Here is a 144,179-nt window from a genome sequence, read left to right on the forward strand (position 1 = left end):
TATGTGTCTTTTGTAATTCTGATGGTTAAAGCTGCTATATAAGTTGAACCATTTTCATCAATGAAGGCAAGCTGAGTTTTATTCAGAAAATAAACGAGTTTTATCTCATCTATCTTAGTGAGAGTGATTCTCCTAAGTTCTTGAGTGATTCAAGAATCCATGAGTTTAATCAAAGGTCCTTTATCGCTTTGTGTGTTTCAACTCTTAGGATTATCTTCCATTCTTGGAAGTGTGATGTCTATCAATTTTCATTCCATCTTCTTTTATGTTTCCATTTTCTCGTTTTAAATAATTTCTCAAATTTCTTGCTTGTTAGCATTCCAACAATGATAGATCAGTCAAACGAATCGAACGCTGTGGATTCACATCATTTGGTATTCACAGCCTGGCCATCTAGATTTGGAAAAGGAAAGGAAGTTTATTACACAAAGTGTTTAACTGAAGGCCATCCATGTTTAGTTGCATCCGATTACGGAAGCGAAAACAATGTTGTGAACCAAAGTTTGGTGGAGAAACTCCTGTTACCAGCAACCTTTCATCTGGATCAAGCATGGATCAAATTTTGTACATGGCAATGTGTGAAAGAAGTATTATGTGATATTGCTCCCATGGACTCTTGTCATCTTCTTTTGGGATGGGCATGGCTTCATTTTAAAGCACTCCATCTTGATGAACGTTCCCTATATTTGAGGCATGAGGGACATCAAAAGATGTAGAAGTTTATGACACCAAGACAAGTCAGTAAGGATCAACGTAGGCTGAAGGAGAAAACAGTAAAAGAAAGAATAGAAAAAGAAGTAATAGAAACTGCAGAAGGAAGGGAAAATAAAGAAAAAGAAATGGAACTAGAGAAAGTTTATTCGTCAATGTTTTTTCTTCTACAGTTTGTGATGTCATTTTACAGGAACAAAAGGATAAGCATGTGAAGGAAATACACGAACTTCCATGTTTGAAAAGGAAGCTTGTTCATAGTGCTTTATCATGCATTTGGTCCGTCGATAAGAAGCAAATTTGTCAAACACAACGCATGGAATGATTTATTATTACATATCAAGGTTGGGTACTGTTGCCATGAAACGTTATCGACGGACCGCAACCATTGGAAAGTAACAAATATCAAGTTGAATTTGATCCTGGAAGAAGAGAATTAGTTTCAACTTCTGAAAAAATAAAATTCCTTCACAAGATCGTAATAAAAACTTACTTTAAAACTAGTGTCTTAAGATTCAGACAAATCTTCTCGAAGAAGGAGGGTATGATGTGAGTTGCATATGGGTCAAATGGAGGATGACTAATGCGCCGTGTTGATGTAGTTTCTTTTATTTAAACAAGGGCCCAATGCTTTGTAAAATTGGCTGACCAAATTGTGTTTGTGCTTAACCAATTAATGGGCTTTAGTTTTGCTTTATCTTCAAGTTGAAATAAGGGTCCATATGCTAACTTAAGAACCAACCTTTGGAAGATCAAGAGGACCTTTGCTCAAAGTTTGTGGATGACTTTTGGTACGCTTAAATTCAGTTACAATCAACCATTAAGTAGCGGATCATTATTAGCTTGAGTGGATCATTAATTAATAGCTTTAAGCGCGATGATATTGAAATTTATGTGCCTTTTGAAATTCTGATGGTTAAAGCTACTATATAAGTTGAACCATTTTCATCAATGAAGGCAAGCTGAGTTTTATTCAGAAAACAAACGAGTTTTATCTCATCTATCTTAGTAAGAGTGATTCTCCTAAGTTCTTGAGTGATTCAAGAATCCATGAGTTTAATCAAAGGTCCTTTATCCCTTTGTGTGTTTCAACTCTTAGGCTTATCTTCCATTCTTGGAAGTGTGATGTCTATCAATTTTCATTCCATGTTCTTTTATGTTTCTATTGTCTTGTTTTAAATAATTTCTCAAATTTCTTGCTTGTTAGCATTCCGACAATGATAGATTAGTCAAACGAATCGAACGCTGTGGATTCACATCATTTGGTATTCACAGCCTAGCCATCTAGATTTGGAATAGGAAAGGAAGTTTATTACACAAAGTGTTTAACCGAAGGCCATCCATGTTTAGTTGCATTCGATTATGGAAGCGAAAACAATGCTGTGAACAAAAGTTTGGTGGAGAAACTCCAGTTACCAGAAACCTTTCATCTGGATCAAGCATGGATCAAATTCAATACATGGCAATGTGTGAAAGAATTATTATGTGATATTGCTCCCATGGACTCTTGTCATCTTCTTTTGGGATGGGCATGGCTTCATTTTAAAGCACTCCATCTTGATGAACGTTCCCTTATTTGAGGCATGGGGGACATCAAAAGAAGTAGAAGTTTATGACACCAAGACAAGTCAGTAAGGATCAACGTAGGCTGAAGGAGAAAACAGAAAAAGAAAGAATAGAAAAAGAAGTAATAGAAACTGCAGAAGGAAGGGAAAATAAAGAAAAAGAAATGGAACTAGAGAAAGTTTATTCGTCAATGTTTTTTCTTCTATAGTTTGTGATGTCATTTTACAGGAACAAAAGGATAAGCATGTGAAGGAAATACACGAACTTCCATGTTTGAAAAGGAAGCTTGTTCATAGTGCTTTATCATGCATTTGGTCCATCGATAAGTAGCAAATTTGTCAAACACAACGCATGGAATGATTTATTGTTACATATCAAGGTGGGGTACTGTTGCCAAGAAATGTTATCGACGGATTGCAACCATTGGAAAGTAACAAATATCAAGTTGAATTTGATCCTGGAAGAAGAGAATTAGTTTCAACTTGTGAAAAAATAAAATTCCTTCACAAGATCGTAATAAAAACTTACTTTAAAACTAGTGTCTTAAGATTCGGGACAAATCTTCTCGAAGAAGGAGGGTATGATGTGAATTGCATATGGGTCAAATGGAGGATGACTAATGCGTTGTGTTGATGCAGTTTCTTTTATTTAAACAAGGGCCCAATACTTTGTAAAATTGGCTGACCAAATTGTGTTTGTGCTTAACCAATTAATGGGCTTTAGTTTTGCTTTATCTTCAAGTTGAAATAAGGGTCCATATGCCAACTTAAGAACCAACCTTTGGAAGATCAAGAGGACCTTTGCTCAAAGTTTGTGGATGACTTTTGGTAGCCTTAAATTCAGTTACAAACAACCATTAAGTAGCGGATCATTATTAGCTTGAGTGGATCATTAATTAATAGCTTTAAGCGGGATGATATTGAAATTTATGTGTCTTTTGTAATTCTGATGGTTAAAGCTCCTATATAAGTTGAACCATTTTCATCAATGAAGGCAAGCTGAGTTTTATTCAGAAAATAAACGAGTTTTATCTCATCTATCTTAGTGAGAGTGATTCTCCTAAGTTCTTGACTGACTCAAGAATCCATGAGTTTAATCAAAGGTCCTTTATCCCTTTGTGTGTTTCAACTCTTAGGCTTATCTTCCATTATGGGAAGTGTGATGTCTATCAATTTCCGTTCCATCTTCTTTTATGTTTCCAATTTCTCGTTTTAAATAATTTCTCAAATTTCTTGCTTGTTAGCATTCCAACAATGATAGATCAGTCAAACAAATCGAACGCTGTGGATTCACATCATTTGGTATTCACAGCCTGGCCATCTAGATTTGGAATAGGAAAGGAAGTTTATTACACAAAGTGTTTAACCGAAGGCCATCCATGTTTAGTTGCTGATGAAGGATTATCTTGTTCCTTTTTAATATTATTGAATATGGTGTGAGTTGATTAAGAAAGCTAAGCGAAATCCCCACTGGACATTAAGATAGCAAGCTATCTAGATGTGAAGGTTCCTTTCACAAAGCTCAAGAGAAGAAGATGATGGATTGATTCAAAACAAAAAGGAAATGGAATGCAAATAAACCATAGAAAACAAAGAACAATTAAAGGAAGAAGAAAACATAAAATGGAAAGGAAAGAAATGGTAAAAATGTGAGAAGCACGCCACTACAAGGCTAGGCTAGAAGCCATGGCAACCTTGAAGATGAGTGGATGTGTGCCGCCACTTGCTATGCAAGATAAGGCTTAAAAGTATTCACTCCCAAGGGAGGAAACTCTCACAAATGGTTGAGACACAAGAGTGTTTTTACTTCAAAATGTTCAACCCTTTTACATGTCTAGGAGCACCCCTTATATAGAAGAGTTTAGGGGCCTCTAAGCAAATAAAAGATACCTAAGGATGTCTCTACAAAAACGTAACCCTAGCTTCTAGAAACTAGGTCAAATAAGGTTACAAAAATGAGAGACAAAAGAGCCAACTATGGTGTGTGCAAGGCTAATTTCGTTCTAGCACAAAAGGAGACAAAGAATGTGTCTCATATGTCTCCAAAAAGTGGCCAAAGTGTGCTAAAAACAAAGGAGATCAAAGGTACATAGGTACACTTGTTTTATGCCTTTTACTTTATGCTTTATGCCTTTGCTTTACTCTCTCCTCCACATCATTTATGCTCCCCAATCACCATGCGCCACCTAGCATTGCTTTCTTACTCCTAATTAACCTATAAAGCAAATAAACATAGATTAGCATGTTGGCTTAAGTCAAGTCAACTATAGTCAACAAGTCAAACCTAGTCAAAGGTCAACAAGTCAACTAAAGTTGATTCAACTAAGCCAACTTAGGGAATCAAAAAATAACAAACACAAATGAAAGGGATGATGGATTAGTGAACTTCCTTTCTAAACATGCTTAGTCTTCTTAAGCATGTGCCTCCATCCTTGGTTGGGGTTAATCCTTCATCAGTTGCATTCGATTATGGAAGCGAAAACAATGCTGTGAACCAAAGTTTGGTGGAGAAACTCCAGTTACCAGCAACCTTTCATCTGGATCAAGCATGGATCAAATTCAGTACATGGCAATGTTTGAAAGAAGTATTATGTTATATTGCTCCCATGGACTCTTGTCATCTTCTTTTGGGATGGGCATGGCTTCACTTTAAAAGACTCCATCTTGATGAACGTTCCCTTATTTGAGGCACGAGGGACATCAAAAGAAGTAGAAGTTTATGACACCAAGACAAGTCAGTAAGGATGAACGTAGGCTGAAGGAGAAAACAGAAAAAGAAAGAATAGAAAAAGAAGTAATAGAAACTGCAGAAGGAAGGGAAAATAAAGAAAAAGAAATGGAACTAGAGAAAGCTTATTCGTCAATGTTTTTTCTTCTACAGTTTGTGATGTCATTTTACAGGAACAAAAGGATAAGCATGTGAAGGAAATACACGAACTTCCATGTTTGAAAAGGAAGCTTGTTCATAGTACTTTATCATGCATTTGGTTCGTCGATAAGAAGCAAATTCGTCAAACACAACGCATGGAATGATTTATTGTTACATATCAAGGTGGGGTACTGTTGCCAAGAAATGTTATCGACGGATTGAAACCATTGGAAAGTAACAAATATCAACTTGAATTTGATCCTGGAAGAAGAGAATTAGTTTGAACTTGTGAAAAAATAATATTCCTTCACAAGATCGTAATAAAAACTTACTTTAAAACTAGTATCTTAAGATTCGAACAAATCTTCTCGAAGAAGGAGGGTATGATGTGAATTGCATATGGGTCAAATGGAGGATGACTAATGCGCCGTGTTGATGCAGTTTCTTTTATTTAAACAAGGGCCCAATGCTTTGTAAAATTGGCTGACCAAATTGTGTTTGTGCTTAACCAATTAATGGGCTTTAGTTTTGCTTTATCTTCAAGTTGAAATAAGGGTCCATATGCCAACTTAAGAACCAACCTTTGGAAGATCAAGAGGACCTTTGCTCAAAGTTTGTGGATGACTTTTGGTAGCCTTAAGTTCAGTTACAATCAACCATTAAGTAGCGAATCATTATTAGCTTGAGAGGATCATTAATTAATAGCTTTTAGCGGGATGATATTGAAATTTATGTGTCTTTTGTAATTCTGATGGTTAAAGCTCCTATATAAGTTGAACCATTTTCATCAATGAAGGCAAGCTGAGTTTTATTCAGAAAATAAACGAGTTTTATCTCATCTATCTTAGTGAGAGTGATTCTCCTAGGTTCTTGAGTGATTCAAGAATCCATGAGTTTAATCAAAGGTCCTTTATCCCTTTGTGTGTTTCAACTCTTAGGCTTATCTTCCATTATGGGAAGTGTGATGTCTATCAATTTCCGTTCCATCTTGTTTTATGTTTCCAATTTCTCGTTTTAAATAATTTCTCAAATTTCTTGCTTGTTAGCATTCCAACAATGATAGATCAGTCAAACGAATCGAACGCTGTGGATTCACATCATTTGGTATTCACAACCTGGCCATCTAGATTTGGAATAGGAAAGGAAGTTTATTATACAAAGTGTTTAACCGAAGGCCATCCATGTTTAGTTGCATTTGATTCCGGAAGCGAAAACAATGTTGTGAGCCAAAGTTTGGTGGAGAAACTCTTGTTACCAGCAACCTTTCATCTGGATCAAGCATGAATCAAATTCAGTACATGGCATTGTGTGAAAGAAGTATTATGTGATATTGCTCCCATGGACTCTTGTCATCATCTTTTCGGATGGGCATGGCTTCACTTTAAAACACTCCATCTTGATGAACGTTCCCATATTCGAGGCACGAGGGACATCAAAAGGAGTAGAAGTTTATGACACCAAGACAAGTCAGTAAGGATCAACGTAGGCTGAAGGAGAAAACAGAAAAAGAAGTAATAGAAACTGCAAAAGGAAGGGAAAATAAAGAAAAAGAAATGGAACTAGAGAAAGTTTATTCGTCAATGTTTTTTCTTCTACAGTTTGTGATGTCATTTTACAGGAACAAAAGGATAAGCATGTGAAAGAAATACACGAACTTCCATGTTTGAAAAGGAAGCTTGTTCATAGTGCTTTATCATGCATTTGGTCCGTCGATAAGAAGCAAATTCGTCAAACACAACGCATGGAATGATTTATTGTTACATATCAAGGTGGGGTACTATTACCAAGAAATGTTATCGACGGATTGCAACCATTGGAAAGTAACAAATATCAACTTGAATTTGATCCTGGAAGAAGAGAATTAGTTTGAACTTGTGAAAAAATAAAATTCCTTCACAAGATCGTAATAAAAACTTACTTTAAAACTAGTATCTTAAGATTCGGAAGAAGGAGGGTATGATGTGAATTGCATATGGGTGAAATGGAGGATCACTAAGGTGCCGTGTTGATGCAGTTTCTTTTATTTAAACAAGGGCCCAATGCTTTGTAAAATTGGATGACCAAATTGTGTTTGTGCTTAACCAATTAATGGGCTTTAGTTTTGCTCTATCTTCAAGTTGAAATAAGGGTCCATATGCCCACTTAAGAACCAACCTTTGGAAGATCAAGAGGACCTTTGCTAAAAGTTTGTGGATGACTTTTGGTAGCCTTAAATTCAGTTACAATCAACCATTAAGTAGCGGATCATTATTAGCTTGAGTGGATCATTAATTAATAGGTTTAAGCGGGATGATATTGAAATTTATGTGTCTTTTGTAATTCTGGTGCTTAAAGCTGCTATATAAGTTGAACCATTTTCATTAATGAAGGCAAGCTGAGTTTTATTCAGAAAATAAACGAGTTTTATCTCATCTATCTTAGTGAGAGTGATTCTCTTAAGTTCTTGAGTGATTCAAGAATCCATGACTTTAATCAAAGGTCCTTTATCCCTTTGTGTGTTTCAACTCTTAGGCTTATCTTCCATTCTTGGAAGTGTGATGTCTATCAATTTTCATTCCATCTTCTTTTATGTTTCCATTTTCTCGTTTTAAATAATTTCTCAAATTTCTTGCTTGTTAGCATTCCAACAATGATAGATCAGTCAAACGTATCGAACGTTGTGGATTCACATCATTTGGTATTCACAGCCTGGCCATCTAGATTTGGAATAGGAAAGGAAGTTTATTACACAAAGTGTTTAACCGAAGGCCATCCATGTTTAGTTGCATTCGATTGTGGAAGCGAAAACAATGCTGTGAACCAAAGTTTGGTGGAGAAACTCCAGTTACCAAATGATGAAGGATTATCTTGTTTTTTTTAAGATTATTGAATATGGTGTGAGTTGATTAAGAAAGCTAAGTGAAATCCCCACTGGACATTAAGATAGCACGCTATCTAGATGTGAAGGTTCCTTTCACAAAGCTCAAGAGAAGAAGATGATGGATTGGTTCAAACAAAAAGGAAATGGAAAGCACATAAACCATATAAAACCAAGAACAGTTAAAGGAAGAAGAAAACATAAAATAGAAAGGAAAGGAATGGTAAAAATGTGAGAAGCACGCCACTACAAGGCTAGGCTAGAAGCCATGGCAACCTTGAAGATGAGTGGATGTGTGCCGCCACTTGCTATGCAAGATAAGGCTTAAAAGTATTCACTCCCTAGGGAGGAAACTCTCACAAATGGTTGAGACACAAGAGTGTTTTTACTTCAAAATGTTAAACCCTTTTACATGTCCAAGAGCACCCCTTATATAGAAGAGTTTAGGGGCCTCTAAGCAAATAAAAGATACCTAAGGATGTCTCTACAAAACCCTAACCCTAGCTTCTAGAAACTAGGTCAAATAAAGTTACAAAAATGAGAGACAAAAGAGCTAACTATGGTGTGTGAAAGGCTAATTTCGATCTAGCACAAAAGGAGACAAAGAATGTGTCTCATATGTCTCCAAAAAGTGGTCAAAGTGTGCTAAAAACAAAGGAGACCAAAGGTACATAGGCACACTTGCTTCATGCCTTTTACTTTATGCTTTATGCCTTTGCTTTACTCTCTCCTCCACATCATTTATGCTCCCCAATCACCATGCGCCACCTAGCATTGCTTTCTTACTCCTAATTAACCTACAAAGCAAATAAACATAGATTAGCATGTTGGCTTAAGTCAAGTCAACTATAGTGAACAAGTCAAACCTAGTCAAAGGTCAACAAGTCAACTAAAGTTGATTCAACTAAGTCAACTTAGGGAATCAAAAATAACAAACACAAATGAAAGGGATGAAGGATTAGTGAACTTCCTTTTTAAACATGCTTAGTCTTCTTAAGCATGTGCCTTCATCCTTGGTTGGGTCAATCCTTCATCACCAGCAACCTTTCATCTGGGTCAAGCATGGATCAAATTCAGTACATGGCAATGTGTGAAAGAAGTATTATGTGATATTGCTCCCATGGAATCTTGTCATCTTCTTTTGGGATGGGCATGGCTTCACTTTAAAACACTCCATCTTGATGAACGTTCCCTGAATTTGAGGCATGAGGGACATCAAAAGAAGTAGAAGTTTATGACACCAAGACAAGTCAGTAAGGATCAACGTAGGCTGAAGAAGAAAACAGAAAAAGAAAGAATAGAAAAAGAAGTAATAGAAACTGTAGAAGGAACGGAAAATAAAGAAAAAGAAATGGAACTAGAGAAAGTTTATTCGTCAATGTTTTTTCTTCTACAGTTTGTGATGTCATTTTACAGGAACAAAAGGATAAGCATGTGAGGGAAATACACGAACTTCCATGTTTGAAAAGGAAGCTTGTTCATAGTGCTTTATCATGCATTTGGTCCATCGATAAGAAGCAAATTCGTCAAACACAACGCATGGAATGATTTATTGTTACATATCAAGGTGGGGTACTGTTGCCAAGAAAAGTTATCGACGGAGTGCAACCATTGGAAAGTAACAAATATCAAGTTGAATTTGATCCTGGAAGAAGAGAATTAGTTTCAACTTGTGAAAAAATAAAATTCCTTCACAAGATCGTAATAAAAACTTACTTTAAAACTAGTGTCTTAAGATTCGGGACAAATCTTCTCGAAGAAGGAGGGTATGAATTGAATTGCATATGGGTCAAATGGAGGATGACTAATGCGCCGGGTTGATGCACTTTCTTTTATTTAAACAAGGGCCCAATGCTTTGTAAAATTGGCTGACCAAATTGTGTTTGTGCTTAACCAATTAATGGGCTTTAGTTTTGCTTTATCTTCAAGTTGAAATAAGGGTCCATATGCCAACTTAAGAGCCAACCTTTGGAAGATCAAGAGGACCTTTGCCCAGAGTTTGTGGATGACTTTTGGTAGCCTTAAATTCAGTTACAATCAACTATTAAGTAGCGGATCATTACTAGCTTGAGTGGATCATTAATTAATAGCTTTAAGCGGGATGATATTGAAATTTATGTGTCTTTTGTAATTCTGATGGTTAAAGCTCCTATATAAGTTGAACCATTTTCATTATGAAGGCAAGTTGAGTCCTATTCAGAAAATAAACGAGTTTTATCTCATCTATCTTAGTGAGAGTGATTCTCCTAAGTTCTTGAGTGATTCAAGAATCCATGACTTTAATCAAAGGTCCTTTATCCCTTTGTGTGTTTCAACTCTTAGGCTTATCTTCCATTCTTGGAAGTGTGATGTCTATTGATATCGCTGTCGTTAGGCGATCAAATTACCACTACTTTAGCAACTTCAGTATTGCCAGTTTGTAGTGAAGAAAATAGTTAGGGTTAAGATAACCCTGAGTCGTCTCACAACGAATACGGAATTGATCTCAAATATCTGATTCTCAAAAATGCAATTTAAATCTAGCAACTATAAAAATAAGGGGGTTTTGATATGCAAAGAAAATGACACGGAAGATTGTAAACACAGTAATAGTAAATAGGTCAATTCCACTACTTTTTCTAAATAAGATTCTTCATTGGTTATCTAGAGATTATTGTTAAATTAATTATTGTTGTTGATTTACAAATAGATCAATGTAAAGACTCAATTCATTTGTTGGCATCCTCACTTTTAATCAAAGTACAATCTCAATTAAAAGTGAGAATTGTTAGATTGTCCATAGTAAATTTAATCAAAGTACAGTCTCAATTAATTTTACTATGGCTAATCATGTCTATTCCTTTGTTTCTTTACCAAATAGAAAACTTAATTAATCAAAGTAAAGTCTTGACTAATTTTAGTTAAAGTAATTACCTCTAATTAAATTAAAGTCTCAATTATTGGCAAAAACTTATTTAATCAAATGAAAGTTTCTAAACAAAATCAAAGTAAAGTCTCAATTTAATTTAAAAACCTTTTAACTCATATGATTAGCATGCATGTAGATTTAAAATCATTATTTTCTATTCAATTAAGAAGCAAAAGACATAGATAAACAAAAACCACAACAATAATCAAAATAACAAAACATATAAATTCATCTAACCTCAGAATCCAGTTAAGAAATTACAGTGGAATCAACCCTAAAAGCTTAGCCCTCCATGACATTGATGGAATACATGATGATATGAAAGAAAGAAAATAAAAGAAAGAATGAGAGATGTGGTGGAGACGGTATCTGCCAAAACCAGAGAGTTCTAAGTGTCTAAGCTGTAAGTTGTAAATTATCAGTCTTGCTTCTGCTCCCTTAAGTCTCTTTATATAGGCTTCAACTGGACTTTGGGCTTTATCTGTCAGTTGCTAAAATCTTTTATTTTTATTTAATTAATTAGCAACTTAATTCCTGCCCAATTTACAATTCTGCCCCTCTCATTTAGCCATATTCGCAGTTTTGACCAGAGTTGACTGTTGACTTTGACCAGTTGACCAGATTTGACAAACTTTGACTATTCAGTGTACATTGAGAGGATGACACGTGGCAGTGCAGATTCTCTCTCCAGAAATTAGGGTTTGCTCTCACACTCCTCTCCCTCCCTCGTGACGGCGCGGCTGACGGCGTGGTGGCCAGATTTCTGGCGTGGTGGTTGCGCAGAACTGCTGGAACGGAGTTGCGGTGGTGATGGAACGGTGTCGCGGTGGCTGACGCGCTCGCAGGAAGAAGAACTCGCGGTGGTGGTGTGGTGGAGCTTGCGCGATCTGTTGCAGGTGGAGAGGCGTTAAGCTGCTGCCATGGTTGTCGGAAACGGTGGCGCGAATGGAGGAAGATGATGGTGGCGCGCGGAGCTGCTGGACGCGAGAAGAAGATGGTGTTGCTGTTCGTGGTGGCCGGAACTGCTGCAGTTCTGTGTGGAGATGGTGCGTCGTGGTGGTGGCGAGAAGATGGAAGAACTCGTGCTTTGATGGATGCGTGAACGAAGAAGATGATGGAGAGAAAATGGAGGTGCTGCGTCGCGGTGGTTCTGCAATTTCCGGCGAGTTGACGGTGGAAGGGGCTGTGGTGGCCCGCGAGGTTGGCGGCGGCGGCTGTGTGGAGGGTGGAAGGGAAATTAGGGTTAGGGTTTCATGTGTGAGATGGAGGAGATGATGACGTGGCAAGATCTGAGTGGTCAATTTGGTGAGTGGAGGATTATGACACGTGGCAGCTTATGGTTGGCTAATTTTAAAAGGTGAGGATTGCCACATGGCATGATCTGGTTGAGTGGAGTTTAAGTGGTAGGAGGGGTGCAACTTAGTGAAAACTGGGGGTGCAGAACAGGTTTTTGGTGGTCCACTTTGTAGGAGTGTGCAAATAAAATCTAGGGGTGCATTTAGCTCCTGATTTATTCTTTTTCAGAATTTCTTGATTTTGGACTTATTTTGTAACTTTGAATATTTTAAAATCACACTATTAATTGACCAAAAATAAATTCCAGCTGCATCAACAAACGTTAGAATATCCAATAATATTTTATGCAACTAAAATCAATTTTTACGCCACTTTTACCAAACTTACTCAATAAATCCAATAATCACAAATCCTAATTAAATCAATCTTTAAGCACAGAAAATTCAATTAAATCCCCAAATTTAAATATTAAATGAGGGCAAAAATTTGAACTCATCACACACCCACACTTATCCTTTTGCACTCCTGGGCAAAATTGAACAATTTCAAAACTTTATTCTGAGGTCTTTTATTCCATATTTTCAGTGGATTAAAGAAATGAATACCAATGGAAACAGATCAAACTTCTAGAAATCATGTTGTCATGCACAAACAAATGGATAAAATTCTGTTTTTCACACATGAGTTAATCTTTTGAGTTTACAAGATAATCAACTATGAAAGAGAAACACTCAAGTCAAATGTATATTTTCTCACCAAAATTCTCTCAAGTGTTTTGGCTTGTGTTTTCACTCAAAATACCCATGCAAGTAAACACTCTCAATGCTTAGCAAGACTCTAATATTCACAGCTTTCAGAAAACATGCATTCAAAAATCATGAGGACTTTTCAAAGTTATAATGAGGCCAAGGCAAAGGTAGGAAAAACTTTAGGATTTGTGTGTTTTTGAAATAGTAAGGAAGAAAGAGTTATGGAGCACAGTTTCAAAAACAATCTTTACTTCTTCTTCTCTTTTTTTTTTCTCTTTTATCCTTTGTTTCTCTTTTTGAGACAGCAATCATTTTTCATTTCAACACTCTGTCATCAACAATTATTTTCCTTTTTGCCATTTTTACAACTTTGTGGGGGAAATACTCACCCCCACACTTTATTCCTCAACCAATCTCAACATAATCCACTAGCTCCTTCTTTCTCCCTAAGGTAAGGAAAAACATGGTCTTTTTCTTTTTAAGGTTTAACAGTATGCTCAAAACAAGAAAAAGAGGTTTAAGCTCAAGGGGCTACCAATGGATCAATGTTATGGTTAGCTTATTTGGCCAAGTAGCTAAAAACAAGAAATGCCTCAGTCATATCAAATCATGCATGTTCACCTAAGATGCAAAACAACAGAATCAAGCTAAACATTTGAGTACTAACAAGACATGAGCAAATCACACAAGAAAAATAGGAATGACACACAGTAGTTCATCCTTACAATAAAGCTCAAAACTCACAAGGTCAAAAACTCTTTCACAAAAGATTTATTCCAGAAACTCTCAAATCAACTCAATCAGTAAATCACAGAAACAATCCATTCATAGCACATGACTCTTATTTTCCCAGAATTATGACCGTTCCAATTAGTAAATCAAATCCAAAAATCCAATGTCAATATGTTTTATTGAAAGAAAAAACCTTTTTTTTTTAAATAAAAACAAACAGAAAACAAAATTAGAAAAGAAAAAACAAAACAAATAGAAAACAAAAATAGAAAAGGGGGAAATCTCCCCACACCCCCACACTTTATCCATGCATTGTCCTCAATGTATTCAATATGTATAAAATGCAAAGAAAAAGTATGAAGTGTACTTACCTCCTCAAGGTGGAAGGTATGAGGGAGAAGTCAAGTTCATCCCATCCATCGTCTTGTTCAACATATCTTGATTTTCATTGAATATCCGAAGACGATGCCCATTAACTTTAAAAGTTCTTGCTGAGGATTCTTCCTTGATCTCCACTGCTCCATAAGGGAAGACTTCTGTAACAATGTATGGTCCTTCCCAAGTAGAACGCAACTTACCACTCATGTGACCAAGCTTGGATTTGTATAGTAACACCTTCTGGCCTACCTTGAAATCCTTTCTAGCCACAAGCTTTTGGTCATGGAACTTCTTGGTTTTCTCTTTGTAGAACTTTGAATTTTCATAGGCTGCAAGCCTAATCTCCTCTAGTTCTTGCAACTGAAGTTTTCGCTCATTTCCTGCTTCTTCCAAATCCAAGTTGCATGCTTTCACGGCCCAATAGGCCCGATGTTCAATCTCCACAGGTAGATGACAAGCCTTTCCAAAAACCACCCTGAAAGGTGACATACCTATAGGTGTTTTGTAGGCTGTCCTGTGTGCCCAAAGTGCTTCATCCAATCTTGTGGCCCAATCCTTTCGACTAGGCTTCACTACTTTCTCTAGTATCTTTTTAATCTCTCTGTTAGAGATCTCTGCTTGTCCATTGGTTTGGGGGTGATATGGTGTAGCAATGCGATGTGTCACCCCATACTTCTTCAACATGTTCTCAAGTACCCTATTACAGAAATGAGTCCCCTGGTCACTGATGATGGCTCGTGGTATCCCAAATCTGCAGAAAATGTTAGACCTGACAAAACTCATAACAACTCGAGAATCATTAGTTCTTGTAGCTATGGCTTCCACCCATTTGGAGACATAGTCTACAGCAAGCAAAATATAAGAAAACCCAAAAGAAGGAGGAAAAGGACCCATAAAATCAATACCCCAAATATCAAATACCTCACAATATAGCATGGGTTGTTGAGGCATTTCATCCCTTCTTGTAATGGATCTGGCTGCCCTTTGGCACTGCTCACAATTTTCATATACCCTCTGTGCATCTTTAAAAATAGTAGGCCAATATAATCCACAATCCAACACCTTCCTACCTGTTCTTTGTGTGCCATAATGTCCACCAAAAGGAGACGAATGGCAGAACTCAAGCACATGAGGTATCTCGATATCTGGAACACACCTCCTTATGAGTTGGTCACTACCAATGCGCCATAAGATTGGGTCTTCCCAAATGTAGTATTTTGCCTCACTTTTTAGCTTGATTCTTTCATATTTGGAGAAGGAAGGAGGAATAGCAGAAACAACCAAATAGTTAACAATATCAGCAAACCAAGGTTCAGGAAACATACCTTTCACAACAGTCAATGCTAGGAGGACTTCATCAGGAAAGTCATCCTTAATAGGAATGTTATCCTCTCCATTTTCAATCCTGCTAAGATGATCAGCTACTAAGTTATGTGCTCCACTTCTGTCTAGAATCTCAATGTCAAACTCTTGGAGCAGTAGCATCCATCTGATCAACCTTGGTTTCGAATCTGCTTTCTGCAGAAGGAATTTTAATGCTGCATGATCAGTATAAACAATTACCTTGGAACCAAGTATATACGGTCTGAATTTGTCCAAGGCAAACACAACAGCCAATAATTCCTTCTCAGTCGTGGTGTAGTTAGCCTGCGCTGTATCCAATGTTCTGGAAGCATAATATATCACATGAGATAGCTTCCCATCTTTTTGTGCAAGCACCGCTCCTACTGCAAAGTTTGATGCATCACACATCAACTCGAACGGTAATGTCCAGTCAGGTGGCTGGATGATAGGAGTGGTGGTAAGCGCCTTTTTCAATGTATCAGTCTTGCTTCTGCTCCCTTAAGTCTCTTTATATAGGCTTCAACTGGACTTTGGGCTTTATCTGTCAGTTGCTAAAATCTTTTATTTTTATTTAATTAATTAGCAACTTAATTCCTGCCCAATTTACAATTCTGCCCCTCTCATTTAGCCATATTCGCAGTTTTGACCAGAGTTGACTGTTGACTTTGACCAGTTGACCAGATTTGACAAACTTTGACTATTCAGTGTACATTGAGAGGATGACACGTGGCAGTGCAGATTCTCTCTCCAGAAATTAGGGTTTGCTCTCACACTCCTCTCCCTCCCTCGTGACGGCGCGGCTGACGGCGTGGTGGCCAGATTTCCGGCGTGGTGGCTGCGCAGAACTGCTGGAACGGAGTTGCGGTGGTGATGGAACGGTGTCACGGTGGCTGACGCGCTCGCGGGAAGAAGAACTCGCGGTGGTGGTGTGGTGGAGCTTGCGCGATCTGTTGCAGGTGGAGAGGCGTTAAGCTGCTGCCATGGTTGTCGGAAACGGTGGCGCGAATGGAGGAAGATGATGGTGGCGCGCGGAGCTGCTGGACGCGAGAAGAAGATGGCGTTGCTGTTCGTGGTGGCCGGAACTGCTGCAGTTCTGTGTGGAGATGGTGCGTCGTGGTGGTGGCGAGAAGATGGAAGAACTCGTGCTTTGATGGATGCGTGAACGAAGAAGATGATGGAGAGAAAATGGAGGTGCTGCGTCGCGGTGGTTCTGCAATTTCCGGCGAGTTGACGGTGGAAGGGGCTGTGGTGGCCCGCGAGGTTGGCGGCGGCGGCTGTGTGGAGGGTGGAAGGGAAATTAGGGTTAGGGTTTCATGTGTGAGATGGAGGAGATGATGACGTGGCAAGATCTGAGTGGTCAATTTGGTGAGTGGAGGATTATGACACGTGGCAGCTTATGGTTGGCTAATTTTAAAAGGTGAGGATTGCCACATGGCATGATCTGGTTGAGTGGAGTTTAAGTGGTAGGAGGGGTGCAACTTAGTGAAAACTGGGGGTGCAGAACAGGTTTTTGGTGGTCCACTTTGTAGGAGTGTGCAAATAAAATCTGGGGGTGCATTTAGCTCCTGATTTATTCTTTTTCAGAATTTCTTGATTTTGGACTTATTTTGTAACTTTGAATATTTTAAAATCACACTATTAATTGACCAAAAATAAATTCCAGCTGCATCAACAAACGTTAGAATATCCAATAATATTTTATGCAACTAAAATCAATTTTTACGCCACTTTTACCAAACTTACTCAATAAATCCAATAATCACAAATCCTAATTAAATCAATCTTTAAGCACAGAAAATTCAATTAAATCCCCAAATTTAAATATTAAATGAGGGCAAAAATTTGAACTCATCATCTATCAATTTTCATTCCATCTTCTTTTATGTTTCCATTTTCTCATTTTAAATAATTTCTCAAATTTCTTGCTTGTTAGCATTCCAACAATGATAGATCAGTCAAACGAAACGAACATTGTGGATTCACATCATTTGGTACTCACAGCCTGGCCATCAAGATTTGGAATAGGAAAGGAAGTTTATTACACAAAGTGTTTAACCGAAGGCCATCCATATTTAGTTGCATTCGATTACGGAAGCGAAAACAATGTTGTGAACCAAAGTTTGGTGGAGAAACTCCAGTTACCAGCAACCTTTCATCTGGGTCAAGCATGGATCAAATTCAGTACATGGCAATGTGTGAAAGAAGTATTATGTGATACTACTCCCATGGAATCTTGTCATCTTCTTTTCGGATGGGCATGGCTTCACTTTAAAACACTCCATCTTGATGAACGTTCCCTTAATTTGAGGCATGGGGGACATCAAAAGAAGTAGAAGTTTATGACACCAAGACAAGTCAGTAAGGATCAACGTAGGCTGAAGGAGAAAACAGAAAAAGAAAGAATAGAAAAAGAAGTAATAGAAACTGTAGAAGGAAGGGAAAATAAAGAAAAAGAAATGGAACTAGAGAAAGTTTATTCGTCAATGTTTTTTCTTCTACAGTTTGTGATGTCATTTTACAGGAACAAAAGGATAAGCATGTGAGGGAAATACACGAACTTCCATGTTTGAAAAGGAATCTTGTTCATAGTGCTTTATCATGCATTTGGTCCGTCGATAAGAAGAAAATTCGTCAAACGCAACGCATGGAATTATTTATTATTACATATCAAGGTGGGGTACTGTTGCCAAGAAATGTTATCGACGGATGGCAACCATTGGAAAGTAACAAATATCAAGTTGAATTTGATCCTGGAAGAAGAGAATTAGTTTCAACTAGTGAAAAAATAAAATTCCTTCACAAGATCGTAATAAAAACTTACTTTAAAACTAGTGTCTTAAGATTCGGGACAAATCTTGTCAAAGAAGGAGGGTATGATGTGAATTGCATATGGTCAAATGGAGGATGACTAATGCGCCGTGTTGATGCAGTTTCTTTTATTTAAACAAGGGTCATTGCTTTGTAAAATTGGCTGACCAAATTGCGTTTGTGCTTAACCAATTAATGGGCTTTAGTTTTGCTTTATCTTCAAGTTGAAATAAGGGTCCATATGCCAACTTAAGAGCCAACCTTTGGAAGATCAAGAGGACCTTTGCTCAAAGTTTGTGGATGACTTTTGGTAGCCTTAAATTCAGTTACAATCAACAATTAAGTAGCGGATCATTATTAGCTTGAGTGGATCATTAATTAATAGCGTTAAGCGGGATGATATTGAAATTTATGTGTCTTTTGTAATTCTGATGGGTAAAGCACCTATATAAGTTGAACCATTTTCATCAATGAAGGCAAGATGAGTTTTATTCAGAAAATAAACGAGTTTTATCTCATCTATCTTAGTGAGAGTGATTCTCCTAAGTTCTTGAGTGATTCAAGAATCCATGAGTTTAATCAAAGGTCCTTTATCCCTTTGTGTGTTTCAACTCTTAGGCTTATCTTCCATTCTTGGAAGTGTGATGTCTATCAATTTTCGTTCCATCTTCTTTTATGTTTTCACTTGCTCGTTTTAAATAATTTCTCAAATTTCTTGCTTGTTAGCATTCCAACAATGATAGATCAGTCAAACGAATCGAACGCTGTGGATTCACATCATTTGGTATTCACAGCCTGGCCATCTAGATTTGGAATAGGAAAGGAAGTTTATCATACAAAGTGTTTAACCGAAAGCCTTCCATGTTTAGTTGCATTCGATTACGGAAGCGAAAGCAATGTTCTGAACCAAAGTTTGGGGGAGAAACTCGAGCAACCTTTCATCTGGATCAAGCATGGATCAAATTCAGTACACGGCAACGTGTAAAAGAAGTATTATGTGATATTGCTCCCATGGACTCTTGTCATCTTCTTTTGGGATGGTCATGGCTTCATTTTAAAACACTCCATCTTGATGAACGTTCCCTTTATTTGAGGCATGAGGGACATCAAAAGAAGTAGAAGTTTATGACAGCAAGACAAGTCAGTAAGGATCAACGTAGGCTGAAGGAGAAAACAGAAAAAGAAAGAATAGAAAAAGAAGTAATAGAAACTGCAGAAGGAAGCGAAAATAAAGAAAAAGAAATGGAACTAGAGAAAGTTTATTCGTCAATGTTTTTTCTTCTACTATTTGTGATGTCATTTTACAGGAACAAAAGGATAAGCATGTGAAGGAAATACACGAACTTCCATGTTTGAAAAGGAAGCTTGTTCATAGCGGTTTATCATGCATTTGGTTCGTCGATAAGAAGCAAATTCGTCAAACACAACGCATGGAATGATTTATTGTTACATATCAAGGTGGGGTACTGTTGCCAAGAAATGTTATCGACGGATTGCAACCATTGGAAAGTAACAAATATCAAGTTGAATTTGATCCTGGAAGAAGAGAATTAGTTTCAACTTGTGAAAAAATAAAATTCCTTCACAAGATCATAATAAAAACTTACTTTAAAACTAGTGTCTTAAGATTCGGGACAAATCTTCTCGAAGAAGGAGGGTATGATGTGAATTGCATATGGGTCAAATGGAGGATGACTAATGCGCCGTGTCGATGCAGTTTCTTTTATTTAAACAAGGGCCCAATGCTTTGTAAAATTGGCTGACCAAACTGTGTTTGTGCTTAACCAATTAATGAGCTTTAGTTTTGCCTTATCTTCAAGTTGAAATAAGGGTCCATATGCCAACTTAAGAGCCAACCTTTGGAAGATCAAGAGCACCTTTGCTCAGAGTTTGTGGATGACTTTTGGTAGCCTTAAATTCAGTTACAATCAACCATTAAGTAGCGGATCATTACTAGCTTGAGTGGATCATTAATTAATAGCTTTAAGCGGGATGATATTGAAATTTATGTGTCTTTTGTAATTCTGATGGGTAAAGCTCCTATATAAGTTGAACCATTTTCATCAATGAAGGCAAGATGAGTTTTAGTCAGAAAATAAACGAGTTTTATCTCATCTATCTTAGTGAGAGTGATTCTCTTAAGTTCGTGAGTGATTCAAGAATCCATGAGTTTAATCAAAGGTCCTTTATCCCTTTGTGTGTTTCAACTCTTAGGCTTATCTTCCATTCTTGGAAGTGTGATGTCTATCAATTTTCGTTCCATCTTCTTTTATGTTTTCATTTGCTCGTTTTAAATAATTTCTCAAATTTCTTCCTTGTTAGCATTCCAACAATGATAGATCAGTCAAACGAATCGAACACTGTGGATTCACATCATTTGGTATTCACAGCCTGCCCATCAAGATTTGGAATAGGAAAGGAAGTTTATTACACAAAGTGTTTAACCGAAGGCCATCCATGTTTAGTTGCATTCGATTACGGAAGCGAAAACAATGCTGTGAACCAAAGTTTGGTGGAGAAACTCCAGTTACCAGCAACCTTTCATCTGGGTCAAGCATGGATTAAATTCAGTACATGGCAATGTGTGAAAGAAGTATTATCTTATATTGCTCCCATGGAATCCTGTCATCTTCTTTTGGGATGGGCATGGCTTCACTTTAAAACACTCCATCTTGATGAACGTTCCCTGAATTTGAGGCATGAGGGACATCAAAAGAAGTAGAAGTTTATGACAGCAAGACAAGTCAGTAAGGATCAACGTAGGCTGAAGGAGAAAACAGAAAAAGAAAGAATAGAAAAAGAAGTAATAGAAACTGTAGAAGGAAGGGAAAATAAAGAAAAAGAAATGGAACTAGAGAAAGTTTATTCGTCAATGTTTTTTCTTCTACAGTTTGTGATGTCATTTTACAGGAACAAAAGGATAAGCATGTGAGGGAAATACACGAACTTCCATGTTTGAAAAGGAAGCTTGTTCATAGTGCTTAATCATGCATTTGGTCCGTCGATAAGAACCAAATTCGTCAAACACAACGCATGGAATGATTTATTGTTACATATCAAGGTGGGGTACTGTTGCCAAGAAATGTTATCAAAGGATTGCAACCATTGGAAAGTACAAATATCAAGTTGAATTTGATCCTGGAAGAAGAGAATTAGTTTCAACTTGCCAAAAAATAAAATTCCTTCACAAGATCGTAATAAAAACTTACTTTAAAACTAGTGCCTTAAGATTCGGGAGAAATCTTCTCGAAGAAGGAGGGTATGATGTGAATTGCATATGGGTCAAATGGAGGATGACTAATGCGCCGTGTTGATGCAGTTTCTTTTATTTAAATAAGGGCCCAATGCTTTGTAAATTCGGCTGAGCAAATTGTGTTTGTGTTTAACCAATTAATGGGCTTTAGTTTTGCTTTATCTTCAAGTTGAAATAAGGGTCCTTATGCCAACTTAAGAACCAACCTTTGGAAGATCAAGAGGACCTTTGCTCAAAGTTTGTGGATGACTTTTGGTAGCCTTAAATTCAGTTACAATCAACCATTAAGTAGCGGATCGTTATTAGCTTGAGTGGATCATTAATTAATAGCTTTAAGCGGGATGATATTGAAATTTATGCGTCTTTTGTAATTGTGATGGTTAAAGCTCCTATATAAGTTGAACCATTTTCATCAATGAAGGCAAGCTGAGTTTTATTCAGAAAATAAACGAGTTTTATCTCATCTATCTTAGTGAGAGTGATTCTCCTAAGTTCTTCAGTGATTCAAGAATCCATGAGTTTAATCAAAGGTCCTTTATCCCTTTATGTGTTTCAACTCTTAGGCTTATCTTGCATTCTTGGAAGTGTTATGTATATCAATTTCCGTTCCTTCTTCTTTTATGTTTCCATTTTCTCATTTTAAATAATTTCTCAAATTTCTTGCTTGTTAGCATTCCAACAATGATAGATCAGTCAAACGAATCGAACCCTGTAGATTCACATCATTTGGTATTCAGAGCCTGGCTATCTAGATCTGGAATAGGAAAGGAAGTTTATTATACAAAGTGTTTAACCAAAGGCCATCCGTGTTTAGTTGCATTCGATTACGGAAGCGAAAACAATGTTGTGAACCAAAGTTTGGTGGAGAAACTCCAGTTACCAGCAACCTTTCATCTGGATCAATCATGGATCAAATTCAGTACATGGCAATGTGTGAAAGAAGTATTATGTGATATTGCTCCCATGCACTCTTCTCATCTTCTTTTGGGATGGGCATGGCTTCATTTTAAAGCACTCCATCTTGATGAACGTTCCCTTTATTTGAGGCATGAGGGACATCAAAAGAAGTAGAAGTTTATGACACCAAGACAAGTCAGTAAGGATCAACGTAGGCTGAAGGAGAAAACACAAAAAGAAAGAATAGAAAGAAGTAATATAAACTGCAGAAGGAAGGGAAAATAAAGAAAAAGAAATGGAACTAGAAAAAGTTTATTCGTCAATGTTTTTTCTTCTATAGTTTGTGATGTCATTTTACAGGAACAAAAGGATAAGCATGTGAAGGAAATACACAAACTTCCATGTTTGAAGAGGAAGCTTGTTCATAGTGCTTTATCATGCATTTGGTCCGTCGATAAGAAGCAAATTCGTCAAACACAACGCATGGAATGATTTATTGTTACATATCAAGGTGGGGTACTGTTGCCAAGAAATGTTATCGACGGATTGCAACCATTGGAAAGTAACAAATATCAAGTTGAATTTGATCCTTGAAGAAGAGAATTAGTTTCAACTTGTGAAAAAATAAAAGTCCTTCACAAGATCATAATAAACTTACATTAAAACTAGTGTCTTAAGATTCGGGACAAATCTTCTCGAAGAAGGAGGGTTTGATGTGAATTGCATATGGGTCAAATGAAGGATGACTAATGCGCCGTGTTGATGCAGTTTCTTTTATTTAAATAAGGGCCCAATGCTTTGTAAATTCGGCTGAGCAAATTGTGTTTGTGTTTAACCAATTAATGGGCTTTAGTTTTGCTTTATCTTCAAGTTGAAATAAGGGTCCTTATGCCAACTTAAGAACCAACCTTTGGAAGATCAAGAGGACCTTTGCTCAAAGTTTGTGGATGACTTTTGGTAGCCTTAAATTCAGTTACAATCAACCATTAAGTAGCGGATCGTTATTAGCTTGAGTGGATCATTAATTAAAAGCTTTAAGCGGGATGATATTGAAATTTATGCGTCTTTTGTAATTGTGATGGTTAAAGCTCCTATATAAGTTGAACCATTTTCATCAATGAAGGCAAGCTGAGTTTTATTCAGAAAATAAACGAGTTTTATCTCATCTATCTTAGTGAGAGTGATTCTCCTAAGTTCTTCAGTGATTCAAGAATCCATGAGTTTAATCAAAGGTCCTTTATCCCTTTATGTGTTTCAACTCTTAGGCTTATCTTGCATTCTTGGAAGTGTGATGTATATCAATTTCCGTTCCTTCTTCTTTTATGTTTCCATTTTCTCGTTTTAAATAATTTCTCAAATTTCTTGCTTGTTAGCATTCTAACAATGATAGATCAGTCAAACGAATAGAACCCTGTAGATTCACATCATTTGGTATTCAGAGCCTGGCTATCTAGATCTGGAATAGGAAAGGAAGTTTATTATACAAAGTGTTTAACCAAAGGCCATCCGTGTTTAGTTGCATTCGATTACGGAAGCGAAAACAATGTTGTGAACCAAAGTTTGGTGGAGAAACTCCAGTTACCAGCAACCTTTCATCTGGATCAAGCAAGGATCAAATTCAGTACATGGCAATGTGTGAAAGAAGTATTATGTGATATTGCTCCCATGCACTCTTCTCATCTTCTTTTGGGATGGGCATGGCTTCATTTTAAAGCACTCCATCTTGATGAACGTTCCCTTTATTTGAGGCATGAGGGACATCAAAAGAAGTAGAAGTTTATGACACCAAGATAACTCAGTAAGGATCAACGTAGGCTGAAGGAGAAAACACAAAAAGAAAGAATAGAAAGAAGTAATATAAACTGCAGAAGGAAGGGAAAATAAAGAAAAAGAAATGGAACTAGAAAAAGTTTATTCGTCAATGTTTTTTCTTCTATAGTTTGTGATGTCATTTTACAGGAACAAAAGGATAAGCATGTGAAGGAAATACACAAACTTCCATGTTTGAAGAGGAAGCTTGTTCATAGTGCTTTATCATGCATTTGGTCCGTCGATAAGAAGCAAATTCGTCAAACACAACGCATGGAATGATTTATTGTTACATATCAAGGTGGGGTACTGTTGCCAAGAAATGTTATCAAAGGATTGCAACCATTGGAAAGTAACAAATATCAAGTTGAATTTGATCCTGGAAGAAGAGAATTAGTTTCAACTTGCCAAAAAATAAAATTCCTTCACAAGATCGTAATAAAAACTTACTTTAAAACTAGTGTCTTATGATTCGGGAGAAATCTTCTCGAAGAAGGAGGGTATGATGTGAATTGCATATGGGTCAAATGGAGGATGACTAATGCGCCGTGTTGATGCAGTTTCTTTTATTTAAATAAGGGCCCAATGCTTTGTAAATTCGGCTGAGCAAATTGTGTTTGTGTTTAACCAATTAATGGGCTTTAGTTTTGCTTTATCTTCAAGTTGAAATAAGGGTCCTTATGCCAACTTAAGAACCAACCTTTGGAAGATCAAGAGGACCTTTGCTCAAAGTTTGTGGATGACTTTTGGTAGCCTTAAATTCAGTTACAATCAACGATTAAGTAGCGGATCGTTATTAGCTTGAGTGGATCATTAATTAATAGCTTTAAGCGGGATGATATTGAAATTGATGCGTCTTTTGTAATTGTGATGGTTAAAGCTCCTATATAAGTTGAACCATTTTCATCAATGAAGGCAAGCTGAGTTTTATTCAGAAAATAAACGAGTTTTATCTCATCTATCTTAGTGAGAGTGATTCTCCTAAGTTCTTCAGTGATTCAAGAATCCATGAGTTTAATCAAAGGTCCTTTATCCCTTTGTGTGTTTCAACTCTTAGGCTTATCTTCCATTCTTGGAAGTGTGATGTCTATACATTTCCGTTCCATCTCCTTTTATGTTTCCATTTTCTCGTTTTAAATAATTTCTCAAATTTCTTGCTTGTTAGCATTCCAACAATGATAGATCAGTCAAACGAATCGAACCCTGTGGATTCACATCATTTGGTATTCAGAGCCTGGCTATCTAGATTTGGAATAGGAAAGGAAGTTTATTATACAAAGTGTTTAACCGAAGGCCATCCATGTTTAGTTGCATTCGATTACGGAAGCGAAAACAATGTTGTGAGCCAAAGATTGGTGGAGAAACAACAGTTACCAGCAACCTTTCATCTGGATCAAGCATGGATCAAATTCAGTACATGGCAATGTGTGAAGGAAGTATTATGTGATAATGCTCCCATGGACTCTTGTCATCTTCTTTTGGGATGGGCATGGTTTCGTTTTAAAACACTCCATCTTCATGAACGTTCCCTTTATTTGAGGCATGAGGGACATCAAAAGAAGTAGAAATTTATGACACCAAGACAAGTCAGTAAGGATCAACGTAGGCTGAAGGAGAAAACAGAAAAAGAAAGAATAGAAAGAAGTAATAAAAATTGCAGAAGGAAGGGAAAATAAAGAACAAGAAATGGAACTAGAGAAAGTTTATTCGTCAATGTTTTTTCTTCTACAGTTTGTGATGTCATTTTACTGGAATAAAAGGATAAGCATGTGAATGGAACACACCAACTTGCATGTTTAAAAAGGAAGCTTGTTCATAGTCCTTTATTATGCATTTGTGATAAAGGATTGACCCCAACCAAGGATGGAGGCAAATGCTTAAGAAGACTAAGCATGTTTAGAAAGGAAGTTCACTAATCCTTCATCCCTTTCATTTGTGTTTGCTATTTTTGATTCCCTAAGTTGACTTAGTTGAATAAACTTTAGTTAACTTGTTGACCTTTGACTAGGTTTGACTTGTTGACTATAGTTGACTTGACTTAAGCCAACATGCTAATCTATGTTTATTTGCTTTGTAGGTTAATTAGGAGTAAGAAAGCAATGCTAGGTGGCGCATGGTGATTGGGGAGCATAAATGATGTGGAGGAGAGAGTAAAGCAAAGGCATAAAGCATAAAGTAAAAGGCATGAAGCAAGTGTACCTATGTACCTTTGGTCTCCTTTGTTTTTAGCACACTTTGGCCACTTTTTGGAGACATATGAGACACATTCTTTGTCTCCTTTTGTGCTAGAACAAAATTAGCCTTGCACACACCATAGTTGGCTCTTTTGTCTCTCATTTTGGTAGCCTTATTTGACCTAGTTTCTAGAAGCTAGGGTTAGGTTTTTGTAGAGACATCCTTAGGTATCTTTTATTTGCTTAGAGGCCCCTAAACTCTTCTACATAAGGGGTGCTCCTAGACATGTAAAAGGGGTTGAACATTTTGAAGTAAAAACACTCTTGTGTCTCAACCATTTGTGAGAGTTTCCTCCCTTGGGAGTGAAACTTGTAAGCCTTATCTTGCATAGCAAGTGGCGGCACACATCCACTCATCTTCAAGGTTGCCATGGCTTCTAGCCTAGCCTTGTAGTGGCGTGCTTCTCACATTTTTACCATTTCTTTCCTTTCCATTCATGTTTTCTTCTTCCTTTAATTGTTCTTGGTTTTATATGGTTTATGTTCTTTCTATTTCCTTTTCATTTTGAATTAATCCATCATCTTCTTCTCTTGAGCTTTGTGAAAGGAACCTTCACATCTAGATAGCTTGCTATCTTAATGTCCAGTGGGGATTTCGCTTAGCTTTCTTAATCAACTCACACCATATTCAATAATCTTAAAAAGGAACAAGTTAATCCTTCATCATTTGGTATCTAGAGCTTTGGTTGTCCTTGAATATGGTGTTTTCATGTTCTAACCTTGTCTTGTGTAGCTATCTTTGAATGGTCCACATAAAAACAATGTTGGCAGAAACTGTTCACGATTTTAAAAGATTAAACTGCACCTGCTCAGTGGTCCAAAAATTACGTTCTTGATGTCAAAAGAAAGCTCTGTTAGTCTAGTTTCTAACAAAAAAAAGAACCAATGGATTTGGAGTTTTGTGGAGAGAGTTATGATTGAAATAGTGAGCAAAGGTCAGAGCTGCCGAGATCACCGCGAATCAACGTTTTTCAGGTTATGTTGGGCAGTTTTTGCTACTGTTTTTGTTACTCTTCTTACACCTAAATGTGGTTGGATAACATGTCTTTGGATGATTAGTCTTTGAGCCTCAAATCCATGAGTTTAAATGCATGATAGCTACATGTTTGTGTCTTTGTGTATGTCATGTTGAGTCTCTAAATGTGTCTAACTTTTGCTTGAGTCTCTTGTCATATACTTCTTTGAGTTTTCTTGTTCTTGTTTCTAAGTTTTTGAACTATTGCATGAGATCTATGCCTTGTGTTGTTGTATGCTCCTTGAAATTGATTTTGACCTAATTTTAAGGAACTAAGTGTTCAAGACACCCTAAAACATCCTTCTCATCATTTGAAGTACCTAGTTTTGAAAAGAAAAAGTGTTTTCAAGACCAAAAACAGTTTGGCTGAGAGCTTTTACAATGCTTGGTGAATTCATTTGGCCATTTTTACTAGGTGTTATGCTACCAAAATTTATACTTGGATTTTGGGTGATATTGGCAAATTAGTTCCATGCTTTGACTTGGTTATGATCTTTCATGGTGTATGCATAATTTGAGGTATAATCTTGGCTTGGTCAAGTGCTTTCCATAGAGTCTTTAAAATGTGCTTTTCTTATTTTAGTCTTGTTAAAAGTTTTGTCTCAAACTTTTCTTCTTTAGAGTTTAGCTTTCCTTGCTTTTGTGCTTTTCTTGCTTGTCACTAGGTGTTCTTTGTTTTGTCTTAGTAGTTTTCTTTTCTTGAAACTCTTGGGATGTTGTGGCCGAATCACTTGTCTTGCATTTGAAAGGTTTTGAACAAGTTTTTAAAAGTGTTTGCTTCACTCCTTTGGTGGATTTTGAGTGCTAGCCTTGCCTTGTTACTTTGGGAGAGTGATCTAAACACTTGGGTTACATTTTGGGTTGGATTTGGTCTCGGTTTTCATGTTGTCTAACCTCTAATCCATTTATTTTGTCTCGGATTTGAGTGTTTTTGTTGTAGGAATCATGGCAAGTTCAACAAATGCACCTACACTAAACAAAAACAATAGATTGATGAGATTGCTTCGGGATTTGGAGTTGTCTAGGAAGGAGGCCTTTGAACAATTAAGAAAAGACAAGGAGCAAAGTGACCTAAGAATCAAAGAGCACATTCAAAGGCTTGAAGCTAAAGAGCAAGAAAGAGAGGCTAGGAAAAAAGGGCATTCTAGGCGCAACCCATCACAAGAGAAGCAAACTCCAAAGATTCCTAAGTTCTATGGAGGAAGTGATCCCAAAGTCTTCCTTGATTGGGAAGCTAAAGTTGATCAAATTTTCAATGAAAATTATGTAAAGGATCAAACACAAGTTGATCTAGTAGTTTTAGGATTTTTGGAGTATGCCAATACTTGGTGGCATAAAGTTTGTAAGAATTATGACCAAGGGCCACCCGTGGCTTCTTGGATGGACATTAAAACTCTTATGCGCGCTAGATTTGTTCCTCCCTCCTATAGGAAGGAACTCATTATGAAGCTCCAAAGGCTTCACCAAGGTCCTATGAGTGTGAGTGAGTACTTTAAAGAATTAGAGTCTCAAATGCGTAGGGTTGAAATAAAAGAGACTAACAAAGAGAAAATAAAAAGATTTGTGAGTGGTCTTAGGAGAGACATACAAGACCAAGTAGAGTTGTATGAGTACTCCACTATTGAAAATGTTTTGACACTTGCCCTTGGGATTGAAATTCAATTGAAAAGAAAAAGAAGGGCAAGGAAGAGTTACTCACCCAACCACTACTGTAGTCACTCATGGAAGGGAAAGGATAAAAAGAAACATGATAAGTTCCCTTCTAACTCTCATCAAGAACCACTAAGTAAAAGTAAGTCTCCAAGTGATCACATTCACCATTCCACTTCTTCAAGATCAAGTTCCATTAAATGTTTTAAATGTTTGGGTTATAATCACATTGCTTTAAATTGCCCAACCAAGAGGACCATGATCTTAAAGAAGAGTAATGATGTTGAAAGTGAACACTCATCTCCCCATTCTCTTTCAAAAGAATCTTCTTCCTCTAGTAAAACTAAAATTTTTGAGAAAGACCCTATGTTATTAAGGCGCATGATAGGTCCAGATCAAAGTGAGCTTGAGCCAACTCAAAGAGAAAACATTTTTCAATCTAGATGCAAAATTAACAAATGGGTTTGCTCTCTAATTATTGATGGAGGAAGTAGTACCAATGTAGCTAGCACAAGGTTGGTGGAAAAGCTTAGCTTAGAGACCATTCCTCATGCTAAGCCTTACAAGCTTGCTTGGATAAGTAAAGAGGGAGAAATAGATGTCAATAAACAAGTCCTAATTAACTTCTCTATAGGAAGCTACAAAGATGAGGTGCTATGTGATGTTGTTCCCATGGAAGTCACACATATCTTACTAGGTAGGCCATGGCAATTCGATAAACAAACTTTACATGATGGCCATACCAACCAATACATTTTCTTCAAAAATGGGAAAAAGACAACTTTACTACCTCTATCACCTCAAGAAGTTAATAAGGATAAAAATATAATAAGAAAAGATAAAGAAGAAAAACAAAAGGAGCAAGCTTTCACTAAGGTGTTACTTGCCTACAAAAAAATTCTTCAAAAGCAAGATGTGCATCACCCTTCTTTCTCTTCCCAAGCCAAAAAGGAAGGCCCAAAGCACAAGCAAGAGAGGAAGCTTGTTCATAGTGCTTTATTATGCATTTGGTCCGTCGATAACAAGCAAATTCGTCAAACACAATGCATGGAATTATTTATTGTTACATATCAAGGTGGGGTACTGTTGCCAAAAAATGTTATCGACGGATTGCAAACGTTGGAAAGTAACAAATATCAAGTTGAATTTGATCCTTGAAGAAGAGAATTAGTTTCAACTTGTGAAAAAATAAAAGTCCTTCACAAGATCATAATAAACTTACATTAAAACTAGTGTCTTAAGATTCGGGACAAATCTTCTCGAAGAAGGAGGGTATGATGTGAATTGCATATGGGTCAAATGGAGGATGACTAATGCGCCGTGTGGATGCAATTTTTTTAATTTAAATAAGGGCCCAATGCTTTGTAAATTCGGCTGACCAAATTGTGTTTGTGTTTAACCAATTAATGGGCTTTAGTTTTGCTTTATCTTCAAGTTGAAATAAGGGTCCATATGCCAACTTAAGAACCAAACTTTGGACGATCAAGAGGACCTTTGCTCAAAGTTTGTGGATGACTTTTGGTAGCCTTAAATTCAGTTACAATCAACCATTAAGTAGCGGAAAGTTATTAATAGCTTTAAGCGGGATGATATTGAAATTTATGTGTCTTTTGTAATTCTGATGGTTAAAGCTCCTATATAAGTTGAACCACTTTCATCAACGAAGGCAGGCTGAGTTTTATTCAGAAAATAAACGAGTTTTATCTCATCTATCTTAGTGAGAGTGATTCTCCAAAGTTCTTCAGTGATTCAAGAATCCATGAGTTTAATAAAAGGTCCTTTATCCCTTTGTGTGTTTCAACTCTTAGGCTTATCTTGCATTCTTGGAAGTGTGATGTCTATCAATTTCCGTTCCATCTTCTTTTATGTTTCCATTTTCTCGTTTTAAATAATTTCTCAAATTTCATGCTTGTTAGCATTCCAACAATGATGGATCAGTCAAACGAATCGAACGTTGTGGATTCACATCATTTGGTATTCAGAGCCTGGCTATCTAGATTTCGAATAGGAGAGGAAGTTTGTTATACAAAGTGTTTAACCGAAGGCCATCTATCTTTAGTTGCATTCGATTACGGAAGCGAAAACAAAGTTGTGAGCCAAAGATTAGTGGAGAAACAACAGTTACCAGCAACCTTTCATCTGGATCAAGCATGGATCAAATTCAGTACATGGCAATGTGTGAAGGAAGTATTATGTGATATTGCTCCCATGGACTCTTGTCATCTTCTTTTGGGATGGGCATGACTTCGTTTTAAAACACTTCATCTTAATGAACGTTCCCTTTATTTGAGGCATGAGGGACATCAAAAGAAGTATAAATTTATGACACTGAGACAAGTCAGTAAGGATCAACGTAGGCTGAAGGAGAAAACAGAAAAAGAAAGAATAGAAAGAAGTAATATAACCTGCAGAAGGAAGGGAAAATAAAGAGAAAGAAATGGAAATATAGAAAGTTTATTCGTCAATGTTTTTTCTTCTACAGTTTGTGATGTCATTTTAGAGGAACGAAAGGATAAGCATGTGAATGAAACACACCAACTTCCATGTTTAGAAAGGAAGCTTGTTCATAGTGCTTTATTATGCATTTGGTCCGTCGATAAGAAGCAAATTCGTCAAACACAATGCATGGAATTATTTATTGTTCAATATCAAGGTAGGGCACTGTTGCAAAAAATGTTATCGACGGATTGCAACCGTTGGAAAGTAACAAATATCAAGTTGAATATGATGCTGGAAGAAGAGAATTAGTTTCAACTTGTGAAAAAATAAAAGTCCTTCACAAGATCATAATAAACATACATTAAAACTAGTGTCTTAAGATTCGGGACAAATCTTCTCGAAGAAGGAGGGTATGATGTGAATTGCATATGGGTCAAATGGAGGATGACTAATGCGCCGTGTTGATGCAGTTTCTTTTATTTAAATAAGGGCCCAATGATTTGTAAATTCGGCTGACCAAATTGTGTTTGTGTTTAACCAATTAATGGGCTTTAGTTTTGCGTTCTCTTCAAGTTGAAATAAGGGTCCATATGCCAACTTAAGAACCAACCTTTGGAAGATCAAGAGGACCTTTGGTCAGAGTTTGTGGATGACTTTTGGTAGCCTTAAATTCAGATACAATCAACCATTAAGTAGCGGATCGTTAGTAGCTTGAGTGGATAATTAATTAATAGCTTTAAGCGGGATGATATTGAAATTTATGTGTCTTTTGTAACTCTGATGGTTAAAGCTCCTACATAAGTTGAACCATTTTCATCAACGAAGGCAAGTTGAGTTTTATTCAGAAAATAAACGAGTTTTATCTCATCTATCTTAGTGAGAGTGATTCTCCAAAGTTCTTCAGTGATTCAAGAATCCATGAGTTTAATCAAAGGTCCTTTATCCCTTTGTGTGTTTCAACTCTTAGGCTTATCTTCCATTCTTGGAAGTGTGATGTCTATCAATTTCCGTTCCATCTTCTTTTATGTTTCCATTTTCTCGTTTTAAATAATTTCTCAAATTTCTTGCTTGTTAGCATTCCAACAATGATAGATCAGTCAAACGAATCTAACCCTGTGGATTCACATCATTTGGTATTCAAAGCCTGGCTATCTAGATTTGGAATAGGAAAGGAAGTTTGTTATACAAAGTGTTAAACCGAAGGCCATCCATGTTTAGTTGCATTCGATTACGGAAGCGAAAACAATGTTGTGAGCCAAAGATTGGTGGAGAAACAACAGTTACCAGCAACCTTTCATCTGGATCAAGCATGGATCAAATTCAGTACATGGCAATGTGTGAAGGAAGTATTATGTGATATTGTGATGAAGGCATGACCACCTCCTTAGAAGCTCCATCAAGAAGGATCACTAGAAGCATGTCTAGAGGGGAGTCTTCTATTCCATCACCTTTATCTTTGTTTTGCATTACTTTAGTTTGAATTCCCTAAGTTGGTTTCTAGTTGATTTATTTTGGTTGACTTGTTGACTTTGATCCAAAGTTGACCTTTGACAAAGATTAGATTAACTTAAACCAACATGTTAATCCTTGTTTGTCTTGTTTGTGTGTTTGGGATGGATCATGTGATCTTCCTAGGTTTCAAAATAAATCAACATGGGGTCCATGTGGACCAAGAAAAAGTGATGGCAATCAAGGATTGGCCTCCCCCAAAGAATGTAAGTGAGCTTAGGTCTTTCCATGGGTTAGCTAGTTTCTATAGGAGGTTTGTGCCAAACTTTAGCACCATAGCTGCCCCTCTCAATGAATTGGTCAAGAAAGGTGTGACCTATAAGTGGGGCAAAGATCAAGAAAAGGCTTTTGAAACTTTAAAACAAAAATTGATCAATGCACCACTCTTAGCCCTCCCTAACTTCTCCAAAACTTTTGAAATTGAGTGTGATGCATCCAATGTAGGCATTGGGGCCGTGCTTCTCCAAGAAGGGCACCCCATAGCTTATTTTAGTGAGAAACTCAAGGGGAGTCACATCAACTACTCCACCTATGACAAAGAGCTTTATGCTCTTGTGAGAACTTTGCAAACTTGGCAACACTATCTTCTTTCAAAGGAGTTTGTGATACATAGTGACCATGAGTCACTCAAATTTTTGAAAAGCCATGGCAAGTTAAACAAGAGACATGCTAGGTGGGTAGAGTTCTTAGAACAATTCCCATATGTGATCAAACATAAGCAAGGAAAGGCTAACATTGTGGCGGATGCACTTTCAAGAAGGCATTCCCTCCTTTCCATTCTTGAAACTAAATTTCTTAGTTTTGATCATATTAAGGAATTGTATCCAAAGGATGTTGATTTCTCCCTCATTCTTAGTGAGTGCCACCAAGGGGCTTACAAAGACTTTTACCTTCTCAATCAATATCTTTTCAAAGGTAAGAGACTTTGCATTCCCCAAGGTTCCTTAAGAGCCTCACTCATTAGAGAGGCACATGAGGGAGGATTAATGGGGCATTTTGGGCCAAACAAGACTTTGGAAGTCTTGAAAGAACACTTCTATTGGCCTTACATGAGGAAGCATGTAGATAGGCATTGCAAAGGTTGCATAGCATGCATGAAAGCCAAGTCTAGAGTCCAACCCCATGGTCTTTACACCCCCTTGCCTATCCCTTCCAAGCCTTGGGTTGACATTTCTATGGATTTTGTCTTAGGTCTCCCAAGGACCAAAAAAGGTAGGGATTCCATTTTTGTAGTGGTGGATAGGTTCTCTAAGATGGCCCATTTCATTCCTTGCCATAAGATTGATGATGCAACTTATATTGCAAATCTTTTCTTCAAGGAAGTGGTAAGACTACATGGCCTACCTAGGTCCATTGTAAGTGATAGGGACTCCAAGTTCCTAAGCCATTTTTGAAGAACCTTGTGGGGTAAACTTGGCACCAAGCTTCTTTTCTCCACCACTTGTCATCCCCAAAGTGATGGCCAAACCGAGGTGGTTAATAGAACCTTAGGGCAAATGCTAAGATGTATAATAGTGCAAAACATTAGAGAGTGGGAGGAACTTCTTCCCCACATAGAGTTTGCCTACAATAGGGTTGTGCATTCCACTACTTCTCATTCCCCTTTTGAGGTTGTGTATGGGTTCAATCCCCTAACTCCCTTAGACCTCCTTTCCCTACCCACTCATGAGGCATGGACTTGCCAAGATGGTGAGACCAAAGCCAAGTACATCCAAGACTTGCATTCACAAGTTAAGGAAACCATTGAGAGGAGAGTTAAGAAACAACAAGAGGATGGTAATAAGGGAAGAAAGGAAGTCATCTTCTAAGAGGGAGATTGGGTTTGGCTTCACTTATTAAGAAAGGAGAGATTCTCTACTCAAAGGAAGTCTAAGCTCCTCCCTAGAGGGGATGGCCCCTTTCAAGTCATTAGGAGAATTAACAACAATGCTTATGAGTTAGACTTACCCCCAAGCTACAACATAAGTAACTCATTTAATGTTTGTGACCTTTCTCCTTTTGATGTAGGGTTTAAGAATTCGTGGTCGAATTCTCTCCAAGAAGGGGAGGATGATGAAGGCATGACCACCTCCTTAGAAGCTCCATCAAGAAGGATCACTAGAAGCATGTCTAGAGGGGAGTCTTCTATTCCATCACCTTTATCTTTGTTTTGCATTACTTTAGTTTGAATTCCCTAAGTTGGTTTCTAGTTGATTTATTTTGGTTGACTTGTTGACTTTGATCCAAAGTTGACCTTTGACCAAGATTAGATTAACTTAAACCAACATGCTAATCCTTGTTTGTCTTGTTTTGTAGGTAATTAAGAGAAAGTAGAGCATGGCTAGGTGGCACTTGGTGATTGGAGCACTTGGATGAAGTGGAAGAGAGAGGAAAGCAAAAAGCATAAAGCAAAAGAAAAAGTAGACATGTACCTTGTCTCCTTTTGCCTTTGTGGTTTATGCCTTAGAAGGTCACTTGGTCTCCTTCCTCTTTTGGCCTAGAATCCTCATGGGAATGCCTCCACCAATCATCTTCCTTCACTTGGCCAAGACTCACTCTCACATTAGGTTTAGGGTTTGCTAGTTAATCCTTTTTCATGTTTTTGTATTTGCTAAAGGACCCCTATGAACTCCTATTTAAAGGGTGCTCCTTGTCTTGTAAAAGGGTTGATCATTTTGTTTCTAAACTATTGTGTTTCAACCTTTAAATTTTCGTGAGCTCTCCTTCCTAGAAGTGAACTCACCTTTGCCTTATCTTGCTTGCAAGTGGCGGCACCATCACTCATCTCTAGGGCTTGGTTGGCTTAGATCCCCCCCTATGAGTGGCGTGCTTCTTCCATTCTTCATCTTCTATGCTTTCCATTTTTATTGTTTCTTCTTTCATTTTGCTCTTTAGTGTTGTTATTGCCGTGTGTGTTTAAGCTTGAATCCAACTCTCTTCTTCCTTTCATGAGCTTGAGAAATGAACCTTCACATCTAGATAGCATGCTATCTTAATGTCCAGTGGGAATTTTCAAAAAGCTTTCTTAAACAACTTCACCATATTCATAACTCTAAAAGGGAACAAGATAATCCTTCATCATTTGGTATCAGAGCCAGGTTATCTTGAATATGGTGTTTTTCATGTGCTAATCTTGTCTTGTTGTAGCTATCTTTGTATGGTTCAAATCCACTTCCATTGCACACAAAAACAATGCTGGCAGAAACTGTTCACGATTTTAAAAGATTAAACTGCACCTGCTCAGTGATCCAAAAATTACTTTCTCTATGTCCAAAGAAAGCTCTATTAGTCTAGTTTTTAACAAAAAAAGAACCAATGCATTTGGAGTTCTGTGGAGAGAGTTATGATTGAAATAGTGAGCAAAGGTCAGAGCTGCCGAGATCACCGCGAATCAACGTTTTTCAGGTTATGTTGGGCAGTTTTGGCTACTGTTTTTGTTACTCTTCTTACTCCTAAATGTTGTTGGATAACATGTCTTTGTGTGCTTAATCATTGACCTTCATTTCCAAAAGTTTAAATGCATTATAGCTACATGTTTGAGTCTTTAAATGTCCCTAACTTTTGCTTGAGTCATATGTCATATGTTAGCTTGAAGTTTTCTTATTCTTGTTTTTCCAAGTATTTGAATCTTGCTTTCACTTTATGTCTTGTTGATGTATGCTCCATGAAATTGATTTCGGCCTAAAACTTGAGGAACTAAGTGTCCAAGCCACCTAAAACTCTTTCTCACCATTTTATGAAACTAGTTGTGAAAGAAGAAAAATTTGTACCAATTTTTGCCTAAAAACCGAGAGCAACCTTGCTCCTTGGTGAACTAAAAGTGTGTTTTTCACTAAGTGTTATGCAACTAGTTTCATGCTTGAGAAGTGGGTGATATTGGCAAATTAGTTCCATGCTTTAACTTGGTTATGATCTTTCATGGTGTATGCATAATTTGAGGTATAATATTGGCTTGTTCAAATGCTTTCCATAGAGTCCTTAAAAGTGCTTTTCATTGTTTTAGTCTTGTTAAAAGTTTTGTCTCAAACTTTTCTTCTTTAGAGTTTAGCTTTCCTTGTTTTTGTGCTTTTCTTGCTTGTCACTAGGTGTTCTTTGTTTTGTCTTAATAGTTTTCTTTTCTTGAAACTCTTGGGATGTTGTGGCCGAATCACTTGTCTTGCATTTGAAAGGTTTTGAACAAGTTCTTAAAAGTGTTTGCTTCACTTCTTTGGAAGAGCTTTGAGTGTAGCCTTGCCTTATTACTTTGGGAGAGTGATCTAAACACTTAGGTTATATTTTGGGTTGGAATTGGTCTTGGTTTTCATGTTGTCTAACCCCTAATTCATTTATTTTGTTTTGGCTTTAAGTGTTTTGTTGTAGGAATCATGGCAAGTTTATCAAATGCACCTACTCCAAACAAAAACAATACATTGATGAGATTGCTTCGGGATTTGAAGTTGTCTAGGAAGGAGTCCTTTGAACAATGGAGAAAAGACAAGGAGCAAAGTGACCTAAGAATCCAAAGACTTGTTATCAGTATCTCAATTTCAATTCAAACATGGGTTGGATTCACACTCCATGTTCTGAGAAATATTTACCATCCGAAAAAAGGAAAAAATGGAGTTCTTGTCTACAAAAATGCCTTGAGAAAGGTCAGATGTATAGAACCTTTCAACAAGATAGTGTTTTTTCAACTCTCTCAAAATGGAATCTATTCCAAACATATATACCATGGTTCCTTACCTCGACGGGGTACAAATATCTAAATTTCATATTTTTAGATACTTTTTCAGACCTATTGCCGATACTAAGTAGCAGCCAAAAATTTGTATCCATTTTTCATGATATTATGCATGGGTCAGATATATTATGGCGAATTCGTCAGATTCCATTGTGTCTTCCACAATGGAATCTGATAAGTGAGATTCCGGGTAATTGTTTCCATAATCTTCTTCTGTCCGAAGAAATGACTCATCGAAATAATGAGTTACTATTGATATCGACACATCTGAGATCGCTAAATGTTCAGGAGTTCTTCTATTCAATCCTTTTCCTTCTCCTTGTTGCTGGATATCTCGTTCGTACACATCTTCTCTTTGTTTCTCGAGTCTATAGTGAGTTACAGACAGAGTTCGAAAAGGTAAAATCTTTGATGATTCCATCATACATGATTGAGTTGCGAAAACTTCTGGATAGGTATCCTACATCTGAACTGAATTCTTTCTGGTTAAAGAATATCTTTCTAGTTGCTCTGGAACAATTAGGAGATTCTCTAGAAGAAATACGGAGTTTTGCTTTTGGTAGCAACATGCTATGGGGTGGTGGTCCCGCTTATGGGGTCAAATCCATACGTTCTAAGAATAAATATTGGAATCTCATCGATCTCATAAGTATTATACCAAATCCCATCAATCGAATCGCTTTTTCGAGAAATACGAGACATCTAAGTCATCCAAGTAAAGCAATCTATTCCTTGATAAGAAAAATAAAAAACGTGAATGGTGATTGGATTGATGATCAAATAGAATCCTGGGTCTCGAACACTGATTCGATTGATGATAAAGAAAAAGAATTCTTGGTTCAGTTTTCTACCTTAACAACAGAAAAAAGGATTGATCAAATTCTATTGAGTCTTACTCATAGTGATCTTTTATCAAAGAATAACTCTGGTTATCAAATAAGTGAACAACCGGGAGCAATTTACTTACGATACTTAGTTGACATTCAAAAAAAGTATCTAATGATTTATGAATTCAATACATCTTGTTTAGTAGAAAGACGTATATTCCTTGCTAATTATCAGACAATTACTTATTCACACACCTTGTGGGGGGCTAATAGTTTGCATTTCCCATCTCATGGAAAACCCTTTTCGCTCCGCTTAGCCCTACCTCCCCCTAGTAGGGGTATTTTAGTGATAGGTTCTATAGGAACTGGACGATCCTATTTGGTCAAATACCTAGCGACAAACTCCTATGTTCCTTTCATTACAGTATTTCTGAACAAGTTCCTGGATAACAAGCCTAAGGGTTTTCTTATTGATAATAGTGACTATATTGATGATAGTGACGATATTGATGATAGTGACGATATTGATGATAGTGACGATAGTGACGATATCGACTGTGACCTTGATATGGAGCTGGAGCTTCTAACTATGATGAATACGCTAACTATGGATATGATGCCAGAAATAGACCGATTTTATATCACCTTTCACTTCGAATTAGCAAAAGCAATGTCTCCTTGCATAATATGGATTCCTAACATTCATGATCTGGATGTGACTGAGTCGAATTACTTATCCCTCGGTCTTTTAGTGAACTATCTCTCCAGGGATTGTGAAAGAGGTTCCACTAGAAATATTCTTGTTATTGCTTCGACTCATATTCCCCAAAAAGTAGATCCAGCTCTAATAGCTCCGAATAAATTCAATACATGCATTAAGATACGAAGGCTTCTTATTCCACAACAACGAAAACACTTTTTCACTCTTTCATATACTAGGGGATTTCACTTGGAAAAGAAAATGTCCCATACTAATGGATTCGGGTCCACGACGATGGGTTCAAATGTACGAGATCTTGTAGCACTTAACAATGAGGCCCTATCGATTAGTATTATACAAAAAAAATCCATCATAGACACTAATATAATTAGTTTTGTTCTTCATAGACAAACTTGGGATTTCCGATCTCAGGTAAGATCGGTTCAGGATCATGGGATCCTTTTCTATCAGATAGGAAGGGCTGTTTCACAAAATGTACTTCTAAGTAATTGCTCCATAGATCCTATATCTATCTATATGAAGAAGAAATCATGTGATGGGGGGGATTCTTATTTGTACAAATGGTACTTCGAACTTGGAATGAGTATGAAGAAATTAACGATACTTCTTTACCTTTTGAGTTGTTCTGCCGGATCGGTCGCTCAAGACCTTTGGTCTCTACCCAGACCTGATGAAAAAAACGGGATCACATCTTATGGACTCGTTGAGAAGAATTATGATCTAATTCATGGCCTATTAGAAGTAGAAGGCGCTCTGGTGGGATCCTCACGTACAGAAAAAGATTGCAGTCAATTTGATAAGGATCGAGTGACATTGCTTCTTCGGTCCGAACCAAGGAATCCCTTAAATAGGATTCAAAATGGATCTTATTCTATCGTTGATCAGAGATTTCTCTATGAAAAATATGAATCGGAGTTTGAAGAAGGGGGAGGAGTCCTCGACCCGCAACAGATAGAGGAGGATTTTTTCAATCACATCGTTTGGGCTCCTAGAATATGGCGCCCTTGGGGCTTTCTATTTGATTGTATTGAAAGGCCCAATAATTTGGGATTTCCCTATTGGGCCAGGTCATTTCGAGACAAGCGGATCATTTATGATGAAGAGGATGAGCTTCAAGAGAATGATTCAGAGTTCTTGCAGGGTGGAACCATGCAGCCATTGGCTCTTGCTACTATAACCGCCCCAACCACGATTTTTTATATTAAACATTTAACCTCAAAATCAGAAATTGTATAGATACTAGATATCAAATAAAATAAAAATAGTAAATGAAATAGGACACATATTTTTATAATGAATTGGTGGGTTCCTTCGTTTCTATGATTTTTTTTAGAAATGACCAGGTCCTCTCTAAACACCGGAGCCTTTTTATTTTCATTTTTGATTCATTTAATGAATGTTATTGTTAACTTGTACAGTTCACACTCTGTGGCTCTACCCATGCAATATTGAGTAAGTAGGTTTTTTCACAACCAAATCTAATTATATAGTAACGGTATTTAATTATGAAAATTTGCTGGGTAGCTGACCCTCTTATTCCATTCTTACAAAATCCATCAAAATACATTCATTAAGGACATACTTTATTTTTAATTGAAATAGTATTTTCTCCGCTTAACGGGTAACTTTTTTTTGTTACCGATGGGAAAGTCCTTCTCATATGAAATTGCAAATGTGTATTATTGGTTTTGCACCAATCGAAACCATAAATTTTATACAAGATAGAAGAATGTAGAGAATTATATAATTATATAGAAAAGAATTATATATTAAATTAAGATAGTGTGAATGTAGTTTTTGCATTCACACTATCTTAACTGATTACCAATACTGAAAAATTTTAATTTGTTTTTTCTTAGTATTTAAGCTGAACGAGTCGCACATACACCCTGGTACACGTTCCTCGACGTTGAGGGCATCCCCGAAGAGCTGGGGATTTTGTGACGTTTCGGATTGGCTGTCTTGTGTTTCTAATAAGTTGTTTCATAGTTGGCATGGTAAGTCGTACTATATATATCTATATTTTTGTATAATGAGCAGGTTTAGATCTATCCTAACCGTGAATTACTTATATTCTATATTCCTTATTTATATATTCTATATTCCTTATTTATAGCCTATATTAATTATATATACTATATTAATAGATTAACTCTTAGAGATTTTATTTTAAAATGTAAAGTAAGATAGAGTAAAAAATTAAATTTCCAATCTTGTATTTAATTAGAATAACCTTTGCCACCAATTTTTTATTCAACTGCTACAAGATCTACAATTCCATGAGCTTGGGCTTCTGCTGCTGACATAAAAACATCCCTTTCCATGTCTTCCGATATAACCCATAAAGGTTTGCCCGTTCTTTGTACATAAACCCTTGTGATAGTTTCACGCATTTTCAGTAGCTCTTCTGCTTCCAGGACAAATTCTCCCGCTTGTGCCTCATAAAAAGAACTAGCAGGTTGGTGGATCATTACCCTGATTATATCACTTAAGTAGTATTTCCCTTATCTTGATAAATCTTTTTAGAATTCTTTTTACTATATTGGTAGATTGCTAAAGATTGTCTTTATTCCCAAAATAAAGGTAACAGAAAAGGGACAAAGACAAATAAGATAAAGGGCAAAAAGTATATTCAATAACCGTACAAGCATTTTCTGCGTATTGATGCATACGGCTTTTGTACTTATGCAATTCATTTTTTCCTCTATGGATAGAGTAGAGTATTTTCTTCAATGAATTTTGTTTCTACATTTACAAATTTCTTTTTTTCTATCAAAGAAAAAAGAAGTACAAAATCTACTAGGTCTTTTGGATCCGGATCCTTAAATAATAAACAATAGAATAACCAACTTTCTTTTTGAATCTATTTTTAAATACTACGATGGTTCCGTTGTTTTTTATATCATTTTGGTATTCAACAATCCAAAAGTTTCTTTTTTTTTTTCATATATTAAGTTTTCTTCTGATTCAAATAAAAATTGTTACAAGCTTTCTGGTATGAAAAAAAAACAAAAAAGTATGCGACACTACTAAAATGAAACTAGGTTTCTTATAGATCAGATAAAATTGAAAATACCCTCTTTTTCATACTACTCTTTCTATATATAATTAAATGATTCAAAAAAATTGCATATGGAATTCAAAATACCATGCTATTATTACTTTGGTTTTTATGGCGAAGGTATAGTATATATAGATAGATATCTATTCTATATATTCTCAAAGAAAAGAATCATTGGCGCCAAGCGTGAGGAAATGCAAGACGTTTGGCGCTAGTAGTTTTCTTTTCCTTGTCTTCCTAGAGTGTTGTGGCCGAGCCACTTGTTTGAGCTTTGAAAAGGTTTTCATCTCTTTAAAGGTGTTTTCACTTGTTTGGAAGGTTTTTGAGTGCTAGCCTTGCTTGTGTGCTTTGGGAGTGTGATAAAAAACACTTGGGTGCTTGAGAAGACCACACTTGGTCTCGGGTTTGGAATTATTTGTTAGCTAACCTCTTCCTTGTCTCGGTTTTTGGTGAGTTTTTGGTGTAGGAACATGAATATGGATCCAATCTTGGAGGTAGAAGAAGAGGAGGAGTTTGCCTCACCTTATTCCCCTCCCATGGTGACTCCTATGGCCCAAGAAAGTGGACAAATAACCCTTGCCAACATCTTACGTGAGATGGAAGTGAGTAGGAGAGAAACTTTTGACCAATTGAGGGCGGATAGGAGGCAAAGTGAGATCTTCCTACAAGAGCACATCCAAAGACTTGAGCTTAGGGAAGATGAGAGGAGAAGGAGGAAGTCCTCTTCCGAGGACTCTAGCCATGGTGGAAGAAGAAGAAGACACGGCTATGATGGTGGTGGAAGGCGCAATCAACTCCCACAAAGACAACCTCCACCAATCAAGATTCCAAAGTTCAAGGGGGAGAATGATCCAAACCTCTACATAGAGTGGGAGCAAAAAGTGGACCAAATCTTCAATATTCATTTAGTTAGTAATCAAGAACAAGTAGATTTAGTAGTTTTAGAATTTGAAGATTATGCCATGACATGGTGGCATCAATTGTGTATGGACAATATTAACCAAGAGCCACCCGCGGCCTCTTGGATGGACATTAAACCTTTGATGCGCGCTAGATTTGTTCCTTCCTACTATAGGAGGGAGACTCTTTTGAAGCTCCAAAGGCTTCAACAAGGGTCTATGTGTGTGAATGAATATTTTAAAATGATGGAGTCAATGCTTCTCAAAGTAGGACTCCAATTTGAAAGTGAAGAAGAAAAGGTAGCTAGATTTGTGAGTGGTCTTAGAAGAGAAGTTCAAGATGTAGTTGAGTTGTATGAGTATTCCACTCTTGACAAAATTTTACACTTGGCCTTAAAAGTTGAAAGTCAATTGAAAAAGAAACAAGAGGCCAAGAGGAATACTTCATACAATGAATACTACTCTAGAACTTGGAAAGGAAAAGAAAGAAAGGATGAGAAACCTCCTTCCAAAGACCACCCACCTAGGACCAATTCGTCTAGAACCTCCCATGAAAATGCAAACTCTTCTCAAAGTTCAAGAACTAGTTCCATCAAATGTTTTAAGTGTTTGGGCTATGGTCACATTGCTTCAAATTGCCCAACAAAAAGGAACATGATCTTGAACCCTAAAGGAGAGGTTGAAAGTGAACATTCTTCTCCCCCCTCCCCTAAAAGTTCTTCCTCCCACACTTCTTCCCAATCTTCAAGTGAGGATGAAATCAAACCTAATGAAGGAGGTTTGTTGGTGGTTAGGCGCATGCTAGGCCAAGTGCCTAAAGAATTTGAAAACCAAAGAGAAAATATTTTTCACTCAAGGTGCCAAATCAACAACAAAACTTGCTCCCTCATAATTGATAGTGGAAGTTGTGTTAATGTGGCTAGCACAAGGGTTGTGGATAAGCTTGGCTTGAAAACCATCCCTCATGCCAAGCCCTATAAGCTTTCTTGGCTTAGTGAGGAAGGTGAAATTAAAGTGGACAAACAAGTCCTTATTAACTTCTCCATTGAAAACTACAAGGATGAGGTATTATGTGACTTAGTGCCCATGGAAGCAACTCACATTTTATTAGGAAGGCCATGGCAATTTGATAGAAAAGCTTTTCATGATGGCCATGCTAACAAGTTTACCTTTAGCTTCCAAGGCAAAAAGATCACATTACTACCTCTTTCACCAAGAGAAGTCAATGAGGACCAATTGCAAATGATTAAGAAAAGAAAAGAAGAGAAGGCGCAAAAGAAGGCGCAAGGGCATGAGTCCAAGAAGAGCATGATCACTCTCAAGGGGGTGAAGAAGGTAATGCTTGCCCAAAAACCCATCTTCCTAGCTTATCCTAGTGAATCTTCCCCCTCCTTCCAAAACCCTCACTCTAGATGTCCCTTAGACTTGTCATTAGTCTTAGATGAGTTCAAAGATGTTTTTCAAGAACCTCCAAAGGGTCTCCCACCCCTAAGAGGTATAAAACACCAAATTGATTTCATACAAGGCTCATCTTTGCCTAATAGGCCAGCCTATAGGACTAGTCCCGAGGAGGCTAAAGAAATTCAAAAACAAGTGAATGAGTTGTTAGAAAAGGGGTGGGTGCAACATAGCATGAGTCCTTGTGCAATGCCCGTGATCCTAGTCCCCAAAAAGGATGGAACATGGAGAATGTGCATAGATTGTAGGGCTATCAACAACATAACCATCAAGTATAGGGATCCCATTCCTAGGTTAGATGATTTGATTGATGAGTTACATGGTGCAACCATATTTTCCAAAATAGACTTGAAAAGTGGGTACAATCAAATTAGAATCAAAGAAGGTGATGAATGGAAAACCTCTTTCAAGACTAAGTTTGGATTATATGAGTGGTTAGTCATGCCTTTTGGCTTGACCAATGCACCTAGTACATTCATGAGACTCATGCACCATGTTCTTAGAGAGTTCTTAGGGAAGTTTGTTGTGGTATACTTTGATGACATTCTCATTTATAGTATGTCTCAAGATGACCACTTGCATCATTTAAGGAGTGTGTTAGAAACCTTAAGGAAGGCATCCTTGTATGCTAACATGGAGAAATGTGTGTTTGGGATGGATCATGTGATCTTCCTAGGTTTCAAAATAAATCAACATGGGGTCCATGTGGACCAAGAAAAAGTGATGGCAATCAAGGATTGGCCTCCCCCAAAGAATGTAAGTGAGCTTAGGTCTTTCCATGGGTTAGCTAGTTTCTATAGGAGGTTTGTGCCAAACTTTAGCACCATAGCTGCCCCTCTCAATGAATTGGTCAAGAAAGGTGTGACCTATAAGTGGGGCAAAGATCAAGAAAAGGCTTTTGAAACTTTAAAACAAAAATTGATCAATGCACCACTCTTAGCCCTCCCTAACTTCTCCAAAACTTTTGAAATTGAGTGTGATGCATCCAATGTAGGCATTGGGGCCGTGCTTCTCCAAGAAGGGCACCCCATAGCTTATTTTAGTGAGAAACTCAAGGGGAGTCACATCAACTACTCCACCTATGACAAAGAGCTTTATGCTCTTGTGAGAACTTTGCAAACTTGGCAACACTATCTTCTTTCAAAGGAGTTTGTGATACATAGTGACCATGAGTCACTCAAATTTTTGAAAAGCCAAGGCAAGTTAAACAAGAGACATGCTAGGTGGGTAGAGTTCTTAGAACAATTCCCATATGTGATCAAACATAAGCAAGGAAAGGCTAACATTGTGGCGGATGCACTTTCAAGAAGGCATTCCCTCCTTTCCATTCTTGAAACTAAATTTCTTAGTTTTGATCATATTAAGGAATTGTATCCAAAGGATGTTGATTTCTCCCTCATTCTTAGTGAGTGCCACCAAGGGGCTTACAAAGACTTTTACCTTCTCAATCAATATCTTTTCAAAGGTAAGAGACTTTGCATTCCCCAAGGTTCCTTAAGAGCCTCACTCATTAGAGAGGCACATGAGGGAGGATTAATGGGGCATTTTGGGCCAAACAAGACTTTGGAAGTCTTGAAAGAACACTTCTATTGGCCTTACATGAGGAAGCATGTAGATAGGCATTGCAAAGGTTGCATAGCATGCATGAAAGCCAAGTCTAGAGTCCATCCCCATGGTCTTTACACCCCCTTGCCTATCCCTTCCAAGCCTTGGGTTGACATTTCTATGGATTTTGTCTTAGGTCTCCCAAGGACCAAAAAAGGTAGGGATTCCATTTTTGTAGTGGTGGATAGGTTCTCTAAGATGGCCCATTTCATTCCTTGCCATAAGATTGATGATGCAACTTATATTGCAAATCTTTTCTTCAAGGAAGTGGTAAGACTACATGGCCTACCTAGGTCCATTGTAAGTGATAGGGACTCCAAGTTCCTAAGCCATTTTTGAAGAACCTTGTGGGGTAAACTTGGCACCAAGCTTCTTTTCTCCACCACTTGTCATCCCCAAAGTGATGGCCAAACCGAGGTGGTTAATAGAACCCTAGGGCAAATGCTAAGATGTATAATAGTGCAAAACATTAGAGAGTGAGAGGAACTTCTTCCCCACATAGAGTTTGCCTACAATAGGGTTGTGCATTCCACTACTTCTCATTCCCCTTTTGAGGTTGTGTATGGGTTCAATCCCCTAACTCCCTTAGACCTCCTTTCCCTACCCACTCATGAGGCATGGACTTGCCAAGATGGTGAGACCAAAGCCAAGTACATCCAAGACTTGCATTCACAAGTTAAGGAAACCATTGAGAGGAGAGTTAAGAAACAACAAGAGGATGGTAATAAGGGAAGAAAGGAAGTCATCTTCCAAGAGGGAGATTGGGTTTGGCTTCACTTATTAAGAAAGGAGAGATTCCCTACTCAAAGGAAGTCTAAGCTCCTCCCTAGAGGGGATGGCCCCTTTCAAGTCATTAGGAGAATTAACAACAATGCTTATGAGTTAGACTTACCCCCAAGCTACAACATAAGTAACTCATTTAATGTTTGTGACCTTTCTCCTTTTGATGTAGGGTTTAAGAATTCGTGGTCGAATTCTCTCCAAGAAGGGGAGGATGATGAAGGCATGACCACCTCCTTAGAAGCTCCATCAAGAAGGATCACTAGAAGCATGTCTAGAGGGGAGTCTTCTATTCCATCACCTTTATCTTTGTTTTGCATTATTTTAGTTTGAATTCCCTAAGTTGGTTTCTAGTTGATTTATTTTGGTTGACTTGTTGACTTTGATCCAAAGTTGACCTTTGACCAAGATTAGATTAACTTAAACCAACATGCTAATCCTTGTTTGTCTTGTTTTGTAGGTAATTAAGAGAAAGTAGAGCATGGCTAGGTGGCACTTGGTGATTGGAGCACTTGGATGAAGTGGAAGAGAGAGGAAAGCAAAAAGCATAAAGCAAAAGCAAAAGTAGACATGTACCTTGTCTCCTTTTGCCTTTGTGGTTTATGCCTTAGAAGGTCACTTGGTCTCCTTCCTCTTTTGGCCTAGAATCCTCATGGGAATGCCTCCACCAATCATCTTCCTTCACTTGGCCAAGACTCACTCTCACATTAGGTTTAGGGTTTGCTAGTTAATCCTTTTTCATGTTTTTGTATTTGCTAAAGGACCCCTATGAACTCCTATTTAAAGGGTGCTCCTTGTCTTGTAAAAGGGTTGATCATTTTGTTTCTAAACTATTGTGTTTCAACCTTTAAATTTTCGTGAGCTCTCCTTCCTAGAAGTGAACTCACCTTTGCCTTATCTTGCTTGCAAGTGGCGGCACCATCACTCATCTCTAGGGCTTGGTTGGCTTAGATCCCCCCCTATGAGTGGCGTGCTTCTTCCATTCTTCATCTTCTATGCTTTCCATTTTTATTGTTTCTTCTTTCATTTTGCTCTTTAGTGTTATTATTGCCATGTGTGTTTAAGCTTGAATCCAACTCTCTTCTTCCTTTCATGAGCTTGAGAAATGAACCTTCACATCTAGATAGCATGCTATCTTAATGTCTAGTGGGAATTTTCAAAAAGCTTTCTTAAACAACTTCACCATATTCATAACTCTAAAAGGGAACAAGATAATCCTTCATCATATTGCTCCCATGGACTTTTGTCATCTTCTTTTGGGATGGGCATGACTTCGTTTTAAAACACTTCATCTTAATGAACGTTCCCTTTATTTGAGGCATGAGGGACATCAAAAGAAGTATAAATTTATGACACCGAGACAAGTCAGTAAGGATCAACGTAGGCTGAAGGAGAAAACAGAAAAAGAAAGAATAGAAAGAAGTAATATAAACTGCAGAAGCAAGGGAAAATAAAGAGAAAGAAATGGAACTAGAGAAAGTTTATTCGTCAGTGTTTTTTCTTCTATAGTTTGTGATGTCATTTTACAGGAACAAAAGGATAAGCATGTGAATGAAACACACCAACTTCCATGTTTAGAAAGGAAGCTTGTTCATAGTGCTTTATTATGCATTTGGTCCGTCGATAAGAAGCAAATTCGTCAAACACAATGCATGGAATTATTTATTGTTCAATATCAAGGTGGGGCACTGTTGCCAAAAAATGTTATCGACGGATTGCAACCATTGGAAAGTAACAAATATCAAGTTGAATTTGATCCTGGAAGAAGAGAATTAGTTTCAACTTGTGAAAAAATAAAAGTCCTTCACAAGATCATAATAAACATACATTAAAACTAGTGTCTTATGATTCGAGACAAATCTTCTCGAAGAAGGAGGGTATGATGTGAATTGCATATGGGTCAAATGGAGGATGACTAATGCGCCGTGTTGATGCAGTTTCTTTTATTTAAATAAGGGCCCAATGATTTGTAAATTCGGCTGACCAAATTGTGTTTGTGTTTAACCAATTAATGGGCTTTAGTTTTGCTTTATCTTCAAGCTGAAATAAGGGTCCATATGCCAACTTAAGAACCAACCTTTGGAAGATCAAGAGGACCTTTGGTCAGAGTTTGTGGATGACTTTTGGTAGCCTTAAATTCAGATACAATCAACCACTAAGTAGCGGATCGTTAGTAGCTTGAGTGGATAATTAATTAATAGCTTTAAGCGGGATGATATTGAAATTTCTGTGTCTTTTGTAACTCTAATGGTTAAAGCTCCTACATAAGTTGAACCATTTTCATCAACGAAGGCAAGTTGAGTTTTATTCAGAAAATAAACGAGTTTTATCTTATCTATCTTAGTGAGAGTGATTCTCCAAAGTTCTTCAGTGATTCAAAAATCCATGAGTTTAATCAAAGGTCCTTTATCCCTTTGTGTGTTTCAACTCTTAGGCTTATCTTCCATTCTTGGAAGTGTGATGTCTGTCAATTTCCGTTCCATCTTCTTTTATGTTTCCATTTTCTCGTTTTAAATAATTTCTCAAATTTCTTGCTTATTAGCATTCCAACAATGATAGATCAGTCAAACGAATCGAACCTTGTGGATTCACATCATTTGGTATTCAGAGCCTGGCTATCTAGATTTCGAATAGGAGAGGAAGTTTGTTATACAAAGTGTTTAACCGAAGGCCATCCATGTTTAGTTGCATTCGATTACGGAAGCGAAAACAATGTTGTGAGCCAAAGATTAGTGGAGACACAACAGTTACCAGCAACCTTTCATCTGGATCAAGCATGGATCAAATTCAGTACATGGCAATGTGTGAAGGAAGTATTATGTGATATTGCTCCCATGGACTCTTGTCATCTTCTTTTGGGATGGGCATGACTTCGTTTTAAAACACTTCATCTTAATGAACGTTCCCTTTATTTGAGGCATGAGGGACATCAAAAGAAGTATAAATTTATGACACTGAGACAAGTCAGTAAGGATCAACGTAGGCTGAAGGAGAAAACAGAAAAAGAAAGAAAAGAAAGAAGTAATATAAACTGCAGAAGGAAGGGAAAATAAAGAGAAAGAAATGGAACTAGAGGAAGTTTATTCGTCAATGTTTTTTCTTCTACAGTTTGTGATGTCATTTTACAGGAACGAAAGGATAAGCATGTGAATGAAACACACCAACTTCCATGTTTAGAAAGGAAGCTTGTTCATAGTGCTTTATTATGCATTTGGTCCGTCGATAAGAAGCAAATTCGTCAAACACAATGCATGGAATTATTTATTGTTCAATATCATGGTGGGGCACTGTTGCCAAAAAATGTTATCGACGGATTGCAACCGTTGGAAAGTAACAAATATCAAGTTGAATTTGATGCTGGAAGAAGAGAATTAGTTTCAACTTGTGAAAAAATAAAAGTCCTTCACAAGATCATAATAAACATACATTAAAACTAGTGTCTTAAGATTCGGGACAAATCTTCTCGAAGAAGGAGGGTATGATGTGAATTGCATATGGGTCAAATGGAGGATGACTAATGCGCCGTGTTGATGCAGTTTCTTTTATCTAAATAAGTGCCCAATGATTTGTAAATTCGGCTGACCAAATTGTGTTTGTGTTTAACCAATTAATGGGCTTTAGTTTTGCTTTCTCTTCAAGTTGAAATAAGGGTCCATATGCCAACTTAAGAACCAACCTTTGGAAGATCAAGAGGACCTTTGGTCAGAGTTTGTGGATGACTTTTGGTAGCCTTAAATTCAGATACAATCAACCATTAAGTAGCGGATCGTTAGTAGCTTGAGTGGATAATTAATTAGTAGCTTTAAGCGGGATGATATTGAAATTTATGTGTCTTTTGTAACTCTGATGGTTAAAGCTCCTACATAAGTTGAACCATTTTCATCAACGAAGGCAAGTTGAGTTTTATTCAGAAAATAAACGAGTTTTATCTCATCTATCTTAGTGAGAGTGATTCTCCAAAGTTCATCGGTGATTCAAGAATCCATGAGTTTAATCAAAGGTCCTTTATCCCTTTGTGTGTTTCAACTCTTAGGCTTATCTTCCATTCTTGGAAGTGTGATGTCTATCAATTTCCGTTCCATCTTCTTTTATGTTTCCATTTTCTCGTTTTAAATAATTTCTCAAATTTCTTGCTTGTTAGCATTCCAACAATGATAGATCAGTCAAACGAATCGAACCCTGTGGATTCACATCATTTGGTATTCAGAGCCTGGCTATCTAGATTTCGAATAGGAAAGAAAGTTTGTTATACAAAGTGTTTAACCGAAGGCCATCCATGTTTAGTTGCATTCGATTACGGAAGCGAAAACAATGTTGTGAGCCAAAGATTGGTGGAGAAACAACACTTACCAGCAACCTTTCATCTAGATCAAGCATGGATCAAATTCAGTACATGGCAATGTGTGAAAGAAGTATTATGTGATATTGCTCCCATGGACTCTTGTCATCTTCTTTTGGGACGGGCATGACTTCGTTTTAAAACACTCCATCTTAATGAACGTTCCCTTTATTTGAGGCATGAGGGACATCAAAAGATGTAGAAGTTTATGACACCAAGACAAGTCAGTAAGGATCAACGTAGGCTGAAGGAGAAAACAGAAAAAGAAAGAATAGAAAAAGAAGTAATATAAACTGCAGAAGGAAGGGAAAATAAAGAAAAAGAAATGGAACTAGAGAAAGTTTATTCGTCAATGTTTTTTCTTCTACAGTTTGTGATCTCATTTTACAGGAACAAAAGGATAAGCATGTGAAGGAAACACACGAACATCCATGTTTGAAAAGGAAGCTTGTTCATAGTGCTTTATCATGCATTTGGTCCGTCGATAAGAAGAAAATTCGTCAAACACAATGCATGGAATTATTTATTGTTACATATCAAGGTGGGGTACTACTGCCAAGAAATGTTATCGACGGATTGCAACCATTGGAAAGTAACAAATATCAAGTTGAATTTGATCCTGGAAGAAGAGAATTAGTTTCAACTTGCAAAAAAATAAAATTCCTTCACAAGATCATAATAAAAACTTACTTTAAAACTAGTGTCTTAAGATTCGGGACAAATCTTCTCGAGGAAGGAGGGTATGATGTGAATTTTATATGGGTCAAATGGAGGATGACTAATGCGCCGTGTTGATGCAGTTTCTTTTATTTAAATAAGGGCCCAATGCTTTGTAAAATTGGCTGACCAAATTGTGTTTGTGCTTAACCAATTAATGGGCTTTAGTTTTGCTTTATCTTCAAGTTGAAATAAGGGTCCATATGCCAACCTAAGAACCAACCTTTGGAAGATCAAGAGGACCTTTGGTCAAAGTTTGTCGATGACTTTTGGTAGCCTTAAATTCAGTTACAATCAACCATTAAGTAGCGGATCATTATTAGCTTGAGTGTATCATTAATTAATAGCTTTAAGCGGGATGATATTGAAATTTATGTGTCTTTTGTCATTCTGATGGTTAATGCTCCTATATAAGTTTAACCATTTTCATCAATGAAGGCAAGATGAGTTTTATTCAGAAAATAAACGAGTTTTATCTCATCTATCTTAGTGAGAGTGATTCTCCTAAGTTCTTCAGTGATTCAAGAATCCATGAGTTTAATCAAAGGTCCTTTATCCCTTTGTGTGTTTCAACTCTTAGGCTTATCTTCCATTCTTGGAAGTGTGATGTCTATCAATTTCCATTCCATCTTCTTTTATGTTTCCATTTTCTCGTTTTAATCAAATTTCTTTCTTGTTAGCATTCCAACAATGATAGATCAGTCAAACGAATCGAACCCTGTGGATTCACATCATTTGGTATTCAGAGCCTGGCTATCTAGATTTGGAATAGGAAAGGAAGTTTATTATACAAAGTGTTTAACCGAAGGCCATCCATGTTTAGTTGCATTCGATTACGGAAGCAAAAACAATGATGTGAGCCAAAGATTGGTGGAGCAACAACAGTTACCAGCAACCTTTCATCTGGATCAAGCATGGATCAAATTTAGTACATGGCAATGTGTGAAGGAAGTATTATGTGATATTGCTCCCATGGACTCTTGTCATCTTCTTTTGGGATGGGCATGGCTTCATTTTAAAACACTCCATCTTGATGAACGTTCCCTTTATTTGAGGCATGAGGGACATCAAAAGAATAGAAGTTTATGACACCAAGACAAGTCAGTAAGGATCAACATAGGCTGAAGGAGAAAACAGAAAAAGAAAGAATAGAAAGAAGTAATATAAACTGCAGAAGGAAGGGAAAATAAAGAAAAAGAAATGGAACTAGAAAAAGTTTATTCATCAATGTTTTTTCTTCTACAGTTTGTGATGTGATTTTATAGGAACAAAAGGATAAGCATGTGAAGGAAATACACAAACTTCCATGTTTGAAGAGGAAGCTTGTTCATAGTGCTTTATCATGCATTTGGTCCGTCGATAAGAAGCAAATTCGTCAAACACAACGCATGGAATCATTTATTGTTACATATCAAGGTGGGGTACTGTTGCCAAGAAATGTTATCGACGGATTGCAACCATTGGAAAGTAACAAATATCACGTTGAATTTGATCTTGGAAGAAGAGAATTAGTTTCAACTTGTGAAAAAATAAATTTCCTTCACAAGATCGTAATAAAAACTTACTTTAAAACTAGTGTCTTAAGATTCGGGACAAATCTTCTCGAAGAAGGAGGGTATGATGTGAATTGCATATGGGTCAAATGGAGGATGACTAATGCGCCATGTTGATGCAGTTTCTTTTATTTAAATAAGGGCCCAATGCTTTGTAAAATTGGCTGACCAAATTGTGTTTGTGCTTAACCAATTAATGGGCATTAGTTTTGCTTTATCTTCAAGTTGAAATAAGGGTCCATATGCCAACTTAAGAACCAACCTTTGCAAGATCAAGAGGACCTTTGCTCAAAGTTTGTGGATGACTTTTGGTAGCCTTAAATTCAGTTACAACCAACCATTAAGTAGCGGATCATTATTAGCTTGAGTGGATCATTAATTAATAGCTTTAAGCGGGATGATATTGAAATTTATGTGTCTTTTGTAATTCTAATGGTTAAAGCTCCTATATAAGTTGAACCATTTTCATCAATGAAGGCAAGTTGAGTTTTATTCAGAAAATAAACGAGTTTTATCTCATCTATCTTAGTGAGAGTGATTCTCCTAAGTTCTTGAGTGATTCAAGAATCCATGAGTTTAATTAATCAAAGGTCCTTTATCCCTTTGTGTGTTTCAACTCTTAGGCTTATCTTCCATTCTTGGAAGTGTGATGTCTATCAATTTTCATTCCATCTTCTTTTATGTTTCCATTTTCTCGTTTTAAATAATTTCTCAAATTTCTTGCTTGTTAGCATTCCAACAATGATAGATCAGTCAAACGAATCGAACGTTGTGGATTCACATCATTTGGTATTCACAGCCTGCCATCTAGATTTGGAATAGGAAAGGAAGTTTATTATACAAAGTGTTTAACCGAAGGCCATCCATTTTTAGTTGCATTCGATTACGGAAGCGAAAACAATCTTGTGAACCAAAGTTTGGTGGAGAAACTCCAGTTACCAGCAACCTTTCATCTGGATCAAGCATGGATCAAATTCAGTACATGGCAATGTGTGAAAGAAGTATTATGTGATATTGCTCCCATGGACTCTTGTCATCTTCTTTTGTGATGGGCATGGCTTCATTTTAAAACACTCCATCTTGACGAACGTTCCCTTTATTTGAGGCATGAGGGACATCAAAAGAAGTAGAAGTTTATGACACTAAGACAAGTCAGTAAGGATCAACGTAGGCTGAAGGAGAAAACAGAAAAAGAAAGAATAGAAAAAGAAGTAATAGAAACTACAGAAGGAAGGGAAAATAAAGAAAAAGAAATGGAACTAGAGAGAGTTTATTCATCAATGTTTTTTCTTCTACAGTTTGTGATGTCATTTTACAGGAACAAAAGGATAAGCATGTGATGGAAATACACGAACTTCCATGTTTGAAAAGGAAGCTTGTTCATAGTGCTTTATCATGCATTTGGTTCGTCGATAAGAAGCAAATTCGTCAAACACAACGCATGGAATTATTTATTGTTACATATCAAGGTGGGGTACTGTTGCCAAGAAATGTTATCGACGGATTGCAACCATTGGAAAGTAACAAATATCAAGTTGAATTTGATCCTGGAAGAAGGGAATTAGTTTCAACTTGTGAAAAAATAAAATTCCTTCACAAGATCGTAATAAAAACTTACTTTAAAACCAGTGTCTTAAGATTCGGGACAAATCTTCTCGAAGAAGGAGGGTATGATGTGAATTGCATATGGGTCAAATGGAGGATGACTAATGTACCGTGTTGATGCAGTTTCTTTTATTTAAACAAGGGCCCAATGCTTTGTAAAATTGGCTGACCAAATTGTGTTTGTGCTTAACCAATTAATGGGCTGTAGTTTTGCTTTATCTTCAAGTTGAAATAAGGGTCCATATGCCAACTTAAGAACCAACCTTTGGAAGATCTAGAGGACCTTTGCTCAAAGTTTGTGGATGACAATTTGTAGCCTTAAATTCAGTTACAATCAACCATTAAGTAGCGGATCATTATTAGCTTGAGTGGATCACTAATTAATAGCTTTAAGCGGGATGATATTGAAATTTATGTGTCTTTTGTAATTCTGATGGTTAAAGCTCCTACATAAGTTGAACCATTTTCATCAATGAAGGCAAGCTGAGTTTTATTCAGAAAATAAACGAGTTTTATCTCATCTATCTTAGTGAGAGTGATTCTCCTAAGTTCTTGAGTGATTCAAAAATCCATGAGTTTAATTAATCAAAGGTCCTTTATCCCTTTGCGTGTTACAACTCTTAGGCTTATCTTCCATTCTTGGAAGTGTGATGTCTATCAATTTCCGTTCCATCTTCTTTTATGTTTCCATTTTCTCGTTTTAAATAATTTCTCAAATTTCTTGCTTGTTAGCATTCCAACAACGATAGATCAGTCAAACGAATCGAACGCTGTGGATTCACATCATTTGGTATTCACAGCCTGGCCATCTAGATTTGGAATAGGAAAGGAAGTTTATTATACAAAGTGTTTAACCGAAGGCCATCCATGTTTAGTTGCATTCGATTACGGAAGCGAAAACAATGTTGTGAACCAAAGTTTGGTGGAGAAACTCCAGTTACCAGCAACCTTTCATCTGGATCAAGCCTGAATCAAATTTAGTACATGGCAATGTGTGAAAGAAGTATTATGTGATATTGCTCTCATGGACTCTTGTCATCTTCTTTTGGGATGGGCATGGCTTCATTTTAAAACACTCCATCTTGATGAACGTTCCCTTTATTTGAGGCATGAGGGACATCAAAGGAAGTAGAAGTTTATGACACCAAGACATGTCAGTAAGGATCAACGTAGGCTGAAGGAGAAAACAGAAAAAGGAAGAATAGAAAAAGAAGTAATAGAAACTGCAGAAGGAAGGGAAAATAAAGAAAAAGAAATGGAACTAGAGAAAGTTCATTCGTCAATGTTTTTTCTTCTACAGTTTGTGATGTCATTTTACAGGAACAAAAGGATAAGCATGTGAAGGAAATACACGAACTTCCATGTTTGAAAAGGAAGCTTGTTCATAGTGCTTTATCATGCATTTGGTCCGTCGATAAGAAGCAAATTCGTCAAACACAACGCATGGAATTATTTATTGTTACATATCAAGTTGGGATACTGTTGCCAAGAAATGTTATCGACGGATTGCAATTAGTGGAAAGTAACAAATATCAAGTTGAATTTGATCCTGGAAGAAGAGAATTAGTTTTAACTTGTGAAAAAATAAAATTCCTTCACAAGATCATAATAATAACTTACTTTAAAACTAGTGTCTTAAGATTCGAGACAAATCTTCTCGAAGAAGGAGGGTATGATATGAATTGCATATGGGTCAAATGGAGGATGACTAATGCGCCGTGTTGATGCAATTTCTTTTATTTAAACAAGGGCCCAATGCTTTGTAAAATTCGCTGGCCAAATTGTGTTTGTGCTTAACCAATTAATGGGCTTTTAGTTTTGCTTTATCTTCAAGTTGAAATAAGGGTCCATATGCCAACTTAAGAACCAACCTTTGGAAGATCAAGAGTACCTTTGCTCAAAGTTTGTGGATGACTTTTGGTAGCCTTAAATTCAGTTACAATCAACCATTAAGTAGCGGATCATTATTAGCTTGAGTGGATCATTAATTAATAGCTTTAAGCGGGATGATATTGAAATTTATGTGTCTTTTGTAATTTTGATGGTTAAAGCTCCTATATAAGTTGAACCATTTTCATCAATGAAGGCAAGCTGAGTTTCTGAGTTTTATTCAGAAAATAAACGAGTTTTATCTCATCTATCTTAGTGAGAGTGATTCTCCTAAGTTCTTGAGTGATTCAAGAATCCATGAGTTTAATCAAAGGTCCTTTATCCCTTTGTGTGTTTCAACTCTTAGGCTTATCTTCCATTCTTGGAAGTGTGATGTCTATCAATTTCCGTTCTATCTTCTTTTATGTTTCCATTTTCTCGATTTAAATAATTTCTCAAATTTCTTGCTTGTTAGCATTCCAACAATGATAGATCAGTCAAACGAATCGAACGTTGTGGATTCACATCATTTGGTATTCACAGCCTGGCCATCTGGACTTGGAATAGGAAAGGAAGTTTATTATACAAAGTGTTTAACCGAAGGCCATCCATGTTTAGTTGCATTCGATTACGGAAGCGAAAACAATGTTGTGAGCCAAAGATTGGTGGAGAAACTCCAGTTACCAGCAACCTTTCATCTGGATCAAGCATGGATCAAATTCAATACATGGCAATGTGTGAAAGAAGTATTATGTGATATTGCTCCCATGGACTCTTGTCATCTTCCTTTGGGATGAGCATGGCTTCATTTTAAAACACTCCATCTTGATGAACGTTCCCTTTATTTGAGGCATGAGGGACATCAAAAGAAGTAGAAGTTTATGACACCAAGACAAGTCAATAAGGATCAACGTAGGCTGAAGGAGAAAACAGAAAAAGGAAGAATAGAAAAAGAAGTAATAGAAACTGCAGAAGGAAGGGAAAATAAAGAAAACGAAATGGAACTAGAGAAAGTTTATTCGTCAATGTTTTTTCTTCTACAGTTTGTGATGTCATTTTACAGGAACAAAAGGATAAGCATGTGAAGGAAATACACGAACTTCCATGTTTGAAAAGGAAGCTTGTTCATAGTGCTTTATCATGCATTTGGTTCGTCGATAAGAAGCAAATTCGTCAAACACAACGCATGGAATTATTTATTGTTACATATCAAGGTGGGGTACTGTTGCCAAGAAATGTTATGGACGGATTTCAACCATTGGAAAGTAACAAATATCAAGTTGAATTTGATCCTGGAAGAAGAGAATTAGTTTCAACTTGTGAAAAAATAAAATTCCTTCACAAGATCATAATAAAAACTTACTTTAAAACTAGTGTCTTAAGATTCGGGACAAATCTTCTCGAAGAAGGAAGGTATGATGTGAGTTGCATATGGGTCAAATGGAGGATGACTAATGCGCCGTGTTCATGCAGTTTCTTTTATTTAAATAAGGGCCCAATGCTTTGTAAAATTAGCTGACCAAATTGTGTTTGTGCTTAACCAGTTAATGGGCTTTAGTGTTGCTTTATCTTCAAGTTGAAATAAGGGTCCATATGCCAACATAAGAACCAACCTTTGGAAGATCAAGAGGACCTTTGCTCAAAGTTTGTGGATAACTTTTGGTAGCCTTAAATTCTGTTACAATCAACCATTAAGTAGCGGATCATTATTAGCTTGAGTGGATCATTAATTAATAGCTTTAAGTAGGATGATTTTGAAATTTATGTGTCTTTTGTAGTTCTGATGGTTAAAGCTCCTATATAAGTTGAACCATTTTCATCAATGAAGGCAAGCTGAGTTTTATTCAGAAAATAAACGAGTTTTATCACATCTATCTTAGTGAGAGTGATTCTCCTAAGTTCTTGAGTGATTCAAGAATCCATGAGTTTAATCAAAGGTCCTTTATCCCTTTGTGTGTTTCAACTCTTAGGGTTATCTTCCATTCTTGGAAGTGTGATGTCTATCAATTTCTGTTCCATCTTCTTTTATGTTTCCATTTTCTCGATTTAAATAATTTCTCAAATTTCTTGCTTGTTAGCATTCCAACAATGATAGATCTTTCAAACGAATCGAACGCTGTGGATTCACATCATTTGGTATTCACAGCCTGGCCATCTAGACTTGGAATAGGAAAGGAAGTTTATTATTCAAAGTGTTTAACCGAAGGCCATCCATGTTTAGTTGCATTCGATTACGGAAGCGAAAACAATGTTGTGAGCCAAAGATTGGTGGAGAAACTCCAGTTACCAGCAACCTTTCATCTGGATCAAGCATGGATCAAATTCAATACATGGCAATGTGTGAAAGAAGTATTATGTGATATTGCTCCCATGGACTCTTGTCATCTTCCTTTGGGATGAGCATGGCTTCATTTTAAAACACTCCATCTTGATGAACGTTCCCTTTATTTGAGGCATGAGGGACATCAAAAGAAGTAGAAGTTTATGACACCAAGACAAGTCAATAAGGATCAACGTAGGCTGAAGGAGAAAACAGAAAAAGAAAGAATAGAAAAAGAAGTAATAGAAACTGCAGAAGGAAGGGAAAATAAAGAAAAAGAAATGGAACTAGAGAAAGTTTATTCGTCAATGTTTTTTCTTCTACAGTTTGTGATGTCATTTTACAGGAACAAAAGGATAAGCATGTGAAGGAAATACACGAACTTCCATGTTTGAAAAGGAAGCTTGTTCATAGTGCTTTATCATGCATTTGGTCCGTCGATAAGAAGCAAATTCGTCAAACACAACGCATGGAATTATTTATTGTTACATATCAAGGTGGGGTACTGTTGCCAAGAAATGTTATGGACGGATTTCAACCATTGGAAAGTAACAAATATCAAGTTGAATTTGATCCTGGAAGAAGAGAATTAGTTTCAACTTGTGAAAAAATAAAATTCCTTCACAAGATCATAATAAAAACTTACTTTAAAACTAGTGTCTTAAGATTCGGGACAAATCTTCTCGAAGAAGGAAGGTATGATGTGAGTTGCATATGGGTCAAATGGAGGATGACTAATGCGCCGTGTTCATGCAGTTTCTTTTATTTAAATAAGGGCCCAATGCTTTGTAAAATTAGCTGACCAAATTGTGTTTGTGCTTAACCAGTTAATGGGCTTTAGTGTTGCTTTATCTTCAAGTTGAAATAAGGGTCCATATGCCAACATAAGAACCAACCTTTGGAAGATCAAGAGGACCTTTGCTCAAAGTTTGTGGATAACTTTTGGTAGCCTTAAATTCAGTTACAATCAACCATTAAGTAGCGGATCATTATTAGCTTGAGTGGATCATTAATTAATAGCTTTAAGCAGGATGATATTGAAATTTATGTGTCTTTTGTAGTTCTGATGGTTAAAGCTCCTATATAAGTTGAACCATTTTCATCAATGAAGGCAAGCTGAGTTTTATTCAGAAAATAAACGAGTTTTATCTCATCTATCTTAGTGAGAGTGATTCTCCTAAGTTCTTTAGTGATTCAAGAATCCATGAGTTTAATCAAAGGTCCTTCATCCCTTTGTGTGTTTCAACTCTTAGGGTTATCTTCCATTCTTGGAAGTGTGATGTCTATCAATTTCTGTTCCATCTTCTTTTATGTTTCCATTTTCTCGATTTAAATAATTTCTCAAATTTCTTGCTTGTTAGCATTCCAAGAATGATAGATCTTTCAAACGAATCGAACGCTGTGGATTCACATCATTTGGTATTCACAGCCTGGCCATCTAGACTTGGAATAGGAAAGGAAGTTTATTATTCAAAGTGTTTAACCGAAGGCCATCCATGTTTAGTTGCATTCGATTACGGAAGCGAAAACAATGTTGTGAGCCAAAGATTGGTGGAGAAACTCCAGTTACCAGCAACCTTTCATCTGGATCAAGCATGGATCAAATTCAATACATGGCAATGTGTGAAAGAAGTATTATGTGATATTGCTCCCATGGACTCTTGTCATCTTCCTTTGGGATGAGCATGGCTTCATTTTAAAACACTCCATCTTGATGAACGTTCCCTTTATTTGAGGCATGAGGGACATCAAAAGAAGTAGAAGTTTATGACACCAAGACAAGTCAATAAGGATCAACGTAGGCTGAAGGAGAAAACAGAAAAAGAAAGAATAGAAAAAGAAGTAATAGAAACTGCAGAAGGAAGGGAAAATAAAGAAAAAGAAATGGAACTAGAGAAAGTTTATTCGTCAATGTTTTTTCTTCTACAGTTTGTGATGTCATTTTACAGGAACAAAAGGATAAGCATGTGAAGGAAATACACGAACTTCCATGTTTGAAAAGGAAGCTTGTTCATAGTGCTTTATCATGCATTTGGTCCGTCGATAAGAAGCAAATTCGTCAAACACAACGCATGGAATTATTTATTGTTACATATCAAGGTGGGGTACTGTTGCCAAGAAATGTTATGGACGGATTTCAACCATTGGAAAGTAACAAATATCAAGTTGAATTTGATCCTGGAAGAAGAGAATTAGTTTCAACTTGTGAAAAAATAAAATTCCTTCACAAGATCATAATAAAAACTTACTTTAAAACTAGTGTCTTAAGATTCGGGACAAATCTTCTCGAAGAAGGAAGGTATGATGTGAGTTGCATATGGGTCAAATGGAGGATGACTAATGCGCCGTGTTCATGCAGTTTCTTTTATTTAAATAAGGGCCCAATGCTTTGTAAAATTAGCTGACCAAATTGTGTTTGTGCTTAACCAGTTAATGGGCTTTAGTGTTGCTTTATCTTCAAGTTGAAATAAGGGTCCATATGCCAACATAAGAACCAACCTTTGGAAGATCAAGAGGACCTTTGCTCAAAGTTTGTGGATAACTTTTGGTAGCCTTAAATTCAGTTACAATCAACCATTAAGTAGCGGATCATTATTAGCTTGAGTGGATCATTAATTAATAGCTTTAAGCAGGATGATATTGAAATTTATGTGTCTTTTGTAGTTCTGATGGTTAAAGCTCCTATATAAGTTGAACCATTTTCATCAATGAAGGCAAGCTGAGTTTTATTCAGAAAATAAACGAGTTTTATCTCATCTATCTTAGTGAGAGTGATTCTCCTAAGTTCTTTAGTGATTCAAGAATCCATGAGTTTAATCAAAGGTCCTTCATCCCTTTGTGTGTTTCAACTCTTAGGGTTATCTTCCATTCTTGGAAGTGTGATGTCTATCAATTTCTGTTCCATCTTCTTTTATGTTTCCATTTTCTCGATTTAAATAATTTCTCAAATTTCTTGCTTGTTAGCATTCCAAGAATGATAGATCTTTCAAACGAATCGAACGCTGTGGATTCACATCATTTGGTATTCACAGCCTGGCCATCTAGACTTGGAATAGGAAAGGAAGTTTATTATTCAAAGTGTTTAACCGAAGGCCATCCATGTTTAGTTGCATTCGATTACGGAAGCGAAAACAATGTTGTGAGCCAAAGATTGGTGGAGAAACTCCAGTTACCAGCAACCTTTCATCTGGATCAAGCATGGATCAAATTCAATACATGGCAATGTGTGAAAGAAGTATTATGTGATATTGCTCCCATGGACTCTTGTCATCTTCCTTTGGGATGAGCATGGCTTCATTTTAAAACACTCCATCTTGATGAACGTTCCCTTTATTTGAGGCATGAGGGACATCAAAAGAAGTAGAAGTTTATGACACCAAGACAAGTCAATAAGGATCAACGTAGGCTGAAGGAGAAAACAGAAAAAGAAAGAATAGAAAAAGAAGTAATAGAAACTGCAGAAGGAAGGGAAAATAAAGAAAAAGAAATGGAACTAGAGAAAGTTTATTCGTCAATGTTTTTTCTTCTACAGTTTGTGATGTCATTTTACAGGAACAAAAGGATAAGCATGTGAAGGAAATACACGAACTTCCATGTTTGAAAAGGAAGCTTGTTCATAGTGCTTTATCATGCATTTGGTCCGTCGATAAGAAGCAAATTCGTCAAACACAACGCATGGAATTATTTATTGTTACATATCAAGGTGGGGTACTGTTGCCAAGAAATGTTATGGACGGATTTCAACCATTGGAAAGTAACAAATATCAAGTTGAATTTGATCCTGGAAGAAGAGAATTAGTTTCAACTTGTGAAAAAATAAAATTCCTTCACAAGATCATAATAAAAACTTACTTTAAAACTAGTGTCTTAAGATTCGGGACAAATCTTCTCGAAGAAGGAAGGTATGATGTGAGTTGCATATGGGTCAAATGGAGGATGACTAATGCGCCGTGTTCATGCAGTTTCTTTTATTTAAATAAGGGCCCAATGCTTTGTAAAATTAGCTGACCAAATTGTGTTTGTGCTTAACCAGTTAATGGGCTTTAGTGTTGCTTTATCTTCAAGTTGAAATAAGGGTCCATATGCCAACATAAGAACCAACCTTTGGAAGATCAAGAGGACCTTTGCTCAAAGTTTGTGGATAACTTTTGGTAGCCTTAAATTCAGTTACAATCAACCATTAAGTAGCGGATCATTATTAGCTTGAGGTGGATCATTAATTAATAGCTTTAAGCAGGATGATATTGAAATTTATGTGTCTTTTGTAGTTCTGATGGTTAAAGCTCCTATATAAGTTGAACCATTTTCATCAATGAAGGCAAGCTGAGTTTTATTCAGAAAATAAACGAGTTTTATCTCATCTATCTTAGTGAGAGTGATTCTCCTAAGTTCTTTAGTGATTCAAGAATCCATGAGTTTAATCAAAGGTCCTTTATGATGGACGTCCTTGGTGTAGGAGAGGAAGGAGATCCATGGAAGACACCAAAAAGAAGATGAAATGCAGCGGAAATGAAGATAAGAGCAAGAAGAGCTCTAGGCAATGGAGGTTTTTGGTGAAGATGAAGAGTAGAAGTGAAGCTATGGTATGGAAGGTGGCTAGAGGAGATGAAGGAGAAGTTTAGCCATGTGTGCTCTCAAAATAATGGAAGAGTGGAGTGATCTCAACACAAACATTCTATTAGAAATTTCAAGAGTTGAAATGTACAAATGGTCTACTTTTGGCTTTTATATGTGAGCCTAAAAGCTAGACTAATTCTTGGCCCTTAGATTAAGCTTGGAGGAGAAGCTTTAATCATCACCCTTGGATGGTGGCTTGGAGAAGGAGGCATCTTCCTAGCCTTTGGATGAAGGCTTGGAAAAGAAGACACTCTCTTAGCCCTTGGATGAAGGAGGCACATGGGTGGAGTGTGGACTTGGCTCCATGGGATGCATGATCCATGAGGTGTAGGAAGGAATGTTGACTTCCACTTAGTCTACCTTTGACCTTTGGTAGCTCATGGCCAAATCTCTTATTGGGCTTAGTCAAGCCCAATTTTATCAATTTTACTACACAATGTTTGACTTATTATTCTAGAAAAACAAGGCCTAAACAATGGCCCAATTTAAATCTATACTACTTCCTTCATGCATAATCTCATATTTTAGAGATTTCTTTAGCCCATGTGAATAATGTAAAAAGCCCATGATTGACTTGATCATCTTGTGAGAGGCCCATGTGAATCTTTCTCATCATGCTTTTAGTGATTGGGCCTTGATGTGGGCTTGGGCTTGTTGATGCACTTGAGCTTGGGCTTGTTGGGGTCACATCATCCCCTCCCCCTTGAAGAGGATTTGCCCTCAAATCTTGGTGGTCACCCTCTTCATCAAAAATACCTATAAAAGGAACCAAATCAGTAATGTTGAAAGTAGGATGCACACCATATTCCGGAGGAAGATCTAATTGATAAGCATTATTATTGATCTTCTTGATGATTTGGAATGGACCATCACCTCGGGGACTAAGTTTGGATTTTCTTATATTAGGAAATCTTTCCTTCCTTAAGTGCAACCAAACTAAATCTCCTTCATTAAAAGACCGAACTCTCTTGCCCTTGTTTTTAGAATGAGCAATCTTTTCAACTTGGGCTTGAATTTGGTGTTTAACCTTCTCATGAAAATCTTTTATGAACTTGGACTTAGAAATCCCTTCTTTATGAACAAAATCAAAAGAAGTTGGAAGAGGTAATAAGTCCAATGGTGTGAGAGGGTTAAAACCATAAACTACCTCAAAGGGTGAGAGTTTGGTGGTGCTATGGACCACTCTATTGTAAGCAAATTCAATGTGGGGAAGATACTCATCCCAAGATTTATGATTCCCCTTAAGCAAAACCCTAAGCAATGTGGAAAGGGATCTATTGACTACCTCGGTTTGCCCATCAGTTTGTGGGTGACAAGAGGTAGAGAAAGAAAGTTTTGTTCCTAGCCTAGACCACAAGGTCCTCCAAAAATGGCTTAGGAATTTAGCATCCCTATCAGACACAATTGTTTTGGGTAAACCATGGAGGCGAACCACTTCTCTACAGAACAACCTTGCTATGTTACTAGCATCATCTACTTTGTGGCATGGTATAAAATGTGCCATTTTAGAAAAACGGTCCACTACCACAAATATAGAGTCAACACCCCTAGAAGTCCTTGGAAGCCCTAGGACAAAATCCATACTTATATCCTCCCAAGGGGTGGAAGCAACAGGCAAAGGAGTATACATCCTTGCAGGCATTGCGCTAGACTTAGCATGCAAACAATTCAAACAACTAGCGCAATGGTTTTGTATTTCCCTTTTCATATGGGGCCAAAAGAATTTCTCTTTAAGCATGGCCAAAGTTTTGGCGACCCCAAAGTGATGAAGGATTGACCCCAACCAAGGATGAAGGCACATGCTTAAGAAGACTAAGCATGTTTAAAAAGGAAGTTCACTAATCCTTCATCCCTTTCATTTGTGTTTGTTATTTTTGATTCCCTAAGTTGACTTAGTTGAATCAAATTTAGTTGACTTGTTGACCTTTGACTAGGTTTGACTTGTTCATTATAGTTGACTTGACATAAGCCAACATGCTAATCTATGTTTATTTGCTTTGTAGGTTAATTAGGAGTAAGAAAGCAATGCTAGGTGGCGCATGGTGATTGGGGAGCATAAATGATGTGAAGGAGAGAGTAAAGCAAAGGCATAAAGCATAAAGTAAAAGGCATGAAGCAAGTGTACCTATGTACCTTTGGTCTCCTTTGTTTTTAGCACACTTTAACCACTTTTTGGAGACATATGAGACACATTCTTTGTCTCCTTTTGTGCTAGAACGAAATTAGCCTTGCACACACCATAGTTAGCTCTTTTGTCTCTCATTTTTGTAACCTTATTTGACCTAGTTTCTAGAAGCTAGGGTTAGGTTTTTATAGAGACATCCTTAGGTATCTTTTATTTGCTTAGAGGCCCCTAAAATCTTCTATATAAGGGGTGCTCCTAGACATGTAAAAGGGTTGAAGATTTTGAAGTAAAAACACTCTTGTGTCTCAACCATTTGTGAGAGTTTCCTCCCTTGGGGGTGAAACTTTTAAGCCTTATCTTGCATAGCAAGTGGCGACACACATCCACTCATCTTCAAGGTTGCCATGGCTTCTAGCCTAGCCTTGTAGTGGCGTGTTTCTCACATTTTTACCATTTCTTTCCTTTCCATTTTATGTTTTCTTCTTCCTTTAATTGTTCTTGGTTTTCTATTGTTTATGTGCTTTCCATTTCCTTTTCATTTTGAATCAATCCATCATCTTCTTCTCTTGAGCTTTGTGAAAGGAACCTTCACATCTAGATAGCTTGCTATCTTAATGTCCAGTGGGGATTTCACTTAGCTTTCTTAATCAACTCACACCATATTCAATATTCTTAAAAAGGAACAAGATAATCCTTCATCACAAAATGACCCATAAGTCCCCCCTCATGCATTTCTTTGATCAAAAGTTTTCTATGAGAACCTAGAGGAATACATAGGCGGCCTTCTTTGAAAAGATATCCACTTGAGAGATAAAAGCCGCCTTGGGACTTAGTGAGACAATCATGATAAATGGTAGCAAAGAAGGGATCATGAATATACAATTCACATATGTTGTCAAATCCAAGAATTTGGGACCCAAGCTTGGCTAAGAGAGTATATCTCCTTGATAGTGCATCAGCCACCACATTAGCTTTCCCTTTCTTGTACTTGATAACATAAGGGAATTGTTCCAAGTACTCAACCCACTTTGCATGCCTTTTATTCAATTTGTGTTGGCTCTTCAAATACTTGAGAGTTTCATGATCACTATGGATAATAAACTCTTTTGTCACAAGATAATGTTCCCAAGTATGAAGAGCTCGCACAAGAGCATATAGCTCTTTGTCATAGGTGGGATAGTTACGAGAAGGACCATTTAGTTTTTCACTAAAATAGGCAATTGGATGGCCTTCTTGTAACAAAACTGCACCTATTCGCACCCCAGAAGCATCACATTCTAGCTCAAAAGTTTTCTCAAAGTTTGGAAGAGCAAGAATGGGAGCTTGGGTGAGCCTAGTCTTGATATCATCAAAAGCCTTTTGTTGTCTTTCACCCCACTCAAAAGATATGTCTTTCTTAACAAGTTCATTGAGGGGTGAAGCAATGGTGGAGAAGTTGGGGACAAATCTTCTATAAAAACTTGCTAATCCCTGAAAACTTCTAATGTCCCCAACATTCTTTGGCACAAGCCATTCTTGGATGACCTTGATTTTTGCAGGGTCAACATGCACCCCACTCTTATTGACCACAAATCCCAAAAAGATGACACTCTCTACACAGAAAGTGCACTTGTCAATGTTAGCATAGAGTTGGTGGTCTCGGAGAAGAGATAACACAACTCTAAGATGACCCACATGAAGCTTAGAGCTTGTACTATACACCAATATGTCATCAAAATAGACAACAACAAACTTGCCGATACAATCTCGCAAGACATGATTCATTAGGCGCATGAATGTACTAGGAGCATTAGTTAGGCCAAAGGGCATGACTAACCATTCATATAGACCAAATTTTGTTTTGAAAGCAGTTTTCCACTCATCACCTTTTTGAATACGAATTTGGTGATAACCACTTTTGAGGTCTATTTTTGAAAATATTTGTGCTCCATGTAATTCATCCAACATATCATCTAGTCTTGGGATTGGGTGCCTATATTTTATGGTGATGTTGTTGATAGCCCTACAATCACAGCACATATGCCACTTTCCATCTTTCTTAGGCACCAACAACACAGGCACAGCACAAGGACTTAAACTTTTTTGAACCCATGCCTTGTCTAGCAACTCATTCACTTGAGTTTCTATCTCCTTGGTCTCAATTGGATTTGTCCTATAGGCGGGTCTATTAGGAAGACTTGCCCCTGGGACAAAATCAATTTGGTGCTCAATCCCTCTAAAAGGTGGGAGACCATGAGGGCCATCCTTTGGAAAAATATCTTTAAATTCATGAAGGAGAGCACGAATGGAAGGAGGTAGATCCTTAAGAGAAGGATGTTCAAGACAAGTAAGGATTGCTTGACAAAGTAAGAGGAAGGGAGGTTGCTCATTATGAAGAGTGTGCAAAAGAGTTTTATGAGTTAAAAGAACTTCATGAGCAACATCCTTAGAAGAAGAAACTTCCTCTACCTTTGTCTTGTCCTTAGAATCTTTAGAAGCATTAGAGTTCTTGGAACTCTCTTCCTCTCTCCTAGCTCGCATTTGAACTTGGTCACTAGCAACTTGGCTAGGAGTGAGGGGATGCAACACAAAAGTTTTTGAATGATGTTGGAGGGTGATCTCATTGGTGTGGCCATTGTGTAAGGTTTTATGATCAAATTGCCAAGGCCTCCCCAAGAGAATATGGCAAGCTTCCATTGGGATTACATCACATAAAACTTTATCTTTAAATTTCCCAATGGAGAACTTGACTTTTACTTGATGTTCAACTTTGAGATCCCCATCTTCATTAAGCCAATGAAGTTTGTAAGGTTTGGGATGGGGTAACAAAGTCAAATTCAACTTCTCAACCAATCTTGTGCTACAACAATTGCAACAAGACCCACTATCAATGATCAAAGAACAAGTGTTTTTCAAAACCTCACATCTTGTGTGGAAAATATTTTCTCTTTGATCATTGAGAGGAATGCTAGGTTGGTTATTGAGAAGCCTCCTAATCATCAAAAGTTTCCCTTCATTTGGATATGAATGTTCTTGAGAATCACTAGAATGAGAAGTGTTGGAGTCACTTGAAGATGACTCCTCTTGGCTAGTGTAGAGGTCTTTGCCCTTAAGCACAATGGTGCATTTGGTAGGGCATTGAGCGGCCACATGACCTCTACCTAGACACTTGAAACATTTAATGTCACTACCTCTTTTGTTGGTGAAGGATTCACCCTTGTCACTTATCTTTGTAAGGCTCTTATGAGTGGACTCTTTTTCTTTTGAAAATCACTTTTAGAAAAAGAGGGAGAATCCTTGCGAGAAGGACGTCTCAAAAGTTGTTGCTCCACCTTGATGCTCATTTGAACAAGATCATTAAAATTGTGGTAGGGGAGCAATTCAACTTTATCTCTTATGTTGTAATTGAGTCCACTTAAGAACCTAGCAATGGTAAGTTCCTCTTGTTCTTCAATTTCGGCTCTCATGATGTAGAGCTCCATCTTTTGTCTATACTCTTCTATAGACATAGATCTTTGTTGGAGCCTTTGGAGCTTGTCCAAGAGCTCTCTTTTGTAGTAGGAGGGAACATGGCGGGCATGAAGGGCTTCCTTAAGATCATTTCAATACTCAATATCATGTAGCCCTTTTCTCCTTCTTTGGAGGACTAAGGAAGTCCACCAATTAAGAGCATGCCCTTGAAAACTAAGAGTAGCTAGAGACACACGCCTCTCTTCCTCCACAACATGACTCTCAAACAATTGTTCTACTTTGGCAACCCAATCAAGAAAAACCTCAACATTATCCTTTCCATAGAAATGAGGCAAATCAATTTTGACTTCCTTTGGGTGAGGAGGTATACGCCTTTGCCTTCGTACACGAGGCGATTGTCTAAGGTTAATGCGCTCATCTTCCTCCTCTTCAAAATCATACTCATGCCTTGAAGGGGCACGAGAAGGCCTAGGAGAGGCACGGGTATTATGGTTGGGAGGGGTAAGTTGATTGGCAATTAATTGAAGATTGGCTTGCATGGAAGCCATTTGAATTTTAAGGTCCCTAACCTCTTGAGAGAGATTATTTAGGACTCTAGGATCAACCTCAACCTCCTCATCACCACTTGTGTGGAGGTTGTTTTCATCATGTTGTTGATGTTGGGTACTAGCACGAGTAGCCCTTCTAGTGCTCATGGTGATTAAAAGAACTTAGAACTTTAACAAAATGATGAAAGAAGAAACCAAGCACAAGTAGACGTCCAGGTTAGGCGAGGTGAGTCTAAAAGACTTCTTAAGTACCAAGGCCAATCCTTGCCAAGACGTACTTGCAAAAGGTTTCAAAGATCACACAATTGTTTAAGGCTAAGTAAATAGAATCACTTGAGACACTAAGCACAAACAAACACAAACAAGACTCAAAGAAAAGAAAAGACTAACACTAAAAACGGACCCCTAAATGGCAAAAATTTTAGAAACTTTGGTCTCACAAATTTAAACCACTAAGAGTCTAACTATGCGGCCTAAAAGTAAGGTGAGAAAGCACTTAGAACTTTCAACACACTCACTTACTAAAATGTTGCACTATAATATGAAAAAAAAAAAAGGTTCTACTTAGGAGATGGGATTGAACACCTTTGGTTCCCCAAGACACCTAAGTAGGCCATGGATACAATTGAGAACTTGAAAGCAAATTTGGTTCACTAATTTGGTACTCAAAATGAAGCAACCTCAAGCCACTTAATATCTCAAATTTTGATGCTCAAAAGATGCAATTTCACAATCAAGGAGGCTTCAAAATGGTACCAAATATATGTGCCAAAAAGAAGTATAAAGTACAAAGAAATAAAGCCAAAAATAAGAAACAATGCAACTCCAAATGTGCTGCCAAAGTGCTGCCAATTTGCACAAAATCAAGAGCCAAGAGCTTGGCTTGTAGCCTCCTTTTGATTTGAACAAAGACCACCACCAAGTAAGGCACTTGTAAGCACCTTAAGCCACCAAAATGAAGTGCAAAACAACAACTATAGCCTTGGTTTTAAGGCCAAAACAACCACCAAACCTGCACCAAAAAAACAAAACAGCAAGAAAACTATACCAAGCAATGGAGTTAGCACACACTCTCTCAAATGAATAGGTCCAAAACTCTCAATAGGTGAGGAAAAGGATAAGCACACAAGCTAAAATTCTACTTCAATATCCACCACCTAAGATGCTACCAAATCATAGAAACCATTCTAAACTTCATAGCATCATCAATCAAAACCAATAACCAAGAGTCAAGTATATGAACCCAAACAAAGGAGAAAGCAAGAAAAGCTAATTAGAAATGTTAAACCAAAAGAGAATTGAAATGAAACATGACTAGAAGGAGATTCAAGAAGTGACAAGCAAGAAATTAAAGGTTGGAAAGAAAGGCAAGCACTACAAAAAGGAACCTAGAAATGCACTAGAATAGATGAAAAAAAAAACTGAAAATAGTGAAGAAAAAGTGCTCAAAAACAGCCACTGTACTCATTGCAATTTTGTGCCAAATTGAGGGAATAAATTCCACTTCTATTGAAGGCAAACTCAAGCCAATATAGAGTACACAATCAAGGAATCAACTAGAATAACAAAGAGCACTTAAAAGCACCACAAATCGCACAAAACAGCAGTAAAACATAAAATTCCCGAGACCACTGCGCCAGAAAAAGTGAAAATTTTCCTCAACTTCGCCGATTTTCATTTTTTTTGTACTTAACATTTTTGAATGATTCTTTTTATGTATGTTTCGTCTGGATGTTAGCTAAATGAGGAAAAATTCAGATTAAAATTTGGACTAGGCAGTGAGTCATGACAAATCTCAAACAGTAGGTGTGCGTGCAGTGAAATCTGGAAAAATAGACTGGAGCAGAATTGCTCACGGAAATTGTAAGATGTTCTATGAAAATTCAAGATGAATGAACTTGATTATGATCTAAAATCAAGTATGAATCATAGAAGAACATCTTAAACACTCAAAAGCACAATCCAATCGGTGAAATGGACGAAAAACAGTGAGACCATTGCCTTACACATCCACAAGCATCACTTGAAGTTCATAGCTCATTTTGTGTGATGTAGGACTTGGTTCTCATCCAGCAAGTGCAGAATTCAGCCATATGAACGAAAATTAAGATGAATTAAAGTGCTAAAACATGACTTAAGACAAAACACAATATAAGGAACTGAAAATTGAAAGATGCACCGATTAAAATGAAGAAAAACAGCAAGGAAGAAAAGAACAAGTGCTGGAAAACGAAAATGGAACCTAAAAACAGATTTGCACCAATGAAGCAAGGAGTCCTACAAGATGAATCAATGGAGATTCATGTAGCCTCAATGTCAAACGGTGGAGAGCATAAAAAACATGAAAAAAACAGCAGCAAAAGTGAAGAAAACAGTGGAGAAGAGAGACAAAACGGAAATTGAAACAAGAGACAAGTATGAACCAAGAACCTTACCCAAACCAAGAGGATGGATGCACCAAAGGCTTGGTTGGCTCTGATACCAATTGATGGACGTCCTTAGTGTAGGAGAGGAAGGAGATCCATGGAAGACACCAAAAAGAAGATGAAATGCAGCAGAAATGAAGATAAGAGCAAGAAGAGATCTAGGCAATGGAGGTTTTTAGTGAAGATGAAGAGTAGAAGTGAAGCTATGGTATGGAAGGTGGCTAGAGGAGATGAAGGAGAAGATTAGCCATGTGTGCTCTCAAAATAATAGAAGAGTGGAGTGATCTCAACACAAACATTCTATTAGAAATTTCAAGAGTTGAAATGTACAAATGGTCTACTTTTGGCTTTTATATGTGAGCCTAAAAGCTAGACTAATTCTTGGCCCTTAGATTAAGCTTGGAGGAGAAGCTTTAATCATCACCCTTGGATGGTGGCTTGGAGAAGGAGGCATCTTCCTAGCCTTTAGATGAAGGCTTGGAAAAGAAGACACTCTCTTAGCCCTTGGATGAAGGAGGCACATGGGTGGAGTGTGGACTTGGCTCCATGGGATGCATGATCCATGAGGTGTAGGAAGGAATGTTGACTTCCACTTAGTCTACCTTTGACCTTTGGTAGCTCATGGCCAAATCTCTTATTGGGCTTAGTCAAGCCCAATTTTATCAATTTTACTACAAAATGTTTGACCTATTATTCTAGAAAAACAAGGCCTAAACAATGGCCCAATTTACATCTATACTACTTCCTTCATGCATAATCTCATATTTTAGAGATTTCTTTAGCCCATGTGAATAATGTAAAAAGCCCATGATTGACTTGATCATCTTGTGAGAGGCCCATGTGAATCTTTCTCATCATGCTTCTAGTGATTGGGCCTTGATGTGGGCTTGGGCTTGTTGATGCACTTGAGCTTGGGCTTGTTGGGGTCACATCACTTTATCCCTTTGTGTGTTTCAACTCTTAGGCTTATCTTCCATTCTTGGAAGTGTGATGTCTATCAATTTTCATTCCATCTTCTTTTATGTTTCCATTTTCTCGTTTTAAATAATTTCTCAAATTTCTTGCTTGTTTGCATTCCAACAATGATAGATCAGTCAAATGAATCGAACACTGTGGATTCACAGCCTGGCCATCTAGATTTGGAATAGGAAAGGAAGTTTATTATACAAAGTGTTTAACCGAAGGCCATCCATGTTTAGTTGCATTCGATTACGGAAGCACAAACAATGTTGTGAACCAAAGTTTGGTGGAGAAACTCCAGTTACCAGCAACCTTTCATCTGGATCAAGCATGGATCAAATTCAGTACATGGCAATGTGTGAAAGAAGTATTATGTCATATTGCTCCCATGGACTCTTGTCATCTTCTTTTGGGATGGGCATGGCTTTATTTTAAAACACTCCATCCTGATGAACGTTCCCTTTATTTGAGGCATGAGGGACATCAAAAGAAGTAGAAGTTTATGACACCAAGACAAGTCAGTAAGGATCAACGTAGGCTGAAGGAGAAAACAGAAAAAGAAAGAATAGAAAAAGAAGTAATAGAAACTGCAGAAGGAAGGGAAAATGAAGAAAAAGAAATGGAAATAGAGAAAGTTTATTCGTCAATGTTTTCTCTTCTACAGTTTGTGATGCCATTTTACAGGAACAAAAGGATAAGCATGTGAAGGAAATACACGAACTTCCATGTTTGAAAAGGAAGCTTGTTCATAGTGCTTTATCATGCATTTGGTCCGTCGATAAGAAGCAAATTCGTCAAACACAACGCATGGAATTATTTATTGTTACATATCAAGGTGGGGTACTGTTCCATGAAATCTTATCGACGGATTGCAACCATTGGAAAGTAACAAAAATCAAGTTGAATTTGATCCTGGAAGAAGAGAATTAGTTTCAACTTGTGAAAAAATAAAATTCATTCACAAGATCATAATAAAAACTTACTTTAAAACAAGTGTCTTAAGATTCGGGACAAATCTTCTCGAAGAAGGAGGGTATGATGTGAATTGCATATGGGTCAAATGGAGGATGACTAATGCGCCGTGTTGATGCAGTTTGTTTTATTTAAATAAGGGCCCAATGCTTTGTAAAATTGGCTGACAAAATTGTGTTTGTGCTTAACCAATTAATGGGCTTTAGTTTTGCTTTATCTTCAAGTTGAAATAAGAGTCCATATGCCAACTTAAGAACCAACCTTTGGAAGATCAAGAGGACCTTTGCTCAAAGTTTGTGGATGACTTTTGGTAGCCTTAAATTCAGTTACAATCAACCATTAAGTAGCGGATCATTATTAGCTTGAGTGGATCATTAATTAATATCTTTAAACGGGATGATATTGAAATTTATGTGTCTTTTGTAATTCTGATGGTTAAAGCTCCTATATAAGTTGAACCATTTTCATCAATGAAGGCAAGCTGAGTTTTATTCAGAAAATAAACGAGTTTTATCTCATCTATCTTAGTGAGAGTGATTCTCCTATGTTATTGAGTGATTCAAGAATCCATGAGTTTAATCAAAGGTCCTTTATCCCTTTGTGTGTTTCAACTCTTAGGCTTATCTTCCATTCTTGGAAGTGTGATGTCTATCAATTTTCGTTCCATCTTCTTTTATGTTTCCATTTTCTCGTTTTAAATAATTTCTCAAATTTCTTGCTTGTTAGCATTCCAACAATGATAGATCAGTCAAACGAATCGAACGCTGTGGATTCACATCATTTGGTATTCACAGTCTGGCCATCTAGATTTGGAATAGGAAAGGAAGTTTATTATACAAAGTGTTTAACCGAAGGCCATCCATGTTTAGTTGCATTCGATTACGGAAGCGAAAACAGTGTTGTGAACCAAAGTTTGGTGGAGAAACTCCAGTTTCCAGCAACCTTTCATCTGGATCAAGCATGGATCAAATTCAGTACATGGCAATGTGTGAAAGAAGTATTATGTGATATTGCTCCCATGGACTCTTGTCATCTTCTTTTGGGATGGGCATGGCTTCATTTTAAAGCACTCCATCTTGACGAACGTTCCCTTTACTTGAGGCATGAGGGACATCAAAAGAAGTAGAAGTTTATGACACCAAGACAAGTCAGTAAGGATCAACGTCGGCTGAAGGAGAAAACAAAAAAAAAGAAAGAATAGAGAAAGAAGTAATACAAACTGTAGAAGGAAGGGAAAATAAAGAAAAAGAAATGGAACTAGAGAAAGTTTATTCGTCAATGTTTTTTCTTCTACAGTTTGTGATGTCATTTTACAGGAACAAAAGGATTAGCATGTGAAGGAAACACACAAACTTCCATGTTTGAAAAGGAAGCTTGTTCATAGTGCTTTATCATGCATTTGGTCTGTCGATAAGAAGCAAATTCGTCAAACACAGCGCATGGAATTATTTATTGTTACATATCAAGGTGGGGTACTGTTGCCAAGAAATGTTATCGACGGATTGCAACCATTGGAAAGTAACAAATATCAAGTTGAATTTGATCCTGGAAGAAGAGAATTAGTTTCAACTTGTGAAAAAATAAAATTCCTTCACAAGATCACAATAAAAACTTACTTTAAAACTAGTGTCTTAAGATTCGGGACACATCTTCTCGAAGAAGGAGGGTATGATGTGAATTGCATATGAGTCAAATGGAGGATGACTAATGCGCCGTGTTGATGCAGTTTCTTTTATTTAAATAAGGGCCCAATGCTTTGTAAAATTGGCTGACCAAATTGTGTTTGTGCTTAACCAATTAATGGGCTTTAGTTTTGCTTTATCTTCAAGTTGAAGTAAGGGTCCATATGCCAACTTAAGAACCAACCTTTGGAAGATCAAGAGGACCTTTGCTCAAAGTTTATGGATGACTTTTGGTAGCCTTAAATTCAGTTGCAATCAACCATTAAGTAGCGGATCATTATTAGCTTGAGTGGATCATTAATTAATAGCTTTAAACGGGATGATATTGAAATTTATGTGTCTTTTGTAATTCTGATGGTTAAAGCTCCTATATAAGTTGAACCATTTTCATCAATGAAGGCAAGCTGAGTTTTATTCAGAAAATAAACGAGTTTTATCTCATCTATCTTAGTGAGAGTGATTCTCCTAAGTTCTTCAGTGATTCAAGAATCCATGAGTTTAATCAAAGGTCCTTTATCCCTTTGTGTGATGAATGATTATCTTGTTTCCTTTAAGAGTTATGAATATGGTGAACTTATTTAAGAAAGCTTTTTGAAAATTCCCACTGGACATTAAGATAGCAAGCTATCTAGATGTGAAGGTTCATTTCTCAAGCTCATGAAAGGAAGAAGTGAGTTGGATTCAAGCTTAAACTCACACAACATTAACAACACTTAAAGAACCAAAATGAAAGAAGAAACATTAAAAATGGAAAGCATAGAAGATGAAGCATGGAAGAAGCACGCCACTCATAGGGGGGGATCTAAGCCAACCAAGCCCTAGAGATGAGTGATGGTGTCGCCACTTGCAAGCAAGATAAGGCAAAGGTGAGTTCACTTCTAGGAAGGAGAGCTCACGAAAATTTAAAGGTTGAAACACAATAGTTTAGAAACAAAATGATCAACCCTTTTACAAGACAAGGAGCACCCTTTAAATAGGAGTTCATAGGGGTCCTTTAGCAAATACAAAAACATGAAAAAGGATTAACTAGCAAACCCTAAACCTAATGTGAGAGTGAGTCTTGGCCAAGTGAAGGAAGATGATTGGTGGAGGCATTCCCATGAGGATTCTAGGCCAAAAGACGAAGGAGACCAAGTGACCTTCTAAGGCATAAACCACAAAGGCAAAAGGAGATAAGGTACATGTCTACTTTTGCTTTTGCTTTATGCTTTTTGCTTTCCTCTCTCTTCCACTTCATCCAAGTGCTCCAATCACCAAGTGCCACTTAGCCATGCTCTACTTTCTCTTAATTACCTACAAAACAAGACAAACAAGGATTAGCATGTTGGTTTAAGTTAATCTAATCTTGGTCAAAGGTCAACTTTGGATCAAAGTCAACAAGTCAACCAAAATAAATCAACTAGAAACCAACTTAGGGAATTCAAACTAAAGTAATGCAAAACAAAGATAAAGGTGATGGAATAGAAGACTCCCCTCTAGACATGCTTCTAGTGATCCTTCTTGATGGAGCTTCTAAGGAGGTGGTCATGCCTTCATCATCCTCCCCTTCTTGGAGAGAATTCGACCACGAATTCTTAAACCCTACATCAAAAGGAGAAAGGTCACAAACATTAAATGAGTTACTTATGTTGTAGCTTGGGGGTAAGTCTAACTCATAAGCATTGTTGTTAATTCTCCTAATGACTTGAAAGGGGCCATCCCCTCTAGGGAGGAGCTTAGACTTCCTTTGAGTAGGGAATCTCTCCTTTCTCAAGTGAAGCCAAACCCAATCTCCCTCTTGGAAGATGACTTCCTTTCTTCCCTTATTACCATCCTCTTGTTGTTTCTTAACTTTCCTCTCAATGGTTTCCTTAACTTGTGAATGCAAGTCTTGGATGTACTTGGCTTTGGTCTCACCATCTTGGCAAGTCCATGCCTCATGAGTGGGTAGGGGAAGGAGGTCTAAGGGAGTTAGGGGATTGAACCCATACACAACCTCAAAAAGGGAATGAGAAGTAGTGGAATGCACAACCCTATTGTAGGCAAACTCTATGTGGGGAAGAAGTTCCTCCCACTCTCTAATGTTTTGCACTATCATACATCTTAGCATTTGCCCTAGGGTTCTATTAACCACCTCGGTTTGGCCATCACTTTGGGGATGACAAGTGGTGGAGAAAAGAAGCTTGGTGCCAAGTTTACCCCACAAGGTTCTCCAAAAATGGCTTAGGAACTTGGAGTCCCTATCACTTACAATGGACCTAGGTAGGCCATGTAGTCTTACCACTTCCTTGAAGAAAAGATTTACAATATAAGTTGCATCATCAATCTTATGGCAAGGAATGAAATGGGCCATCTTAGAGAACCTATCCACCACTACAAAAATGGAATCCCTACCTTTTTTGGTCCTTGGGAGACCTAAGACAAAATCCATAGAAATGTCAACCCAAGGCTTGGAAAGGATAAGCAAGGGGGTGTAAAGACCATGGGGTTGGACTCTAGACTTGGCTTTCATGCATGCTATGCAACCTTTGCAATGCCTATCTACATGCTTCCTCATGTGAGGCCAATAGAAGTGTTCTTTCAAGACTTCCAAAGTCTTGTTTGGCCCAAAATGCCCCATTAATCCTCCCTCATGTGCCTCTTTAATGAGTGAGGCTCTTAAGGAACCTTGGGGAATGCAAAGTCTCTTACCTTTGAAAAGATATTGATTGAGAAGGTAAAAGTCTTTGTAAGCCCCTTGGTGGCACTCACTAAGAATGGGGGAGAAATCAACATCCTTTGGATACAATTCCTTAATATGATCAAAACTAAGAAATTTAGTTTCAAGAATGGAAAGGAGGGAATGCCTTCTTGAAAGTGCATCCGCCACAATGTTAGCCTTTCCTTGCTTATGTTTGATCACATATGGGAATTGTTCTAAGAACTCTACCCACCTAGCATGTCTCTTGTTTAACTTGCCTTGGCTTTTCAAAAATTTGAGTGACTCATGGTCACTATGTATCACAAACTCCTTTGAAAGAAGATAGTGTTGCCAAGTTTGCAAAGTTCTCACAAGAGCATAAAGATCTTTGTCATAGGTAGAGTAGTTGATGTGACTCCCCTTGAGTTTCTCACTAAAATAAGCTATGGGCCTTCTTGGAGAAGCACAGCCCCAATGCCTACATTGGATGCATCACACTCAATTTCAAAAGTTTTGGAGAAGTTAGGGAGGGCTAAGAGTGGTGCATTGATCAATTTTTGTTTTAAAGTTTCAAAAGCCTTTTCTTGATCTTTGCCCCACTTATAGGTCACACCTTTCTTGACCAATTCATTGAGAGGGGCAGCTATGGTGCTAAAGTTTGGCACAAACCTCCTATAGAAACTAGCTAACCCATGGAAAGACCTAAGCTCACTTACATTCTTTGGGGGAGGCCAATCCTTGATTGCCATCACTTTTTCTTGGTCCACATGGACCCCATGTTGATTTATTTTGAAACCTAGGAAGATCACATGATCCATCCCAAACACACATTTCACCATGTTAGCATACAAGGATGCCTTCCTTAAGGTTTCTAACACACTCCTTAAATGATGCAAGTGGTCATCTTGAGACATACTATAAATGAGAATGTCATCAAAGTATACCACAACAAACTTCCCTAAGAACTCTCTAAGAACATGGTGCATGAGTCTCATGAATGTACTAGGTGCATTGGTCAAGCCAAAAGGCATGACTAACCACTCATATAATCCAAACTTAGTCTTGAAAGAGGTTTTTCATTCATCACCTTCTTTGATTCTAATTTGATTGTAACCACTTTTCAAGTCTATTTTGGAAAATATGGTTGCACCATGTAACTCATCAATCAAATCATCTAACCTAGGAATGGGATGCCTATACTTGATGGTTATGTTGTTGATAGCCCTACAATCTATGCACATTCTCCATGTTCCATCCTTTTTGGGGACTAGGATCACGGGCATTGCACAAGGACTCATGCTATGTTGCACCCACCCCTTTTCTAACAACTCATTCACTTGTTTTTGAATTTCTTTAGCCTCCTCGGGACTAGTCCTATAGGCTGGCCTATTAGGCAAAGATGAGCCTTGTATGAAATCAATTTGGTGTTCTATACCTCTTAGGGGTGGGAGACCCTTTGGAGGTTCTTGAAAAACATCTTTGAACTCATCTAAGACTAATGACAAGTCTAAGGGACATCTAGAGTGAGGGTTTTGGAAGGAGGGGGAAGATTCACTAGGATAAGCTAGGAAGATGGGTTTTTGGGCAAGCATTACCTTCTTCACCCCCTTGAGAGTGATCATGCTCTTCTTGGACTCATGCCCTTGCGCCTTCTTTTGCGCCTTCTCTTCTTTTCTTTTCTTAATCATTTGCAATTGGTCCTCATTGACTTCTCTTGGTGAAAGAGGTAGTAATGTGATCTTTTTGCCTTGGAAGCTAAAGGTAAACTTGTTAGCATGGCCATCATGAAAAGCTTTTCTATCAAATTGTCATGGCCTTCCTAATAAAATGTGAGTTGCTTCCATGGGCACTAAGTCACATAATACCTCATCCTTGTAGTTTCCAATGGAGAAGTTAATAAGGACTTGTTTGTCCACTTTAATTTCACCTTCCTCACTAAGCCAAGAAAGCTTATAGGGCTTGGCATGAGGGATGGTTTTCAAGCCAAGCTTGTCCACAACCCTTGTGCTAGCCACATTAACACAACTTCCACTATCAATTATGAGGGAGCAAGTTTTGTTGTTGATTTGGCACCTTGAGTGAAAAATATTTTCTCTTTGGTTTTCAAATTCTTTAGGCACTTGGCCTAGCATGCGCCTAACCACCAACAAACCTCCTTCATTAGGTTTGATTTCATCCTCACTTGAAGATTGGGAAGAAGTGTGGGAGGAAGAACTTTTAGGGGAGGGGGGAGAAGAATGTTCACTTTCAACAACTCCTTTAGGGTTCAAGATCATGTTCCTTTTTGTTGGGCAATTTGAAGCAATGTGACCATAGCCCAAACACTTAAAACATTTTATGGAACTAGTTCTTGAACTTTGAGAAGAGTTTGCATTTTCATGGGAGGTTCTAGACGAATTGGTCCTAGGTGGGTGGTCTTTGGAAGGAGGTTTCTCATCCTTTCGTTCTTTTCCTTTCCAAGTTCTAGAGTAGTATTCATTGTATGAAGTATTCCTCTTGGCCTCTTGTTTCTTTTTCAATTGACTTTCAACTTTTAAGGCCAAGTGTAAAATTTTGTCAAGAGTGGAATACTCATACAACTCAACTACATCTTGAACTTCTCTTCTAAGACCACTCACAAATCTAGCTACCTTTTCTTCTTCACTTTCAAATTGGAGTCCTACTTTGAGAAGCATTGACTCCATCATTTTAAAATATTCATTCACACACATAGACCCTTGTTGAAGCCTTTGGAGCTTCAAAAGAGTCTCCCTCCTATAGTAGGAAGGAACAAATCTAGCGCGCATCAAAGTTTTAATGTCCATCTAAGAGGCCACGGGTGGCTCTTGGTTAATATTGTCCATACACAATTGATGCCACCATGTATGGCATAATCTTCAAATTCTAAAACTACTAAATCTACTTGTTCTTGATTACTAACTAAATGAATATTGAAGATTTGGTCCACTTTTTGCTCCCACTCTATGTAGAGGTTTGGATCATTCTCCCCCTTGAACTTTGGAATCTTGATTGGTGGAGGTTGTCTTTGTGGGAGTTGATTGCGCCTTCCACCACCATCATAGCCGTGTCTTCTTCTTCTTCCACCATGGCTAGAGTCCTCGGAAGAGGACCTCCTCCTTCTCCTCTCATCTTCCCTAAGCTCAAGTCTTTGGATGTGCTCTTGTAGGAAGATCTCACTTTGCCTCTTATCCGCCCTCAATTGGTCAAAAGTTTCTCTCCTACTCACTTCCATCTCACGTAAGATGTTGGCAAGGGTTATTTGTCCACTTTCTTGGGCCATAGGAGTCACCATGGGAGGGGAATAAGGTGAGGCCGACTCCTTCTCTTCTTCTACCTCCAAGATTGGATCCATATTCATGTTCCTACACCAAAAACTCACCAAAAACCGAGACAAGGAAGAGGTTAGCTAACAAATAATTCCAAACCCGAGACCAAGTGTGGTCTTCTCAAGCACCCAAGTGTTTTTGATCACACTCCCAAAGCACACAAGCAAGGCTAGCACTCAAAAACCTTCCAAACAAGTGAAAACACCTTTAAAGAGATGAAAACCTTTTCAAAGCTCAAACAAGTGGCTCGGCCACAACACTCTAGGAAGACAAGGAAAAGAAAACTACTAAGACAAAACAAAGATTACCTAAAGACAAGCAAGCAAAGCTAAAAAAAAACAAGAAAGTTTAACTTCTAAGGAAACTTGTTTTTAAAGACAAAACTTGAACAAGACTAAAACAATGAAAAGCACTTTTAAGGACTCTATGGAAAGCATTTGAACAAGCCAAGATTATACCTCAAATTATGCATACACCATGAAAGATCATAACCAAGTCAAAGCATGGAACTAATTTGCCAATATCACCCAAAATCCAAGTATAAATTTTGGTAGCATAACACCTAGTAAAAATGGCCAAATGGATTCACCAAGCATTGTAAAAGCTCTCGGCCAAACTGTTTTTGGTCTTGAAAACACTTTTTCTTTTCAAAACTAGGTACTTCAAATGATGAGAAGGATGTTTTAGGGTGTCTTGAACACTTAGTTCCTTAAAATTAGGTCAAAATCAATTTCAAGGAGCATACAACAACACAAGGCATAGATCTCATGCAATAGTTCAAAAACTTAGAAACAAGAACAAGAAAACTCAAAGAAGCATATGACAAGAGACTCAAGCAAAAGTTAGACACATTTAGAGACTCAACATGACATACACAAAGACACAAACATGTAGCTATCATGCATTTAAACTCATGGATTTGAGGCTCAAAGAGTAAGTATCAAAAGACATGTTATCCAACCACATTTAGGAGCAAAAGAGTCACAAAACCGAAGCCAAAATTGCCACAACATAACCTGAAAACGTTGTTTTTCGTATTCTCGGCAGCTCTGACCTTTGCTCACTCATTTGATCATAACTCTCTCCACAGAACTCCAAATGCGTTAATTCTTTTTTTGTTGGAAACTAGACTCACAGAGCTTTCTTTTGATATAAAGAACGTTACTTTTGGACCACTGAGCTATCTGCAGTATTTTTTTCAAAAACGCACACGTTGCTGCCAGCACTGTTTTTTATGTGGACCACTCAAGATAGCTACACAAGACAAGGTTAGAACATGAAAACACCATATTCAAGGACAACCAAAGCTCTAGATACCAAATGATGAAGGATTATCTTGTTTCCTTTTAGAGTTATGAATATGGTTTTAAGAAAACACCATATTTAAGAAAGCTTTCTGAAAATTCCCACTGGACATTAAGATAGCAAGCTATCTAGATGTGAAGGTTCATTTCTCAAGCTCATGAAAGGAAGAAGAGAGTTGGATTCAAGCTTAAACTCACACAACATTAACAACACTTAAAGAACCAAAATGAAAGAAGAAACATTAAAAATGGAAAGCATAGAAGATGAAGCATGGAAGAAGCACGCCACTCATAGGGGGGGATCTAAGCCAACCAAGCCCTAGAGATGAGTGATGGTGCCGCCACTTGCAAGCAAGATAAGGCAAAGGTGAGTTCACTTCTAGGAAGGAGAGCTCACGAAAATTTAAAGGTTGAAACACAATAGTTTAGAAACAAAATGATCAACCCTTTTACAAGACAAGGAGCACCCTTTAAATAGGAGTTCATAGGGGTCCTTTAACAAATACAAAAACATGAAAAAGGATTAACTAGCAAACCCTAAACCTAATGTGAGAGTGAGTCTTGGCCAAGTGAAGGAAGATGATTGGTGGAGGCATTCCCATGAGGATTCTAGGCCAAAAGAGGAAGGAGACCAAGTGACCTTCTAAGGCATAAACCACAAAGGCAAAAGGAGACAAGGTACATGTCTACTTTTGCTTTTGCTTTATGCTTTTTGCTTTCCTCTCTCTTCCACTTCATCCAAGTGCTCCAATCACCAAGTGCCACCTAGCCATGCTCTACTTTCTCTTAATTACCTACAAAACAAGACAAACAAGGATTAGCATGTTGGTTTAAGTTAATCTAATCTTGGTCAAAGGTCAACTTTGGATCAAAGTCAACAAGTCAACTAAAATAAATCAACTAGAAACCAACTTAGGGAATTCAAACTAAAGTAATGCAAAACAAAGATAAAGGTGATGGAATAGAAGACTCCTCTCTAGACATGCTTCTAGTGATACTTGTTGATGGAGCTTCTAAGGAGGTGGTCATGCCTTCATCATTGTGTGTTTCAACTCTTAGGCTTATCTTCCATTCTTGGAAGTGTGATGTCTATCAATTTTCATTCCATCTTCTTTTATGTTTTCATTTTCTCGTTTTAAATAATTTCTCAAATTTCTTGCTTGTTAGCATTCCAACAATGATAGATCAGTCAAACGAATCGAACGTTGTGGATTCACATCATTTGGTATTCACAGCCTGGCAATCTAGACTTGGAATAGGAAAGGAATTTTATTATACAAAGTGTTTAATCGAAGGCCATCCATGTTTAGTTGCATTCGATTCCGGAAGCGAAAACAGTGTTGTGAACCAAAGTTTGGTGGAGAAACTCCAGTTACCAGCAACCTTTCATCTGGATCAAGCATGGATCAAATTCAGTACATGGCAATGTGTGAAAGAAGTATTATGTGATATTGCTCCCATGGAATCTTGTCATCTTCTTTTGGGATGGGCATGGCTTCATTTTAAAGCACTCCATCTTGATGAACGTTCCCTTTACTTGAGGCATGAGGGACATTAAAAGAAGTAGAAGTTTATGACACCAAGACAAGTCAGTAAGGATCAATGTAGGCTGAAGGAGAAAACAAAAAAAAAGAAAGAATAGAGAAAGAGGTAATAGAAACTGCAGAAGGAAGGGAAAATAAAGAAAAAGAAATGGAACTAGAGAAAGTTTATTCGTCAATGTTTTTTCTTCTACAGTTTGTGATCTCATTTTACAGGAACAAAAGGATAAGCATGTGAAGGAAATACACGAACTTCCATGTTTGAAAAGGAAGCTTGTTCATAGTACTTTATCATGCATTTGGTCCGTCGATAAGAAGCAAATTCGTCAAACACAACGCATGGAATTATTTATTGTTACATATCAAGGTGAGGTACTGTTGCCAAGAAATGTTATCGACGGATTGCAACCATTGGAAAGTAACAAATATCAAGTTGAATTTGATCTTGGAAGAAGAGAATTAGTTTCAACTTGTGAAAAAATAAAATTCCTTCATAAGATCATAATAAAAACTTAGTTTAAAACTAGTGTCTTAAGATTCGGGACAAATCTTCTCGAAGAAGGAGGGTATGATGTGAATTGCATATGGGTCAAATGGAGGATGACTAATGCGCCGTGTTGATGCAGTTTCTTTTATTTAAATAAGGGCCCAATGCTTTGTAAAATTGGCTGACCAAATTGTGTTTGTGCTTAACCAATTAATGGGCTTTAGTTTTGCTCTATCTTCAAGTTGAAGTAAGGGTCCATATGCCAACTTAAGAACCAACCTTTGGAAGATGAAGAGGACCTTTGTTCAATGTTTATGGATGACTTTTGGTAGCCTTAAGTTTAGTTACAATCAACCATTAAGTAGCGGATCATTATTAGCTTGAGAGGATCATTAATTAATAGCTTTTAGCGGGATGATATTGAAATTTATGTGTCTTTTGTAATTCTGGTGGTTAAAGCTCCTATATAAGTTGAACCATTTTCATCAATGAAGGCAAGCTGAGTTTTATTCAGAAAATAAACGAGTTTTATCTCATCTATCTTAGTGAGAGTGATTCTCCTAAGTTCTTGAGTGATTCAAGAATCCATGAGTTTAATCAAAGGTCCTTTATCCCTTTGTGTGTTTCAACTCTTAGGCTTATCTTCCATTCTTGGAAGTGTGATGTCTATCAATTTTCTTTCCATCTTCTTTTATGTTTCCATTTTCTCGTTTTAAATAATTTCTCAAATTTCTTGCTTGTTAGCATTCCAACAATGATAGATCAGTCAAACGAATCGAACGCTGTGGATTCACATCATTTGGTATTCACAGCCTGGCCATCTAGATTTGGAATGGGAAAGGAAGTTTATTACACAAAGTGTTTAACCAAAGGCCATCCATGTTTAGTTGCATTCGATTACGAAAGCGAAAACCATGTTGTGAACCAAAGTTTGGTGGGGAAACTCCAGTTACCAGCCACCTTTCATCTGGATCAAGCATGGATCAAATTCACTACATGGCAATGTGTGAAAGAAGTATTATGTGATATTGTTCCCATGGACTCTTGTCATCTTGTTTTGGGATGGGCATGGCTTCATTTTAAAGCACTCCATCTTGATGAACGTTCCCTTTACTTGAGGCATGAAGGACATCAAAAGAAGTAGAAGTTTATGACACCAAGACAAGTCAGTAAGGATCAACGTACGCTGAAGGAGAAAACAAAAAAAAAAGAAAGAATAGAGAAAGAAGTAATAGAAACTGCAGAAGGATGGGAAAATAAAGAAAAAGAAAGGGAACTAGAGAAAGTTTATTCGTCAATGTTTTTTCTTATATAGTTTGTGATGTCATTTTACAGGAACAAAAGGATAAGCATGTTAAGGAAATACACGAACTTCCATGTTTGAAAAGGAAGCTTGTTCATAGTGCTTTATCATGCATTTGGTCCGTCGATAAGAAGCAAATTTGTCAAACACAACGCATGGAATTATTTATTGTTACATATCAAGGTGGGGTTCTGTTGCCAACAAATGTTATCGACGGATTGCAACCATTGGAAAGTAACAAATATCAAGTTGAATTTGATCTTGGAAGAAGAGAATTAGTTTCAACTTGTGAAAAAATAAAATTCCTTCACAAGATCATAATAAAAACTTACTTTAAAACTAGTGTCTTAAGATTCGGGACAAATCTTCTCGATGAAGGAGGGTATGATGTGAATTGCATATGGGTCAAATGGAGGATCACTAATGCGCCGTGTTGATGCAGTTTCTTTTATTTCAATAAGGGCCCAATGCTCTGTAAAATTGGCTGACCAAATTGTGTTTGTGCTTAACCAATTAATGGGCTTTAGTTTTGCTTTATCTTCAAGTTGAAGTAAGGGTCCATATGCCACCTTAAGAACCAACCTTTGGAAGATCAAGAGGACCTTTGTTCAAAGTTTGTGGATGACTTTTGGTAGCCTTAAGTTTAGTTACAATCAACCATTAAGTAGCGGATCATTATTTGCTTGAGAGGATCATTAATTAATAGCTTTTAGCGGGATGATATTGAAATTTATGTGTCTTTTGTAATTCTGGTGGTTAAAGCTCCTATATAAGTTGAACCATTTTCATCAATGAAGGCAAGCTGAGTTTTATTCAGAAAATAAACGAGTTTTATCTCATCTATCTTAGTGAGAGTGATTCTCCTAAGTTCTTGAGTGATTCAAGAATCCATGAGTTTAATCAAAGGTCCTTTATCCCTTTGTGTGTTTCAACTCTTAGGCTTATCTTCCATTCTTGGAAGTGTGATGTCTATCAATTTTCTTTCCATCTTCTTTTATGTTTCCATTTTCTCGTTTTAAATAATTTCTCAAATTTCTTGCTTGTTAGCATTCCAACAATGATAGATCAGTCAAACGAATCGAACGCTGTGGATTCACATCATTTGGTATTCACAGCCTGGCCATCTAGATTTGGAATGGGAAAGGAAGTTTATTACACAAAGTGTTTAACCAAAGGCCATCCATGTTTAGTTTCATTCGATTACGAAAGCGAAAACCATGTTGTGAACCAAAGTTTGGTGGAGAAACTCCAGTTACCAGCCACCTTTCATCTGGATCAAGCATGGATCAAATTCAGTACATGGCAATGTGTGAAAGAAGTATTATGTGATATATTTCCCATGGACTCTTGTCATCTTGTTTTGGGATGGGCATGGCTTCATTTTAAAGCACTCCATCTTGATGAACGTTCCCTTTACTTGAGGCATGAAGGACATCAAAAGAAGTAGAAGTTTATGACACCAAGACAAGTCAGTAAGGATCAACGTAGGCTGAAGGAGAAAACAAAAAAAAAGTAAGAATAGAGAAAGAAGTAATAGAAACTGCAGAAGGAAGGGAAAATAAAGAAAAAGAAATGGAACTAGAGAAAGTTTATTCGTCAATGTTTTTTCTTCTATGGTTTGTGATGTCATTTTAGAGGAACAAAAGGATAAGCATGTTAAGGAAATACACGAACTTCCATGTTTGAAAAGGAAGCTTGTTCATAGTGCTTTATCATGCATTTGGTCCGTCGATAAGAAGCAAATTTGTCAAACACAACGCATGGAATTATTTATTGTTACATATCAAGGTGGGGTACTGTTGCCAAGAAATGTTATCGATGGATTGCAACCATTGGAAAGTAACAAATATCAAGTTGAATTTGATCCTGGAAGAAGAGAATTAGTTTCAACTTGTGAAACAATAAAATTCCTTCACAAGAGCACAATAAAAACTTACTTTAAAACTAGTGTCTTAAGATTCGGGACAAATCTTCTCGAAGAAGGAGGGTATGATGTGAATTGCATATGCGTCAAATGGAGGATGACTAATGGCCGTGTTGATGCAGTTTCTTTTATTTAAATAAGGGCCCAATGCTTTGTAAAATTGGCTGACCAAATTGTGTTTGTGCTTAACCAATTAATGGGCTTTAGTTTTGCTTTATCTTCAAGTTGAAATAAGGGTCCATATGCCAACTTAAGAACCAACCTTTGGAAGATCAAGAGGACCTTTGCTCAAAGTTTGTGGATGACTTTTGGTAGCCTTAAGTTCAGTTACAATCAACCATTAAGTAGCGGATCATTATCGGCTTGAGAGGATCGTTAATTAATAGCTGTCAGCGGGATGATATTGAAATTTATGTGTCTTTTAAAATTCTGGTGGTTAAAGCTCCTATATAAGTTGAACCATTTTCATCAATGAAGGCAAGCTGAGTTTTATTCAGAAAATAAACGAGTTTTATCTCATCTATCTTAGTGAGAGTGATTCTCCTAAGTTCTTGAGTGATTCAAGAATCCATGAGTTTAATCAAAGGTCCTTTATCCCTTTGTGTGTTTCAACTCTTAGGCTTATCTTCCATTCTTGGAAGTGTGATGTCCATCAATTTTCATTCCATCTTCTTTTATGTTTCCATTTTCTCGTTTTAAATAATTTCTCAAAATTTCTTGCTTGTTAGCATTCCAACAATGATAGATCAGTCAAACGAATCGAGCGATGTGGATTCACATCATTTGGTATTCACAGCCTGGCCATCTAGATTTGGAATAGGAAAGGAAGTTTATTATACAAAGTGTTTAACCGAAGGCCATCCATGTTTAGTTGCATTCGATTACGGAAGCGAAAACAATGTTGTGAACCAAAGTTTGGTGGAGAAACTCCAATTACCAACAACCTTTCAACTTGATCAAGCATGGATCAAATTCAGTACATGGCAATGTGTGAAAGAAGTATTATGTGATATTGCTCCCATGAACTCTTGTCATCTTCTCTTGGGATGGGCATGGCTTCACTTTAAAGCACTCCATCTTGATGAACGTTCCCTTTATCTGAGGCATGACGGACATCAAAAGAAGTAGAAGTTTATGACACCAAGACAAGTCAGTAAGGATCAACGTAGGCTGAAGGAGAAAACAAAAAAAGACGTAATAGAAACTTACATTAAAACTAGTGTCTTAAGATTCGGGACAAATCTTCTCGAAGAAGGAGGGTATGATGTGAATTGCATATGGGTCAAATGGAGGATGACTAATGCACCGTGTTGATGCAGTTTCTTTTATTTAAACAAGGGCCCAATGCTTTGTAAAATTGGCTGACCAAATTGTGTTTGTGCTTAACCAAATAATGGGCTTTAGTTTTGCTTTATCTTCAAGTTGAAATAAGGGTCCATATGCCAACTTAAGAACCAACCTTTGGAAGATCAAGAGGACCTTTGCTCAAAGCTTGTGGATGACTTTTGGTAGCCTTAAGTTCAGTTACAATCAACCATTAAGTAGCGGATCATTATTAGCTTGGGAGGATTATTAATTAATAGCTTTCAGCGGGATGATATTGAAATTTATGTGTGTTTTGTAATTCTGATGGTTAAAGCTCCTATATAAGTTGAATCATTTTCATCAATGAAGGCAAGCTGAGTTTTATTCAGAAAATAAACGAGTTTTATCTCATCTGTCTTAGTGAGAGTGATTCTCCTAAGTTCTTGAGTGATTCAAGAATCCATGAGTTTAATCAAAGTTCCTTTATCCCTTTGTGTGTTTCAACTCTTTGACTTATCTTCCATTCTTAGAAGTGTGATGTCTATCAATTTTCATTCCATCTTCTTTTATGTTTCCATTTTCTCGTTTTAAATAATTTTTCAAATATCTTGCTTGTTAGCATTCCAACATTGATAGATCAGTCAAACGAATCGAACGTTGTGGATTCACATCATTCGGTATTCACAGCCTGGCCATCTAGATTTGGAATAGGAAAGGAAGTTTATTACACAAAGTGTTTAACCGAAGGCCATCCATGTTTAGTTGCATTCGATTACGGAAGCGAAAACAATGTTGTGAACCAAAGTTTGGTGGAGAAACTCCAGTTACCAGCAACCTTTCATCTGGATCAAGCATGGATCAAATTCAGTACATGGGAATGTGTGAAAGAAGTATTATGTGATATTGCTCCCATGGACTCTTGTCATCTTCTTTTGGGATGGGCATGGCTTCGTTTTAAAGCACTCCATCTTGATGAACGTTCCCTTTACTTGAGGCATGAGGGACATCAAAAGAAGTAGAAGTTTATGACACCAAGACATGTCAGTAAGGATCAACGTAGGCTGAAGGAGAAAACAAAAAAAGAAAGAATAGAAAAAGAAGTAATAGAAACTGCAGAAGGAAGGGAAAATAAAGAAAAAGAAATGGAACTAGAGAAAGTTTATTCGTCAATGTTTTTTCTTCTACAGTTTGCGATGTCATTTTACTGGAACAAAAGGATAAGCATATGAAGGAAATACACGAACTTCCATGTTTGAAAAGGAAGCTTGTTCATAGTGCTTTATCATGCATTTGGTCCGTCGATAAGAAGCAAATTCGTCAAACACGACGCATGGAATGATTTATTGTTACATATCAAGGTGGGGTACTGTTGCCAAGAAATATTATCGATGGATTGCAACCATTGGAAAGTAACAAATATCAAGTTGAATTTGATCTTGGAAGAAGAGAATTAGTTTCAACTTGCGAAAAAATACAATTCCTTCACAAGATCGTAATAAAAACTTACATTAAAACTAGTGTCTTAAGATTCGGGACAAATCTTCTCGAAGAAGGAGGGTATGATGTGAATTGCATATGGGTCAAATGGAGGATGACTAATGCACCATGTTGATGCAGTTTCTTTTATTTAAACAAGGGCCCAATGCTATGTAAAATTGGCTGACCAAATTGTGTTTGTGCTTAATGGGCTTTAGTTTTGCTTTATCTTCAAGTTGAAATAAGGGTCCATATGCCAACTTAAGAACCAACCTTTGGAAGATCAAGAGGACCTTTGGTCAAAGTTTGTGGATGACTTTTGGTAGCCTTAAATTCAGTTACAATCAACCATTAAGTAGCGGATCATTATTAGCTTGAGTGGATCATTAATTAATAGCTTTAAGCAGAATGATATTGAAATTTATGTGTCTTTTGTAATTCTGATGGTTAAAGCTCCTATATAAGTTGAACCATTTTCATCAATGAAGGCAAGCTGAGTTTTATTTAGAAAATAAACGAGTTTTATCTCATCTATCTTAGTGAGAGTGATTCTCCTAAGTTCTTGAGTGATTCAAGAATCCATGAGTTTAATCAAAGGTCCTTTATCCCTTTGTGTGTTTCAACTCTTAGGCTTATCTTCCATTCTTGGAAGTGTGATGTCCATCAATTTTCATTCCATCTTCTTTTATGTTTCCATTTTCTCGTTTTAAATAATTTCTCAAAATTTCTTGCTTGTTAGCATTCCAACAATGATAGATCAGTCAAACGAATCGAGCGATGTGGATTCACATCATTTGGTATTCACAGCCTGGCCATCTAGATTTGGAATAGGAAAGGAAGTTTATTATACAAAGTGTTTAACCGAAGGCCATCCATGTTTAGTTGCATTCGATTACGGAAGCGAAAACAATGTTGTGAACCAAAGTTTGGTGGAGAAACTCCAATTACCAACAACCTTTCAACTTGATCAAGCATGGATCAAATTCAGTACATGGCAATGTGTGAAAGAAGTATTATGTGATATTGCTCCCATGAACTCTTGTCATCTTCTCTTGGGATGGGCATGGCTTCACTTTAAAGCACTCCATCTTGATGAACGTTCCCTTTATCTGAGGCATGACGGACATCAAAAGAAGTAGAAGTTTATGACACCAAGACAAGTCAGTAAGGATCAACGTAGGCTGAAGGAGAAAACAAAAAAAGACGTAATAGAAACTTACATTAAAACTAGTGTCTTAAGATTCGGGACAAATCTTCTCGAAGAAGGAGGGTATGATGTGAATTGCATATGGGTCAAATGGAGGATGACTAATGCACCGTGTTGATGCAGTTTCTTTTATTTAAACAAGGGCCCAATGCTTTGTAAAATTGGCTGACCAAATTGTGTTTGTGCTTAACCAAATAATGGGCTTTAGTTTTGCTTTATCTTCAAGTTGAAATAAGGGTCCATATGCCAACTTAAGAACCAACCTTTGGAAGATCAAGAGGACCTTTGGTCAAAGTTTGTGGATGACTTTTGGTAGCCTTAAATTCAGTTACAATCAACCATTAAGTAGCGGATCATTATTAGCTTGAGTGGATCATTAATTAATAGCTTTAAGCAGAATGATATTGAAATTTATGTGTCTTTTGTAATTCTGATGGTTAAAGCTCCTATATAAGTTGAACCATTTTCATCAATGAAGGCAAGCTGAGTTTTATTCAGAAAATAAACGAGTTTTATCTCATCTATCTTAGTGAGAGTGATTCTCCTAAGTTCTTGAGTGATTCAAGAATCCATGAGTTTAATCAAAGGTCCTTTATCCCTTTGTGTGTTTCAACTCTTAGGCTTATCTTCCATTCTTGGAAGTGTGATGTCCATCAATTTTCATTCCATCTTCTTTTATGTTTCCATTTTCTCGTTTTAAATAATTTCTCAAAATTTCTTGCTTGTTAGCATTCCAACAATGATAGATCAGTCAAACGAATCGAGCGATGTGGATTCACATCATTTGGTATTCACAGCCTGGCCATCTAGATTTGGAATAGGAAAGGAAGTTTATTATACAAAGTGTTTAACCGAAGGCCATCCATGTTTAGTTGCATTCGATTACGGAAGCGAAAACAATGTTGTGAACCAAAGTTTGGTGGAGAAACTCCAATTACCAACAACCTTTCAACTTGATCAAGCATGGATCAAATTCAGTACATGGCAATGTGTGAAAGAAGTATTATGTGATATTGCTCCCATGAACTCTTGTCATCTTCTCTTGGGATGGGCATGGCTTCACTTTAAAGCACTCCATCTTGATGAACGTTCCCTTTATCTGAGGCATGACGGACATCAAAAGAAGTAGAAGTTTATGACACCAAGACAAGTCAGTAAGGATCAACGTAGGCTGAAGGAGAAAACAAAAAAAGACGTAATAGAAACTTACATTAAAACTAGTGTCTTAAGATTCGGGACAAATCTTCTCGAAGAAGGAGGGTATGATGTGAATTGCATATGGGTCAAATGGAGGATGACTAATGCACCGTGTTGATGCAGTTTCTTTTATTTAAACAAGGGCCCAATGCTTTGTAAAATTGGCTGACCAAATTGTGTTTGTGCTTAACCAAATAATGGGCTTTAGTTTTGCTTTATCTTCAAGTTGAAATAAGGGTCCATATGCCAACTTAAGAACCAACCTTTGGAAGATCAAGAGGACCTTTGCTCAAAGCTTGTGGATGACTTTTGGTAGCCTTAAGTTTAGTTACAATCAACCATTAAGTAGCGGATCATTATTAGCTTGGGAGGATTATTAATTAATAGCTTTCAGCGGGATGATATTGAAATTTATGTGTCTTTTGTAATTCTGATGGTTAAAGCTCCTATATAAGTTGAATCATTTTCATCAATGAAGGCAAGCTGAGTTTTATTCAGAAAATAAACGAGTTTTATCTCATCTGTCTTAGTGAGAGTGATTCTCCTAAGTTCTTGAGTGATTCAAGAATCCATGAGTTTAATCAAAGTTCCTTTATCCCTTTGTGTGTTTCAACTCTTTGACTTATCTTCCATTCTTAGAAGTGTGATGTCTATCAATTTTCATTCCATCTTCTTTTATGTTTCCATTTTCTCGTTTTAAATAATTTTTCAAATATCTTGCTTGTTAGCATTCCAACATTGATAGATCAGTCAAACGAATCGAACGTTGTGGATTCACATCATTCGGTATTCACAGCCTGGCCATCTAGATTTGGAATAGGAAAGGAAGTTTATTACACAAAGTGTTTAACCGAAGGCCATCCATGTTTAGTTGCATTCGATTACGGAAGCGAAAACAATGTTGTGAACCAAAGTTTGGTGGAGAAACTCCAGTTACCAGCAACCTTTCATCTGGATCAAGCATGGATCAAATTCAGTACATGGGAATGTGTGAAAGAAGTATTATGTGATATTGCTCCCATGGACTCTTGTCATCTTCTTTTGGGATGGGCATGGCTTCGTTTTAAAGCACTCCATCTTGATGAACGTTCCCTTTACTTGAGGCATGAGGGACATCAAAAGAAGTAGAAGTTTATGACACCAAGACATGTCAGTAAGGATCAACGTAGGCTGAAGGAGAAAACAAAAAAAGAAAGAATAGAAAAAGAAGTAATAGAAACTGCAGAAGGAAGGGAAAATAAAGAAAAAGAAATGGAACTAGAGAAAGTTTATTCGTCAATGTTTTTTCTTCTACAGTTTGCGATGTCATTTTACTGGAACAAAAGGATAAGCATATGAAGGAAATACACGAACTTCCATGTTTGAAAAGGAAGCTTGTTCATAGTGCTTTATCATGCATTTGGTCCGTCGATAAGAAGCAAATTCGTCAAACACGACGCATGGAATGATTTATTGTTACATATCAAGTTGGGGTACTGTTGCCAAGAAATATTATCGATGGGTTGCAACCATTGGAAAGTAACAAATATCAAGTTGAATTTGATCTTGGAAGAAGAGAATTAGTTTCAACTTGCGAAAAAATACAATTCCTTCACAAGATCGTAATAAAAACTTACATTAAAACTAGTGTCTTAAGATTCGGGACAAATCTTCTCGAAGAAGGAGGGTATGATGTGAATTGCATATGGGTCAAATGGAGGATGACTAATGCACCATGTTGATGCAGTTTCTTTTATTTAAACAAGGGCCCAATGCTATGTAAAATTGGCAGACCAAATTGTGTTTGTGCTTAATGGGCTTTAGTTTTGCTTTATCTTCAAGTTGAAATAAGGGTCCATATGCCAACTTAAGAACCAACCTTTGGAAGATCAAGAGGACCTTTGGTCAAAGTTTGTGGATGACTTTTGGTAGCCTTAAATTCAGTTACAATCAACCATTAAGTAGCGGATCATTATTAGCTTGAGTGGATCATTAATTAATAGCTTTAAGCAGAATGATATTGAAATTTATGTGTCTTTTGTAATTCTGATGGTTAAAGCTCCTATATAAGTTGAACCATTTTCATCAATGAAGGCAAGCTGAGTTTTATTCAGAAAATAAACGAGTTTTATCTCATCTATCTTAGTGAGAGTGATTCTCCTAAGTTCTTGAGTGATTCAAGAATCCATGAGTTTAATCAAAGGTCCTTTATCCCTTTGTGTGTTTCAACTCTTAGGCTTATCTTCCATTCTTGGAAGTGTGATGTCCATCAATTTTCATTCCATCTTCTTTTATGTTTCCATTTTCTCGTTTTAAATAATTTCTCAAAATTTCTTGCTTGTTAGCATTCCAACAATGATAGATCAGTCAAACGAATCGAGCGATGTGGATTCACATCATTTGGTATTCACAGCCTGGCCATCTAGATTTGGAATAGGAAAGGAAGTTTATTATACAAAGTGTTTAACCGAAGGCCATCCATGTTTAGTTGCATTCGATTACGGAAGCGAAAACAATGTTGTGAACCAAAGTTTGGTGGAGAAACTCCAATTACCAACAACCTTTCAACTTGATCAAGCATGGATCAAATTCAGTACATGGCAATGTGTGAAAGAAGTATTATGTGATATTGCTCCCATGAACTCTTGTCATCTTCTCTTGGGATGGGCATGGCTTCACTTTAAAGCACTCCATCTTGATGAACGTTCCCTTTATCTGAGGCATGACGGACATCAAAAGAAGTAGAAGTTTATGACACCAAGACAAGTCAGTAAGGATCAACGTAGGCTGAAGGAGAAAACAAAAAAAGACGTAATAGAAACTTACATTAAAACTAGTGTCTTAAGATTCGGGACAAATCTTCTCGAAGAAGGAGGGTATGATGTGAATTGCATATGGGTCAAATGGAGGATGACTAATGCACCGTGTTGATGCAGTTTCTTTTATTTAAACAAGGGCCCAATGCTTTGTAAAATTGGCTGACCAAATTGTGTTTGTGCTTAACCAAATAATGGGCTTTAGTTTTGCTTTATCTTCAAGTTGAAATAAGGGTCCATATGCCAACTTAAGAACCAACCTTTGGAAGATCAAGAGGACCTTTGCTCAAAGCTTGTGGATGACTTTTGGTAGCCTTAAGTTTAGTTACAATCAACCATTAAGTAGCGGATCATTATTAGCTTGGGAGGATTATTAATTAATAGCTTTCAGCGGGATGATATTGAAATTTATGTGTCTTTTGTAATTCTGATGGTTAAAGCTCCTATATAAGTTGAATCATTTTCATCAATGAAGGCAAGCTGAGTTTTATTCAGAAAATAAACGAGTTTTATCTCATCTGTCTTAGTGAGAGTGATTCTCCTAAGTTCTTGAGTGATTCAAGAATCCATGAGTTTAATCAAAGTTCCTTTATCCCTTTGTGTGTTTCAACTCTTTGACTTATCTTCCATTCTTAGAAGTGTGATGTCTATCAATTTTCATTCCATCTTCTTTTATGTTTCCATTTTCTCGTTTTAAATAATTTTTCAAATATCTTGCTTGTTAGCATTCCAACATTGATAGATCAGTCAAACGAATCGAACGTTGTGGATTCACATCATTCGGTATTCACAGCCTGGCCATCTAGATTTGGAATAGGAAAGGAAGTTTATTACACAAAGTGTTTAACCGAAGGCCATCCATGTTTAGTTGCATTCGATTACGGAAGCGAAAACAATGTTGTGAACCAAAGTTTGGTGGAGAAACTCCAGTTACCAGCAACCTTTCATCTGGATCAAGCATGGATCAAATTCAGTACATGGGAATGTGTGAAGGAAGTATTATGTGATATTGCTCCCATGGACTCTTGTCATCTTCTTTTGGGATGGGCATGGCTTCGTTTTAAAGCACTCCATCTTGATGAACGTTCCCTTTACTTGAGGCATGAGGGACATCAAAAGAAGTAGAAGTTTATGACACCAAGATAAGTCAGTAAGGATCAACGTAGGCTGAAGGAGAAAACAGAAAAAGAAAGAATAGAAAAAGAAGTAATAGAAACTGCAGAAGGAAGGGAAAATAAAGAAAAAGAAATGGAACTAGAGAAAGTTTATTCGTCAATGTTTTTTCTTCTACAGTTTGCGATGTCATTTTACTGGAACAAAAGGATAAGCATATGAAGGAAATACACGAACTTCCATGTTTGAAAAGGAAGCTTGTTCATAGTGCTTTATCATGCATTTGGTCCGTCGATAAGAAGCAAATTCGTCAAACACGACGCATGGAATGATTTATTGTTACATATCAAGGTGGGGTACTGTTGCCAAGAAATATTATCGATGGATTGCAACCATTGGAAAGTAACAAATATCAAGTTGAATTTGATCTTGGAAGAAGAGAATTAGTTTCAACTTGCGAAAAAATACAATTCCTTCACAAGATCGTAATAAAAACTTACATTAAAACTAGTGTCTTAAGATTCGGGACAAATCTTCTCGAAGAAGGAGGGTATGATGTGAATTGCATATGGGTCAAATGGAGGATGACTAATGCACCATGTTGATGCAGTTTCTTTTATTTAAACAAGGGCCCAATGCTATGTAAAATTGGCTGACCAAATTGTGTTTGTGCTTAATGGGCTTTAGTTTTGCTTTATCTTCAAGTTGAAATAAGGGTCCATATGCCAACTTAAGAACCAACCTTTGGAAGATCAAGAGGACCTTTGGTCAAAGTTTGTGGATGACTTTTGGTAGCCTTAAATTCAGTTACAATCAACCATTAAGTAGCGGATCATTATTAGCTTGAGTGGATCATTAATTAATAGCTTTAAGCAGAATGATATTGAAATTTATGTGTCTTTTGTAATTCTGATGGTTAAAGCTCCTATATAAGTTGAACCATTTTCATCAATGAAGGCAAGCTGAGTTTTATTCAGAAAATAAACAAGTTTTATCTCATCTATCTTAGTGAGAGTGATTCTCCTAAGTTCTTGAGTGATTCAAGAATCTATGAGTTTAATCAAAGGTCCTTTATCCCGTTGTGTGTTTCAACTCTTAGGCTTATCTTCCATTCTTGGAAGTGTGATGTCTATCAATTTTCATTCCATCTTCTTTTATGTTTCCATTTTCTCGTTTTAAATAATTTTTCAAATTTCTTGCTTGTTAGCATTCCAACAATGATAGATCAGTCAAACGAATCGAACGCTGTGGATTCACATCATTCGGTATTCACAGCCTGGCCATCTAGATTTGGAATAGGAAAGGAAGTTTATTACACAAAGTCTTTAACCGAAGGCCATCCATGTTTAGTTGCATTCGATTACGGAAGCGAAAACAATGTTGTGAACCAAAGTTTGGTGGAGAAACTCAAGTTACCAGCAACCTTTCATCTGGATCAAGCATGGATCAAATTCAGTACATGGCAATGTGTGAAAGAGGTATTATGTGATATTGCTCACATGGACTCTTGTCATCTTCTTTTGGGATGGGCATGGCTTCACTTTAAAACACTCCATCTTGATGAACGTTCCCTTATTTGAGGCATGAGGGACATCAAAAGAAGTAGAAGTTTATGACACCAAGATAAGTCAGTAAGGATCAACGTAGGCTGAAGGAGAAAACAGAAAAAGAAAGAATAGAAAAGGAAGTAATAGAAACTGCAGAAGGAAGGGAAAATAAAGAAAAAGAAATGAAACTACAGAAAGTTTATTCGTCAATGTTTTTTCTTCTACAGTTTGTGATGTCATTTTACAGGAACAAAAGGATAAGCATGTGAAGGAAATACACGAACTTCCATGTTTGAAAAGGAAGCTTGTTCATAGTGCTTTATCATGCATTTGGTCCGTCGATAAGAAGCAAATTCGTCAAAAACAACGCATGGAATTATTTATTGTTACATGTCAAGGTGGGGTACTGTTGCCAAGAAATGTTATCGACGGATTGCAACCATTGGAAAGTAACAAATATCAAGTTGAATTTGATTCTGGAAGAAGAGAATTAGTTTCAACTTGTGAAAAAATACAATTCCTTCACAAGATCGTAATAAAAACTTACATTAAAACTAGTGTCTTAAGATTCGGGACAAATCTTCTCGAAGAAGGAGGGTATGATGTGAATTGCATATGGGTCAAATGGAGGATGACTAATGCGCCATGTTGATGCAGTTTCTTTTATTTAAACAAGGGCCCAATGCTTTGTAAGATTGGCTGACCAAATTTTGTTTGTGCTTAACCAATTAATGGGCTTTAGTTTTGCTTTATCTTCAAGTTGAAATAAGGGTCCATATGCCAACTTAAGAACCAACCTTTGGGAGATCAAGAGGACCTTTGTTCAAAGTTTATTGATGACTTTTGGTAGCCTTAAATTCAGTTACAATCAACCATTAAGTAGCGGATCATTATTAGCTTGAGTGGATCATTAATTAATAGCTTTAAGCGGGATGATATTGAAATTTATGTGTCTTTTGTAATTCTGATGGTTAAAGCTCGTATATAAGTTGAACCATTTTCATCAATGAAGGAAGGCTGAGTTTTATTCAGAAAATAAATGAGTTTTATCTCATCTATCTTAGTGAGAGTGATTCTCCTAAGTTCTTGAGTGATTCAAGAATCCATGAGTTTAACCAAAGGTCCTTTATCCCTTTGTGTGTTTCAACTCTTAGGCTTATCTTCCATTCTTGGAAGTGTGATGTCTATCAATTTCCATTCCATCTTCTTTTATGTTTCCATTTTCTCGTTTTAAATAATTTCTCAAATTTCTTGCTCGTTAGCATTCCAAAAATGATAGATCAGTCAAACGAATCGAGCGCTGTGGATTCACATCATTTGGTATTCACAGCCTGGCCATCTAGATTTGGATTAGGAAAGGAAGTTTATTACACAAAGTGTTTAACCGAAGGCCATCCATGTTTAGTTGCATTCGATTACGGAAGCGAAAACAATGTTGTGAACCAAAGTTTGGTGGAGAAACTCTAGTTACCAGCAACCTTTCATATGGATCAAGCATGGATCAAATTCAGTACATTGCAATGTGTGAAAGAGGTATTATGTGATATTGCTCCCATGGACTCTTGTCATCTTCTTTTGCGATTGATGAAGGATTATCTTGTTCCTTTTTAAGATTATTGAATATGGTGTGAGTTGATTAAGAAAACCAAGGAAATCCCCACTGGACATTAAGATAGCAAGCTATCTAGATGTGAAGGTTCCTTTCCAAGGTTCTAGAGAGGAGGAGAATGGATTGATGGGGAGTAAGAAATCAAAAGGAAAAACATATAATAGAAACAATATAAACCAAGAAGAGTAAAGAAACATAAAATGAAAAGCAAGGGAAATGGGAGGAATGGAGGATTCACGCCACTACAAGGCTAGGCTAGAAGAAGCCATGGCAACCTTGAAGATGAGTGGTGTATGCCGCCACTTGCCAAGGCAAGATAAGGCTTGAAAGAACTCCACTCCCTAAGGAGGAATGCTCTCACAAAAGGTTGAAACACAAAGTGTATAATTTCTCCAAAATGTTCAACCCTTGTACAAGTGTTAGAGGTCCCCTTAAATAGACAAGTCTAGGGGCCCCTTAGCAAAACAACTAAGTTAAAGGATTACAAAAGAAACCTAGCATGTTCTAGAAAGTAGGTCATCCTAGGGTGCACATGGGTGAATTTTCGTCCAAGCCATCTAGGTGGCAAGTCTTCATGGCCAAGGCTCCCAAAGGAAGGTTCTAGAACATTCTAGAAGACTTGGTGTCCAAGGCATGTGGGCCTCCCCTTTCTAGATGCTTCTAGAAAGTCTTATTCCTTCTCTCTCTTCCTTAGGACGCCAAGTGTCTCCTATGTGGTCCTCCTCCTTTCTTATTCCTACAAAAGCAAATTAAGGAATTTATTAGCATGTTGGTTTAAGGTTAAGCTAATCTTTTAAGTCAACAAGTCAACCCAAAGTCAAGGTCAACAAGTCAACTTAAAAATAGTCAACCAAGCCAACTTAATGGAATTTTAAACTAAAGAAAATAAAAGCAAAGGAAGGGATCAAGGAACTCCCTTTCTTCTAAGCATGTGCCATGGGCCATCATCCTTGGTAGGGATCAATCCTTTATCATTCTCCCCTTGTTGGAGAGAATTTGACCTCAAATTCTTGAAGTCTTTGTTGATGGCGCTTGACTTGAGTTGATGAGAACTTTCTTCATCTTTAATGATTTGATCCCTAGTCTTGGTGGTGCGCTCTTTCTTTTTAATGCCACTCTCCTTTTCTTGCTTGTGTTTTTGTTCATCTCTCTTTGTTTGGGAACAGAATGAAGAGTGGTGTTGCACCTCTTGCTTTGAAAAACTCTTTTTGTAGGCAAGTAACTCCTTGGTGAAAGCTTGCCCCTTTTCTTTTTCTTTTTCATCTTTTATTTTATTTTTGTCCTCATTTTCTTGTGGAGGTGGGAGAGGTAGGATTGTGAACTTCTTTCCTAGGGAGGAGAAAACATAAGTGTTTGCATGGCCATCATAAACAACTTTTCTATCAAATTGCCATGGCCTACCTAGCAAAATATGGTTGGCTTCCATAGGCACAATGTCACATAATACCTCATCCTTAAAATTGCCAATTGAAAAGTTAATGAGGACTTGTTTAGTTACTTTTATTTCTTCTTCCTTAAGCCATGATAGGTTGTAGGGTTTGACATGAGGAATGGTTTTCAAGCCAAACTTGTCCACCACCCTTGGGCTAGCCATATTTACACAACTTCCACTATCTATGATGAAGTGACATATCTTGTCATTGATAAGGCACCCTCCATGAAAAAGGTTTTGTCTTTGAGAAGGATCAAGTTCTTTGGGAACTTGCCCTAGTTGGCGCCTTACCATTAACAATCCACTTTCAAAGGGTTTAGTCCTTTCAATTGAAGAAGAAGTGTGGGAAGAAGTATTTTTGGGGGAATGGGAAGAAAAATGTTCACTCTCATCATCACTCTTCTTTAAGATCATTGTCCTCTTGATTGGGCAATTCAAAGCAATGTGTTTATACCCCAAACATTTAAAACATTTAATGGAACTTGATCTTTGAGAAGTGGAATGGTGAGTGTGACCACTTGGTAACTTATTTTTACTTGATGGTGCTTGGTGAGACTTAGAAGGAAATTTATCATGTTTCTCTTTAGCTTTTCCCTTCCATGAGTGATTATAGTAGTGGTTGGGTGAGTAACTCTTCCTTGCCCTATTCTTTCTTTTCAAATGAGTTTCAATCCTAAGAGCAAGTGTGAAAACATTTTGAAGAGTGGAGTACTCATACAACTCTACTTGGTCTTGTATGTCTATCCTAAGACCATTCACAAACCTTTTCATTTTTTCTTTGTTAGTTTCTCTTATTCCAACCCTAAACATTTGAGACTCTAATTCTTTAAAGTACTCACTCACACACATAGGACCTTGGTGAAGCCTTTGGAGCTTCAAAAGAAGTTCCTTCCTATAGGAGGGAGGAACAAATCTAGCGCGCATAAGAGTTTTAATGTCCATCCAAGAAGCCGCGGGTGGCCCTTGGTCATAATTTTTACAAACTTTATGCCACCAAGTTTTGGCATACTCAAAAAATCCTAACACTACTAGATCAACTTGTGTTTGATCCTTTACATGATTTTCATTGAAAATTTGATCAACTTTAGCTTCCCAATCAAGGAAGATTTTGGGATCACTTCCTCCATAGAACTTAGGAATCTTTGGAGTTTGCTTCTCTTGTGATGGGTTGCGCCTAGAATGCCCTCTTTTCCTAGTCCCTCTTTCTTTCTCCCTAGCTTCAAGCCTTTGAATGTGCTCTTGGATTCTTAGGTCACTTTGCTCCTTGTCCTTTCTCAATTGTTCAAAGGCCTCCTTCCTAGACAACTCCAAATCCCGAAGCAATCTCATCAATGTATTATTTTTGTTTGGTGTAGGTGCATTTGATGAACTTGCCATGATTCCTACAACAAAAATACTCAAATCTGAGACAAAATAAATGGATTAGGGGTTAGACAACATGAAAACCGAGACCAAATCCAACCCAAAATGTAACCCAAGTGTTTAGATCACTCTCCCAAAGTAACAAGGCAAGGCTAGCACTCAAAATCCACCAAAGGAGTGAAGCAAACACTTTTCAAAACTTGTTCAAAACCTTTCAAATGCAATACAAGTGATTCGGCCACAACATCCCAAGAGTTTCAAGAAAAGAAAACTACTAAGACACAACAAAGAACACCTAGTGACAAGCAAGAAAAGCACAAAAACAAGAAAGTTTAACTTCTAAGGAAATTTTGTTTTAAAGACAAAACTTGAACAAGACTAAAGCAATGAAAAACACTTTTAAAGACTCTATGGAAAGCATTTGAACAAGCCAAGATTATACCTCAAATTATGCATACACCAAGAAAGATCATAACCAAGTTAAAGCATGGAACTAATTTGCCAATATCACCCAAAATCCAAGTATAAAATTTGGTAGCATAACACCTAGTAAAAATGGCCAAATGGATTTACCAAGCAACACATTAGCTCTCGGCCAAACTGTTTTTGGTATTGAAAACACTTTTTCTTTTCAAAACTAGGTACTTAAAATGATTAGAAGGATGTTTTAGGGTGTCTTGAACACTTAGTTCCTTAAAATTAGGTCAAAATCAATTTCAAGGAGCATGCTACAACAAAAGGCATAGATCTCATGCAATAGCTCAAATACTTAGAAATAAGAATAAGAAAACTCAAAGAAGCATATGACATATGACTCAAGCAAAAGTTAGACACATTTAAAGACTCAACATGACATACACAAAGACACAAACATGTAGCTATCATGCATTTAAACTCATGGATTAGAGGCTCAAAGACTAAGCATCAAAAGACATGTTATCCAACCAGATTTAGGAGTTAAAGCATCACAAAACCGAAGCAAAAATTGCCATAACATAACCTGAAAACGTTGTTTTTCGTATTCTCAGCAGCTCTGACCTTTGCTCACTCATTTGATCATAACTCTCTCCACAGAACTCCAAATGCATTGGTTCTTTTTTTGTTAGAAAGTAGACTAACATAGCTTTCTTTTGACATCAAGAACGTAATTTTGGATCACTGAGCAGGTGCATTTTAATCTTTTAAAATCGTGAACAGTTTCTGCCAGCATTGTTTTTGTGTGCAATGGAAGTGGATTTGAACCATACAAAGATAGCTACAACAAGACAAGATTAGCACATGAAAAACACCATATTCAAGGACAACCAAAGCTCTAGATACCAAATGATGAAGGATTATCTTGTTCCTTTTTAAGATTATTGAATATGGTGTGAGTTGATTAAGAAAACCAAGGAAATCCCCACTGGACATTAAGATAGCAAGCTATCTAGATGTGAAGGTTCCTTTCCAAGGTTCTAGAGAGGAGGAGAATGGATTGATGGGGAGTAAGAAATCAAAAGGAAAAACATATAATAGAAACAATATAAACCAAGAAGAGTAAAGAAACATAAAATGAAAAGCAAGGGAAATGGGAGGAATGGAGGATTCACGCCACTACAAGGCTAGGCTAGAAGAAGCCATGGCAACCTTGAAGATGAGTGGTGTATGCCGCCACTTGCCAAGGCAAGATAAGGCTTGAAAGAACTCCACTCCCTAAGGAGGAATGCTCTCACAAAAGGTTGAAACACAAAGTGTATAATTTCTCCAAAATGTTCAACCCTTGTACAAGTGTTAGAGGTCCCCTTAAATAGACAAGTCTAGGGGCCCCTTAGCAAAACAACTAAGTTAAAGGATTACAAAAGAAACCTAGCATGTTCTAGAAAGTAGGTCATCCTAGGGTGCACATGGGTGAATTTTCGTCCAAGCCATCTAGGTGGCAAGTCTTCATGGCCAAGGCTCCCAAAGGAAGGTTCTAGAACATTCTAGAAGACTTGGTGTCCAAGGCATGTGGGCCTCCCCTTTCTAGATGCTTCTAGAAAGTCTTATTCCTTCTCTCTCTTCCTTAGGACGCCAAGTGTCTCCTATGTGGTCCTCCTCCTTTCTTATTCCTACAAAAGCAAATTAAGGAATTTATTAGCATGTTGGTTTAAGGTTAAGCTAATCTTTTAAGTCAACAAGTCAACCCAAAGTCAAGGTCAACAAGTCAACTTAAAAATAGTCAACCCAGCCAACTTAATGGAATTTTAAACTAAAGAAAATAAAAGCAAAGGAAGGGATCAAGGAACTCCCTTTCTTCTAAGCATGTGCCATGGGCCATCATCCTTGGTAGGGATCAATTCTTTATCAGCGATGGGCATGGCTTCATTTTAAAACACTCCATCTTGATGAACGTTCCCTTTATTTGAGGCATGAGGGACATCAAAAGAAGTAGAAGTTTATGACACCAAGACAAGTCAGTAAGGATCAACGTAGGCTGAAGGAGAAAACAGAAAAAGAAAGAATAGAAAAAGAAGTAATAGAAACTGCAGAAGGAAGGGAAAATAAAGAAAAAGAAATGGAACTAGAGAAAGTTTATTCGTCAATGTTTTTTCTTCTACAGTGTGTGATGTCATTTTACAGGAACAAAAGGATAAGCATGTGAAGGAAATACACGAACTTCCATGTTTGAAACGGAAGCTTGTTCATAGTGCTTTATCATGCATTTGGTTCGTCGATAAGAAGCAAATTCGTCAAACACAACGCATGGAATTATTTATTGTTACATATCAAGGTGGGGTACTGTTGCCAAGAAATGTTATCGACGAATTGCAACCATTGGAAAGTAACAAATATCAAGTTGAATTTGATCTTGGAAGAAGAGAATTAGTTTCAACTTGTGAAAAAATACAATTCCTTCACAAGATCGTGATAAAAACTTACTTTAAAACTAGTGTCTTAAGATTTGGGACAAATCTTCTCGAAGAAGGAGGGTATGATGTGAATTGCATATGAGTCAAATGGAGGATGACTAATGCGCCGTGCTGATGCAGTTTCTTTTATTTAAACAAGGGCCCAATGCTTTGTAAAATTGGCTGACCAAATTGTGTTTGTGCTTAACCAATTAATTGGCTTTCGTTTTGCTTTATCTTCAAGTTGAAATAAGGGTCCATATGCCAACTTAAGAACCAACCTTTGGAAGATCAAGAGGACCTTTGCTCAAAGTTTGTGGATGACTTTTGGTAGCCTTAAATTCAGTTACAATCAACCATTAAGTAGCGGATCATTATTAGCTTGAGTGGATCATTAATTAATAGCTTTAAGCAGGATGATATTGAAATTTATGTGTCTTTTGTAATTCTGATGGTTAAAGCTCCTATATAAGTTGAACCATTTTCATCAACGAAGGCAAGCTGAGTTTTATTCAAAAAATAAACGAGTTTTATCTCATCTATCTTAGTGAGAGTGATTCTCCTATGTTCTTGAGTGATTCAAGAATCCATGAGTTTAATCAAAGGTCCTTTATCCCTTTGTGTGTTTCAACTCTTTGGCTTATCTTCCATTCTTGGAAGTGTGATGTCTATCAATTTTCATTCCATCTTCTTTTATCTTTCCATTTTCTCGTTTTAAATAATTTCTCAAATTTCTTGCTTGTTAGCATTCCAACAATGATAGATCAGTCAAACGAATCGAACGCTGTGCATTCACATCATTTGGTATTCACAGCCTGGCCATCTAGATTTGGAATAGGAAAGGAAGTTTATTACACAAAGTGTTTAACCGAAGGCCATCCATGTTTAGTTGCATTCGATTACGGAAGCGAAAACAATGTTGTGAACCAAAGTTTGGTGGAGAAACTCCAGTTACCACCAACCTTTCATCTGGATCAAGCATGGATCAAATTCAGTACATGGCAATGTGTGAAAGAGGTATTATGTGATATTGCTCCCATGGACTCTTGTCATCTTCTTTTGGGATGGGCATGGCTTCATTTTAAAACACTCCATCTTGATGAACGTTCCCTTTACTTGAGGCATGAGGGACATCAAAAGAAGTAGAAGTTTATGGCACCAAGACAAGTCAGTAAGGATCAACGTAGGCTACAGGAGAAAACAGAAAAAGAAAGAATAGAAAAAGAAGTAATAGAAACTGCAGAAGGAAGGGAAAATAAAGAAAAAGAAATGGAACTAGAGAAAGTTTATTCGTCAATGTTTTTTCTTCTACAGTGTCTAATGTCATTTTACAGGAACAAAAGGATAAGCATGTGAAGGAAATACACGAACTTCCATGTTTGAAACGGAAGCTTGTTCATAGTGCTTTATCATGCATTTGGTTCGTCGATAAGAAGCAAATTCGTCAAACACAACGCATGGAATTATTTATTGTTACATATCAAGGTGGGGTACTGTTGCCAAGAAATGTTATCGACGGATTGCAACCATTGAAAAGTAACAAATATCAAGTTGAATTAGATCTTGGAAGAAGAGAATTAGTTTCAACTTGTGAAAAAATACAATTCCTTCACAAGATCGTGATAAAAACTTACTTTAAAACTAGTGTCTTAAGATTCGGGACAAATCTTCTCGAAGAAGGAGGGTATGATGTGAATTGCATATGGGTCAAATGGAGGATGACTAATGCGCCGTGTTGATGTAGTTTCTTTTATTTAAACAAGGGCCCAATGCTTTGTAAAATTGGCTGACCAAATTGTGTTTGTGCTTAACCAATAAATGGGCTTTAGTTTTGCTTTATCTTCAAGTTGAAATAAGGGTCCATATGCCAACTTAAGAACCAACCTTTGGAGATCAAGAGGACCTTTGCTCAAAGTTTGTGGATGACTTTTGGTAGCCTTAAATTCAGTTACAATCAACCATTAAGTAGCGGATCATTATTAGCTTGAGTGGATCATTAATTAATAGCTTTAAGCGGGATGATATTGAAATTTATGTGTCTTTTGTAATTCTGATGGTTAAAGCTCCTATATAAGTTGAACCATTTTGATCAATGAAGGCAAGCTGAGTTTTATTCAGAAAATAAACGAGTTTTATCCCATCTATCTTAGTGAGAGTGATTCTCCTATGTTCTTGAGTGATTCAAGAATCCATGAGTTTAATCAAAGGTCCTTTATCCTTTTGGTGTTTCAACTCTTAGGCTTATCTTCCATTCTTGGAAGTGTGATGTCTATCAATTTTCATTCCATCTTCTTTTATCTTTCCATTTTCTCGTTTTAAATAATTTCTCAAATTTCTTGCTTGTTAGCATTCCAACAATGATAGATCAGTCAAACGAATCGAACGCTGTGGATTCACATCATTTAGTATTCACAGCCTGGCCATCTAGATTTGGAATAGGAAAGGAAGTTTATTACACAAAGTGTTTAACCGAAGGCCATCCATGTTTAGTTGCATTCGATTACGGAAGCGAAAACAATGTTGTGAACCAAAGTTTGGTGGAGAAACTCCAGTTACCAGCAACCTTTCATCTGGATTAAGCATGGATCAAATTCAGTACATGGCAATGTGTGAAAGAGCTATTATGTGATATTGCTCCCATGGACTCTTGTCATCTTCTTTTAGGATGGGCATGGCTTCATTTTAAAACACTCAATCTTGATGAACGTTCCCTTTATTTGAGAAATGAGGGACATCAAAAGAAGTAGAGGTTTGTGACACCAAGACAAGTCAGTAAGGATCAACGTTGGCTGCAGGAGAAAACAGAAAAACAAAGAATAGAAAAAGTAGTAATAGAAACTGCAGAAGGAAGGGAAAATAAAGAAAAAGAAATGGAACTAGAGAAAGTTTATTCGTCAATGTTTTTTCTTCTACAGTGTCTAATGTCATTTTACAGGAACAAAAGGATAAGCATGTGAAGGAAATACACGAACTTCCATGTTTGAAAAGGAAGCTTGTTCATAGTGCTTTATCATGCATTTGGTCCGTCGATAAGAAGCAAATTCGTCAAACACAACGCATGGAATTATTTATTGTTACATATCAAGGTGGGGTACTATTGCCAAGAAATGTTATCGGCGGATTGCAACCATTGGAAAGTAACAAATATCAAGTTGAATTTGATCTTGGAAGAAGAGAATTAGTTTCAACTTGTGAAAAACTACAATTCCTTCACCAGATCGTAATAAAAACTTACTTTAAAACTAGTGTCTTAAGATTCGGGACAAATCTTCTCGAAGAAGGAGGGTATGATGTGAATTGCATATGGGTGAAATGGAGGATGACTAATGCGCCGTGTTGATGCAGTTTCTTTTATTTAAACAAGGGCCCAATGCTTTGTAAAATTGGCTGACCAAATTGTGTTTGTGCTTAACCAATTAATGGGCTTTAGTTTTGCTTTATCTTCAAGTTGAAATAAGGGTCCATATGCCAAATTAAGAGCCAACCTTTGGAAGATCAAGAGGACCTGTGCTCAAAGTTTGTGGATGACTTTTGGTAGCCTTAAATTCAGTTACAATCAACCATTAAGTAGCGGATAATTATTAGCTTGAGCGGATCATTAATTAATAGCTTTAAGCGGGATGATATTGAAATTTATGTGTCTTTTGTAATTCTGATGGTTAAAGCTCCTATATAAGTTGAACCATTTTCATCAATGAAGGCAAGCTGAGTTTTATTCAGAAAATAAACGAGTTTTATCTCATCTATCTTAGTGAGAGTGATTCTCCTATGTTCTTGAGTGATTCAAGAATCCATGAGTTTAATCAAAGGTCCTTTATCCCTTTGTATGTTTCAACTCTTAGGCTTATCTTCCATTCTTGGAAGTGTGATGTCTATCAATTTTCATTCCATCTTCTTTTATGTTTCCATTTTCTCGTTTTAAATAATTTCTCAAATTTCTTGCTTGTTAGCATTGCAACAATGATAGATCAGTCAAACGAATCGAACGCTGTGGATTCACGTCATTTGGTATTCACAACCTTGCCATCTAGATTTGGGATAGGAAAGGAAGTTTATTACACAAAGTGTTTAACCGAAGGCAATCCATGTTTAGTTGCATTCGATTACGGAAGCGAAAACAATGTTGTGAACCAAAGTTTGGTGGAGAAACTCCAGTTACCAGCAACCTTTCATTTGGATCAAGGATGGATCAAATTCAGTACATGGCAATGTGTGAAAGAGGTATTATGTGATATTGCTCCCATGGACTCTTGTCATCTTCTTTTGGGATGGGCATGGCTTCATTTTAAAACACTCCATCTTGATGAACGTTCCCTTTATTTGAGGCATGAGGGACATCAAAAGAAGTAGAAGTTTATGACACCAAGACAAGTCAGTAAGGATCAACGTAGGCTGCAGGAGAAAACAGAAAAAGAAAGAATAGAAAAAGAAGTAATAGAAACTGCAGAAGGAAGGGAAAATAAAGAAAAAGAAATGGAACTAGAGAAAGTTTATTCGTCAATGTTTTTTCTTCTACAGTGTGTGATGTCATTTTATAGGAACAAAAGGATAAGCATGTGAAGGAAATACACGAACTTCCATGTTTGAAAAGGAAACTTGTTCATAGTGTGATGAGTTCAAATTTTTGCCCTCATTTAATATTTAAATTTGGGGATTTAATTGAATTTTCTGTGCTTAAAGATTGATTTAATTAGGATTTGTGATTATTGGATTTATTGAGTAAGTTTGGTAAAAGTGGCGTAAAAATTGATTTTAGTTGCATAAAATATTATTGGATATTTTAACGTTTGTTAATGCAGCTGGAATTTATTTTTGGTCAATTAATAGTGTGATTTTGAAATATTCAAAGTTACAAAATAAGTCCAAAATCAAGAAATTCTGGAAAAGAATAAATCAGGAGCTAAATGCACCCCCAGATTTTATTTGCACACTCCTACAAAGTGGACCACCAAAAACCTGTTCTGCACCCCCAGTTTTCACTAAGTTGCACCCCTCCTACCACTTAAACTCCACTCAACCAGATCATGCCATGTGGCAATCCCCACCTTTTAAGATTAGCCAACCATAAGCCGCCACGTGTCATAATCCCCACCTCACCAAATTAACCAATCAGATTCTGCCACGTCATCATCTTCATCTCCCAAAACCCTAACCCTAATTTTCTCCTCTCCTTCCACCCACCATGGCAGCCGCCACCCTAGCCACCAATCTCGCCGCCGGCCACCGCGACGCATCACCTGCAGCGCGCATCCACCACGACCACCACGCCGCTGCAACAGATCCGCTACTGCTCCGCGCATCCAGCCTCCATCATCTCTGCATCTCGCGCGGCGCCACCACCATCTCCATCTTTCCCGCAATAGCAGCCTTCACGCACCATCTTCTCCATGGCAGCAGCGAACGCGAGCATCCACCACGCCACCATCATCTTCCTCCATTCGCGCGCCACCGTTTCCGACAACCATGGCAGCAGCTTCACTCCACCACGACGAACCACCGCGAAGCGTCGCGCGATCCTGCAGAAGCACCGCAACACCACCAACAGCCACACTCGTCTCTGCACTGTTGCAGATCGTGAAAGAAGAAAAAAACGCAGCAGTGCTGCTACTGTTCCGTCACCACCGCGTCACGTCGCGCTTCCCTGCAACCACCATTTTCGTGCCAGCGCGACCTGCGCGAGTTCGTCTTCTTCTCGCCTCCACCGTTTGCACAGCCACCGCTGCAACAACGAACACCACCACGCCGGAAAACAACATCAGCCGCCGTCAGCCGCGCAGCCAGGGAGGAGAGTGTGAAAGTGAAACCCTAATTCTGGAAAGTGTACTCTGCGCCACGTGTCAGCATCTGATAGGCAGTCAACTGGTCAACTCTGGTCAACTGGTCAAAGTCAGCAGTCAACTCTGGTCAAAACTGCAAATATGGTTAAATGAGAGGGGCAGAATTGGAAATTGGACAGAAATTAAGTTGCTAATTAATTAAATAAAAATAAAAGATTTTAGCAACTGACAGATAAAGCCCAAAGTCCAGTGGAAGCCTATATAAAGAGACTTAAGGGAGCAGAAGCCCAAAGTCCACTTAGAACTCTCTGGTTTTGGCAGATACCATATCCACCACATCTCTCATTCTTTCTTTTATTTTCTTTTCATCATATTATCATGTATTCCATCAAAGCCATGGAGGGCTAAGCTTTAAGGGTTGATTCCACTGTAATTTCTTAAATGGATTCTGAGGTTAGATGAATTTATATGTTTTGTTATTTTGATTATTGTTGTGGTTTTTGTTTATCTATGTCCTTTGCTTCTTAATCGAATAGAAAATAATGATTTTAAATCTACATGCATGATAATCATATGAGTTAAAAGGTTTTTAAATTAAATTGAGTCTTTACTTTGATTTTGTTTAGAAACTTTCATTTGATTAAATAAGTTTTTGCCAATAATTGAGACTTTAATTTGATTAGAGGTAATTACTTTAACTAAAATTAGTCAAGACTTTACTTTGATTAATTAAGTTTTCTATTTGGTAAAGAAACAAAGGAATAGACATGATTAGGCATAGTAAAATTAATTGAGACTGTACTTTGATTGAATTTACTATGGACAATCTAACAATTCTCACTTTTAATTGAGACTGTACTTTGATTAAAAGTGAGGATGCCAACAAATGAATTGAGTCTTTACATTGATTTATTTGTAAATCAACAACAATAATTAATTTAACAATAATCTCTAGATAACCAATGAAGAATCTTATTTAGAAAAAGCAGTGGAATTGACCTATTTACTATTACTGTGTTTACAATCTTCCGTGTCATTTTCTTTGCATATCAAAACCCCCCTATTTTTATAGTTGCTAGTTTTAAATTGCATTTTTGAGAATCAAATATTTGAGATCAATTCCGTATTCGTTGTGAGACGACTCAGGGTTATCTTAACCCTAACTATTTTCTTCACTACAAACTGCAATATTGAAGTTGCTAAAGTAGTGGTAATTTGATCGCCTAACGACAGCGATATCAAATTTGGCGCCGTTGCCGGGGAGTACGGTTAGTATTTCTTTTATTTTGATTCTGTTTTTATTTATTTATTTTATTTTATTTTATTTTATTTATTTTATTTTATTTTTTATTTATTTTACGCATATAGGTTTGATATAGTTTGTTATTTTGTAGTATCTAGTTTTCTGTTAATATACTCCAAGTAAAGTTCTATTTTTGTTTTGATTAAGAATTTCTTTTAAGAAATTTTTGAGACTAGTTTGGAAAACTCTGTCTAGGAAAGACTTGGTATTTAAGTTGTCCACTGTGACGCACCTCTCTTTCCTGGGAGTAGACCCAACGACATCTTAACTCATTTCTTTCTTGAAATCTTTCTCCAAAACAAGAATAGGAAGAAAAAAAAACACACAGGGAAACACTTTCAGGTGGACTTGCATAGTGCATGACTCGGGCCAATCCGGGTCAATTTTATCAACTTGATTCAGAACTTGAAAGGAACTTGCGTAAATCACGTAGGAGACTTGAACTCAGGTGTTCTACTGAAGGAGCACCATCATCATCTGAACCTACCACTGAAAGTGTACCACTAGAATCACCTCCGGTGATTAACATATCTTCTGATCCATCACCTGAACCAGAATTTCAAGAAGATAGAATGGAAGAAAGAACAATAAGAGAGTTGGCTTCACCGGATGCAGCAATTACACAAAACATGTGCATCCAATATCCAGATGGAGAATGTGAGCTTAAGTCTGGGTTAATCCATCTTTTACCCAAATTCCATGGATTAGCAGGAGAAGACCCATACCATCACTTGAAGGAATTTCATGTTGTTTGTTCATCCATGAGACCTACAACAGTGATAGAGGAACATATCAAGCTTAAGGCTTTTCCATTCTCACTGCAAGATGCCGCTAAGAATTGGTTATACTACCTTCCGCCAGGATCCATCAATACCTGGGAGACTCTGAAAAGATTATTTATGTAAAAGTTTTTTCCAGCATCTAGAGTTGCTGCTATTCGCAAAGATATTTATGGGATAAGGCAACAAGAAAGAGAAAGTCTTCACGAGTATTGGGAAAGATTCAAAAAGTTATGTGCTTCCTGTCCTCATCACCAAATAAACGAGCATCTCCTCATTCAATACTTTTATGAGGGATTGAGTATCATGGATAGACAAATGATAGATGCTACAAGTGGAGGGTCATTGGTGGACAAAATGCCAACAAATGCAAGACAATTGATTGAAACTATGGCGTCGAACCATCAACAATTTTCCACAAGGAGTAATTCTATAACTTTATTGAAGGGAACCCATGGAGTAGAAGCTTCATATGTTGCAGATCACAAGAAATTAGAAGGGAAGTTGGATGACTTAGCAGCCATGGTAAGGACCTTGACAGACTTACAGAAAAAGCCTATCCCTTCTACTTTATGTGGAATTTGTGCTTCTACTAATCATCCTACAGAGGCTTGTTCTATGTTAAAAGAGACAGGGACGTTAGATAATGAACAACCTCAGGCATATGCTGCAAACATCTATGGCAATAATAGACCACCTCGGCAGCAATACAACCATGATTTGTCCTCCAACAAGTACAACCCAGATTGGAAGGAATATCCCAGCCAGAAATGGGGAAATCAACAGCCTCAACACCAACAAGTCTATGTTCCACCTCAACAGAGGCAACAACCACAACCAGCTGCAACCTTTGGTGATTCAAACATGGAAGCAATGATGAAAATGATGGCTGACATGATGAAGGGACAAATCAATGAGTTGAAACAAACGATGGAAGCAACCAATCAAAATTTGCAAAATCAGATTGGACAAATGGCAAATGAGTTAAATCAGATGAAGTCTCAACAAGGCTCAAGCAATTTGTCTGCACAAACTGTAATCAACCCGAGAAATGTAAGTGCTATTACTTTAAGATCGGGTAAGCAAATACAAGGTCTTGGGGATGCCCAAGAAGATGAAGATAAGGACAATGAAGTTGTACCTAATGATGAAAGAGGAAGATCAGATGAAGCAACACAAGCAACATCTGAGATGCCTGCACCCAGTGATAACTCCAGGTTGGTATCCCCTAATACTTCCTCTGAAAATCCTTCTCCTTATTCTCCTCCTCCTCCCTATCCAAACCGTTTGAAACAAAAAACTAAAAAGATGGAGGAGTTAGACAAAGAAATCCTGAATACTTTCAAGAAAGTGGAGATAAACATTCCTTTGTTGGATGCTGTGAGACAAATTCCTAAATACGCCAAGTTTCTCAAAGAATTATGTACACATAAAAGGCATATTATGGACAAAGAGGTGGTGAACATGGGAAGAAATGTCTCTAGCTTAATTAAGAAGCCTGCAGTCAGAATGCCGCAAAAGTGTAAGGATCCAGGTATGTTTTCTGTTCCCTGCATTATAGGTAGTACTAAGTTTGACAATGCTATGTTAGATTTAGGAGCTTCTATTAATGTAATGCCTTTATCTGTTTTTACTTCACTTCATCTTGGACCTCTTAAGTCTACTGGTGTGGTCATTCAATTGGCCAACCGTAGCACAGTTAACCCTGCAGGTGTGCTAGAAGATGTGCTTGTCCGTGTGGACAAGTTAATTTTTCCTGTAGATTTCTACATCTTGGACATGAAGGATGATGAAGGAATGAGTTCAACCACAATCATCTTGGGAAGACCATTCATGATGACAGCACGTACCAAGATAGACGTGCATGCAGGATCCTTGACTATGGAGATAGGAGATGAGAAGGTGCAGTTCAACGTGCTAGAAGCCATGAAGCACCCAATTGAAGACCATTCTTTGTTTTGTATTGATTTATTGAGTAATGTAGTGAACAATTATGCTTTTGGACTTTTGGACGTTTTATCTGGTTTTTCTTCTTCTTTGGATTTTTCTCTTTCGAATGTTTCGGGCTCAATTTTAGACGAAAGAGAAAATTGTAAAACAGGTGATGTTGAGGACGCGGTGTCACTATTTGATACCTCTGTGGCGTCCAAGTGTGATGCTGAGGTGGCTGAAATTACCTTAGGCAGTAAAATGTTGCCATTTGTGGAACAGCCACCCACTTTGGAGTTGAAACCTTTACCATCTCATTTGAAATATGTTTATCTTGAAAGGGATGGGAAACTCCCTGTTATTATATCTGCCTTGCTTACTAACGAGCAGGAACAAAAGCTATTGCAGGTTATCAAAAATCACAAGCGAGCAATAGGCTGGACTTTGGCAGATATTCCTGGTATTAGTCCTTCTTTCTGCATGCACAGAATACTCTTGGAGGAGGATGCTAAGCCAGTGAGGCAACCTCAGAGGAGACTGAATCCTCAACTGATGGAGGTTGTGAAGAAAGAAGTCACCAAGTTGCTACAAGCAGGTATTATATATCCTATTTCTGACAGCACTTGGGTGAGTCCTGTACATGTGGTCCCCAAGAAATCTAGGATCACCGTGGTCAAGAATGAGAAGAACGAGTTGATTCCTGCTCGTATTCAGAATAGCTGGAGGGTCTGTATTGATTATAGAAGACTAAACCAGGCCACCAAGAAGGACCACTTTCCTTTACCATTCATGGACCAGATGTTAGATCGATTGGCAGGTAAGTCTCATTACTGTTTTCTTGATGGATTCTCTGGGTATTTTCAGATTTGTATTGCCCCAGAGGATCAACATAAGACTACTTTTACTTGTCCATTCGGTACATATGCTTATAGGAAAATGCCATTTGGCCTTTGCAATGCTCCTGGAACATTTCAGCGATGTATGATGAGTATTTTACAGATTTGTTGGAGCATTGTATTGAGGTTTTTATGGATGATTTTAGTGTATATGGTTCATCTTTTGATCACTGCTTGTCTAATCTTGCTAGAGTCTTGGAGAGATGTGAAGAAACTAACCTTGTTCTAAATTTTGAAAAATGTCATTTTATGGTAGAACAAGGTATAGTTTTAGGTCACGTTGTTTCCAAGAATGGTATATCTGTAGATCCTGCTAAAATTGATATTATTTCACAATTGCCTTACCCCTCTTCTGTGAAAGAGGTTCGATCTTTTCTTGGACATGCAGGATTTTACAGGAGGTTTATCAAGGACTTCAGCAAGATAGCCAACCCTCTCTCCAACTTGTTGCAAAAGGATGTAGTATTTGACTTTGGAGAGAGGTGCAAAGATGCGTTTGATACATTGAAAAAGGCGCTTACCACCACTCCTATCATCCAGCCACCTGACTGGACATTACCGTTCGAGTTGATGTGTGATGCATCAAACTTTGTAGTAGGAGCGGTGCTTGCACAAAAAGATAGGAAGCTATCACATGTGATATATTATGCTTCCAGAACATTGGATACAGCGCAGGCTAACTACACCACGACTGAGAAGGAATTATTGGCTGTTGTGTTTGCCTTGGACAAATTCAGACCGTATATACTTGGTTCCAAGGTAATTGTTTATACTGATCATGCAGCATTAAAATTCCTTCTGAAGAAAGCAGATTCGAAACCAAGGTTGATCAGATGGATGCTACTGCTCCAAGAGTTTGACATTGAGATTCTAGACAGAAGTGGAGCACATAACTTGGTAGCTGATCATCTTAGCAGGATTGAAAATGGAGAAGATAACATTCCTATTAAGGATGACTTTCCTGATGAAGTCCTCCTAGCATTGACTGCTGTGAAAGGTATGTTTCCTGAACCTTGGTTTGCTGACATTGTTAATTATTTGGTTGTTTCTGCTATTCCTCCTTCCTTCTCCAAATATGAAAGAATCAAGCTAAAAAGTGAGGCAAAGTACTATATCTGGGAAGACCCAATTTTATGGCGTATTGGTAGTGACCAAGTCATAAGGAGGTGTGTTCCAGATATCGAAATACCTCATGTGCTTGAGTTCTGTCATTCGTCTCCTTTTGGTGGACATTATGGCACACAACGAACAGGTAGGAAGGTGTTGGATTGTGGATTATATTGGCCTACTATTTTTAAAGATGCACAGAGGGTATATGAAAATTGTGAGCAGTGCCAAAGGGTAGCCAGATCCATTACAAGAAGGGATGAAATGCCTCAACAACCCATGCTATATTGTGAGGTATTTGATATTTGGGGGATTGATTTTATGGGTCCTTTTCCTCCTTCTTTTGGGTTTTCTTATATTTTGCTTGCTGTAGACTATGTCTCCAAATGGGTGGAAGCCATAGCTACAAGGACTAATGATTCTCGGGTTGTTATGAGTTTTGTCAGGTCTAATATTTTCTGCAGATTTGGGATACCACGAGCCATCATCAGTGACCAGGGGACCCATTTCTGTAATAGGCTACTTGAGAACATGTTGAAGAAGTATGGGGTGACACATCACATTGCTACACCATATCACCCCCAAACCAATGGACAAGCAGAGATCTCTAACAGAGAGATTAAAAAGATACTAGAGAAAGTAGTGAAGCCTAGTCGAAAGGATTGGGCCACAAGATTGGATGAAGCACTTTGGGCACACAGGACAGCCTACAAAACACCTATAGGTATGTCACCTTTCAGGGTGGTTTTTGGAAAGGCTTGTCATCTACCTGTGGAGATTGAACATCGGGCCTATTGGGCCGTGAAAGCATGCAACTTGGATTTAGAAGAAGCAGGAAATGAGCGAAAGCTTCAGTTGCAAGAACTAGAGGAGATTAGGCTTGCAGCCTATGAAAATTCAAAGTTCTACAAAGAGAAAACCAAGAAGTTCCATGACCAAAAGCTTGTGGCTAGAAAGGATTTCAAGGTAGGCCAGAAGGTGTTACTATACAAATCCAAGCTTGGTCACATGAGTGGTAAGTTGCGTTCTACTTGGGAAGGACCATACATTGTTACAGAAGTCTTCCCTTATGGAGCAGTGGAGATCAAGGAAGAATCTTCAGCAAGAACTTTTAAAGTTAATGGGCATCGTCTTCGGATATTCAATGAAAATCAAGATATGCTGAATAAGACGATGGATGGGATGAACTTGACTTCTCCCTCATACCTTCCACCTTGAGGAGGTAAGTACACTTCATACTTTTTCTTTGCATTTTATACATATTGAATACATTGAGGACAATGCATGGATAAAGTGTGGGGGTGTGGGGAGATTTCCCCCTTTTCTGTTTTCGTTTTCTATTTGTTTTGTTTTTCCTTTTCTAATTTTGTTTTCTGCTTGTTTTTATTTAAAAAAAAAAGTTTCTGCTTTCAATAAAACATATTGACATTGGATTTTTTTGGATTTGATTTACTAATTGGAACGGTCATAATTCTGGGAAAATAAAAGTCATGTGCTATGAGTGGATTGTTTTCTGTGATTTACTTGATTGAGTTGATTTGAGAGTTTCTGGAATAAATCTTTTGTGAAAGAGTTTTTGACCTTGTGAGTTTTGAGCTTTATTGTAAGGATGAACTGCCATGTGTCATTCCTATTTTTCTTGTGTGATTTGCTCATGTCTTGTTGGTACTCAAATGTTTAGCTTGATTTTGTTGTTTTGCATCTTAGGTGAACATGCATGATTTGATATGACTGAGGCATTTCTTGTTTTAGCTACTTGGCCAAATAAGCTAACCATAACATTGATCCATTGGTAGCCCCTTGAGCTTAAACCTCTTTTTCTTGTTTTGAGCATATTGTTAAACCTTAAAAAGAAAAAAAAAAACCATGTTTGTCCTTAGGGAGAAAGAAGGAGCTAGTGGATTATGTTGAGATTGGTTGAGGAATAAAGTGTGGGGGTGAGTATTTCCCCCACAAAGTTGTAAAAATGGCAAAAAGGAAAATAATTGTTGATGACAGAGTGTTGTAATGAAAAATGATTGCTGTCTGAAAAAGAGCAACAAAGGATAAAAGAAGTAAAGATTGTTTTTGAAACTGTGCTCCATAACTCTTTCTTCCCTACTATTGCAAAAACACACAAACCCTAAAGTTTTTCCTACCTTTACCTTGGCCTCATTATAACCTGTGAAAAGTCCTCATGATTTTTGAATGCATGTTTTCTGAAAGCTATGAATATTAGAGTCTTGCTAAGCATTGAGAGTGTTTACTTGCATGGGTATTTTGAGTGAAAACACAAGCCAAAACACTTGAGCGAATCTTGGTGAGAAAATATATATTTAACTTGAGTGTTTCTCTTTCATATTTGATTATCTTGTAAACTCAAAAGATTAACTCATGTGTGAAAAACAAAATTTTATCCATTTGTATGTGCATGACAACATGATTTCTAGAAGATTGATCTGTTTCCATTGGTATTCATTTCTTTAATCCACTGAAAATATGGAATAAAAGACCTCAGAAAAAAGTTTTGAAATTGTTCAATTTTGCCCAGGAGTGCAAAAGGATAAGTGTGGGTGTGTGATGAGTTCAAATTTTTGCCCTCATTTAATATTTAAATTTGGGGATTTAATTGAATTTTCTGTGCTTAAAGATTGATTTAATTAGGATTTGTGATTATTGGATTTATTGAGTAAGTTTGGTAAAAGTGGCGTAAAAATTGATTTTAGTTGCATAAAATATTATTGGATATTTTAACGTTTGTTAATGCAGCTGGAATTTATTTTTGGTCAATTAATAGTGTGATTTTGAAATATTCAAAGTTACAAAATAAGTCCAAAATCAAGAAATTCTGGAAAAGAATAAATCAGGAGCTAAATGCACCCCCAGATTTTATTTGCACACTCCTACAAAGTGGACCACCAAAAACCTGTTCTGCACCCCCAGTTTTCACTAAGTTGCACCCCTCCTACCACTTAAACTCCACTCAACCAGATCATGCCATGTGGCAATCCCCACCTTTTAAGATTAGCCAACCATAAGCCGCCACGTGTCATAATCCCCACCTCACCAAATTAACCAATCAGATTCTGCCACGTCATCATCTTCATCTCCCAAAACCCTAACCCTAATTTTCTCCTCTCCTTCCACCCACCATGGCAGCCGCCACCCTAGCCACCAATCTCGCCGCCGGCCACCGCGACGCATCACCTGCAGCGCGCATCCACCACGACCACCACGCCGCTGCAACAGATCCGCTACTGCTCCGCGCATCCAGCCTCCATCATCTCTGCATCTCGCGCGGCGCCACCACCATCTCCATCTTTCCCGCAACAGCAGCCTTCACGCACCATCTTCTCCATGGCAGCAGCGAACGCGAGCATCCACCACGCCACCATCATCTTCCTCCATTCGCGCGCCACCGTTTCCGACAACCATGGCAGCAGCTTCACTCCACCACGACGAACCATCGCGAAGCGTCGCGCGATCCTGCAGAAGCACCGCAACACCACCAGCAGCCACACTCGTCTCTGCACTGTTGCAGATCGTGAAAGAAGAAAAAAACGCAGCAGTGCCGCTACTGTTCCGTCACCACCGCGTCGCGCCGCGCTTCCCTGCAACCACCATTTTCGTTGCAGCGCGACCTGCGCGAGTTCGTCTTCTTCTCGCCTCCACCGTTTGCACAGCCACCGCTGCAACAACGAACACAACCACGCCGGAAAACAACATCAGTCGCCGTCAGCCGCGCAGCCAGGGAGGAGAGTGTGAAAGTGAAACCCTAATTCTGGAAAGTGTACTCTGCGCCACGTGTCAGCATCTGATAGGCAGTCAACTGGTCAACTCTGGTCAACTGGTCAAAGTCAGCAGTCAACTCTGGTCAAAACTGCAAATATGGTTAAATGAGAGGGGCAGAATTGGAAATTGGACAGAAATTAAGTTGCTAATTAATTAAATAAAAATAAAAGATTTTAGCAACTGACAGATAAAGCCCAAAGTCCAGTGGAAGCCTATATAAAGAGACTTAAGGGAGCAGAAGACGGGAACTGACAATTTTACAGCTGATAGCTTAGACACTTAGAACTCTCTAATTTTGGCAGATACCATATCCACCACATCTCTCATTCTTTCTTTTATTTTCTTTTCATCATATTATCATGTATTCCATCAAAGCCATGGAGGGCTAAGCTTTAAGGGTTGATTCCACTGTAATTTCTTAAATGGATTCTGAGGTTAGATGAATTTATATGTTTTGTTATTTTGATTATTGTTGTGGTTTTTGTTTATCTATGTCCTTTGCTTCTTAATCGAATAGAAAATAATGATTTTAAATCTACATGCATGATAATCATATGAGTTAAAAGGTTTTTAAATTAAATTGAGACTTTACTTTGATTTTGTTTAGAAACTTTCATTTGATTAAATAAGTTTTTGCTAATAATTGAGACTTTAATTTGATTAGAGGTAATTACTTTAACTAAAATTAGTCAAGACTTTACTTTGATTAATTAAGTTTTCTATTTGGTAAAGAAACAAAGGAATAGACATGATTAGGCATAGTAAAATTAATTGAGACTGTACTTTGATTGAATTTACTATGGACAATCTAACAATTCTCACTTTTAATTGAGACTGTACTTTGATTAAAAGTGAGGATGCCAACAAATGAATTGAGTCTTTACATTGATTTATTTGTAAATCAACAACAATAATTAATTTAACAATAATCTCTAGATAACCAATGAAGAATCTTATTTAGAAAAAGCAGTGGAATTGACCTATTTACTATTACTGTGTTTACAATCTTCCGTGTCATTTTCTTTGCATATCAAAACCCCCCTATTTTTATAGTTGCTAGTTTTAAATTGCATTTTTGAGAATCAAATATTTGAGATCAATTCCGTATTCGTTGTGAGACGACTCAGGGTTATCTTAACCCTCACTCTTTTCTTCACTACAAACTGGCAATACTGAAGTTGCTAAAGTAGTGGTAAGCATGTGAAGGAAATACACGAACTTCCATGTTTGAAAAGGAAGCTTGTTCATAGTGCTTTATCATGCATTTGGTCCGTCGATAAGAAGCAAATTCGTCAAACACAACGCACGGAATTATTTATTGTTACATATCAAGGTGGGGTATTGTTGCCAAGAAATGTTATCGACGGATTGCAACCATTGGAAAGTAACAAATATCAAGTTGAATTTGATCTTGGAAGAAGAGAATTAGTTTCAACTTGTGAAAAAATACAATTCCTTCACTAGATCGTAATAGAAATTTACTTTAAAACTAGTGTCTTAAGATTCGGGACAAATCTTCTCGAAGAAGGAGGGTATGATGTGAATTGCATATGGGTCAAATGGAGGATGACTAATGCGCCGTGTTGATGCAGTTTCTTTTATTAAAACAAGGGCCAAATGCTTTGTAAAATTGGCTGACCAAATTGTGTTTGTGCTTAACCAATTTATGGGCTTTAGTTTTGCTTTATCTTCAAGTTGAAATAAGGGTCCATATGCCAAATTAAGAGCCAACCTTTGGAAGATCAAGCGGACCTGTGCTCAAAGTTTGCGGATGACTTTTGGTAGCCTTAAATTCAGTTACAATCAACCATTAAGTAGCGGATAATTATTAGCTTGAGTGGATCATTAATTAATAGCTTTAAGCGGGATGATATTGAAATTTATGTGTCTTTTGTAATTCTGATGGTTAAAGCTCCTATATAAGGTCAACCATTTTCATCAATGAAGGCAAGCTGAGTTTTATTCAGAAAATAAACGAGTTTTAGCTCATCTATCTTAGTGAGAGTGATTCTCCTAAGTTCTTGAGTGATTCAAGAATCCATGAGTTTAATCAAAGGTCCTTTATCCCTTTGTGTGTTTCAACTCTTAGGCTTATCTTCCATTCTTGGAAGTGTGCTGTCTATCAATTTTCATTCCATCTTCTTTTATGTTTCCATTAGCTCGTTTTAAATAATTTCTCAAATTTCTTGCTTGTTAGCATTGCAACAATGATAGATCAGTCAAACGAATCGAACGCTGTGGATTCACATCATTTGGTATTCACAGCCTGGCCATCTAGATTTGGAATAGGAAAGGAAGTTTATTACACAAAGTGCTTAACCGAAGGCCATCCATGTTTAGTTGCATTCAATTACGGAAGCTGATATCGCTGTCGTTAGGCGATCAAATTACCACTACTTTAGCAACTTCAGTATTGCCAGTTTGTAGTGAAGAAAATAGTTAGGGTTAAGATAACCCTGAGTCGTCTCACAACGAATACGGAATTGATCTCAAATATTTGATTCTCAAAAATGCAATTTAAAACTAGCAACTATAAAAATAGGGGGGTTTTGATATGCAAAGAAAATGACACAGAAGATTGAAAACACAGTAATAGTAAATAGGTCAATTCCACTGCTTTTCCTAAATAAGATTCTTCATTGGTTATCTAGAGATTATTGTTAAATTAATTATTGTTGTTGATTTACAAATAAATCAATGTAAAGACTCAATTCATTTGTTGGCATCCTCACTTTTAATCAAAGTACAGTCTCAATTAAAAGTGAGAATTGTTTAGATTGTCCATAGTAAATTTAATCAAAGTACAGTCTCAATTAATTTTACTATGCCTAATCATGTCTATTCCTTTGTTTCTTTACCAAATAGAAAACTTAATTAATCAAAGTAAAGTCTTGACTAATTTTAGTTAAAGTAATTACCTCTAATCAAATTAAAGTCTCAATTATTGGCAAAAACTTATTTAATCAAATGAAAGTTTCTAAACAAAATCAAAGTAAAGTCTCAATTTAATTTAAAAACCTTTTAACTCATATGATTAGCATGCATGTAGATTTAAAATCATTATTTTCTATTCGATTAAGAAGCAAAGGACATAGATAAACAAAAACCACAACAATAATCAAAATAACAAAACATATAAATTCATCTAACCTCAGAATCCATTTAAGAAATTATAGTGGAATCAACCCTAAAAGCTTAGCCCTCCATGGCTTTTATGGAATACATGATAATATGATGAAGGAAAGAAAATAAAAGAAGAGAATGAGAGATGTGGTGGAGACGGTATCTGCCAAAACCAGAGAGTTCTAAGTGTCTAAGCTGTCAGTTGTCAATTTTCAGCCTTGCTTCTGCTCCCTTAAGTCTCTTTATATAGGCTTCAACTGGACTTTGGGCTTTATCTGTCAGTTGCTAAAATCTTTTATTTTTATTTAATTAATTAGCAACTTAATTCCTGCCCAATTTACAATTCTGCCCCTCTCATTTAGCCATATTCGCAGTTTTGACCAGAGTTGACTGTTGACTTTGACTAGTTGACCAGAGTTGACCAGTTGACCAGTTTGACTGTCCTATCAGACGCTGACACGTGGCAGTGCAAATTCTCTCTCCAGAAATTAGGGTTTCACTCTCACACTCTTCTCCCTCCCTCGTGACGGCGGCTGCTCCGACGTGTGGCTGCTCCGGCGAGCTCGCGGTGGTGTTGCGAGAAGATGGAAGAACTCGCGACGCGTTGCAAGTGCAGTGGTGGTTGTCGGAGGCGCGACGGAGCTGCGGAGAAGCTTCGCGGAGGTTGCTCGTGTGCGCTGCAGAGCTGCCATGGTGGTGCGCGATGGTGTTCATGGAGGTGGCGTGAAGCTGCACAGATGGTGGTGCGAAGGCTGTGTGCTCGCAGAGATGCAGGACGCGAGAGGAAGATGGCGTTGCTGTTGCGGTGGTGCTTCGGCGAAGTGAGGTTGCAGGTGCGGTGCGTGAACGGAGATGCGGAGAAGACGGAGGCGCGAGGTTTCTGCTTCTAGCTCGCGGTTGCGCGGAGAAGATGAAGGTGGCGCAAGGTGCAGATTCGTGGTGGTTGCAGCTTCTCTTCTCCTCTGGTGGTGGCGCGCCGCGGTGGCCGGCGAGATTGGCGGCGACGGCTGTGTGGAGGGTGGTCATGGTGGCTGAAATTAGGGTTAGGGTTTTGGGAGATGAAGGTGATGACGTGGCAGAATCTGATTGGTTAATTTGGTGAGGGTAGGATTATGACACGTGGCGGCTTATGGTTGGCTAATTTTAAGAGGTGGGGATTGCCACATGGCATGATCTGATTTAGTGGAGTTTAAGTGGTAGGAGGGGTGCAACTTAGTGAAAACTGGGGGTGCAGAACAGGTTTTTGGTGGTCCACTTTAGAAGGAGTGTGCAAATAAAAACTGGGGGTGCATTTAGCTCCTGATTTATTCTTTTTCAGAATTTCTTGATTTTGGACTTATTTTGTAACTTTGAATATTTTAAAATCACACTATTAATTGACCAAAAATAAATTCCAGCTGCAATAACAAACGTTAGAATATCCAATAATATTTTATGCAACTAAAATCAATTTTTACGCCACTTTTACCAAACTTACTCAATAAATCCAATAATCACAAATCCTTATTAAATCAATCTTTAAGCACAGAAAAATCAATTAAATCCCCAAATTTAAATATTAAATGAGGGCAAAAATTTGAACTCATCAGAAGCGAAAACAATGTTGTGAACCAAAGTTTGGTGGAGAAACTCCAGTTACCATCAACCTTTCATCTGGATCAAGCATGGATCAAATTCAGTACATGGCAATGTGTGAAAGAGGTATTATGTGATATTGCTCCCATGGACTCTTGTCATCTTCTTTTGGGATGGGCATGGCTTCATTTTAAAACACTCCATCTTGATGAACGTTGCCTTTATTTGAGGCATGAGGGACATCAAAAGAAGTAGAAGTTTATGACACCAAGACAAGTCAGTAAGGATCAACGTAGGCTACAGGAGAAAACAGAAAAAGAAAGAATAGAAAAAGAAGTAATAGAAACTGCAGAAGGAAGGTAAAATAAAGAAAAAGAAATGGAACTAGAGAAAGTTTATTCGCAACGTTTTTTCTTCTACAGTTTGTGATGTCATTTTACAGGAACAAAAGGATAAGCATGTGAAGGAAATAGACGAACTTCCATGTTTGAAAAGGAGGCTTGTTCATAGTGCTTTATCATGCATTTGGTCGGTCGATAAGAAGCAAATTCGTCAAATACAATCCATGGAATTATTTATTGTTACATATCAAGGTGGGGTACTGTTGCCAAGAAATGTTATCGACGGATTGCAACCATTGGAAAGTAACAAATATCAAGTTGAATTTGATCCTGGAAGAAGAGAATTAGTTTCAACTTTTGAAAAAAATACAATTCCTTCACAAGATCGTAATAAAAACTTACTTTAAAACTAGTGTCTTAAGATTCGGGACAAATCTTCTCGAAGAAGGAGTGTATGATGTGAATTGCATATGGGTCAAATGGAGGATGACTAATGCGCCGTGTTGATGCAGTTTCTTTTATTTAAACAAGGGCCCAATGCTTTGTAAAATTGGCTGACCAAATTGTGTTTGTGCTTAACCAATTAATGGGCTTTAGTTTTGCTTTATCTTCAAGTTGAAATAAGGGTCCATATGCCAAATTAAGAGCCAACCTTTGGAAGATCAAGAGGACCTGTGCTCAAAGTTTGTGGATGACTTTTGGTAGCCTTAAATTCAGTTACAATCAACCATTAAGTAGCGGATAATTATTAGCTTGAGTGGATCATTAATTAATAGCTTTAAGCGGGATGATATTGAAATTTATGTGTCTTTTGTAATTCTGATGGTTAAAGCTCCTATATTAGTTGAACCATTTTCATCAATGAAGGCAAGCTGAGTTTTATTCAGAAAATAAACGAGTTTTATCTCATCTATCTTAGTGAGAGTGATTCTCCTATGTTCTTGAGTGATTCAAGAATCCATGAGTTTAATCAAAGGTCCTTTATCCCTTTGTGTGTTTCAACTCTTAGGCTTATCCTCCATTCTTGGAAGTGTGATGTCTATCAATTTTCATTCCATCTTCTTTTATGTTTCCTTTTTCTCGTTTTAAATAATTTCTCAAATTTCTTGCTTGTTAGCATTCCAACAATGATAGATCAGTCAAACGAATCGAACGCTGTAGATTCACATCATTTGGTATTCACATCCTGGCCATCTAGATTTGGAATAGGAAAGGAAGTTTATTACACAAAGTGTTTAACCGAAGGCCATCCATGTTTAGTTGCATTCAATTACGGAAGCGAAAACAATGTTGTGAACCAAATTTTGGTGGAGAAACTCCAGTTACCATCAACCTTTCATCTGGATCAAGCATGGATCAAATTCAGTACATGGCATTGTGTGAAAGAGGTATTATGTGATATTGCTCCCATGGACTCTTGTCATCTTCTTTTGGGATGGGCATGGCTTCATTTTAAAACACTCCATCTTGATGAACGTTGCCTTTATTTGAGGCATGCGGGACATCAAAAGAAGTAGAAGTTTATGACACCAAGACAAGTCAGTAAGGATCAACGTAGGCTACAGGAGAAAACAGAAAAAGAAAGAATAGAAAAAGAAGTAATAGAAACTGCAGAAGGAAGGTAAAATAAAGAAAAAGAAATGGAACTAGAGAAAGTTTATTCGCAACATTTTTTCTTCTACAGTTTGTGATGTCATTTTACAGGAACAAAAGGATAAGCATGTGAAGGAAATAGACGAACTTCCATGTTTGAAAAGGAGGCTTGTTCATAGTGCTTTATCATGCATTTGGTCGGTCGATAAGAAGCAAATTCGTCAAATACAATGCATGGAATTATTTATTGTTACATATCAAGGTGGGGTACTGTTGCCAAGAAATGTTATTGACGGATTGCAACCATTGGAAAGTAACAAATATCAAGTTGAATTTGATCCTGGAAGAAGAGAATTAGTTTCAACTTTTGAAAAAAATACAATTCCTTCACAAGATCGTAATAAAAACTTACTTTAAAACTAGTGTCTTAAGATTCGGGACAAATCTTCTCGAACAAGGAGTGTATGATGTGAATTGCATATGGGTCAAATGGAGGATGACTGATGCGCCGTGTTGATGCAGTTTCTTTTATTTAAACAAGGGCCCAATGCTTTGTAAAATTGGCTGACCAAATTGTGTTTGTGCTTAACCAATTAATGGGCTTTAGTTTTGCTTTATCTTCAAGTTGAAATAAGGGTCCATATGCCAAATTAAGAGCCAACCTTTGGAAGATCAAGAGGACCTGTGCTCAAAGTTTGTGGATGACTTTTGGTAGCCTTAAATTCAGTTACAATCAACCATTAAGTAGCGGATAATTATTAGCTTGAGTGGATCATTAATTAATAGCTTTAAGCGGGATGATATTGAAATTTATGTGTCTTTTGTAATTCTGATGGTTAAAGCTCCTATATTAGTTGAACCATTTTCATCAATGAAGGCAAGCTGAGTTTTATTCAGAAAATAAACGAGTTTTATCTCATCTATCTTAGTGAGAGTGATTCTCCTATGTTCTTGAGTGATTCAAGAATCCATGAGTTTAATCAAAGGTCCTTTATCCCTTTGTGTGTTTCAACTCTTAGGCTTATCCTCCATTCTTGGAAGTGTGATGTCTATCAATTTCCGTTCCATCTTGTTTTATGTTTCCAGTTTCTCGTTTTAAATAATTTCTCAAATTTCTTGCTTGTTAGCATTCCAACAACGATAGATCAGTCAAACGAATCGAACGCTGTGGATTCACATCATTTGGTATTCACAGCTTGGCCATCTAGATTTGGAATAGGAAAGGAAGTTTATTATACAAAGTGTTTAACCGAAGGCCATCCATGTTTAGTTGCATTCGATTACGGAAGCGAAAACAATGTTGTGAGCCAAAGATTGGTGGAGAAACTCCAGTTACCAGCAACCTTTCATCTGGATCAAGCATGGATCAAATTCAGTACATGGCAATGTGTGAAAGTAGTATTATGTGATATTGCTCTCATGGACTCTTGTCATCTTCTTTTGGGATGGGCATGGCTTCATTTTAAAGCACTCCATCTTGATGAACGTTCCCTTTATTTGAGGCATGAGGGACATCAAAAGAAGTAGAAGCTTATGACACCAAGACAAGTCAGTAAGGATCAACGTAGGCTGCAGGAGAAAACAGAAAAAGAAAGAATAGAAAAAGAAGTAATAGAAACTGCAGAAGGAAGGTAAAATAAAGAAAAAGAAATGGAACTAGAGAAAGTTTATTCGTCAATGTTTTTTCTTCTACAGTGTGTGATGTCATTTTACAGGAACAAAAGGATAAGCATGTGAAGGAAATAGACGAACTTCCATGTTTGAAAAGGAAGCTTGTTCATAGTGCTTTATCATGCATTTGGTCCGTCGATAAGAAGCAAATTCGTCAAACACAACGCATGGAATTATTTATTGTTACATATCAAGGTGGGGTACTGTTGCCAAGAAATGTTATCGACGGATTGCAACCATGGGAAAGTAACAAATATCAAGTTGAATTTGATCCTGGAAGAAGAGAATTAGTTTCAACTTGTGAAAAAATACAATTCCTTCATAAGATCGTATTAAAAACTTACTTTAAAACTAGTGTCTTAAGATTCGGGACAAATCTTCTGGAAGAAGGAGGGTATGATGTGAATTGCATATGGCTCAAATGGAGGATGACTAATGCGTCGTGTTGATGCAGTTTCTTTTATTTAAACAAGGGCCCAATGCTTTCTAAAATGTGTTGACCAAATTGTGTTTGTGCTTAACCAATTAATGGGCTTTAATTTTGCTTTATCTTCAAGTTGAAATAAGGGTCCATATGCCAAATTAAGAGCCAACCTTTGGAAGATCAAGAGGACCTGTGCTCAAAGTTTGTGGATGACTTTTGGTAGCCTTAAATTCAGTTACAATCAACCATTAAGTAGCGGATAATTATTAGCTTGAGTGGATCATTAATTAATAGCTTTAAGCGGGATGATATTGAAATTTATGTGTCTTTTGTAATTCTAATGGTTAAAGCTCCTATATAAGTTGAACCATTTTCATCAATGAAGGCAAGCTGAGTTTTATTCAGAAAATAAACGAGTTTTATCTCATCTATCTTAGTGAGAGTGATTCTCCTAAGTTCTTGAGTGATTCAAGAATCCATGAGTTTAATCAAAGGTCCTTTATCCCTTTGTGTGTTTCAACTCTTAGGCTTATCTTCCATTCTTGGAAGTGTGGTGTCTATCAATTTTCATTCCTTCTTCTTTTATGTTTCCATTTTCTCGTTTTAAATAATTTCTCAAATTTCTTGCTTGTTAGCATTGCAACAATGATAGATCAGTCAAACGAATCGAACGCTGTGGATTCACATCATTTGGTATTCACAGCCTGGCCATCTAGATTTGGAATAGGAAAGGAAGTTTATTACACAAAGTGTTTAACCGAAGGCCATCCATGTTTAGTTGCATTCGATTACGGAAGCGAAAACAATGTTGTGAACCAATGTTTGGTGGAGAAACTCAAGTTACCAGCAACCTTTCATCTGGATCAAGCATGGATCAAATTCAGTACATGGCAATGTGTGAAAGTAGTATTATGTGATATTGTTCTCATGGACTCTTGTCATCTTCTTTTGGGATGGGCATGGCTTCATTTTAAAGCACTCCATCTTGATGAACGTTCCCTTTATTTGAGGCATGAGGGACATCAAAAGAAGTAGAAGCTTATGACACCAAGACAAGTCAGTAAGGATCAACGTAGGCTGCAGGAGAAAACAGAAAAAGAAAGAATAGAAAAAGAAGTAATAGAAACTACAGAAGGAAGGTAAAATAAAGAAAAAGAAATGGAACTGGAGAAAGTTTATTCGTCAATGTTTTTTCTTCTACAGTGTGTGATGTCATTTTACAGGAACAAAAGGATAAGCATGTGAAGGAAATAGACGAACTTCCATGTTTGAAAAGGAAGCTTGTTCATAGTGCTTTATCATGCATTTGGTCCGTCGATAAGAAGCAAATTCGTCAAACACAACGCATGGAATTATTTATTGTTACATATCAAGGTGGGGTACTGTTGCCAAGAAATGTTATCGACGGATTGCAACCATGGGAAAGTAACAAATATCAAGTTGAATTTGATCCTGGAAGAAGAGAATTAGTTTCAACTTGTGAAAAAATACAATTCCTTCATAAGATCGTATTAAAAACTTACTTTAAAACTAGTGTCTTAAGATTCGGGACAAATCTTCTGGAAGAAGGAGGGTATGATGTGAATTGCATATGGCTCAAATGGAGGATGACTAATGTGTCGTGTTGATGCAGTTTCTTTTATTTAAACAAGGGCCCAATGCTTTCTAAAATGTGTTGACCAAATTGTGTTTGTGCTTAACCAATTAATGGGCTTTAATTTTGCTTTATCTTCAAGTTGAAATAAGGGTCCATATGCCAAATTAAGAGCCAACCTTTGGAAGATCAAGAGGACCTGTGCTCAAAGTTTGTGGATGACTTTTGGTAGCCTTAAATTCAGTTACAATCAACCATTAAGTAGCGGATAATTATTAGCTTGAGTGGATCATTAATTAATAGCTTTAAGCGGGATGATATTGAAATTTATGTGTCTTTTGTAATTCTAATGGTTAAAGCTCCTATATAAGTTGAACCATTTTCATCAATGAAGGCAAGCTGAGTTTTATTCAGAAAATAAACGAGTTTTATCTCATCTATCTTAGTGAGAGTGATTCTCCTAAGTTCTTGAGTGATTCAAGAATCCATGAGTTTAATCAAAGGTCCTTTATCCCTTTGTGTGTTTCAACTCTTAGGCTTATCTTCCATTCTTGGAAGTGTGGTGTCTATCAATTTTCATTCCTTCTTCTTTTATGTTTCCATTTTCTCGTTTTAAATAATTTCTCAAATTTCTTGCTTGTTAGCATTGCAACAATGATAGATCAGTCAAACGAATCGAACGCTGTGGATTCACATCATTTGGTATTCACAGCCTGGCCATCTAGATTTGGAATAGGAAAGGAAGTTTATTACACAAAGTGTTTAACCGAAGGCCATCCATGTTTAGTTGCATTCGATTACGGAAGCGAAAACAATGTTGTGAACCAATGTTTGGTGGAGAAACTCAAGTTACCAGCAACCTTTCATCTGGATCAAGCATGGATCAAATTCAGTACATGGCAATGTGTGAAAGTAGTATTATGTGATATTGTTCTCATGGACTCTTGTCATCTTCTTTTGGGATGGGCATGGCTTCATTTTAAAGCACTCCATCTTGATGAACGTTCCCTTTATTTGAGGCATGAGGGACATCAAAAGAAGTAGAAGCTTATGACACCAAGACAAGTCAGTAAGGATCAACGTAGGCTGCAGGAGAAAACAGAAAAAGAAAGAATAGAAAAAGAAGTAATAGAAACTACAGAAGGAAGGTAAAATAAAGAAAAAGAAATGGAACTGGAGAAAGTTTATTCGTCAATGTTTTTTCTTCTACAGTGTGTGATGTCATTTTACAGGAACAAAAGGATAAGCATGTGAAGGAAATAGACGAACTTCCATGTTTGAAAAGGAAGCTTGTTCATAGTGCTTTATCATGCATTTGGTCCGTCGATAAGAAGCAAATTCGTCAAACACAACGCATGGAATTATTTATTGTTACATATCAAGGTGGGGTACTGTTGCCAAGAAATGTTATCGACGGATTGCAACCATGGGAAAGTAACAAATATCAAGTTGAATTTGATCCTGGAAGAAGAGAATTAGTTTCAACTTGTGAAAAAATACAATTCCTTCATAAGATCGTATTAAAAACTTACTTTAAAACTAGTGTCTTAAGATTCGGGACAAATCTTCTGGAAGAAGGAGGGTATGATGTGAATTGCATATGGCTCAAATGGAGGATGACTAATGTGTCGTGTTGATGCAGTTTCTTTTATTTAAACAAGGGCCCAATGCTTTCTAAAATGTGTTGACCAAATTGTGTTTGTGCTTAACCAATTAATGGGCTTTAATTTTGCTTTATCTTCAAGTTGAAATAAGGGTCCATATGCCAAATTAAGAGCCAACCTTTGGAAGATCAAGAGGACCTGTGCTCAAAGTTTGTGGATGACTTTTGGTAGCCTTAAATTCAGTTACAATCAACCATTAAGTAGCGGATAATTATTAGCTTGAGTGGATCATTAATTAATAGCTTTAAGCGGGATGATATTGAAATTTATGTGTCTTTTGTAATTCTAATGGTTAAAGCTCCTATATAAGTTGAACCATTTTCATCAATGAAGGCAAGCTGAGTTTTATTCAGAAAATAAACGAGTTTTATCTCATCTATCTTAGTGAGAGTGATTCTCCTAAGTTCTTGAGTGATTCAAGAATCCATGAGTTTAATCAAAGGTCCTTTATCCCTTTGTGTGTTTCAACTCTTAGGCTTATCTTCCATTCTTGGAAGTGTGGTGTCTATCAATTTTCATTCCTTCTTCTTTTATGTTTCCATTTTCTCGTTTTAAATAATTTCTCAAATTTCTTGCTTGTTAGCATTGCAACAATGATAGATCAGTCAAACGAATCGAACGCTGTGGATTCACATCATTTGGTATTCACAGCCTGGCCATCTAGATTTGGAATAGGAAAGGAAGTTTATTACACAAAGTGTTTAACCGAAGGCCATCCATGTTTAGTTGCATTCGATTACGGAAGCGAAAACAATGTTGTGAACCAATGTTTGGTGGAGAAACTCAAGTTACCAGCAACCTTTCATCTGGATCAAGCATGGATCAAATTCAGTACATGGCAATGTGTGAAAGTAGTATTATGTGATATTGCTCTCATGGACTCTTGTCATCTTCTTTTGGGATGGGCATGGCTTCATTTTAAAGCACTCCATCTGGATGAACGTTCCCTTTATTTGAGGCATGAAGGACATCAAAAGAAGTAGAAGCTTATGACACCAAGACAAGTCAGTAAGGATCAACGTAGGCTGCAGGAGAAAACAGAAAAAGAAAGAATAGAAAAAGAAGTAATAGAAACTGCAGAAGGAAGGTAAAATAAAGAAAAAGAAATGGAACTAGAGAAAGTTTATTCGTCAATGTTTTTTCTTCTACAGTGTGTGATGTCATTTTACAGGAACAAAAGGATAAGCATGTGAAGGAAATAGACGAACTTCGATGTTTGAAAAGGAAGCTTGTTCATAGTGCTTTATCATGCATTTGGTCCGTCGATAAGAAGCAAATTCGTCAAACACAACGCATGGAATGATTTATTGTTACATATCAAGGTGGGGTACTGTTGCCAAGAAATGTTATCGACGGATTGCAACCATTGGAAAGTAACAAATATCAAGTTGAATTTGATCCTGGAAGAAGAGAATTAGTTTCAACTTGTGAAAAAATACAATTCCTTCACAAGATCGTAATAAAAACTTACTTTAAAACTACTGTCTTAAGATTCGGGACAAATCTTCTCGAAGAAGGAGGGTATGATGTGAATTGCATATGGGTCAAATGGAGGATGACTAATGCGTCGTGTTGATGCAGTTTCTTTTATTTAAACAAGGGCCCAATGCTTTGTAAAATTGGCTGACCAAATTGTGTTTGTGCTTAACCAATTAATGGGCTTTAGTTTTGCTTTATCTTCAAGTTGAAATAAGGGTCCATATGCCAACTTAAGAACCAAACTTTGGAAGATCAAGAGGACCTTTGCTCAAAGTTTGTGGATGACTTTTGGTAGCCTTAAATTCAGTTACAATCAACCATTAAGTAGCGGATCATTATTAGCTTGAGTGGATCATTAATTAATAGCTTTAAGCGGGATGATATTGAAATTTATGTGTCTTTTGTAATTCTAATGGTTAAAGCTCCGATATAAGTTGAATCATTTTCATCATTGAAGGCAAGCTGAGTTTTATTCAGAAAATAAACGAGTTTTATCTCATCTATCTTAGTGAGAGTGATTCTCCTAAGTTCTTGAGTGATTCAAGAATCCATGAGTTTAATTAATCAAAGGTCCTTTATCCCTTTGTGTGTTTCAACTCTTAAGCTTATCTTCCATTCTTGGAAGTGTGATGTCTATCAATTTTCATTCCCTCTTCTTTTATGTTTCCATTTTCTCGTTTTAAATAATTTCTCAAATTTCTTGCTTGTTAGCATTCCAACAATGATAGATCAGTCAAACGAATCGAACGCTGTGGATTCACATCATTTCGTATTCACAGCTTGGCCATCTAGATTTGGAATAGGAAAGGAAGTTTATTACACAAAGTGTTTAACCGAAGGCCATCCATGTTTAGTTGCATTTGATTACGGAAGCGAAAACAATGTTGTGAACCAAAGTTTGGTGGAGAAACTCCAGTTACCAGCAACCTTTCATCTCGATCAAGCATGGATCAAATTCAGTACATGGCAATGTGTGAAAAAGGTATTATGTGATATTGCTCCCATGGACTTTTGTCATCTTCTTTTGGGATGGGCATGGCTTCATTTTAAAGCACTCCATCTTGATGAACGTTCCCTTTATTTGAGGCATGAGGGACATTAAAAGAAGTAGAAGTTAATGATACCAAGACAAGTCAGTAAGGATCAACGTAGGCTGAAGGAGAAAACAGAAAAAGAAAGAATAGAAAGAGAGGTAATAGAAACTGCAGAAGGAAGGGAAAATAAAGAAAAAGAAATGGAACTAGAGAAAGTTTATTCGTCACTGTTTTTTCTTCTATAGTGTGTGATGTCATTTTACAGGAACAAAAGGATAAGCATGTGAAGGAAATAGACGAACTTCCATGTTTGAAAAGGAAGCTTGTTCATAGTGCTTTATCATGCATTTTGTCCGTCGATAAGAAGCAAATTAGTCAAACACAACGCATGGAATTATTTATTGTTACATATCAAGGTGGGGTACTGTTGCCAAGAAATGTTATCGACGGATTGCAACCATGGGAAAGTAACAAATATCAAGTTGAATTTGATCCTGGAAGAAGAGAATTAGTTTCAACTTGTGAAAAAATACAATTCCTTCATAAGATCGTATTAAAAACTTACTTTAAAACTAGTGTCTTAAGATTCGGGACAAATCTTCTGGAAGAAGGAGGGTATGATGTGAATTGCATATGGCTCAAATGGAGGATGACTAATGCGTCGTGTTGATGCAGTTTCTTTTATTTAAACAAGGGCCCAATGCTTTCTAAAATGTGTTGACCAAATTGTGTTTGTGCTTAACCAATTAATGGGCTTTAATTTTGCTTTATCTTCAAGTTGAAATAAGGGTCCATATGCCAAATTAAGAGCCAACCTTTGGAAGATCAAGAGGACCTGTGCTCAAAGTTTGTGGATGACTTTTGGTAGCCTTAAATTCAGTTACAATCAACCATTAAGTAGCGGATAATTATTAGCTTGAGTGGATCATTAATTAATAGCTTTAAGCGGGATGATATTGAAATTTATGTGTCTTTTGTAATTCTAATGGTTAAAGCTCCTATATAAGTTGAACCATTTTCATCAATGAAGGCAAGCTGAGTTTTATTCAGAAAATAAACGAGTTTTATCTCATCTATCTTAGTGAGAGTGATTCTCCTAAGTTCTTGAGTGATTCAAGAATCCATGAGTTTAATCAAAGGTCCTTTATCCCTTTGTGTGTTTCAACTCTTAGGCTTATCTTCCATTCTTGGAAGTGTGGTGTCTATCAATTTTCATTCCTTCTTCTTTTATGTTTCCATTTTCTCGTTTTAAATAATTTCTCAAATTTCTTGCTTGTTAGCATTGCAACAATGATAGATCAGTCAAACGAATCGAACGCTGTGGATTCACATCATTTGGTATTCACAGCCTGGCCATCTAGATTTGGAATAGGAAAGGAAGTTTATTACACAAAGTGTTTAACCGAAGGCAATCCATGTTTAGTTGCATTCGATTACGGAAGCGAAAACAATGTTGTGAACCAATGTTTGGTGGAGAAACTCAAGTTACCAGCAACCTTTCATCTGGATCAAGCATGGATCAAATTCAGTACATGGCAATGTGTGAAAGTAGTATTATGTGATATTGTTCTCATGGACTCTTGTCATCTTCTTTTGGGATGGGCATGGCTTCATTTTAAAGCACTCCATCTTGATGAACGTTCCCTTTATTTGAGGCATGAGGGACATCAAAAGAAGTAGAAGCTTATGACACCAAGACAAGTCAGTAAGGATCAACGTAGGCTGCAGGAGAAAACAGAAAAAGAAAGAATAGAAAAAGAAGTAATAGAAACTACAGAAGGAAGGTAAAATAAAGAAAAAGAAATGGAACTGGAGAAAGTTTATTCGTCAATGTTTTTTCTTCTACAGTGTGTGATGTCATTTTACAGGAACAAAAGGATAAGCATGTGAAGGAAATAGACGAACTTCCATGTTTGAAAAGGAAGCTTGTTCATAGTGCTTTATCATGCATTTGGTCCGTCGATAAGAAGCAAATTCGTCAAACACAACGCATGGAATTATTTATTGTTACATATCAAGGTGGGGTACTGTTGCCAAGAAATGTTATCGACGGATTGCAACCATGGGAAAGTAACAAATATCAAGTTGAATTTGATCCTGGAAGAAGAGAATTAGTTTCAACTTGTGAAAAAATACAATTCCTTCATAAGATCGTATTAAAAACTTACTTTAAAACTAGTGTCTTAAGATTCGGGACAAATCTTCTGGAAGAAGGAGGGTATGATGTGAATTGCATATGGCTCAAATGGAGGATGACTAATGTGTCGTGTTGATGCAGTTTCTTTTATTTAAACAAGGGCCCAATGCTTTGTAAAATTGGCTGACCAAATTGTGTTTGTGCTTAACCAATTAATGGGCTTTAGTTTTGCTTTATCTTCAAGTTGAAATAAGGGTCCATATGCCAACTTAAGAACCAAACTTTGGAAGATCAAGAGGACCTTTGCTCAAAGTTTGTGGATGACTTTTGGTAGCCTTAAATTCAGTTACAATCAACCATTAAGTAGCGGATCATTATTAGCTTGAGTGGATCATTAATTAATAGCTTTAAGCGGGATGATATTGAAATTTATGTGTCTTTTGTAATTCTGATGGTTAAAGCTCCGATATAAGTTGAATCATTTTCATCATTGAAGGCAAGCTGAGTTTTATTCAGAAAATAAACGAGTTTTATCTCATCTATCTTAGTGAGAGTGATTCTCCTAAGTTCTTGAGTGATTCAAGAATCCATGAGTTTAATTAATCAAAGGTCCTTTATCCCTTTGTGTGTTTCAACTCTTAAGCTTATCTTCCATTCTTGGAAGTGTGATGTCTATCAATTTTCATTCCCTCTTCTTTTATGTTTCCATTTTCTCGTTTTAAATAATTTCTCAAATTTCTTGCTTGTTAGCATTCCAACAATGATAGATCAGTCAAACGAATCGAACGCTGTGGATTCACATCATTTCGTATTCACAGCTTGGCCATCTAGATTTGGAATAGGAAAGGAAGTTTATTACACAAAGTGTTTAACCAAAGGCCATCCATGTTTAGTTGCATTTGATTACGGAAGCGAAAACAATGTTGTGAACCAAAGTTTGGTGGAGAAACTCCAGTTACCAGCAACCTTTCATCTCGATCAAGCATGGATCAAATTCAGTACATGGCAATGTGTGAAAAAGGTATTATGTGATATTGCTCCCATGGACTTTTGTCATCTTCTTTTGGGATGGGCATGGCTTCATTTTAAAGCACTCCATCTTGATGAACGTTCCCTTTATTTGAGGCATGAGGGACATTAAAAGAAGTAGAAGTTAATGATACCAAGACAAGTCAGTAAGGATCAACGTAGGCTGAAGGAGAAAACAGAAAAAGAAAGAATAGAAAGAGAGGTAATAGAAACTGCAGAAGGAAGGGAAAATAAAGAAAAAGAAATGGAACTAGAGAAAGTTTATTCGTCACTGTTTTTTCTTCTATAGTGTGTGATGTCATTTTACAGGAACAAATGGGTCAAATGGAGGATGAGTAATGCACCGTGTTGATGCAGTTTCTTTTATTTAAATAAGGGCCCATAGCTTTGTAAAATGGGCTGACCAAATTGTGTTTGTGCTTAACCAATTAATGGGCTTTAGTTTTGCTTTATCTTCAACTGGAAATAAGGGTCCATATGCCAACTTAAGAACTAACCTTTGGAAGATCAAGAGGACCTTTTCTCAAAGTTTGTGGATGACTTTTGGTAGCCTTAAATTCAGTTACAATCAACCATTAAGTAGCGGATCATTATTAGCTTGAGTGGATCAATAATTAATAGCTTTAAGCGGGATGATATTGAAATTTATGTGTCTTTTGTAATTCTGATGGTTAAAGCTCCTATATAAGTTGAACCATTTTCATCAATGAAGGCAAGCTGAGTTTTATTCAGAAAATAAACGAGTTTTATCTCATCTATCTTAGTGAGAGTGATTCTCCTAAGTTCTTGAGTGATTCAAGAATCCATGAGTTTAATCAAAGGTCCTTTATCCCTCTGTGTGTTTCAACTCTTAGGCTTATCTTCCATTCTTGGAAGTGTGATGTCTATCAATTTCCGTTCCATCTTGTTTTATGTTTCCAGTTTCTCGTTTTAAATAATTTCTCAAATTTCTTGCTTGTTAGCATTCCAACAACGATAGATCAGTCAAACGAATCGAACGCTGTGGATTCACATCATTTGGTATTCACAGCTTGGCCATCTAGATTTGGAATAGGAAAGGAAGTTTATTATACAAAGTGTTTAACCGAAGGCCATCCATGTTTAGTTGCATTCGATTACGGAAGCGAAAACAATGTTGTGAGCCAAAGATTGGTGGAGAAACTCCAGTTACCAGCAACCTTTCATCTGGATCAAGCATGGATCAAATTCAGTACATGGCAATGTGCGAAAGAAGTATTATGTGATATTGCTCCCATGGACTCTTGTCATCTTCTTTTGGGATGGGCATGGCTTCATTTTAAAACACTCCATCTTGATGAACGTTCCCTTTATTTGAGGCATGAGGGACATCAAAGGAAGTAGAGGTTTATGACACCAAGACAAGTCTGTAAGGAGCAACGTAGGCTGAAGGCGAAAACAGAAAAAGAAAGAATAGAAAAAGAAGTTATAGAAACTGCAGAAGGAAGGGAAAATAAAGAAAAAGAAATGGAACTAGAGAAAGTTTATTCGTCAATGTATTTTCTTCTACAGTTTGTGATGTCATTTTACAGGAAAAAAGGATAAGCATGTGAAGGAAATACACGAACTTCCATGTTTGAAAAGGAAGCTTGTTCATAGTGCTTTATCATGCATTTGGTCCGTCCATAAGAAGCAAATTCGTCAAACACAATGCATGGAATTATTTATTGTTACATATCAAGGTGGGGTACTGTTGCCAAGAAATGTTATCGACGGATTGCAACCATTGGAAAGTAACAAATATCAAGTTGAATTTGATCCTGGAAGAAGAGAATTAGTTTCAACTTGTGAAAAAATAAAATTCCTTCACAAGATCATAATAATAACTTACTTTAAAACTAGTGTCTTAAGATTCGGGACAAATCTTCTTGAAGAAGGAGGGTATGATGTGAATTGCATATGGGTCAAATGGAGGATGACTAATGCGTCGTATTGATGCAGTTTCTTTTATTTAAATAAGGGCCCATTGCTTTGTAAAATTGGCTGACCAAATTGTGTTTGTGCTTAATCAATTAATGGGCTTTAGTTTGGCTTTATCTTCAATTTGAAATAAGGGACAATATGCCAACTTAACAACCAACCTTTGGAAGATCAAGAGGACCTTTGCTCAAAGTTTGTGGATGACTTTTGGTAGCCTTAAATTCAGTTACAATCAAACATTAAGTAGCGGATCATTATTAGCTTGAGTGGATCATTAATTAATAGCTTTTAGCGGGATGATATTGAAATTTATGTGTCTTTTGTAATTCTGATGGTTAAAGCTCCGATATAAGTTGAATCATTTTCATCAATGAAGGCAAGCTGAGTTTTATTCAGAAAATAAACAAGTTTTATCTCATCTATCTTAGTGAGAGTGATTCTCCTAAGTTTTTAAGTGATTCAAGAATCCATGAGTTTAATCAAAGGTCCTTTATCCCTTTGTGTGTGTCAACTCTTAAGCTTATCTTCCATTCTTGGAAGTGTGATGTCTATCAATTTTCATTCCATCTTCTTTTATGTTTCCATTTCTCGTTTTAAATAATTTCTCAAATTTCTTGCTTGTTAGCATTCCAACAATGATAGATCAGTCAAACGAATCGAACGTTGTGGATTCACAACCTGGCCATCTAGATTTGGAATAGGAAAGGAAGTTTATCATACAAAGTGTTTAACCGAAGGCCATCCATGTTTAGTTGCATTCGATTACGGAAGCGAAAACAATGTTGTGAACCAAAGTTTGGTGGAGAAACTCCAGTTACCAGCAACCTTTCATCTAGATCAAGCATGGATCAAATTTAGTACATGGCAATGTGTGAAAGAAGTATTATGTGATATTGCTCCCATGGATTCTTGTCATCTTCTTTTGGGATGGGCATCGCTTTATTTTAAAACACTCCATCTTGATGAACGTTCCCTTTATTTGAGGCATGAGGGACATCAAAAGAAGTAGAAGTTTATGACACCAAGACAAGTCAGTAAGGATCAACGTAGGCTGAAGGAGAAAATAGAAAAAGAAAGAGTAGAAAAGGAAGTAATAGAAACTGCAGAAGGAAGGGAAAATAAAGAAAAAGAAATGGAACTAGAGAAAGTTTATTCGTCAATGTTTTTTCTTCTACAGTTTGTGATGTCATTTTACAGGAACAAAAGGATAAGCATGTGAAAGAAATACACGAACTTCCATGTTTGAAAAGGAAGCTTGTTCATAGTGTTTTACCATTCATTTGATCTGTCGATAAGAAGCAAATTCGCCAAACACAATGCATGGAATTATTTATTGTTACATATCAAGGTGGGGTACTGTTGCCAAGAAATGTTATCGACGGATTGCAACCATTGGAAAGTAACAAATATCAAGTTGAATTTGATCCTGGAAGAAGAGAATTAGTTTCAACTTGTTAAAAAATAAAATTCCTTCACAAGATCATTATAAAAACTTACTTTAAAACTAGTGTCTTAAGATTCGGGACAAATCTTCTCAAAGAAGGAGGGTATGATGTGAATTGCATATGGGTCAAATGGAGGATGACTAATGCGCCATGTTGATGCAGTTTCTTTTATTTAAATAAGGGCCCAATGCTTTGTAAAATTGGCTGACCAAATTGTGTTTGTGCTTAACCAATTAATGGGCTTTAGTTTTGCTTTATCTTCAAGTTGAAATAAGGGTCCATATGCCAACTTAAGAACCAACCTTTGGAAGATCAAGAGGACCTTTGCTCAAAGTTTGTGGATGACTTTTGGTAGCCTTAAATTCAGTTACAATCAACCATTAAGTAGCTGATCATTATTAGCTTGAGTGGATCATTAATTAATAGCTTTTAGCGGGATGATATTGAAATTTATGTGTCTTTTGTAATTCTGATGGTTAACGCTCCAATATAAGTTGAATGATTTTCATCAACGAAGGCAAGCTGAGTTTTATTCAGAAAATAATCGAGTTTTATCCCATCTATCTTAGTGAGAGTGATTCTCCTAAGTTCTTGAGTGATTCAAGAATCCATGAGTTTAATCAAAGGTCCTTTATCCCTTTGTGTGTTTCAACTCTTAGGCTTATCTTCCATTCTTGGAAGTGTGATGTCTATCAATTTTCATTCCATCTTCTTTTATGTTTCCATTTTCTGGTTTTAAATAATTTCTCAAATTTCTTGCTTCTTAGCATTCCAACTATGATAGATCAGTCAAACGAATCGAACGCTGTGGATTCATATCATTTGGTATTCACAGCCTGGCCATCTAGATTTGGAATAGG

General features: G+C 37.1%; 1 pseudogene; it reads right to left on the minus strand.

Moving 5' to 3' along the window:
* Positions 1–11,617: 11,617 nt before the first annotated feature.
* LOC146881608 (uncharacterized) lies at positions 11,618–70,400 on the minus strand (annotated as a pseudogene).
* Positions 70,401–144,179: the final 73,779 nt, after the last annotated feature.

The sequence above is a fragment of the Vigna unguiculata genome, chromosome 11 (assembly GCF_037176805.1).
Source record: "Vigna unguiculata cultivar grain cowpea cultivar isolate G323 ecotype 2 chromosome 11, ASM3717680v1, whole genome shotgun sequence".
NCBI classification, from domain to species: domain Eukaryota; kingdom Viridiplantae; phylum Streptophyta; class Magnoliopsida; order Fabales; family Fabaceae; genus Vigna; species Vigna unguiculata.